Genomic DNA, 144,179 nt, shown 5'->3' with positions numbered 1-144,179 from the left:
TTGCCTCTTCTGGATATTTTTATATAAATGAAATCACACAATATGTGACCTGGCTTCACGCAGTTAGCACAAATAGTTTCAAGGTTCATCCATGGTGTAGCATGTATCAGAACTTCATTCCTTTTTTTTTTTAATTAAACTTTTTATTTAAAATAATTGTAGATTTGTATGTAGTTATAAGAAATAACACAAGGAGATTCCACATACCCTCTACACAGTTTCTCCCAATGGTAACTTCATTCTTTTTAATGGCTGAAAATACATAATATTTTATGTACCACACTGACATTATTATATACCAATAATACCACATTTTCTGTATCCATTCATCAGTTGATAGGCTTTGGGGTTGTTTCCAGCTTTTAGCTATTACAAATAATGCTACTTGACATACTTGGAATAATGAACATAGGTGTACAAGTATCTGAATCTCTATTTTCAAATTTTGGGGTATATTCCTAGGAGCGAAGTTGTTGGGTCATATAATTCCATGTTTAACTTTTTGAGGCACTGCCAGAATGTTTTCCACAGCGGCTTCACTATTTTATATCCCCACCAGCGATACACAAGTGCTTAAGTGCTATTTTCTACAGGTTGTTTGTCTGTCTGTTTGTTTATTCATTTGTTTGTTTGTTATAGCCACCCTAGAGCGTGTGAAGTGATATTTCATTGTGGCTTTCCTTTTCATTTCTCTAATGCTTAATAATGTTAAGCACTTTTTCATATGGTTATTAGCCATTTGTATATTTTCTTTGGAGAAATGTCTATTCACATTCTTTGTCCATTTCTAATTGGGTTATTTGTCTTTTCATTTTTGAGTTCCACGAAGTCTTTATATATTTTGGCTATAAGTTCCTTTTCTGATTTATAATTTGTAAGTCTTTTTCCCATACTGAAGTGTGTCTTTTCACTTTTCTTAAAGGCATCCTTTGCAGCACAATATGTTTTTAAATGTAGTTTAATTTCCAATGGTTTTTTTTGGTCACTTTTGATTTTAGTGTTATATTTAAGCAACCATTGTTTAACTCAATGTCACAAAAAACGACTTTTATGTTTTCTTCTGAGTTTGATAGTTGTAGTTCTTAGGTCGATGATCCATTTTGAATGAACTTTTATATGCATGAAGTAAGAGTCCAACTTCATTCTTTTGCATGTGGATATCCAGTTGCCCCAGCACCATTTGTTCAAAAGACTTGCCCAAGCGTCGAATTGTCTTGATCCAAGCAACAGAATATATTTTATATAATTTGCATGTGTTTGAAAGCAATATTAAGAGATATTGCTCCAGATGCTTTATTGAAACTCAAACAAACAAAGGTTATTCATTTATACATTTCAAATGAGTTTGTAATTTCAATATAGTACTATACCTAGCTTTGATAGACACTGAAAATTTTTTTGATAAATTAATGAGCAAATATGCAAACCTACTTGATTATTTTTTGTTTTCAAAAATAAGTTTATGTATCTTACCTTCATTTTCGCTTTGTGCATTTTACTTATGAATTGTAAAATTCTCAAATTTATGAGATGTGACACTGTAAAATATACTAAATTCTTATTTATAGCTATATATTTTGCCTCTTGATAAAAGTTGTTACTATAAAGAGACTCATTTAGAAGACTACCTATATAGAAACAGTATTTTAACTAAATGGTCAAGTTTGTATACATTTTTTAAAATTTTCTCATGAGTGCTGTTTCTCAAACTTGGCCCCAATCTGCTAGTAGCAACTGCAGAGGACACACGAAATGCCTACAAACTTATTTAATAAAAAGTGATGTGCAATGCAATGAGAACAACTACTACGCATTATTGAGCATAGTACCAGTCATTTCACATCCGTTAAGCCACTTGCCTAAAGTGGCAAGGTCAGTAAGCTACCAACCTTGGATTCAAACCCACAGCTGTCTGACTCCAAGAAAAATTTTGCTGGCCTCTTTATTGTGTTCTCTGGATATAGTAGTAATTTATGAAATTTTCCAATGAACACTTAAAACATGTGTCTATAGACATATCGACAAGATTTAGATTTACAGTTATTGCATTAAGGAGGTCCAGGGACAAATAAGAATTCCTATTTCAAAATGCGTGCCTCACCCAATTTTTTAATACAGATATACATATAACTGTAAGAAACATAATGAAGGTGAAACATGACAATATTCATTCATTTTTTTTCTTCTTTTTATTCATTCAGTCAGCAAATATTTAGAGAGTGATGATCATATACTAGACATTATCCTGGACACTGAAGATACATCAATAAACAATACAAAATTCTTGCACTCGTGAACATTCCTTGTGGTGAATAGACACAGATAATACAAGTACCTAAAAATAAAATAAGGGTTGTTTTTTTTTTATGGTGAAAAAAACTATGAAGAAAATTTGAAAGGATGATGAAATAAAGAGCTGTGAGGAGGAAGGGCTATTTGATACAGAACATCTGTATGTGAAGGTTACATTTGCATTTATGCCAAAAAAGATGAGAAGTGGCCAACTATGTCAAGATCTGGGAAAAGAGAGTTCCAGACAGAGGGAACAAGCAAAATAAGTAAAAACTCACATTGATGAGAATAAGATTAGCTGTTGGAAGAAAGGGTAGATGGCTACATGGGATAGAACATGGTATACAGGAATGAGAGTGGTAGGAGATAAAGTCTGGGAAATAGGCTGAGATGTGATTATGGGCTTTTGTTCACCTTGATATGGAGTTTGGGTACTACTCTAAATGTAGTGATTAGATATTAGAGGATTTTAAGCAGAGAAATAACAATGACCAGTGGATATGGTAGAAATGGTCAAATTCAGGATATATTGTAGAGGTAGAATCAGATGTTCTTGCTGAAGTATCAAATTTACAAGTAACAGAAAAGAAAAAGTTAAATTCATGAAAAAAAGTCTTAAATTATAAAATAAAATTTTCACTTGTATTTTTTGTAAAACTGAAGAGAAAATGTAAATTTCGTAACTGGATTGAAATTAAAATAGAAGGAAAATTCTGTTGTCCTCTTTCCTTCTCTGAAGAATCTTATCATTGCCATATCAAATTATGCTTTCCAATAATTGTAATCACACCACGCTTCTGCTGGTAATGATACATAATTTGTTGTGCCAGTGTGCTGTGTACAGAACATTGTTCCAAGATAAAAGAAAAGAATCGACTACTTTGGCATATTTACCAAAGGGCTTTTTGTTTAAATGCTTGTGGGTGCTCCTAGTAGCAGGTATGTCTGGAGGTACTTGCCCCATCCACAGCCTCTATCTCTGCAAACTACTTTTAACTGTTTCATACCCCAGGAACCAGTCCAGATAGCCATGATTGTACAATGTAATTTCATTCCCTACTCAAGACACACATAATTGGACCAAGATTGACCATGGCTGGCTAATTTATTGGCATATCAAAAGATTGATAGAACAAGGACAAAGCAAGCTTACTCATGTTAGGTTCCAGAACTTAAAAGTTGTGGAGAAAGAGCTTGAATCTATACCACAGCAAAACAAAGCCCAGTACATTCTATAGTTATAGGGGAGCAGCAATTGCAAGTAGTGGGCTAGGGTTGGGGGGCGGGGGGAAGGCAAAGCCAGTATAAAGGCAAGAGGAAGTAGCAGACCAAAAAGCAGCAACAAGAGAGTGTGCAGACTCAATTCAACAATCTAATGGTTCTGATGGATATCTTACAGCAAGAATTCCTGGCTGTGACACTCTATTACTCCAACTTAAATATGATGTCATGTACAAACACTGGGCCTTAACTTTTATTAGCAACAAATCTACTGCAAGGCCTACCTGTAGAATGGTGGCTGGGGGATATTGTTGACCAACTGAGCTATATTTTCCATTTCAATGAGACAATGATTCTATATGAGCATTTCAAGGTAACTTCAGACTGCCAATGTCATAAAACCTTCTGTGACTCTAGGAAAAGGAAGAAGTTTAAAAATTATAATGCCTTTTTCCAGTTATCCCTAACTGACATTCCGTGCCACTTAAAACTTCCATAATGGCCACCAGACTAAGAGTGAAAACCACAAGAAAAGGCATTTTTCTTGGCCAATTTTATTTGATCCAGCCCTGGTTTGCAAGCTGAGATTAGAATATGTTTGGTGATAAGATGTGTATATGAGCACTACAAGTGTGTTACCACATTGTGCTATATCTTGGGGCCAAAATAAAATGAAAATGTCAACGACTATCACTAGAAATGTGTGGGAACCTGATAAGGAAAAGGAAGTCTGGAATGTGACAAAGTCCACAGAGATATTTAACCAAGTGTAGCAAAACTCAAATAATAAATATTCTTGGCACCTGAAGATCTAAATTAGAAACAAAGACAATGTGATACATTTTTTAAACTGCATGTTCCCACACATACTGTACTCCTAAGTATGTATATCCTGTATATATATATATATATATATATATATATATATATATATATATATATATATGTAAATCTGTAAAGAAAGAGCAGCAAAAGACACGCCAACTGATAACAGCAGTGATTGCCTCCAGAGAAGTCATCAGGAACAGGAATGGTCACAGGGAACTTGGGCTTTAGCTATAATGTCTGAAATTCATTTTTTTACAAGAGTATATTTATGAATTCACAGTTAAACATATTTTTAATTACTTAAGAACAATATGAAGAAAGGCTCAAAAATGAAAAAAGGAAAACTACATTACAAGAAACTGTGCTAATATGAAAGCAGATTCAGAAGACAAGGGTGTAATGTTGCTCAGTTTGCTAAGCTATGAGTCTGTGGGAACCACGGCTAACGGTCTACAAATTCATGCTACCAAACTCTGACACAGAACTTTTGCAAGTCTCAACAGTTACTTGTTTCATTGAAGTGGGAAGGGATAAGATCTATCTAAATACTGCTAAATGGACAAGCTGTGTTAATTAGAGAATTCTAGATTCCATTAGAGTTTTAGTTCTCAACAAAAAATGAACTGTTCAGAGCTTTTTCTCACCCAACCTCGATAAAATCCGAGAAGAAGTCTCTATCAGAAAGTTGGAAAGAACAAACAAAGACTCATGGACATAGACTGTAGACTACTGGTTACCAGAAGACTATAGACTAGTGGTTACTAGTGGTGTGGGGGAAGAGGGGAGAGGTAGACAGGGTAAAAGATGTCAAATATAGGGTTTAGGGGGAAGGTGAAGTGGGTAAAGGGGATCAAATATATGGTAGCTGAAGGAAACTGGACTTTGGGTGGTAAACACACAATAGAATATCAAATGATAATGTACACTTGATAATGTACACTAATGTACACTTATATAATTGTATTAACCAATGTTATCCCAATAAACTTAATTAAAAATTTTAAAAAAATAAGTTAAAAAAGAAGAAAGTTGGAAAGAGATTAGCTGATGGGGTAGTACTAATAAGGTACCCTTACTTCAAACCCTGAAAGTCTGAGGTGCTTCTGTTGTAATGTTAGCAGTGGACAAGCAGGGCACAGTGATCTGTTCTAAGAATTGCTGTTAAGGGCACAACCTAAATTTCAAATATCAAATAATTATCCATTCTCTCATTTCTTAATCACCCCTTTCAAACCACCTTAAGTATTCGACACAAAAAAGAAATTTCTAACATCCAACTAAAACTTTCTCAACCATTTATCAGATTACTAGCCATAATTTGAAAACATCATTTTTAAAAAAAGAAAAGGAAAACATAATGAGAAATTTACTTATTTGTATGCCAGATATTGGAAAGCTTTCCAAAAGCATGATCTAATCTAAAAGTGTCCTGGAAGCACAAGACAAAGTCATATTTATTTCCATGTACCTTACAGACATTCTACCTACCTCAAAGGTTCAGAAGGAAAATCTGAGAAATCATGATTTTCATGCAAATATAAAAAGTCACTCTGAAAAAATACATGAAATTGTTAGAGAAATCTTCAGAATGTCTGGGAGAAGAAATATAAAAAGAAAATTTCCCTTGGAATTCTTTTCTTCTGTCTTTGAGGAGGAAAACACAAATAAACAATTGACAACAAAAAAAGCATGCTCTTTTTTCAAAGTGCTTTCGTGTACACTACCGAACCACTATTAATGGGGGTGGGTGACAGACTTCCAACTGACTTTTCATTAACAACTACAGCTTTGCACACATCAATCCACTCTTTTGGACAGTGCCCTGTGGGTCCCCAAACATGCATTTGCACAATGGCTAGAGATGGCCTAGGAGTGGTGCCACAGACCCCAAAGCAATTGAGGCTATTAAACTATGTGAAAATTGAATTCATGACCCTGGCATCTGGAAGGCTATAATCAAGAGTTAATAATCAACCAGTAACTGCTCTGGTAAAAGCATTTTTAAGAATAATGATGAGATGAACAGCAGTTCAGAAAATAAAAGTATATTATTGAGGGCTTGTATAGAAAACAGAGTATAAAATAAACTCCTACTTTCAAATCATGTCCAAAATACTTTTTTGTTATCGTTTTTAAACCTTAAATAGCTTTGATGAAATAATTTTGAATGTATTTTTTAAACCTAAAGTTTTGTTTATGTGTATTTTAAAAGTCTATCCTTTTGAAAAGTAATCCGTATTAAAATGAGTTTATAAGACTCTATGAGTTGAGAATTCATTGTTATGGGAACATAAATAACCTATTGATCAGAAAAGATTGGGTAAGCTAAGGTAGGAGCAAGTTAGTAATTAATAAAGTAGTAGACCAGTAAACTAATACATTTTCTGCTGATACAGATTAAAAAAAAGCAAGCACAAGGTTCAACATGAACTACCAGCAATATTCAGCTGCATAAACAATAGCTCTCTCCCAGTAGATTTCAGGTGAATGCAGGTGCCAGAAAAAGCAATAGCGAGCAACTGTAATGGTTAATTTTATGTGCTAACTTGGCTAGGCCATGACATCTCAGTTTTTGATCAAGTACCATATGGATACTGCTATGAAGGTATTTTTAGATGGCATTAACATTAAAATCAGTAAATTTAGAGTAAAGCAGATTATCCTCCATAATGTGAGTGGGTCTCATCTAATCAATTGAAGGCCTTAAGAGAGAACAGACTGGGGTTTCCCAGAGGAAGAGGCAATTCTGTCTATAGTCTGCCTTCGGACTCAAAATGCAAGAGCAACTCTTATCTGGGTTTCTAGCATGTTGCCCTACCCCTCAGATTTGGACTTCTCAGGCCCCCACAATCACATGTGCAAATTCCCTCATATCTCTCTCTCTCTCTCTCTCTCTCTCTTTATATTTCTATATTTGTATTCATATATATGTATATACACACATCCTATTGGTATTCATATATATGTATATACACACATCCTATTGGTTCTGTTTCTCTGGAGAACATGGACTAATACAGAAACCAAAAATAAATACTTTTTTGCTTTAGTAGGTTTTTCCTTCTAAACACACACAGAGAGAGAGAGAGAGAGAGAGAGAGAGAGAGAGAGAGAGAGAGGGAAGGAGAGAGAAGTACCTGTCTCATGATTACTTTCAAATATCTGCACCTTCATGAAAAGAATGAAAGCAAAGACTTTGGATTCACTTATTCAACAGATGCTTATGGAGCACCTACTGCATGACAGAGCCTTCACTGTCCCAGTTTTCATGGAGAATGCAGCAGAGAGCAAAACAGACAAAACCTCAGATCTTGTGGAGTTCATCATCTAGTGCCAAGATGCAGGTGATAGACAAATAAAAAAATATACAGTGGATTAATAGCATAAGTGCCATGAAGAAAATAAAGCAGGAAAAGAGTACAGAGAAGAAGTTTGCTTTTTAAATTTCGTGAGCAGGGAAGGCCAAGAGGATATCAGAGACAGGGAATACCAGGCCAAGGAAACACCGAGGGCAAAGGTCCAAGGTGCCTAGTGTGTTCATAAAACAGCAAGAAGCCAATGTGGCTGGAGCAGAGTCATCCAGGGAGAGAATAACAGAAGACAAAAACTTTTTCTGAGTGAGGGAAGCCATTGGAAAGTTTTAGCAAAGGAGTGCCATGACCTGACATGAATTTAAACAATTACAAGCATCCCTCACATTATTATACTTTGCGGATATTGCACTTTTTACATATTGAAGCTTTGTGTCAACCCTGTGTCAAGCAAGTCTATCAGTGTCATTTTTACAATAGTATTTGCTTACTTTGTGCCACATTCTCACAATATTTCAAACTTTCTCATTATTATTATGTGTTACAGTGATCTATGATCAGTACTCTTTGATGTTACTATTACTATTACATTTGTTTTTAGGTTGCCACCATGCCCGTAGAAGATGGTGACTTAATAAATGTGTGTGTTTTGACTGCTCCACTGACCTATTGTTTTCCTGTCTCTCTCACTCTCCTGGGGCCTCCCTATTCCCTAAGACACAATAATATCAAAATTTGGTCAATGAATAACTCTATAATGGCCTCTAAGTGTTCAAGTGAAATGAAGAATTGCATGTCTCTTACTTTAAATCAAAAGCTAGAAATGATTAAGCGCAGTGAGGAAGGCATGTTAAAAACTAAAACAAGCAGAAAGCTAGGCGTCTTGCACCAAACAGTTATCCAAGTTGTGAATACAAAGGAAAAGGTCTTGAAGGAAATTAAAAGTGCTACTGGGGTGAACACATGAATGATAAGAAAGTGAAACATTGTTATTGCTGATATGGAAAATGTTTTATTGTCTGGATAGAAGATCAAACCTGCCATAACATCTCCTTAAGCCTAAACCTAATCCAGAGCAAGGCCTTAATTCTCTCCAATTAAGCTGAGAAAGGTGTGGAAGCTACAGAAGCTAACAGAGGTTGGTTTATGAGGTTTAAGGAAAGAAGCCGTCTCCGTAACATAAAAGTGCAAGGTAAAGCACTAAGTCTTGATGTTGATGGAATCTACTCCTAGTGAAGCTGCTGTGAAGATGGCTGAAATGACATCAAAGGATTTAGAATACTACATAAACTTAGGTGATAAAGCATCTACAGTATTTGAAAGGATTGACTCTAATCCTGGAAGAAGTTCTACTGTAAGCAAAATGCTATCAAACAGCATTGAATGCTGTAGAGAAATTGCTCATGAAAGGAAGAATCAATTGATCCAGCAAAACTCATTGTTGTCTTAGTTTAAGAAGTTGCCACAGTCACCTCAGCCTTTAGTAATCACCACCCTGATCAGTCAGCAGCCATCATCATCAAGGCAAGACCCTCCACCAGCAAAAAGATTATGACTCACTGAGGGCTCAGATGACAGTTAGTGTTTTTTAGCAATAAAGTATTTTTTAATTACGATATGTGAATTGTTTTTAGACATAATGCTATTGTATACTTAATAGACTATAGCATAACATAATCATAACTTTTATATGCACTAGGAAACAAAAAAATTCATATGACTTGCTTTATTGCATTTTTTGCTTTATTGAAACAGTCTAGAATCAAATCTGTAATACCTCTGAGCTGCTATATGGAGAATAGATTATAGGAGGGTAAGAGTGGACTAAGGGAGACCTTTTTGATGCTATACCTCAGGCAAGAAATCTTGGTAGCTGTAGTCATTGATAGATATGCAATTTCATTGCTACATAGGCAGCAGAAAATTCTAAATTGGAGCTGCTCCTCTTTGGATATACCAATGTCTGAAGGCTACAGATGATGATATAGAGGGATGACCAAGGCTTATGCATAAACCCAAGTAAGCATTCTTAGACACTCCCAAGGTGGGGAGACAGGAGGATCTATCAGAGACTTTGCAATCACGATAACTACATTGATAGTCACAGCTTAAAAAAAAAAAAAAAAGCCTAAGATGTTCAAGTGTCATGGCTATAGAGACTATAGAGAAAGGGCGTGGGACCAAAAGGAACGGAGTGTACCCTGAAGTCTAGAAAAAGGGAGTAATGACTTTTTTAGTCTGTCTCTAGAATTACCCAAGAGAGGCAAAACATTGGTTACGTTTTCACATTCCGTCTCTCTTTTTGGCACATAAATTCTTGTAACACAGATGCATTAGGCTGTCTCAATTGGTGGCAACAGCCATTAGGATCGCCTACCTTAAGTCTTCTTGCACTGATTTCATGCTCAAGTAGCAACCTGATTACAATGTAGCTTCCCATAGAGATTTTCCTATAAGAAGTGAGTTCCCTCACTTCTTATAGTGATCTTGAATTTTTAAATTTGCTTCAGAGTTATGCTTTTCATTGTAAATTGATAAATTGGTTCAAAGTTATATTTCTGTGAGTTCTGTGAGCGTAACTGTTATGAATCAATCAACTTGAATCTGAATGCTCAGAAAATTTCAGGTTTCTGTCTTGCTCAGTTATGGAGCAGGCTCTGAATCCATGGAAATGAGAGGTCCAGCATAAGTAACAGACCAGTCTCTGAGATGAATTTGGTTGGATTTTGACAAGAGAATGAGTTTATTAGATGCAAAATTCAGGAGAAACACTGAAGAAACAATGTGAGAACCACAGAGGCAGGAAATGGAGTGTTGTATTCACGTAGTGTTTAACATAAATGAAGTAGAGACTAAGCATTTGAGCAATGTTGGGAGGTAAATTTGGAAAAGTCGTTTGCAGTCAGATCACCCCTGGAATGGCATAATGAGAAGTTTGGACTCTCTCCTAATGCCAGGAAGAATGGAAGCTATTTGTAAGCAGAAGAGGAATATAGTTGGTTTTAGAAAAGTATCTGTTGATGGTGTGATGGATGGACTAGATGGAGAGAGACTGGATGAACTAGGATGAGTTAGGAAGTATCTCAGTAGGCAACTACATGGCCCTGAACAAAGGCAGGGGCCATGGGTACAAAGAGAATGAAGAACCAACAAGATGACACAAAAGAAACCATATGTGAATATTAATGGAAAAGCATGGATAGATTTAACTTAGCCAAGTAATTAGAGAGCAAGATTGTTAACAGAGATAAGGTATGGAGACAGAGAAGCAAGTTTTGAAGGAAGTATATTGAATTCAGTTTTGAACATGTTAATTTTGAAATGTCTATGAGTTATCCATGTGGAAATATCCAGACAGCAATGGAAACACAATTATGTAGTTCAGGAGAGCCATATGGGCATAAGCTGTAACTTTGGGATTTACAATAGATGACAAGCAAAATTGTAGAAGTTGATAAGTTAGAATATAGCAGTAGTGTGGGTGGTTCAGGGAATAAGGTGATAAGAAGATTAAAAATAAAATTCTGGAGACCCACAATATATAAAGCATTGACAGAGTAATAGGAGCCCTTAAAACATTTTGAAATATAGTTGAAAGTATGCGGAGTCAAACGAATACAATATTATGAAAGCCATTGGGAAGGAGTATGTTAAAATTTAGAGACAAGTAAGCATTCCCAAATGCTCCAGAGTGGGCTAAAAGAATGAAAAATAAAAAGAGGCCACTCCATCTAGCAGTCAAGTCATTGGTGATCTTTGCCAGAACCTTTCAGTAGAGTGGTGGGGGCAGAAGTAAGATTGCAAAGACAGCATTTCAGCACAACTCTTTTAAGAAGTTTGGCAGTTAAGAAAGAAATAAAAGGGCAACTGTGAAGGAAGGCAGGATCAAAGGAAGCGTGGCAGACTGAAGACTTTGCATCTAATTCTTCTCAATCCAATAGGCAAACATGTCCTATTGATATTTCATTCGAATTCTGTTCAAGACTGACTCTTTTTTCCTTTGTCTCTGACCTGCTTCCAATCCTCCCAGCTACTCCTCCTGCTTCTGCTTACTTTTCTCTGCAAGCTATACTCCATCTTACTGCCAGATTAATCTTCTAGAATGCTTGTTACCTCATGTGAGTTTCCACTCAAAAAATTTCAGCAAGAGGAAAGATATTAAAAGTTCTCATCACAAGAAAAAAATTTTGTAATTATGTACGGTGATGAAAGTTAACTAGACTTATTGTGGTGATTCATTCTTAGTATATATAGATATTGAATCGTTATGTTGTACACCTGAAATTGATATAATGTTTTACGATAATTTTATTTCAATTTAAAAAATAAATAAATAATAAAAATTTATATTTGCACAAAAAAAAAGAAAAAAGAAAACTTCTACAGTTCTTCACTCTCCCTTATACTCTTCTGAGCATGACATTTGACATTTGACCAGGATTGGCCCTCTCTATACATCCCATAATTACCACCTAACCTGCTTCAGCCAAGATGGACTTCTCAATGTTCTTAAATTCCAAGCCTTTGAGCATGCTCTTTCTTCTCACCAATACACCGCCTGCCTTTTCTCAAGTAATCAATGCCACCTGTCATTCAAGGCCAAGCTACCTTCTAAGTCTCCTATGAAAAAGAAGGAGAAAGAGGAAGTGAAATAATTACTAAACAGTTTTATTTTGCCTTACTGATGGGTTAGAAAAAAGAGAAAGGGGGAAAGAGATAATGGTTAAGAAAATAAATAACAATGTCTATATTAATGTAGAGATCAATGACTATACGATTTTGAAAACCATACCATTCCTGACCATGCATTTATATACTTTTGATATTGAAGTTTCCTACTTACTTCTAATAATAATGTCGTGCTTTTACAGTAGCATAACAACTCCCGTGTTAAAGATGTCTAGCCTTCTACTGAGTATATGAACAATTGCTATTTGACAGGTTTTGGACCCAGCTTTGCAATTCAAGTGATAGAAAATATACCTAGGAAGCTTTTCTATGTGACTCAGACTCCTGGAGATTCTGTTATCACCTCCCTCAGGGTCTATACCCCCTGACTGAGAATCCCTGTTTTGTGAGTCTTCTCACTGATGAGTGTACCACTTGCCTCAGGTGGGTTTGAGAAATAGGTTGGGTGGAAAAAGGCAGAACTTTCGGGTTACTTATTCTTGGTGAAAAAGAAAATACAAAAAAATGAAAGCAATAAATTGGTGATCCAGTTCCTCAGAATATAAAGAATAACCTCAGGAAAGTACTAAATAATATAAGGAGATTTTTTTCCCCCTAAATAGTCACATAAAAGAATTTGAAAACTACGTTAAGGAATGCAATATCAAAGTAAAAATAAATCAGCCAACAGACTGTCTTCAATCTGTTGGGTAATATATTTAGCATATTTTACAATTAAATAAGCTGACTTTTAAAGTTGTTTTAGAGCCTAAATGACTACTTAGTTTTTCTAATAAAACTACATAGCACTCTCTCTATATATAGTTTTCATTGTCAGTCATATTGACACTGCTGTGTCCTGTAGACAGGCAATGCTGCTTTTTCCTGCTACATTGTATTAATAGTTCTTAATGATATGATACAATTCCATTGGAGCAGCCATTCTTTATTCAGTTTATGAACACCAAACAGTCCCCAGCTGTTTTGATATCTGGTACCTTAGACCCGTGTTATTGTTGTTTACTCATAGCAATGATACCCAGTATGTACTTAGCGTCTTAAATTTTAATGGCTTTGTATTTTTGTTAACAAATGCAAACAGAACTCTTTGAAATAAGTAGGCACTTAGCTCTGATGAAAAATACTAAGGTACCAAAAGTTCAAATTTTATTCCAGAATTTTAAAATCAGAGGAGACTTGGGCCATTGCTTTGCTTCACCGATTCTCATTCATGGTGAGCATCAGAATCACTCACGGAGGTTGTTAAAAATACGGATTCCACACTGGAAGGTTTTCATTGCACTGGAAGACCCAAAAACCTGCCTTTAAAACCAAAACTCAGGATGGTCCTTGAACTCTAGTTTGAAAATTACTGACCAATCCTCTCATACATGAAACTGAACCCCAAAGAGGTTAAATGAGTTACCCAAGGCCATATAGCTGGATAATGGCAATCATGTGTAGAATAGACATAGTCTCTCTGTGCTCTTCCCATCCTGATGCTCTGCCTGTTTAGAGTAGTCTGCCCTCCTCCTGGATTACTACAACAGAGGCAGTCACCTCCCTGGTACTCACAAGAAGGGAAGTTCACAGACAGTATTCTGTAGGTGCCATAGGCCAGATAAAGTTATCACTGTGTGACTAGTAGAAAAAAAGCCCTGGTACTTTAAAGTGAGTACAAACAGTGTAAGCACCAATGGAACATTAAGGCAAAACGCCAAGAGCTTGGTGAGATACACAAAGACTATTATGAAGCGGCAAGTTTGCTCCTTTACTCACTTAACATGATTAATATTGCAAATAATAATTAATAATAATAATAATAATGACAGGATTTGTGTTCCTGATAACTAAATCTCAGAAAAGCTATACCCAGAACTTACTTTGTCTTTCTGAATTTGGGTTTCTTATTTTAAAATGGTATGCTAAACCTACATACTACATAGAATTACTCTGGGTTTAGCAATATTATAGGAACAATGTTTCATGTAGTCCTGGCACATGGTAAATACTCAATAAATGTTATAATTTTTAAAAACTATTATTATATTTTGGGAGGGCCAGGGAGACCATAATTATATATACACCGAAGTAGAATTATTGGTACCTCCCATCACTAGAGTGCTATAGAAATTACAAAGCATGGCAGATATAAGAAAGATTATAAGAAAGATTAAGGAGGTTTGCAAGAACACCTAGATATAATAACATGGATAGAGCTAATGGAACATAATGCTGATCAAAAGAAGTAAGACACAATAATATAAACACTATGATTCCATTTGTAAAGATTAAAAACAGGCCCAATCAAACTATATTGTTTAGGAATACTTAGTTAGCAGGCAAAACTAAAAAGCAAAATAACAAATTAACAAAAACATCAGAGTAGTGGTTCCTATCCAGGGTACTGAGGGGTTTGCCATGAGGAAAGGCACATGGGGGGTTTCTGGGGTACCAGCCATGTTCTATTTCTTGATCTGGGTGGTGGTTACACTGGTCTTCCCTTTAAAATAATTAAGTCTATTTTTGTGTCTTACGCATTTTTTTTGTATGTATGTTATATGTCACAATCAAATTTTGAAAGAGTTTTCAAAAGATAAACACAGTAAATAAAACCCAAAGGAGGCACTAACTATTCCTATTATAAACGTTTCATTTGTCTCTGCACATGGACTACCAGGATAAAAGAGTTACTGTGCATCAGGTTTGTGTAAATATTTATCTGTGTGCTGTCCCAGAGGAATTACACCTGGAGGCGTTATGTTGCTTAATTGCAATGCATTTGATCAGAGGTTGCCAGGATCCATTTAGCACTGAATATACAGGCAATCTAATTCCATGTGACTTACTAGTTCAGCAATGATTATATTCAAAATCATCACAGTCTTAAAAATAGCCATGTTTGCTTGTTCCGACAATGTTTCATCTGTAGTTTCTATGGTTCCCAAACACATATGGAGAAATAGTATAGGTCCTAAAAGAGAAGATGAGTAATTTTCTGTTTTACAAGGGCAAAGGTTATCATGTTGCTTCTTTGAAAATATCCTTGCATTTATTTTGCTTTGCATGTGTTTAGCCAGAAACTAAACTAAAACTTTAACCAAGACATTAGAGGACAAAAATATAGTGAATGGCTCTGGTTTATCATTCCATTATTTGAATTGGTTAGCACTATTTTGACATCTAGATAAGACTGCTTTGAATAGTATGTCCATATGTATTGTATCGTTTGTTTGAAGTTACACAATAATTAGAAACTCAAAATAAAAACAATTTAGTATCAAAGTTGGTGACAACTGTGTCCACACAAATGAATTCTTAAAAGATTTCTAATTTCCTGTGATTTATTATCTGAAGCCAGAAAAAGGCCTAACTTATTAATATGCTACTTCAAAAGTAATTAATTGGATTTATTTAATAAAATATAGTGTACAAACAAGAGTGTAATTTATTGTGCAATTTAAAGAATAATTTTTAAAACACTCATATAAATAACACAATTTAAGAAGAAGAACATAACCAAAACCTTTGTTTCCTATGTCCCCGATAAGAGGAAATACTATCCTGAATTTCATGAATATCACTTCTTGCTTTTCTTTGCAGTTGTACCACATGTATGCAGTATGTATAATTATGGCCATTGTTTAGTCATATATGTTTTTAAGCATTTTATAAATGAAATCATGTAGTTGTATTCTTCAATAAATTTTCTTTATTTAGCATTACAGTTTTTAGATTTACCATGTCGATAAATGTGTCTGTACTGTATTCATTTTCGATGTTGTATATTCAATTATACGACTATATACCATAAAGTACCCATTCTTCTATTCATATGGAAGGTATTTGGGTTGTTTCCAGTTTGAGGATTTTTTAAAAATTATTATTAAGGAAAAAATGTTGCTATAAACATTCATAGACATGTCTCCTGGTGCCCTTGTGCAAAAGTTTCTTAGAGTGAATATCCAGGAGTGGAATTCTTAGATCATAGGTATGCATACCTTTCACTTTAGCAGGCAATGCTGAATTGTTTTTCTAAAGTGGTTGTAGATGTTTATGTTCTTGAATGTCTGAATTTTCTTTTCATCCACACTTATTAAGATGCAAATAAAGCAAGAATATTAACTTTCCCTTGTCAATTGTCTTGGTCACAAGTATTAGAAGCAAACTCTAAAAAGAGAAACTGATTGTCTCACATAATCAAACCGTAAAATGGGTAATGGTATAGTTGGCCTTGGATGTGATTGGAAGCAGAAACTTGAATTTCATTAGGACTTTTCCTCTAGTTTTCATTTCTGCTTCTCAATGAATGCTGATCTCATTCGTGCAGAACAGTTTCTCCATCAGGGAGAGGGCATCATTGTCTATAGTTCCAGATTCACTCTCTTTCAATTTCTTCTCAGCTCCAGATTGAAAACTGACGAGAACTCTGATTGGGCCAGTGTGGGTTACAAGACCATCCCTTAAAATAATAACCACTGTGATTAGCAGGTGAAACACTTTGATTAGATCACATGAATATATATATATATATATATATATATTCATGTGATATATATATTCATGTGATATATATATATTATATTCATATATATATATATGGCTGGGGAATTAGGGGCTTTGTTGAGAGAGAAGGGAAGAGATAATGAGCAGATAAAAATATGTATTAGTGTGTGCAAAACCAGTAAAGAATTATAACTAATTGTAGCTTGTGGGTTGTGGCTATGCGAAATATATCTCTTAGTTAAATCTTACATGGATATAAATGATAACATTCTGGGAACCAGAGGACCAAGGGGATATCACACCTCAAGACCTTGACTCCTTCACCATTGGGAGGTCAAGTAAGGCACACCTCTCTCTCTAGGTACCTAGACACGACCTATGGAGAAGTCACAGGTAAGAGATGTGGGAATGGAAGACACCTGAGAGATTGAGCATCTCCTCCATGAAACTGAACTTTATCTGAAAAAACTGTTTAGGTTATAGGGCTAGAGTAAGCTTTAAATGTCATAGGCTTGAATGTTAATTTTTTTTTTCTACTAACCAGAAGCTAGGAGCTTTGGGAAAAAAAAGATTAGTTATAGATAGAAATAAATTACATATTTTCAGCATAAATGAGCTGTGATGTAACACTATATGGCTTTTAAATTCCTGCTTTGTTCTTCTGGCTTTGGTCATGCTGACACAACCTCTTTTAAGCCCCTCCTGGCTACAGACCTCAACATCTCTGCTTGATCCTCTCTCTGCCTTTGCATTGGTGTCACAGAGCCTTACCACCAGAGAAGTTGATTGGCTCACATAACCAAAAGTCATGTGGAATCAGCCTCCTTGCCACCTGGGAACTCAAAATCCAGGTGTATCTGATACTGTCAAGGATCAGCCAATAATCCCTCACACTTACCTTTTCCATATATACCAGTCTGCAGTCTGTCTTCTCTCTGCCAATGCCTTGACTTGTTTGCCTGAAGGCTTTCTCTGGCCACCAGTGGCTACTCAGTCTGAACACACTACAGGTTGGAAATGCCAAAGACTTTAAGAGCTCCTTTTGAAGCAGCCCTCAACCAATGACTGTCTGGAACATCGTTGATAAATACTCTAGCTCCTTCACATTTGGTGTGAGATATCCTAGGGGATGTGTTCTAAATTATTCCTCAGAGCACCGCAGCAGATTAGACTGCAATTGCCCACAGCGATAACTTGTTTAATAGCACACCTGTGAGAAAATAGAAAATATGCGTATTGGTCTCTGCTCCCAGTTCCTAGCACAGAGTTCCTAAAATCCTTATAAATTTCTAAGCAATAAGGACATTAGGAACATCTTTTGTTCTAATATTTGGTCTTTGACCCCATCCCTGACACAGGGCTTCTGGAATCCTTGTAATTTCCTGAGTGATAGGAGTGTCTTATATTCTAACAAAGTGACTCTGGGTGGGTTCCTGTATGTCTCCTGGATACTGTTTCCAGGGAACATGTCCCAAATAAATCCTCCTATACCCAAATCCTTTAATGTGTGCCCCTCCAGAGGCACAATAGGGAAAGTAAACTTAAGAGCCTCTAAATTTATGATCCTGCTGTGCCTCAGTTGATGCAGCCATGCCCCAGATTTCTGCAGGGAAGTCTGAGAAGTATTCTCCTCTCAGAATCCTAAATAGGAAACAAAGACAGAGCCCTCTACCCCTTCACCCTCATTGTTATCCTAATTTAAATAATACATGCAAATCTGTGTGTGTTACATGCCATTGAGTCAACTCCAACTCCTGGCAACTCTATGAATGAGTGATGTCCACAGTGTCCTGTCCTAAACAGCCCTGCTCAGCTCCTGTAGACTCTTGCCTATGCCTTCTTTTAGGAAGTCAATCCATTTCACACTTGGTCTTCCTCTTTTCCCACTGCCTTCTGTTTTTCTCAGCATTATTGTCTTTTCCAAAGAACACCACCTTCTCATGATGTGCCTGAAATAGAACAGTCTCTATTTTCTCATTTTTGCCTCTAGTGAAGTTCCTGGCTTAATTTGCTCTAGGTCCCAGTTATTCATCTTTCTGATGGTCCCTGGTATCCATAGTGCTCTCCTTCAATACTATATTTCAAATGAATCTATTTTTTTTTCCAATTAGCCTTCTTCACTGCCCAATTTTTTGCATCTGTATATAGTAATTGAGAATATGAGGGTGAGGATGATCTTCACCTTGGTCTCTAATGACATATTTTTGCTCTTGATGATCTTTCCTAATTCAGTTGTTGCCCTTCTGAGTCTTAGCCTTCTCTTGATTTCTTGGCTGCAGGCTTCATTTAAACTGATGACTGAACCAAGATAAGCAAAATCTTTAATTTTCATGTCTTCATTGTCTATGTTAAGTTGTGTATTTCTTCTATAGTCATGATTTTTGTCTTCTTGATGTTTAAATACAGTCCTGCTGTGGCACTTCTTTCTTTCACTTTCATCAGAAATCATTTTAAATCATTGCTACTTTCTGCCAGTTAGATGATGTCATCAGCATATCTTAGGTTATTAATATTTCTTCCACTAATCTTGATGCAAAAAGATGACATGTGTTTCTCAAAACTTTTTCCTCCTTCCTCTCTCCCCTCTTTCTGAAACATCCATTTGCTGGTGGAGACGGAGATGCTGAAGAAAATTAGGGGAAAGAAATAAACAAAGTTAAATAAAGAAGAAGAATTTCAGGAACTTTCCTAGAAAAATAAGTCAATTTCAAACAAATAGTTCTCAAGATTCAAAGAAACTAAAAGCAAGTCATCTTTCCTAAAAATAATGTCTAACAAGAGATCAAAAATTAGATGAAAAGAAAACAGGAGATGAAAAGTGAGTTTATGGAGCTCAGGAATGAATAGAAGAATAAAAATTAAACTATTACAGAGGTGAACTTCTTATTAAAATCAAGAAAAGGCAAAATAGATATGGATAAAATATATAGTTAGAGAAACAAAGGATAGGCTTGAGAAAATAACAAAATAGAAAGGAACAAACATTAAATTACAAAAAGATGATAAATATGAATAACATACAATCACTGTTCTGAAAGAAAATACATGGAATGGGGGAGGGGAATCAAATATGTATTTGAATAAATCTTCCTGAAATAAAGATTAAATCTATAGATTAAAAAGACATAGATTAGCCACACCCCAGAAAATGTGATTAGGACTGATTAATCAGACATGTGTTTGAAAATGGATTTGGGGCGTGAAGTTATAAGAAATTACATAGGCAAGAAATGAGAAAGCCCATGAACCGAGTCAGCCAAAATGAGAAAGAATAGGAGGAAATGGATTCAAGGGATGTTTAGTATTCTGACATAGTGGAAGGCAGAATATCGTGGTTGTTAAAAGGCCAGCTCTGTAGTTAAACTGCCTGGGTTTAGATCCCACCTCTACCCTTTAATACCCTGTGACCTCAGAAAGTTATTTTGTCTCTCAGTGCCTACTTTTCTTATCTTTAAAATGGTGATAATAATAGCCACCTACATAATATGGTGACTGAAAATTAAATGAGATGATACATACAATCCTCTTAGAAAGATGTCTAGCCCATATTAAGCACTATTGATTATTATTAAATTCAACAGGTGGTAGAGTCAGGAATAGGGAAGAGACAAAGATGATTTCTAGGTTTCAAGATTAGACAATTGTAATGCCATTCATTAACAAGGAGAATACAGAAATAAGATTATTAAAACATTTTCCCAATTATAAAGGATTCATTTTGAACATTTTAAGATTGAGGTATCTTTGGGCAGATAGGTCAAGATGTCCTGTGGGCACCTAGCACTTAGGAGAGCAGTCAGGGCTAGAGGCAGACGTAGATGCGTTTAATGTGAGCTTGAAGCCATGGATATGGGTAAAATCTCCTTTGTGATGTACACATGAGAGAAGAAAAGGGGTGAGAAATGAACCTGTGGAATATCCTCATTTGTGGGCTGGGCAGAGGACTAAGGTCTGTGGCACAAAACAGTGGAAAATAAAGTTGAGAGAGGATAAATGATGGAGCAAAGGCAAAAGGACTTCAGAGAGTCAGGAGCACAGATGAATGAGTTAGCCCTCATCAAAAGGACATCCCTTCCACTGACAGAGAAAGAAAACTGTAAAAATGTGCATGGAAGCAGATAAATTTGTAGATGATAGTAAAACTGAAAAAAATTCTCAACTGGTGCTTTGGTTTTGTCTATGAAGTAAAAGCAAGGCCATCTGTGGCCGAGTAAGGGCAGTAGCTGGAGCAGTGAGGGTTAGGAATGGTTAATGATAAGAGGGCATCCAAAGGTGTGCCTTCTAAAAACAACACACAAAAAAACAAAAACAAAAAAATACATTAAGGACCCAGCAGACATTTAATGAAAATATGAACTATATATTACTACAAGTAAGAAATGTTTTACAGAATTTTTTTCCCCAAAAACTTTCAGTGTCCTGAATGTAAGAACAAGATGGTTTGATTGATTGAGAATTTGAGATAAGATGTGGTGTGCAAAATTTGTAATGTCTATTTTTACCATAAAACAAAGTAGAAAATAAATGTAGTCTATTTCAAGATTTACCTGGCAGTGTACTATTGGCTTATGATGCAGAATACCTGTACCCTGCCTCATTTCTCTATTGTCTACTGAAAGAATTTTAATCCAATAATAAAATATCTTATAGAGACAATGGAAGATATTTCCTGGAATTTTTTAAATATGCTGATTAACATGTAAGACAGTCATTGGAAAAGGAAAGATTATTCTTTTAATATCCTTTATTTCAGCTACTCTAAAAGATTATATAAGTGATTATATAACAAGCTATATAAATTGCAAGGCTTAGTCACAGAAATATCAGTCTCATACCTGCTTTTTCACAGTTGGCATAAAAGTCTGGAGGACTTTTTTATCCTCTACTGAATGGTTTAAAACTCTCACAGAGTACACTACAAGCATGACAGAAATTTTTAAATTAATTATTTTGAGTGATTCATATGAATCATTTTTGTTCAATTTTAGTATTCAGTAGTTTGACGTAAATTGTTTTGGGTGTAAATACCCAATATTCATTGATCACCTCAAAAATAGAATTTGTTTAATACCTCCAACATTATTCACAAAACAACATTATGTCATAGGATTAGTAGTAAAGCTCCCTGATATATAGAATCACTATTTTCCTTCTTTCCCACTCCTTTGACTAGGAGTAAGTTGTCAATATAAAAAAATATCTATTAAAGAAATAGGTCAGTGAATGAGGGACAAGTCTCTTTACTGAAGGATAATAAATCAAAGTGAGACAAACAAACAAATTGAGAATGCAGAGTAATGATAAGGAAAGAATTAATATAAGAATAGCAAGTTGCAATTTATAAACAAAATTTATAAGGCAAATTCTTCAGAATAAACAAACCCTAATCAATGAGTTTATGAATAGCTGCCACTGGACTTTAGTTTCTTATACACGTCCACTAACTCCGAAAGGGTAGTACAAATAATTAGGAGGCTTCCCACCAAAAAAACTGGAAAATAGAGAAAATTTGCTTTTGGCAGCGGCACATCTTCAAATCGTTTCTCCCCACTTTCTTCCTTCTTTGACATTCTATCTCGAAACAAAGCAGGTCAATGAAAAAAAGTTAAAGGCCACTTGAGAAAGAATTCATAATATGACAACAGAGGTGTTCTGTGTCTAAAAAAAAAGAAAAGGAAAATGCAGGTCTTGACATGAGATAGAATGTAAAGATGATAAATTAGTTAGAATTAATAGGAAAAGAACCTTGTTCCTTAACATTTTTCATCATGGTATTGTATGTGTGTATATTATTACTTTTAATATCCTTTTCCTATAACTATCTAGATGTGGGTATATATGATTTTCAGAATTGTGTTCTTAGTGATCACATCACAAAAAACCAATGGCTGTCTAATAACTAGACACACACATGGCATCTCCACTCATAATCATAAGAGAAACTTGCTCTAATTTGACTAAAGTGAAATATAAAATATGTCTTTTTAATTCTACAATAACCCATTCATCTTACTAGTTATATTTTTCTAATTACCAACACTTTTGTTTTTTTGAAAACTTTGCAATTATTATTTTGTCAGTTTTTTACTACTATTATTTGAAATTAAGAAAGTAGCAATGCAAAAAGAACTTAGGTTAAAATTATATTTGAAGAGTAGAGTATTAAAAATCTATTAATTCATTTGAAAACCTAGTGTGCGATTGACACTTAGTTGCTTTCATTACCTTATTTAATGTCTAGAAACTAAACTGGTCACATAAAACTCCCTTTCTATTTATTCTCAACTTCGATTATATATACCATTTTAATATATTATTTAGCTTCTATTGTTCTAGTTCTTAGATTTTTCCACATCACAGTTCTCCAGTTTCCAGTGTGTTATTTCCTGTTATGGGATTATTCAAAGTAGTTTGCTTTTTATTGTTGTGTTTCAAAGAGAGACTGATGAGTGGTGCTTGGGAATATGTCACAATGCTAGTTCCTTCCTGTATATGCATTCATACATGGGCACACTTGCACGCACGCGCGCGCGCACACACACACACACACACACACACACAATGACTTTAGGTAAGAAGCTGCCAAATCTTTGAAGTTTTCGAACCACCCTTTCTGGCTCTTTTCTCTTCCTTTGGGAAGCACCTCCTGCCTTTCAATTACCCTGCATCCTGTATTCTCCCTTCTTCCTTACAAAGAGCCTGTTATCAGGCACAGCTCCTCATGCTCCTGAGTTAGAATGGCCTACTTCTGCAGGAACCCAAATACTGGGTAGCAAAAGAAAGAGAAGAGGCAAATTTACCACTCAATTGGCAGCCTCAATCTTTCTGGCACACCAGTGCTTCTCCTTCTTACAAGTTACATCCTGTCTGTAAACAGACTGGTCCAACAACAAGGTTGTATCTGTTGAAGTGAAACTTGACCAAAAGGGTATGTGTTGGATCAGAGGGGCTTGGGACAGAGCACGAGTTGAAACAGGAAAGTAGATTCTCAAAAGAGTTAAAATCCAGCCTCTCAAAATTCTATGTATATTCAGTCAAGTAAATTCTCATGATTTTTTTACTGATACTTTGCTCTAGAAGATAGCAATATTAGCATATGCTAGAGAGAAAACCTTTAATAAACTATCAAGTGAGAGTTATATGGTTCAATGTTATAGATAAAAGTTATTTTGAGGTTATTTCATATACTTAAGTTAAAGTCCTAAATATATAGAATCATTACCTGTACATATTAAGGAAACATAAAATAGGTGACTGGGTGGAGTTGAAAAAGAGGCATTCAAATATTTTAGATTGTCCATTCCTTATATATATTTGGTTTTATGTACGAGAGTGTTTGTCACCCTGATGCAGAATCAGATGACTTAATGATACTTATGGAATCATTTTTTTCTAGCCCGTGGAATAATTTATTGTAAAAGAGCTGAAAAGTTTCTCTAATTTGTTAATATTTCAAAGCATCATTTATTTTCTCAGGGAAAGAACTAGAAAGATTGGCTGCAAATTAAAAATCTCAACACTAGTAGTTTAGCATTCAAAAATTAATAACTATATGGAGTTACCAGTGATATTTAAGTTTATGTTCTGGCCATGAGTACTTTTGAGGGGCAAAATCATGATAAGTATACCAAAGTGAACTAACAGTCTTCATTCTAAAATGTTCCCCCAAATAATATCTCAACCAAAAGGCAAAAATTTGATACAGATGACTAAATTTGTTGTCATATTTCATTATTATTACTTGTAAAACCAACAGAGCAGGCTAGACTTTAGACACTAATACCTTAGAAATATGAATTTGCATGAAACTATATAGAGATATCATCTTAAAGTATTCTTTCTCTTAAAAAAAAAAAAAGCAAAGATCACAAATCAAAGGAAGAAACACATATTTAGTAATACCAAATGTCAGCCAGACACTGGACTAGATGCTTTGCATACCTTAGGTCATTTAATAATGTAGTGAGATAGGAAATGTTCTAAAGTCATGGAGGTGTTTAGTTTTAATAAGTCAACATAACTCTTGACTCACATGTTCATAATGCAAAGGTTATTTGCTCTGCCCTCTGTTTTTCTTGAACAAGATTTTCTTTCTTTTATAAGTCTTATTTCCTGAATCATCTGCCTCAGGCTTGATGTTGTGCAGTCTCCGAAAGACTGGTTTCGTACTTCAACTTACCTTTCAAAATATTTTCAATGCAGGCCACTCTTTCAGCATCCCAGGTGCCTACTGAGTCATGTTTCTCTTCCCAGTCAACTTTATCTTACTGGGTGGATACAGAGTAATTAAGCTGAAATATGCCCTTTGCCAACAGACTTGAAGGTTGGGTTTAGTTATTAACTTGGTGAGCCTCCGCCCAGCTAACTATTGTAGGAAATAACTTGTTGAGTCAAGTGTTTTTATAATCATATTTCAGCAAACTACTAATCTGCCTGAAAGCTGAAATGCCCTGGAAAGTTTGCCACCACATCTCCATTACCACACTAGCATCATAGCTAACAGACAAAAAGATGCATTGTCAACAGAATCATTTTTTGTTTTCTTTTAAACTATATTGCCTCATTTGTTACAAAAAGGTCAATAAATATTTGCTCATTTCCACTTTGATGAGGCTGTGAATGAAGTATTGCCCTAAAGCACAGAGCAGCATCCTAACTTAGAGAGTGTGGTAGTGGGAAATCGGAAATGAGAGTCTATAATGATTAAATAGGACTGAAAACTCAGCAGTTCCTCTTCCACCTGAAAAAAACCAGCACCGGGAACATATGCCCTTCTTCCCACTAAGGGAAAGACTAGACTCCCTGCTACTTTTTCCATACAGTAGCCTGTAGGGTGACAATGCCAAATGATAGGATTTTATGACACCCTTCCCTCCATCCAGGCATATACTTGATTCAAAAGAGAACTTGGAGGGGAGGAGGTAGGGTGGAAGATTTAAAGAGACACAGCAAGTTGAGTACTTCCCCTTTTTTATAGGGGCAAATATAATCAGTTATCATCTACTTAGGAGCTTCGAATACTCTTAATTCATAAAACACCATGAACAGAATTTAATTTTCTAAATGTAAGGACTCGAAGGAAATTTAATCTTTAGGAAAATAATTCTCTTAAAATCAAATAAGAGTTATTTTTGAATTGACTGCTTACCATGCAATAGTAGATGCTGAGCCAAGCACCTTATACACTTTTGCTCACAACAAAGCTCACAACTGCATAAAATTGCCATTCTTTCAGCATTTTACAGGTGAAGAAACTTAGGACAGTAACTTGCCCAGAGTTCCACAGCTCAGCCAAAAATTAAACCAAAGTTTTGTTTGTTTTTAAGAGCCAGAACTCTTGGTGAGTATATTATATTGCCTCTATAGTAACTAAATAAAACTAATGTGACTAGCATGTAGCCTGCATATCTTGGCTTACAATAGTTGTGTTATATATACATATATATGTATATTACATATAATTTATTTTAATATAAAATTTTTACCTTTTAAAAAGCACAAGACAATGAAATTTTCAAAGTAAACATTCTATGACAATTAAAAGTAACTATCAAAATATGCCTAAGATTACTAAGACAGGCAAAAATCAGATTTAGTTTCAAAAGCAGTGATCTCACTGAAAGTCACAAAGAAAAAAAAACATTCAGATTTGACAAAGATGGGTTGTGAGGGCTCAGGTGTTCTTTCATTCCGTCTATATCTTTATTTGTTTGAAATATTTATATATGTTGGAAATATATTTATAAAAAGACAGAGCATTACCTATGTAGCACTTCTGGCCATTATCCCTTACCTTGATTATGCCCTAAGTAACCATATGGTCTGACTTCATGTCTGAGATCACACACATAATCAAAATTAGTAAAAAGAATATATGTGAGGTAAAGCCTATCGTGAGTTATTATTTTTTGTGGGGCGGGGGTGACTCTAAGGCCAGATGATTTCAACGATAAATTATTTTATAATCTTATGTGATAAAACTAAGAGAAAAAAAACTTCCTGATTTATTTTACAAATTCAATACAAGCCTAAAACAATAGATGACAAATGCAAAGAAAAAGAGGGAGGGGGCATAGTGGAAGAAGGAAGACAGCAAGAAAAGAAGAAAGCAAAGGATATTAAACACCATATTATTTATAATTTTAGATGGAGAAAATGTTAAGTAAAATTCAAAAATATATCAAAAATCAACCCCACAAAGGAAATTTTACTCTCATGAAAAGGAAGGAAAGTTTAATATAAACAGCTTGACATACAACATGTGACATTTATAGGTCAAAGAGGAAAATTAAAATTGATATCAAAAGGGTACCTAATAAATTTAACACAAATTCTCGATATTTTAAACACTCACAATAAACAAAGAGTAAGTGGATATTTTTTAAACCTAATTCGAAAAATATTATCTAGTGTATTATTTAAAGGAACACTAGTTTCTGTAAGAGAGAAACCCTGAATCTCTGTAGTTTAATAAAATATTCCTGTAATGTCCAACTAGTGGCAGTGTCAAGATGGTGAGGAGAGGGTAGTTCTAGGAGGGTAATATGTGATGTACTGTCCAGTGATCATTAAGAGATTCTGGCTGATGGAGTCTCTGCCATCTTCGATTCATAACCTCCAAAGCTACCCTGAGATTGATAACTAACAAGCAAACAAAGAGCCAGAGAAGATCATACATAGAAAATTTTCCATATGGCTTAGGTCAGGAAGTGGCACCCATCACCTCCATTAATATTAATTAGAACTTAGTCACGTGGTTGTTTCTAATCTCAAAGAAGGCTGGAAATTTAATCTATCTGTGTGCCAGGAGAAGAGAGAAATGAGTTTGAACAGCTAGCCAGCCTATGCTGAGTCTATCTTTCTGGCCACCATATAACCTTTCACTCTTCTTCCTACACAGAGCTACTCACCCTCTCCCCAAGACAATTCAAAATCTCATTCAGTCACTATATCCAACTCAGAATCAAGGATCTCCAAGTGGTGTTCTTTCTCCATTGGATAAGGATGTGGCCTAATAGTCCAGCAACCTATGATAAGTTAAAATGATCAAGTATGCACTAATCTCCCTCTAAACACACACACACACACACACACACACACACACATACACACCACTACACAAAGGAGGTTCTACTTCTTCTATATAATTCCTTTTTGTCTTTTATGCTCGTTCCATTGTTCTGGTACTTTGAAAATACTCTTGTCTAAATAATCTTGATCTCTACTGAATAACAAATGGTAGTTCTTCTGTCTGCAAAAGCTGCCTCAAGCCACCTTACTTAAACACTCCTCCTGTTTCTATTTAATCTGCTCTAGGCAACTTTTTGCTCCTTCTGCCAGTATCATTCCCATTCCAGATGCAGACTCTATAGGCCTGCTAAGAAATCTCCCATTGATCCTAGATAGCCACCAAATAATCTTAATCATAAGCACGATAACATAATAAAAGTTGCATTTAAAAAATTACTCAGCAGTGTGTAGGATAGTTTGGAGGGGTATAAACTGGAAGCAGAAGACATTCAGAGCAAGCTAAAAAAGAAGGAGGAGGAGCAGAAGGAGAAGGAGGAGGATGAAGAGAAGGAGCAGGAAGAGTAGTGGGAGGGGAGGAGAGCTATTTTGGAGCCTTGTTATTATTAGTGAAATAAAATACAGTTTTAGAGAAATGATGATGTTCGAGGGGTCTTGAACATATCAGTTCAGGAATGTCAAAGCTTTTATTTATATTGTGGAGATAGAAGAGAAGATGAGCTAAGTAATAATACCTTCGTTTCAACTTAAAAATCATCTAACAGTGAATTTTATGCTCTTGTCCTCATGTAAGAAAAGCAGACTATTAATTTGTTTACAAAGGATTCATTAACTGAGTTCAAGAACTCATTATTGTTCTGTATCTAGCAAGTGTAAAAATAAAGATTAACTATTTAAGGATTAGAAAAGGTGAGTTCTATTTGAAATTTTTTCTGAGGCTTCCTAGAATTTTAAATTAAATATGATCTTAACATGCATTCTTAATGGTTGTTTTATTATGCAAAAGCATAAACATAAAGTACATTTATTGAAGTCTGCTTTGTATGAGGTACTATGCCAGACAGAGAGGAGCAAAACATGTTCTCTTCCTTAAAAAAACTTATATACTAACATATATACCAGAAATTCTCAATGTAAAATTAATATCTTCCTATTCCAGGACAGCACAGATGAAGCATTGTGATTATCCCAAAAATACAATTATTTTAGCCCCCCCAAAATTCGGATTCCAAACTGAGAGCTTGTAAATAATTAAGCAGACCAAAATAGGCCCCAAATCTATCCTACTCATTCTCCTCCTGTTTAATGAAATGTTCTGGGAAAACATCAAAGGCATGATAAGAGAAATGAAAGCAATACATTGAATAGAACTGACAAAATTATGTATACAGGAGAATCACAGACTAATGGAGCCTATGATGTTAGCATCCTGCTCACCATACAGAAGAAACCAAGGGCTAAAGTGGTTACATGCCTTGTCAGATCAACACAGTGACAGCACCAGAGTTTGAATCTAGTTTTCCAGATTATCAATGCAAGAATCGTCTTTTTGTTTATCAAATCAACAGGTAGAATAGTCTTCTCTGGAAAATGCTAAATAGTAAATATTTTCTACATTTGGATGTAGTCCAGATCAAATCTTCTCTGCTTTATGAAAGCATCTTTGAAAGGAGAGTTTCAGAAAGAATATCTTCAACTTTTAATCTCTTCTAGTTTTCTGTCTGATACTATGATAAAGACAATCTAAAGTAAAAATTCTCTAATAAACTGTGAGAACTCTTATTTTAATGCCAATAGACTAGAAAACTCAGTGGTATCTAAGTCCTTGTCTTAGTCTGTTTGGGCTGCTTTAACAAAATGCCATAAACTAGGTGGCTTATAAACAACATAAATTTATTTCTCATAGTTCTAGAGGCTAGAAGTCCAATATCAAGGTTCTGGCAGATTCAATGCCTGGTGGAGAGCCTACTTCGTGGTTCATAGATGGCATCTTTTCATTGTGTCCTCACATTGTGGAAGGGGCAAGGGAGCTTTCTTGAGCTGCTTTTATAAGAACACTAATCTTATTCAAGAGGGTAGAGCCTGCATGACCTAAGGCCCTACCTCCTAATACTATCACCTTGGGGGTTAGGTTTCAACATATGAACTAGGGAGTGGGGAGACATAAACTTTCAACCAAAGCAATTCTGAAGTATTGAATATAGAAAAGGTGGAAGAAATCTCAGGCTGGGTTAAGAAAGGGAATCAAATTGCCAAGACTAAAATACATTTAGTTTTACTAAGACAAAGGCCAAGTTGGAAAGATAGATAGGTGCCTTAAAAAAATCTAATGAACATCTGCTCAGGCTAGCACGGAGTAACAAAGATTGGATTTACTACTTCCCTGCCCACCCATGACTTCCTGTATTAAGCAACTAAATAAATATACATAAAATAATGATTTTCAAGAAAAAAGATATCAGGCAAGAAAAGGCAATAATCCCTAAGAGGCAGAAAACAAATGAGAGGAGGCCCATGACTGCTCTAATTTACTGCATGCAGAGAGTATCCAGTGAGTGGATCAGGGAGGAAACCCAGTCAAAGCCCAGTGAGCTCCTTGAGTGAAGAGATGGAACTGGGAGTCAGGGGAGACCCTGGAAGATAGAATTCACAGGGCAGAGTATGGGAGAAATGAGCGCTGCATGCAGAATTCTAAAGATCTTCAGAGAGTCCCTCACAAATCTTCAGCTGAGTACTGAACAGGGCATGTGTGTGAAAAACCTGAAGCTGGAGAAAGCAGCACTTGAAAAGTATTATAGTCAACAATCTCCAGAGCTCATATAAGGCTGAGAATGATACCTCTTCCTATCAGAGTATTAACATCACAATCCATACGATTTCAAAGAGTACTCACAAGGGTTTTGCTTCATAGTAGAGAAAGTTAATCCTAGACTAAATTCTGCTCTTATTTCACCTGTTCAAACATAAAAGCAAGACATGAAAGGATCATACTGTTTCCAAGTAATTTAGTCGCATCCCAAGGCAAGCTCAAGAATATGTACAGAAATACAAAAATAGTTAAAACTCGATAAGGTAAAATTAACATTATTGGTCATCAAATAAATAATTATCAGGCATTCAAATAAGCAAGAAAATACTACCTATCATAAAGAGAAAATTCAATCCATTGAAATTAACCCAGAAACAATACAGATGACAGGATACAGATTAGTAGATAATATATTAAAAGAGTTAACTAGAGGAAATATTGAACATGTTAAATCAAGATGTGGGCAATATAAAAAAGACCAATAACAAAATTCTAGAGCAGGGATCAGCAAACTTTTTCTATAAAGGACCAGATAGTAAATTTTTTAGGCCTTATAAGTCACTTAAAATTTCCATCATATATTCTTAAAAAATAAAATTAAATTAAAAAAAAAAACTTTAAAAATGTGAAAACTCTTCCTAGCTCATGGATTGTACAAAAAAGGTCATGGACAAAGAACAGATGGCACAAAGAGAAAATAAACATGAAGATAGCAAATTTCAACCCAACCATGTCAATAATTATACTATATGCAAATGGTGTAAATGCCTCAATAAAAGGCAGATTGTCAGTTTGGATAAAAAAGGAATACATATCTAAATGATAACTTCATATAGAAGTTATAATATGATATAAAGACATAAATAGTTTAAAAGTAAAAGGATAAAAATGACATATCATGATAACATGAATTAAAAGAAAGTTGAAATGGTTGCATTAATGAGACAAAGCAGATTTCAGAACAGAAAATACCATTAAGGTATTGTGAAGTGGAGGGCCACTTCACAATAATAAAAATAAATTCATGGAGAAGACCTAATGATCCCAAATATATACGCACTTAATAAAAGGGCTTTAAAACACATGAAGCAAAAGTTGTTAAAACTACAGGCAGAAATAACAAATCCACAATTATAATCAGAAGTTTCACACCCAATTCTCAATAATTGATAGAAAAAGTAAACAGTAAACCAATAAGAGTTTAGAATCCTTCAATACTACCAATCAACTTGACATAGTGACATTTTTAGAATACTCCACCAAATAATAGCAGAGTACACATTCTTTTCAAGTGCACACAGAATATTTATGAAAATAGCCCATATTCTGGACCATTTAAAAAGTCAATAAATTTAAAAGGATTCATGTTATATAAAGTATATTCTCTAACCATAATGGAATAAAATTATAAATCAGTAAGACAAATATCCTCATATATTTTGAAACTAAATACCACACTTTTAAGTATTCCACAAGGCAAAGATGGAATGAAACAGGAAATTAGAAGATATTTGAACAGAAAGAAAATGTAAACAAACATCAAAATTTGTGGCATGTAGCTAAGGCAGTATTTATCCAAAAGAAATAAAGGCATATGTCCACATAAATACATGTAAAATTTTTCATATTAACTTTTTTATAATAGTCCAAAACTGTAAACAATGCAAAGAATCACAGTCAGGTGAATGAATAAAGAAGTTTGGTATATCTACATAATGGATGCTATGAATTGAATCGTGTCTCCGTACCCAACTCCCAGACCAAATTTATTTGTCGAAGCCCTAACACTCAATGTGACTGTATTTAGAGACAGGTCTTTTAGAAGGCAATTAAAGTTAAATTAGATAATGAGGATGGGACTCTAATCCAATAGAATTGGTGGCCTCACAAGAAGAGAAAGAAAGAGATCTCTATTCTCTGTGTCCATCATGTGAGGACACGGAAAGAAGGTAACTGTCCACACACTAGGAACAAAACTCTCACCAGGAGCTGAATAGGCCAGCACCTTGATCTTGGACTTCCAACCTCCAGAACTGTGAAAATAAATGTCTGTTGTTTAAGCCACCAAGTCTGTGGTATTTTGTTACAGCACCCAGAGCTGACTAATACAATGGACTACTATTCAACAATAAAAAGGAGTGAACTATGGGTATGTGCAGCAACGTAGATGAGTCTTAAAATAATTATCCTAAGTGAAAGAAGTCAGACAAAAAAGTGCGTACTGTCTGATTCCATTCATATAAAATTCTAGAAAATTCAATCTAACCTATAATGAAATAAATCAGTACAGTGCTTGCCTAGAGAAGGGGGAAGGATATAGGGATTACAAAGAGGCACGAGCAAACTTTTCATGGTCATATTCATTATCTTGATTATAGTAATTATTTTATAAGCATCAATGTATAAAATTGTTCATGTTAAATAAGTGTAGTTATGCCAATTGTATCTCAAGAAACTATTCTTAAAAATCGAATGCAGTTTTTCTTAAAGCATTGTATATTTTTTAGCTACAAATTTTAGTCTTGACAGTATAGTTTTATATGATCATTTTAAACCAAGAAAAAAATTTGATTTTTTTAATGGAGTATCTTAATAAAATCCTCAACTCTAAATTCTTACATTCTCTATGGTGATGAAGCAACAAAAAAGAAAAGCAACTATCAACAGCATTTTCCCTTAACTTTTAAAAGCAAGCACATAGCTATATATTCTCTTCAAGGAGTTTCTGCAAATACCCAAAATCTATTTACTCACCACACAAATCACTTTATTTTTTTAATGTAGCGAATATCTTCATTTATTCAAGTATTCTTTGACTTATTTCATCAGTGTTTTGTAGTTTTTAAACATGCAGACCTAACACATATTTTGTAAGAGCTATACCTAATTGTTACATGGCTTGGGATGCTACTGTAAATAATACTAGTTTTAAAATATCGATTTCCAATTATTCATTGCTAGGATATAAAAATACAATTTTTTTTTATGTTAACCTTGTATCCTGCAACCTTGCTAAACACACTTACCAATTTCACTGGTGTTTTTGTAGATTCTTTGAAATTTTCTATACAATCATGTTTTGTGAATAGAGACAATTTTACTTATTCCTTTCTAATCTAGATGCCTTTTATTTCCTTTTCTTGCTTATCGTTCTGCTGAATAGAAGTGGTTAAAGTGGACATCCTTGCCGTGTTTTTTATTCAAGGGGAAAACATTTAGTCTTCCACCATTAAGCATTAGAATTTTTTTACAGATTGAGAAAATTATCAGATTGAGAAAATTCTCTTGTATTCCCAGTTTACTGAGAGTTTCATCACTAATGAACACTGAATTTTGTTGAATGCTTCTTCTAAATCTATTGAGATATTCATATGGTTTTTCTTATCTGTCTGAAGAACAATGATTTTTGAATGTAGAACCAGCCTTGCATTCTCAGGATAAATGCCACATGATCTTTTTATCATGTTGTTGGATTCAGTTTGCTAATATTTTGTTAAGGATTTCTGATTCTATGTTCATGGGTGATATTGGTATACAGTTTTCTTGTAATTTTTTTGTCTGATTTTCATATCAGAGTAATATTAGCTTCACAAAACGAGGTGGGAAGTGTTTTTTCTTTTGTTTTCTTGAAGAGTTGGTATATAGTTATATTATTTCTTCTTTATATATTTGATAGGATATGCCAATGAAGCAATATGGGCCTGGAGTTTTCTTTGTTGAAAGGTTTTGAACTATTAATTCAATTTCTTTATTTGATAAATACAGTACTATTCAGATTATTTATCTTTTCTTAAGTGAATTTTGGTAGTTCCAGTTTTTCTAGAAATTCATCTATTTCATCTAAGTTCTTGAATTTTGGGTGTATGTAATTTTGTTATTTTTATTTTTCAATTACAGTTGACATTCAATAGTATTTTATATGAGTTTCAAGTGTACAGTATACTCGTTAGACATTTATATAATTTACAAAGTGATCCCTCCATCAGTCTCGTTATTACAATATTATTGACTATATTACAATATTATTGACACTGGTTATTACAATATTATTGACTATATTCCCTGTGCTGTACTTTACATCCTCATGACTATTTTGTAACTATCAGTTTGTACTCCTTAATCCTTTCCCCTTTTTCACCCAGCCCCTCAACCCCACTCCCATCTGTCAATCATCAGTTTGTTCTCTGTATCTATGGGTCTGTTTCTGTTTTGTTTGTTTACTTTGTTCTTTAGAGTTCACATATAAGTGAAATCATTTGGTATTTGTCTTTCTCTGTCTGACTTATTTCACATAGCATAAAACCCTTAGTTCCACCCATGTTGTTGCAAATGGTCAGATTTCATTTTTTTTTGGCTGAGTAATATTCCATTGTATGTATGTACTACTGTTTTTTATCCAATCATCTATTGATGGGCACTTAAGTTGCTTCTATATCTTGGCTATTGTAAATAGTACTGCACTGAATACAAGGATGCATATATCTTTTCAAATTAGTGTTTTGGTTTTCTTCAGAAAAATGCCTAGAAGTAGAATCGATTGGTCATAAGGTAGTTCTAATTTTAATTTTTTGAGGAACTTCCAAACTGTTTTCCAGAGTGGCTGTACCAATTTGCAATCCTACCAATAGTGCTTAGAGGTTCTCTTTTCTCCACATCCTCTCCAACACTTGTTTGTTGATTTATTGATGTTAGCCATTCTGATAAGTGTGAAGTGATATCCCACTATGATTTTAATTTGCATTTCTCTGATGGTTAGTAATGTTTAGCATCTTTTCATATGTCTGTTGGCCATCTGTATGTCCTTTTTGGAGAAATGCGTATTCAAGTCCTCTGCTCATTTTTTAAATTGGATTATTTATTTTTTTAGTGTTGAGTTTTATGAGTTTTTTATAAATTTTGGATATTAACCTCTTATCAGAAGAATCATTGACAAGTATCTTCTCCCATTTAGTAGGTTGTTTATTTTGTTGATGATTTCCTTTGCTATGCAAAAAATTTTTAATTTGGTGTAGTCCCGTGGTTTATTTTTATTTTGTTTACCTTGCCTGAGAAAATATATTAGGAAAAAAGTATTACTAAGAGCAATGTCAGAGAGTTTACTGCCTATGTTTTCTTTTAGAAGTTTTGTAGTTTTAGGTCTTAACATTTAAGTGTTTAATCCATTTTGAGTTTATTCTTGTATATGGTGTAAGAAAGTAGTCCAGATTAATTTTTTTTTGCATGTAACTGTCCAGTTTTTCCAACAGCATTTATTAAATAGACTGTCTTTACTCCCATTGTATATTCTTGCCTCCTTTGCCATAGATTAAATAACCATATAGGCGTAGGTTTATTTCTGGGCTCTCTTTTCTGTTCCATGGATCTGTGTGTCTATTTTTATTCCAGTATTATGCTGTTTTGATTTCCATAATCTTATAGTATAGTTTGATATCAGGTAGGATGATACCTCCAACTTTGTTCTTCTTTCTATGAGCACAGTATGTGCTTCTATTTATTTGTATCTTCTTCAATTTCTTTCCTCAGTGTCTAATAATTTCCCAAGTATAGGTCTTTTACCTTGGTTAAATTTATTCCTAGTTTTGTTTTTTGGGGGGTGCAATTGTAAATGGGATTGTTTTCTCAATTTCCCTTTCTGATAGTTCATTATTAATGTATAAAAATGTAACTGATTCCTGAATATTAATTTTGTATCCTGATAGTTTACAGAATTCATTTATCAGTAGTAACAGTTTTGGGGCTGATTTTTAGGGTTCTCTATCTATGGTATCATATCATCTGCAAATAATGACAGTTTTACTTCTTCCTTTCCAATTCAAATGTCTTTTATTTCTTTTTCTTGTCTGATTGCCATGGCTAGAATTTACAATACCATGTTGTTGAATAAAAGTGGTGAAAGTGGACTTCCTTGTCTTATCCCTGATCTTTAAGGAAAATGCTTTGGACTTTTTCCCATTGAGTATGATGTTAGCTGTGGGTTTGTCATATATGGCCTTTATTACATTGAGATATGTTCCCTCTAGTTCCACTTTGCTGAGAGTTTTTATCTTAAATGAATGCTGGATTTGTCAAACACTTTTTCTGCATCAATTGATATGATCATATGATTTTGTTTATGTGGTATATCATTGATTTTGCATATTAAACCAAACTTGCATCCCATGAATAAATCCCACTTGATCATGGTGTATGATCTTTTTAAAGTATTGCTGAATTCAGCTTGCTTATATTTTGTTGAGGATTTTTGCATGTATGTTCATCAGGGATATCAGCCTATATATATGTTTTTATAATGTCTTTGTCTGGTTTTGGAATCACGGTAATAGCAGCCTCATAAAATGAGTTTGGGAGCCATCCCTCCTCTTATATTTTTCGGAATCATTTAATAAGAATAGATATTAATACTTTGAATGGTAAAATTCACCTGTGAAGCCATCTGGTCCAAGAATTTTGTTTATTGGGAGTTTTTTGATTACTGATTCAATTTTGTTTGTTGTAGTCATTCTGTTCAGATTTTCCATTTCTTTTTGATTCAGTACTGGAGGAGTATATGTTTCTAGGAATGTATTCATTTCTTCCAAATTGTCTAATTTGTTGGTATATAATTGTTCATAGTATTTTTTTATAATCCTTTATATTTCTGTGATGTCATTTGTTGCTTCTCTTTCATTTCTGATTTTATTTATTTGGGTCCCCTTTCTTTTTTCTTGATGAGTCTGCTGAAAGCTTTATCAATTTTGTTTCTCTTTCAAAGAACCAGTTCTTGGTTTCATTGACCTCCTGTATTTTGCCGCCCACATCATTTTAAATTGCTTTTTTGTGCTGGATAAATTGGGGAAAAAAGTAATTTAAATAGCTTTTAGAAACATAATGGAAAAAATAAATGAAATTTATATTTCCTAAAACAAAGTAGCTTTTTCCCCCCGTACCCACAATAAATTTGTCACATTTCAAATAAATCTAAGGATAAATAAATTTGATTGTTGACCATGAAACAAAGCATAATGATAACTATAATATTAAAAAGTGGCTTTATATTATAGTTTTTTCTCCCTTTCTACTGTGTTCCCATCAAGATTCCCAATGCACAAACTAAAGAAGAGTTTTTTTGCTGAGGAGATTTTAAAACATAAGGTTAATTTTTCTTTCTCTGTGGAGATCTGCAAATTGACATGAGTTTAGAGTTGTATACCTTGTTTTTTTTTTAAGAGAGACAAGTATTATTACAGATTTTTGAAATTATAAATTCAATTGATCTGTAGATCTATTATTGCTTCTCATTACTTCTGCCGGCGACAGGAATAATTAGAAATGTGTATCCTTTTTGTGTGCGTGTAAAAGATCTTTGTAATAATCAATTTTTACAACATCCTCATTAAGCAGCTTTATATTATAATACCCAAGGTCACAGATATTAAAAAGATGTTTTGAATTTTTGGTTATGTGCTTAGATCATAAAGTTACTAATATGTTTGTGTGGTTCTAGGCTTAGATAAATGGAGGTGGTAGAGAGGATAGTAGGGAGAAACTAGAAGGTTGGGAGGGAGATGGAGTTGTGTGTAACGGAGAAAGAAGAGCAGAGTGAGTCTAGTTTGGGATATGATGAGTTAGAGGAGTCAGCAGGTTATCTAACTGACAGGGTCTGATATGAAGCAGAAGCTATGTGACTGGAGCTGACTTAGATCAGAACTCAAGAATGCGTGAGCCGTTGGAAGAGTGAGATAATAGCCCTAACATGCTTGTTATCACAGATCAAATGGTAACTAGTATAAATATTATTTTTTAAAAAACAACCATGGCAAGCTTCAAGCTTATAAGGAAGAGAATAATTCAGATATCATTTCATTACTGTCAATCAATACTAGATAATTATAATTCACAGGAATGATTCAGTGGGATGGTGGTAGGAGGAATAACTTCTCTCTGACAGATTCTCTCTGAATAATACAAGCAGACACTTTGTCTTTGGGAAATCCAGAGAATCTGAGTTGCCACCAAGAAGTCACTGCTCACTGCCCCTTTCACAATGTATATAAAAAACTTGTTTGTAGTTTAATTATGTAGCTATCAGGGTTTCTTTTTTTTTCTTTTTTTTCTTTTTCCTGTAATATCATTATTAAAGACTACAGCAAAGCACTTTTAAACTGTATTGATTTTTCATAGATTCAAATATTTTTTCCTTTAATATATTCACTAGATTCACACTCAGAAAAACATACAATAAAAAAGTCTTATTTTCCTCCCCTAGCCTCTAAGTTTCCCTCTCAGAAGAAACCAACATTATCAGTTAAAAAAAAAAAAACAACTTTTTTTTGAGGGTTTGCTGTTACATTACAAGGAAGAAAAACTAGTAACTGAGTTTTATATCATAGTTCCTTAGGAAGGCATGGCTATTAAACTATAAAGTAATGTTATATCATTACGAAGTATACATTTGCTCTCTGGTTTGTAGTTGTTACTAACCCATGAAGGAAGTCTTATAATAGAACTTTGTTATATTCCATCTCATATTTGTCGTTAAGGTCATATAATTTTTAAATAACTTACCCTTAAGAACTGTGGGCACACACCCAAGTGTCTGCAAATGATTAAATCTATAATTTGCATGGAGTCAAGAGTGACTGCCCCGGAAAGGGGGTATTTTACTAATATTTTAATATTCTATTAATTAGAAAACACTCCAATTCTTACCAAAAGATTAAAAAAGAAATTCAGAATTTCCTGTATAAAATGTGAAAAGAATCACATTCCTGGAAAAAATTGTAGAACAATTTTTACTGTATCTTATTTTTAATTTAAAGTTTTAAAGTTGATAGTGACCTACTAAAGCAACAGGAATATTTTAAAAATCGTATTCTAGGAAGGAAAAAAGCAAGTTTATTTTCTTTGCAAATTCATGTCTAGCAACAGATAAATGCAGACATCTTTCCACAAGGCTATTTCCAAATTTGCAATATTCATTTCTTTTAGTATCTCAATCTTTAGCTGAGCTTCAACTGCACAACTGTAGGGGAGAGGTAACCTCATCTTCAGTTTAAGATAATACCTCAATTAAAGTGGTTTAGTAAAGATTCGAAAACATTTTATACCAAAGTTCAATAATGTAAACCAACTATACGATGGAAAAGATCCCAAACCTTGCATTCTTTGAGCCCTCATGACTTGGATAGAAAATGACATAAACAAGACTTAGCTTAATGTACATTAAATATGACACAAAAATGTTAATTAGCAGCATAAAGGCTGTCTCAAAACCCGAGGAGATAAATAGGAAGTAAATTTAGAATCATAAGATTTCTAAAGAACCTTAGTACTACTGCAGAACCTAGAACTTGAACCTAGGTAATCTGACAATTAAATCAATGCATTCTGCACTCTAATAAGTGCATGTCAGAAGATAGTTTTCTAATTTTCTTTGAGATTATTTTATATTCTTCTATTGATGAATAATTTCCAGGAAGTTTTGTCTAAATCTCTAGGTTAGTTGAGTGCTCCTCTTCTGGGTTCCCAAACACCTTGTGCCCAAGTTTAACTCTTTAGTACAACTTGTTGACTTTTGAGGTGCCTGTCTTCCCCCTACTAGACTGTTAACTGCTTCAGAGCTGAGACTGACTCTTAATCCTTGTATACTCTAGTAACTAATACAGTTCTTTGCAAGTACTGAATAGGTAATCAAAAATACTAGTTAAATTGATCTTTCTTTGAAATCCTTTAAAGATTCCCCATAATCTGACCTTCACCTACTAGATTTGCATCCCCAGATTAACACATCAAATTGCTCTTAGTTTTAGTTCTGTGCAAAAATCAGTTTCTCATTGCATGGTTTTTCAAGTAATCCCTTTCTTCTTTTATCCTACCCCCTTTACCAACACACCTACCCCACCCCACTCCACCCCCGCCTTATTTCACTTTCAACTTTCTGAAATCATTTTTCCTGGAATTCTTTCCTGACTCATGACTTTTCCCAGCCTAAATTGGATTAATGCTCCTCCTGAGTTCCAGTAGTTCCCCAAGTGCATATCTCCACACCACACCATACCATCGTGAATTATTAAAAAACTCCATCCAACTCATTTTATTCATGTTGATATCCTCCAAGATTAGTACACATAGATGATTTTAAAATGTGATTTGCATAAAAAACAACAGGTAACAGGGAAGTAATCTTGACACAGAGTGTATTTTTAGGGAAGGCATAGTTGTAGAAATGCAAATAATTGGATATTTAGTATATTTTCCTGAGACAGAACTAAAAGAATAGAAAAGACTTTCAATTTTAAGGCTACAAGTCAAATCACAAATCAAACAACAAAGGCCCTTGTGAGAGGACAGTAAAATGGTATTTGGCTAATTAAAAAAAAAAAAAAAGACAAAGAGATTAGGAACCAGGAAAGCAAGACATAGACTGATTACCATAGGACAATGGGCACTTAAAATTGTTAAAAATACATAATCAAATGAAGAAAACCCAGAGGTTATATGCAAAATCTGCTCCCCATGTTGCCTAAACTACAAGGCATCACCATTATTCTCAGATCAGTACACAAAGCTTTTTCTTTCAAATTCATTTTTATTGTTAAAATATACATAACAAAACTTACCATTTAACCATTTGTAAAAAGTACAGTTCAGTGCCATTAAGTGCACTCATATTGCCATATCCAGTCTCATATTGTACGCACAAACTATCACCACGCACACACGGCACACACACACACACACACACACACGCTGCAGCTGCGATTTCCTACTTTTCATTATCTTCGCTTTAGTAACATACTGAGCTTTATGCACCACAAAACGTTCTGCTGGAACCCATTCAGAAACTGGGATGGGTGATGTGAATCATTGAAGGATTATCCTTTACAGGCTATCCAAATCTTAAGATTTCTGTTAATGGAACTTAAGATCTAAAGACTTCCCCTCATTGCCCCTCTCTCGCCCTTTTGCGCATCAAAAAAAAAAAAAAGAAAAAAGATAGGTAACCATAGCAACACCCACATCTGTGCAAAAAAATGCAACCGAGTCCCGGAAGGCAGCTATCAAGAGCCGGCTTCGACCTCCCGCAGCTTCCTTTCTACGGCCCAAAGTGAGCAGCGCACGGACCGAGTTCTTCATCTAGGAGTGCAGGCAAGAGATGAATAAGAGTCAAGAATTAAGAATAATGTGAAAAACATAACTAAAGTCATAGTACTCCCTCTTTTTGCCTGCCACAGGCTCCCTACTCTTCGGCGTAAACCACTTGGCCTCCAGTCTCCTTCCCTTAAATCCGCACGCAGCCTGGCCCAACTGTTAGCACTCGCGCTTTTTATTGACGCAAACCTCCCATTCTCGCGGGAACTTGCGAGCGGGAGCCGCAAAGGTCGGACACATCTCTCGAAATCTTGGTTGGAGCTCGTGCTGGAGCCCCGGTTGAAGGGCTTGGAGGGAGGAGGAGGGGCGTGGCGCACGGCTTGGAAAGGGCGGGGCCTAGCCCTAGAGAGGGGCGGGAACAGGCAGGAGGGGGAGGTGAGAAGAGGCTGGGGGCGGGGCCACGCGGTCCGGGACCTGTTGATCGCAGGTATCGCCGGCTGGCTCGGACTACCGCGGGACTGGGGCGAGTGCGCATGCTCGCGGGCCGCGCTGGGCCAGTCGCGGAGCGGCGGTGACGAACCGTCTCCTCCGCTGCGGTGGTGGCGGTTGCTGCGGTGGTGGCGGTTGCTGTGATGGCGATGTGAGGGGCCCGAGGCGGGATGGTGCTGACCTGGGTAGGGCTGTCTTCTTCCAGTGGGAGAACGAGCTCCTCCGTCCGACAGGCGGTGGAGGAGGCCGAACCCGGCGAGAGGTAAGCCCCTGACAGTTTTCTCCGTCTCCCCTGGCTCCCGACACCCACGACCCCTCCCTCCGTCCCTGTTTCCCACGGGCCCGGCAGGAAGCGGCCTCCTTCTCGTCTCCCTCTCGTCCGCTCCAGCCTCTCACCCGCTGCTCCCGGTCAGAGCCCGGGCCTGGGCCCGCTGAAGGTCGGTGGGGACGGCGGTGCAGAGTGCGAGGGGCCGCAGCCGCCTCTTGCCCGGTTCTCCCTGCCGCCCCTGCCCCAGAGGCGCGTCCCTTGGCCGGCTCTTCCAGAACCTCACTTCTCTTATTTCTCAGACTTCCTTGCCTTTCGCCCGCTGCTCCATCCTCGCTTCTCTGTCGGATCGCTACTCTCTTTTCTTGGTTCTGCTCTTTCATCTCCGCCTTCCACGTGCCTTTTCGTCCCGGCGGTCCCTCGGTTTAGGGTAGTGTATCCTTTTGCTCTCCTCGATTTCTTCTCCCCTCACTGTGCATCTCTAGTCTGGCTCTTCTTACTCAATGCTCATTACCTTCACCGACCAGGTTTCTCACTCTGTTGCCTCTATAATTTCTTCCTTGGCTGTCTTTTATTCTCATATTCTTCCTTCAGATACTTCATCTTCGTTGTCTTTTGTTAGTTTCTGATTGTGCGTTTTGCTTTAGCATCGCTTTGCGCTAGAGTTTATTCTGTGCCCCACCATACCTTCGGAGGCCCTCACTTCCTTAATTCTTACCTCTCTTTTGGTACCCAATTTCATCGCTTTGCGTCTAATGCTCCTTCCACCCCCCACCCCCGTCCTTACATCTTTTTCCATCCTAATCCCATTTCTAATCTCTAGTCTTGATTTTTTTCTTTTAAAAATCTATTTTTATTTTTTTCTGTTTGCTTAGGTCGAGTCTTTTAACTTCAATCGATTTGTTTTACTTTTTGTTAAAACTCTGAAGAGTTCTAGTCTCTTCTGCTTTCTACCTAAGATAGATATCCACTGAAGATTCTTAGTTCAGCTTCCAATTTAATAAAATCTCTTCATCTTTCTTCACTGGCTGGAAGTATCAAAAGAGTGACAGTAGCAATAACTTGTTACACTTACTGATTGAAGCTTTAATTTTTAAGAATTATGTTTACCTGACATGCCAGGAGAAACAGCTTGAGTACAGACTTTAAAGCATGAAGAATTAAGGTTTGTTAAAGACTGAGCTACAAGCATAAGATTAAAATTTGGAAATTTTATTGTCCTCCAGGAAATACGGTTGTCCAAGAATTAATCTTAAATGAAATTTAATCGTTTATTTTATAAAATTATATATTAATTTTTACGCATTTGCTATTTCAGTTGTTTGTGTCATTTTCCTTATGGTCTCTGTTCTCTTTAATAAATGTGTACAATTTCTACTAACTTAAGAATAGAATGTGTGTTTATTGACAGAGAAATATGTGAGAACAAAAGTATGAATTTTTAATTAGGCAGAAGAACTTTCTAAACAGTTTTGGAGATTTTTTTTCTCCCCATCTCATCATGATCAAAATTTGGCTTACATGAAACTTGTCTCTGCATAAACAATGATATAGTATCTTATTTTGAAGTCATCTGCTGAAGTCTTCAGTTAAATTGCTTTCAGTTATTCTAGGGTTGAAGATCAGCTGGATTATGTATTTCTTTCTGGCATTTCATAGCATAGAGTAAATTCTTTGTTATGTTGTCTATGTCAGATAGGAATTAAACTTCTTTGTTTCTGTTGTTCAAAGGGAAACACCAAGGCAAAAAAGTATAGTTCCTTATTCAAAATGATAGTAGAGATAAAAGTAGAAGGAGATACAGTTTAAGATCTGATGTCATTAAGCCACACCTCTTTTGGAAGAAACAGCAGTTATTGTGTATGGTTCTAGGTGATGAGCTCCTCAGCTTTTAAGATTTTTAAAAGTTATTTTTCTAGTACAAATAGAAATAACTACTGCTTCTGAAGGTAGCTTTTCCTCCTTTCAAAGGTAAGACTTTTTATTTTTAGGTAGCTCTTCGTTTAAAAAGTAAATGCTTACAAATTCTTGTTGATATTTTTTAGTGGATTGATTCTGTGCTCTTAGGAATTAAAATAAGGATTCATGGTTGATAGCAGCTATAGGACTAGAAGTCAGAGGATCCAAACTCTTATGATGACTCATGACATGAGTTTGTAGAAGCCATTTAACCTCTGTGGTTCATTATCTTTACCTGTAATACATGGGTAAAAAAGGTGGCCACCCAGTAATCAATCTTTCAGTAGCAATGTAAGCCATAATCATTTAAACATGCTTAAGGCCACCACGGACAAAAATTGCTATATAAATACTTAATTTGTATCTCTTTTAGACTATATAGTAAGAGTATAATTGAAAGCTTAAGTCCCAAATCACTGGAATTTAGATTTTTTTTTTTTAAATTTCAGATTTCTGTGAAAAGTCAAGTAAAATGCTGTGAACTGTGGACTCGCTTAGATTAATGTTTGGATACAGTGAAAGAGATACTGCAGCATTCAGTATGTAGGATGGATGTGCCCTTTGCTAGGATTTGACACTGAAAATGTAAGAGTTATACATATATCTTTAGTTTCCTCCAAAACTTCTGTTGTCTCATATTTTAGCTTTGTTTACTGTAGATACAAACCCTTGAGAATGGGGGTGGTTTAGGACAGGGGTCCCCCAACCCTCGGGCAGCACAGACCAGTACTGGTCCATGGCCTGTTAAGAGCCAGGCAGAACAGCAGGAGGTGAGTGGCAGGCAAACCAGCAAAGCTTCATTTGTATTTGCATCTGCTCCCCAGCGCTAGCATCACCACCTCAACTCCGCCTCAGATCATCAGGCATTAGGTTTTCATTGAAGCACCTGTCTCTGGTACCAAAAACCACTGGTTTAGGGGATAGAAAAGGCGAGAATTTCCTTTACTTCGAGTCTAGATATTGAGGGAAAACTGCTTAAAAGTGAATTTTGCGATACGTACATATATTTTTAAATAAATGGATGGAGATGGAACCATATAGATCTGAAGTGAGTCGTGTTTTGTTTTTCTTGAGTTGTTTGTCAGGAAGAAGGTTTAGAAATGAATAAGAATAAGAAGCAGAAGTGATAAAGAAGAAAGTACTCTTAATGGACCCAGTGGTTTGTCAGAAAAATTATGAAGCACAAGTTGTTAGGTTTAGATTTTTCAGAAGGAAAAGTGTGAAACAACTTCACAGTGGGTTTCACCATTTTAACAGGTACATGCGTGGTTACCAGTGATGTGTTAAATTTAATAAAAATTAGCCTCTTTTTTCTTAACAGGAATATAAAGGTGTTAGACATATACTATTAAGAGATGTCTCCTACTTGAATAACCCCTTAGGTGGTTCTTATTCTGATGAAACAATTTTTATGAACTATCTTTCAACCAAGAAAGCATTCTGAGAAAATTATAGCATATTTCCTTTTATGGAATTAGGTCTCACCAACCATCTGTAATACAGAAAGTATGTCTAAATTATGTTGTTAACATAGATGTCTTTTATTGATGGTATTATGTTCTTTTAAGTTTTATGAAATGTATTTTTGCTGCAGTTCTCAATATAATACAGTTCTGAACTAGAAGTATTCTTTTATTGAAATCTCCTCGAAATTGCCTTTTAGGATGCAGCTGCTTTATTTATGATTGTTTTTAGAGTACTGGTATCTCTGATACCTGCTTGTTGATGTCTGCAGGTTGCCAATAAGTTATGGGCTTCAACTGGAAATACATAATGCTAACTGTAAATGTCTAAGCAGCAAGATCAGGGTTTATTATCACAGTTTAAGACCTTGGAAGCCTATATTCCCTTTGCCATTATTTTGTCTTTCAGAATTGAGAAACCCAGATTTTAAAACCACCCTCATTCTTACTCAGGTCTAAAGACTGAAAATTAGTTACTTTCCTCTGGCAGATAAGATTAGAATTTAGGCTGTCACCAGCCTCGTTATGTAAAATTAATAACTTATTTTATGTTGAAGTATAATGATTATATAATATAATGTTTGCCAAAGGCCCCATTTTGGTAGAAGAATTCTGAAATTGTCCTCTAGGTAGGGGTAGCCAGAGAAATGTCAATAAGGAATGAAATGAGTAGAAAAATTCTTTGAATATAGAGTTGAAATATTTACCATCGTCTTTTTTTTTCCTTCTGGTTTTCCCAGCACCTTAAGAACTTAATTGGAAGCCACCTCTTTTCTCTTTAAGAACCTATGGCCTATGAATGAAAATGTTTTCAAACCGTGCAATCGAAACTTATAATAATAACCTATTTAGTTGAGTTGCATTGTTTCGAATAGACATTTTCTTGAATGAAATAATGATTAAAAATTAAGATAAAAGAAAACATAATGTCAACAATTTATTGAGCACCAAGTGCCGTGCTAAGTGCTTTGTATAAAATTATATATAATCTTTTTAAGCCTTGCCTTTTGACTTAGCAATTATAAATATTATTTTTGTTTGAGAAAACTGAGGCTTAGAAAGTCTGAAATAGAATCCAGGCCTGTCTGATACCAAAGTTTACAATATTATAGACCAAATAAAGCAAGAATGCAAAGGCAGTTAAGGAAACATTATCTGTTTCTTAGAATACTATTCAGAGAGAGAATTTTAATTCTTGTTCTGAGCTTTTTTCTCTGTTGAGATAACTAATAAGGTGAAATATTTTAAGGAATGCTAGGCAGATCTCTGAACTAGGTAATAGATGATTAGTTTTGCTAGTAGTGGTTTTTCTGCATTTCTCTTCATGTTAAAAGGAGTAACTAGTCTTTGGTACCCTGGGTTTTTTAAGGTATATAATAACATAATATATTCAAAGGCATTTTGTATTATGTTACTGGTAGGTTTGTTTTATGTAATAATGTGTCCCTGAAAGTTTATATAAACTGCTTTTGATAAATTAAATCATTTTCCATATAATTTCAGATATAGCTTTCATTAAGTACCTATAATGAGCAATAAAAGTTCTGTTTCTGTACTTCATTCTCATGTACTAAGTCAGACATAGAAATGCTCTCAAAAGTTCCTAACATTCTTTCTACATTATCTTTAAAAATTATTTTTTCTATGGATTTTCTATCATTAACACAGTTATCCATAATTAACAGTGTTCTGTTTTAAGTGCTTCTTAATCTGTTAGTTCTAATATTATTAATAATATATTTCTCTTTTATTAGACAACAACTATTTAAACCCAGATTTCACAGAAATTAATAGAGAACAGTGCCTTTAAAACTTTAGATACTGTGTTTGTGGGTATAGGATGTCAGAAATTTAAACATTTCGTAATTAGAGAATAATATTAATTACATGGAAAATTGACTATAGTTATTTTATCAAGTGTGATTTTTTCATCATTGTTGCATTCTGTTTCAGTTTTTCTTTTAGTAGGGGCATATTTATCTCATGGCTTGATGATCATTGAATCTATTTCCTATAACAATTCAGGTGTAGACTTTAGAACTGTGCAAATTTAAATATAAATCAACAGTTTTACACAGTTGAGGCTTTTGTCCTTTTTCCATTATTTCCTAACTGTGTGACCTTAGATATTTAAACATTTTTCTCCTTAGTTTCCTCACCTGTAAAATGGAGTAATGATAGCTCTTTCAGTTTTTTATGAGAATTAAGTGAAATAACATAGTTAAAGTTACTAGTGTAAGAGTTGGTGCTCCAAAATGTTCTGAGTATCTATGTTTGCTTTCTATTTGATATTGATATTTGATCTATATTTGGTATCAAGAGGGAAACATAGCTTTTTAAAAGTTTGTCTCACAAGCTATTCTCATTATCTTTTCTTTGAAGATCTCTCTCTTCTTTACTTCCCCAAAGAGAAGAATTTAGTATTATGTTCTCTTCTTAAATTATTTCTATAATTTCTGTAGGAGTTCATTTTGATGACTAAGGAGTAGGAGCAAAAGTATCTATACCGATGATTTTTCTTTACATGTCTCCTCTACTGTAGTGATCCTGATAAACTCATCTTCACTGAATCACTTTTTTAAATGAGATATGTCACTGATGAAAGTGCGTTGTGCATATGAATAATTGAAGGCAAAAAGGTTAAACGCCATCTGAGTAATGGTGATCTTCAGAGTCAGAAAAGTGACAGGTGGCTTGGCCGCTTTAGAGCAGGATATAACCCAATGGCTTAGCATGATTAGCCCCCGCTAGAGTGAGATTACAAAACTGGGCAGGGTGTCAGGTCCTCAGTCAATCATAAAGGAAACTGAATGTAAATTGAGAAATAAGACCGTAGCTCAGATATTTAGACTGAACTAACCAACGCAAACTTAACCAACTTTAGGTGGCCAGAATTACACCAGATAGAAGGGTCAGAAACTAATCCAGATATCACTGGCTGATTGTTCTCAGTTTATAGCTGTATGGTCTGACTTGGTCAGAATTAGTTTAAGGACTGTGAGGATCTGAGCCTGTATGGATTGGAGTTCTGCTATGCCTTAGGTAAGTGAGAGTTAGGAAAGATGGCAGCTGAGCATACCTTCTCCCAACTTTCTACTCTTCTCAGTTTGCTACAGAACTTGGCTGTTACAAGAACCTTTTATTATTCACAAGGTTATGAGAACAGCATTCTGAAGGCTTCTGTGGATGCCTCTGTTTTGGGCTTCCTGCTTATTCACTGAGAGAAGCCCCAAGAAAATGGACCCAAAATTGACTAGCTACTATTAAATCGATGAGTTAACCTCCTTGTAGATCTAGAGGATTTATTTGTTCTCATCATATTCCTATTTAACATACTTGAATTTAACTGTACATATTAGATGCTTTTTCCTCCATTGGTCTCAGATCCCAAGTGTCGGTCTCAGTCCTCACATATCTGTCATAGTGTGAGCCCCTCATCTAGTTGAGCATGAATTTGATGTTCCATCATTTGATATCAGTTACTATATACCTGTCATAATGTGAGCTTCTCACTATGAGTGTGAACACTTAAAGATGTATATATTTTTTGTAAAATGTGGCCCCTAAATGCAAGTTTACTATGTTATCTAGTGTTCAGTCGAAGAAACAGTGAATTTTTTCTTAGAGCTGGAAGAAAAAGTGAATATGTTTTACTCATTGAGAAATGATATATTGATTGCCAACATGGAACCTTTCTAAGGGATTTTTAAGAGTAAATTAGTTCTATAGGTGATTTTTGCCTTATGTGGTATCTTTAGTAACTAACTTTAGTATAAGATTGGACATCATTATTTGGACTGTCAGTATTACAGGCTCTGAACCCATTTGTCTCACAGCTGCTAACCTGGGAGTATAATTCAGAAACTGAAGCTCTTGGCTCCATAATTGATAGAAATGATCGCTTTATGCCTTAGGGATTCCAGAGGGAGTGTCTGGAATCTCCAGTTGATTCAGTTCCTTTACCCTTTGCCTTAGGAGAAAGAGCAGCCTTACAGCATCTAATTTGAGTTCATAGTTCAGGAGTCAAGGCTGTTATTTTTTTTATTTCTGTGAGGGGATCTGATTGATTATCCCCTGTGGTCTCCAGTCCATCTTGAGGAATTTCTGAGCTATGTGTCATAGTTTTAGATGTTCTGCATCCTCTTTTAGATTTCTGAAATACTCATGAATTCAGATTGAGTTGAGAATGATTAGGTATTGTTTTAGGATTAGTGTGGATGGTGCAGGAGCTTCTCCCACTTTTTTCCATATATCCATGCCTGGGCTCCCCTTTGTGGGTATGGGAGGTCTCTCAGCTGATCCAATGAGAGTGAGCATCCTGTAGTTTAGATGCTGCACACATTTTTAATGCACTCAGTGCTATTTATGGGGCAGTTACTATACACTCCAGCAGTTAAAGACATGGCTTGGTATTCTTAGACTAAGATGTCCAATAGAAATATGTGAGATTTGCATAATTTAAAATTTTTCTAGTCGCTACCTTTAAATAAGAATAAACTGGTAAAATTAATTTAAATATATTTTTAATTTAACCCAACATACCAAAATATTATTTCAAGATATGATCAATATAAAAAGCACATTAATGAGATATTTGCATTCTTTTTCTGTACTGTCTTTGAAATCCAGTGTGTGCATACGTACCTAAATTAGTATATTACATTTTTAACAGTTAAAGTAAAATATAGTCCTATGAAAACAATAAAATTATGTTTAATGGAAAAGTATTTTATACTACTTCAGTGTTTGGATTTAAATTTAAGTTAATTTAAAATAAAACAGTCACACTAGTCACATTTCAGTGTTCAGTAGCCATGTGTGGTTAGTGGCCACTGTGATGGACAGAGCAGCTCTAGAAGGCCAAAAATTTCTTTTGGATTAATAGGTAACTGTTTCTTTAGGAGTATCACAAGGCAATTGTCAGATCGTTTCCCGTCAGGTTTGAATAGCAGAGAAGTCCCTTCTCAAAACTAAAAGCCTTTCAGCCTGTTTCATTTTAGTATCAGGGTCAGATCCTGTTTGAGGTTCCCCTGTGGCTTTTTTTGGGATTTGTAGTTTACTCAGCTACATTCTCTCTTAGGTACTTGAGAATGGCTCAGGAAGGAGCCAAACTTGAACAGAGCTCTCCAATTATTCTGTTTAGGCTACTTTGCTAGGGCCAGAACTGAATGAACTATTCAGTCTCAGGTAAATCAGCTGATTCCCATAGCCTCAAAGGCCTCAGATTAAAGTGACAGCTTCTGAGCCAACCGGCAGACTGTGCAGAAGGGTCATGAAATTCATGGGTTCTGGTGGGTGCAGAGAGTTCCTTGCAATGGAGATCTCTAAGGCATCACCTAGGTAAAAAAGAAAGGAGCTCTTTTCTTTCTTCAGCTTCTTTTATTTTTGAGAGAAGACAGGCCAGAATTTTTTTGTCTCATGAAATATTCTTTGTTTGATGAACTGAGTGGCATAAGAACCTGTGTAAATTCAAGATTGCAAACTCTGAATGAATTTGCCCTGTAGGTGAATTCAGTTTGAACTACACAGTTTTCGTTTGTTTTGCTTTTGTTTTTTAACTAGTTGGCAACATCTAAAATTTAGGAGATTTCACCTTTAGGAAAAAATAATTTTTTTTGAAAATTTAGAAGTCTCTGATAGAGCTGGGCCTGCAAGGATTGGCTAGAACTGAGTAGCAATTGCGCCCTATGATGAGAAAAGAGCAGCTTATGGGAAGAGGATCAGATAGGTCCTCATTGACTCTGAGAATTCTCTGAATTTTTCTTTTCTTTTCTCTTTTTGCCTGCTCTCTCCTTTTCCTTTAGTACCTTCTCCTTTTAATTTTTCTGATACCAATAATGCTTCTCTGGGGGGGAAGGGGATGAAAAACAGATTTATCAGCATCATTCTGTATGTATATGTACCTGTATATTTCTACTTAGGGAATGATGAATAAAAGGGGATGGGTTTGAGGAAAATTAGACAGCAATAGTAGAACAAAAAGCACCGCAGGATATGAGAGGAAGAGTGAAGGAAATTGCTAGCAGGCCTTGAATTTATACTGGTAAAGGAATTTTATAAAAATTTATTCATACATGCCTTTGTTTTCACTATAGCATTATAATAATTTTTCAGTTTGGTTGGATATAAATAGAAAAATAATAGTTAATATTTATGCAATATTTTATGTTAATTAGGAATTCCTTAAATATTAAACGTAAGTGTCTATCATGTGTCAGGCAATGGGGATACAGCTATGAACAAAGTAGTCAGACTTTCCTGCCTTCATGAAGCTTAAATTTTAGTAGGAAGAAATACTAAAGACTAATAAGTAAAATCTTTTGTTTGTTATATGAGGATAAGTGCTGAGAAAAAAAATAACAGAGGAAAGAGATAGGGTGTGCCAGGAGAGGAGAGTTATTATTTTAGATAGTGTCACCAGGAAAGGCCTATTTGAGAAGTTAACTTTTGAGTTCAGACTAGAGGAGGTGAAAGAATAAGTCATTTGGATAGTTAGGAGGGAAGAGTGTTCTAGGGAACAAATGCAAAGACCCCGAGGCAGGAATATATTTGGTATCTTTGAGGTATAGCAAGGAAACAGTGATTACAGTGGGAAGACTGGTAGGAGATGAGGTCAGAAAAGCTTTGGAAGATCCAGATTATGTAAGGCATTTTTACTGAATATGGTGGGAAGCCATTGAGATTTTGGAGAGAGACAATTTGAATTATTTTCAAATTCAAATTATATTCAAATATTATTAACTACACATTACATATTATATGTACTTCTTAATATATATATAATATATAATATAAGAATCATCTGACTGCTTTCTTGAAAATAGCCTGGAGGGGGGATATAGTAGTTAGTACATAGGTTAGGTGTAGTTGCTGTAACAGAGTTATAAGACTTAAAAGTCTGAGCAGTCTAGGTAGATAGGACATCTGTGCTCCATGAAACCATTCAGGAATCCATAATCTTTCCACCTTGTTGTTTTACCATTTATCAGTGTTTTGTTCTAATATGTGTGGTCAAAACTAGGTCACTATCAAGAAGGTATTCTAGCCTATAAAAAAAAGGGGGAAGCAGATAAAGTCCAGGGCAAAGAATTTCCTTTTAAACAAGTGAGGCAAACATTGCATATATCATTTCAGTTTACATTCCATGGGAAGGATCACTTAGCCACATTTGGCCTCTAGGGTGGTTGGGGAATGCAGTCTCAGACTTGGTAACTAACTGGCAAGGAAGAAGTGGAAAACAAATAACATGTAGTCTACTTTAGTCTTCCTCTTTGGCCACCTAAATATCCATGTGTATCCATCATCCTATCTCCCTTCCCTGAAGAAGATAACCCAAGGGGCCATCCACTTGTTACATTATTCCAAACTCTCTAAGAGCTGCAGTACTTTCCATCAGATCTGCAAGTCCAGTTACCTGTAAACAAAAGACAGTTATTTGCATCTCCCCTACTCTTCCCACACACACCCAACATATAGTGGTGGATCAGAAACAGGAAAAGAGTAATAAAATCTTTCATCTGGGTAAGCAAACAATGAGAAATACATAGCAGTCTCTGGTTGAGGGTAATATTGGGCAGGAATGATGAAGATTCCTTGCCTTGGCCATAGAGTAGTATCTAAATATCCTTAGTTTTGCTTTCTGCTAAGAATGTCTTTGTTCATAGCACTATGATCCCTATCTTTGCTGTAGGATGTTCCTTCCTTATATTAACTTCCATGACCATGTATGAGGTTGGTATTGAAAATTTGCCTACATTGGAGGATATATAGTTTTGATAGCCCGCTTTCTGCAACTATATATTTGCCATGCTGCAAGTTACATAGTCACAGGTGTTTGCAGGTTAGCTTATAATTTCTTTGACAAAATTCTCTCAAAAATATAATAAGATTCTTACAAGTTTGTCTTTGTTCAGTCCTATATACCAGTAACTATACCAAAGTTCTTTCCTGGTGTAGTTCTTAAGCCCGCCTTTATTGCTCTCTGTGCACCCACTACTTTGCCTCATTTAGTGTCCTCTGTCTTTAAGCCATCTTAAAGAGCGGCGCCTTTAATTTAATTTTAGCAATAGAGGTGGATCCCTTTGTTTTGTCAAGAAGTTTTAAAGAAGTCCTTGGAGAAAAATAGTCCTGATAATAGAGGTACTGAAGTAGCTGGCCACAAGACCCCACATTTCTATTCTCTGTTTTCTTCCATCTTTGCTTGCAGACTAGCCTGTTCATGCCTAAGTAAATGTAGCAAAGAACAACTGACACATATGAATGTTGTGGTTCTTTTCATCTACATTCCCTGGAGTTCTGGGCTTTTTATGAGCACCCAGTTCTGTAAGTAACTATATAGGCAACAGTTTACTGAATGTATTGTCCAACAGTAGTAACAAAGGTTGCTACTATTTTAGTAGTATCTGTTTCCCTGTTACCTGCTACCTAAATAAGCCAGTGCCACATATTTTAAGATTTTGTTATGGCAATACTCAAATTCTGGTATTGATTTCTATAATAAGGAAAAAGCTGCTATAATCCAAAAATAAAATGGCTTAAATGAGAAAAAAAGTTGTTTTTTTTCTCCATACAATGGGCCTTCTAATACAGGTGGAAACACTGCTATGTTCTATAAAGGAATTGAAGACAAGAAAGGGGTAACTACCAAAATGTTGAATCTGGACTCAAATCCTAAGCCCGCGTTTTAACCATTGTGCTGTACTTATATATTTTTCTCTTCCTGATGTATAGCGAGCTCTCTGAGGTCAGGAACTGAGCTGTACCGTGTACCTGTTGCATTTCCTAGCTTATAGTTAAATGTTCAATAAGTGTTTAAGTGAATAAATATTATTTTATATCTGAGTAAGTTAAGGTAAAGAGATTTAACCAAACTTGACCAAGAATCAGAACTGGAACATGATCTAAACCCTGTACACAAGAATATATGTACAAGAGAAGCTATCTTAGATAGTAGGTTATTTCCATGAAACAGGGAATATCTTATAAATGCAAGTAGTGTTGTTTTGATCTCAGAAATAGTTACTGTAACATCTTTTGATATGATTAAGGTTTAAAATAACAGTTACGGAAGGTGGTAAAGTCTATGTCTTTATGATAGATAGAAGGAAAAAGTCTATGAAGACAAGTGAATTGTGGTCTTTAGTCTAATATTTTTAATGCTTAAAATGGTTACACCAAGCACAAAAGATTTTTTTTTTTAATTTAAGCAATAAATATTTGGAGTGTAGAAAAACTACCCATAGCATATCCAGGCGCCGTTTTTGTCAAAATATTTTAAGTAGCTTATAGTGCGCGCACGTGTGTGTGTGTCTATCTCATTCATATATATAATTTCAGAACCCAGTTACTCTACCCAGGGAGTTATTTTAAAATGGTGAGATCAACATCTTAAAAATTAATAAATTTATAAAGTTTTAGATATTCACGAAGATTGTTTCTGAACCATTGAACTAAGAAAGTAGTGTTCCATTTATTATTGTACTTTGAAGTATGCACAAGTGAATCTTTAACAAAGACATAATAGTTAATATTGATATCAGTGAAACCGAATGAAAACAAATCTCTAAAACTTATTTCTAAACCTTATAGAGAATATAGATCTTTTAGATAAATTGAGAATATTAAGTAACTAACAAAACATAAGTTTCCTTAAAATGGACTCTTTTATGTTTACTATTTCGTTTGACATGTTATTTTTTTCTTTCTCAGGGGGAACAATATATTTTTAACAAGAATCAATAATTGGAAGTACAAGATTAGTTATTTATTGATGTTAAAATGAAATTTTGATCAGCAGAGGTAAGAATATGGCATTTCTTTTATATTTAATTCATAATAGGTGAGATTCTTTGCCAAATTTCTGTGAAGAACTATTCCAAGAACTGTGAAGAGTCTTGAGATTTTATACCACTTTCAGGCTAACAAGTTAGCCTGTCCCAAGTGCCATGGATGTGGTCAAAAGACCTGAGGCTCCCGGATCAAGGAAAAGCAAAATTTATACTCAACAGCAGTAGCAAGCAACACCCGCGTATATATAGGTTGTGTTATGGGATAGGAACCCTAAGCTAAAGGAACCTGAATCTTTTCTGTTGGACACTCGCCTGCCTCACTTATGGCTCAGGGGAAGACTTTATCTGTATTACTTGGGACAGTAAACATGTTTGCCCTTTGTTCCAGTATGAGATACTATCTCTGACTTCCTAAGATTGTTGCTAAACACACATCCTTGAAAAATGGTTTGGAACAAAGGCAGTCATTCTTTCTACTGCAAGACATATAGAAACATGAGACTCTGGAGGATTGTCTTTCAATAGTTTCTTATTCTGAATTGCTTTTTAAAGCATGTATTATTGATAAGGATGATTGTTATAGTGCTTTCTTGAAATAGCGAAAAGATGGAAACCACTGAAATACCCGATAATAGGTTGTTTAAATTTCAACATTCACAGTATAATAGTTAACAGTTGAAAATGTTATAAAACCACATATATTGACATAGATGTTACTCAAAAAATTAAATGAAATAAGTGGGTTATTAAATGTACATATGGTTTGATCTTGCTTTTATAGAAATTATATAAATGCATACACATATGAAGAATATATACCAAAATATATATTTAAATGAGTAGAATTGTGATTTTTATTTTTTTTTTATTTATTTTTTTTTTGCTTGTCAGTATTATTTTAACCCCTTTGGAAATGAATACTTTAGGCTTAATGAGGGAAAATTTTTTTGAAATTTAAGAACTTCACCTATAACAGAGAAAAACCTTCATAAATATAAATAGGATATAAAAAATGTTAATTCACTTTTTACTCTGGAGTTGCCTTTATGTACAATGTAGAACTAGAAGAGAATTATTAGGTAGCTTAATTTTTTTCTCAGAAAGTTACTATTTAATTTATGATAGACAAAGTCAATCTTTGTCATTCTTTGACAGTTCATTGTCACATACATGTCATGAAGGGAAGCAAATCTTAGGAAAAGCGGTCTAACAGGACATATCTTAAATTATGGAGTGGTGCTACTTAGTAAGTATATTATTAGTAAGTATATTTAATAAGTACAGATTCTGGTACTATCTAGTTGAGTTAGGCTAAGTTAGGTACACTGATCTAATTTGCTTCATTTTTCTTTTCTGCCTATATTTTTTTTTCTGTTATACCCAAATATGTTTAAATATTAGTTTTTTTATAAGATGACATTTTTGTTGTGCTTCTCATGATTTTTTCCCCCCTTTTTTAATCAAGGTGCTATTACCAGATTTGTCTTCTGAATATTAATTAAAAATGACTGAAGTTCAAGCAATGGTAGAATTCTCCGTGGAGCTAAACAAGTTCTACAATGTGGATTTATTTCAGAGAGGGTGTGTATTTTAATGTGAAAACTATACAGACTGTATAAGATAATATGTACAGTTTTCGTTTAACTTTAATTACATACTTTTGTTCCAGCAGATATATATAAGGAAAACAATGAGGTATATTCAAATAATTATTTTGTCAGAGGAATTTTATTTTTAAATATATATTTGAGAATTTTTCACATGGATATATTGATAATGCCAGATATATTTAACATGTATTTATAAATTTGTACTGGTCATTGAGAGGACTTTAATGAAAATGTATAAGATCTCATTTCTCCTTTTTAAAAGCTTATAGTGTATGGGGAAAATAATATATCTACACAAAACACTAATAAGAAATACAAAATAATGAATATTGAATAAGTATATATAGGAAGTGCTCTAGGAATCATAATAGGAAGACATCTTTCTGGGTTAGTATGTTAGGAAAGGAATTATGGAAGGATAGGATCAAAGTATGGATAAGACTTGGATAGGCAAAGGATAAAGCAAAGACTCTTAGGAAGAGAGAGCAGCATGAATCAAGTCTTGGAAATAGGAATGAACACGTTATTTTAAAGAATATTTAAATTGGATATTCTCTAGGAGAATTGCAGAAGAAAAAAATAGTAAAGGAGCGGTTGTGTTTGTGAAGGGCTCTTAATGTCTAGGGAAGTGTTGACATTAGGGACTTGGGTAGCCACTGATGATTTCCAAGTAAAGATGAAGTTATCACTGTTACAGTAAGCACTTATTAACTTGATGAAGATTGGGACATGTTAGATTGATGGTTGTGTATAAGAAACAGAAGCATAGGGAACAGTTTAGAGGTGCTTGCAGTAACTCAAGATATATACCTGAAGGTCTGTACTAAGAATGGTAGTACTGTATTTATGAGAAACAAGAATAGAATGAGAGAGATTTTCTATTGTCTTATTTGTTTGTTTGTTTGTTTTGACTTGGCTTTGCCATCTTGTTGAAAATATAGAAACAGCTGTGCTTTCTGCTCCACATTATCTTTCATTCTTCAGTAGGACAGCCTAGGTTTGTTCTCAGTAATGACAGGAGTCCAAGAAAGAGAGCAGAAGATGCAAGTTTCCTTGAATTGGCTCAGTTGTTACTTCCATGGCATTCTGTTGTCTAAGCAAGTTAAAAGGCCAGGCCAGGAGTCTAGGCTAGTGGCACTTTGACCAATAAAACTTAAAACTTTATGGGGTTTCTGTATGTCTGGTATGGTCCATTCCATGTTTTGAAACCTATACCCACAATTATTTTTTTTTGAGGCATGACTACTCTCTGGGTGTAATCACTACTATTTGGGGATCAGAATTATGTGGGATCATGCCCTTAAACTTTGTAAAAGCCCCTTTGTCAAACAGAATGTCTATTTAGACATTGCCTTAATTCCTTTAGAGATTATAAGAAAAGGATTTGTAACCACACCCATGAGTTGATCTTTGTTCATAGTGGCATTTTATTTTGAAAATCTTTAGGGAGAGGAGATGAAAAACAGTTTTATTTTCTAACCTAGCAAGTCCTAGTTGCTCTTTATTCATTCTAGATTCTACTTGTAAAATGACCAGTTCTTTCTTTAACTTGTCTCTTTCTTGCAAAATCTTGTTATACTTAGCTAGGAGCAACCACTTGACTGGAAATTGGCTTAATCAAGTACAAAAGTTTCTTAGTTACACCGTCTAATTTCTGCTAAATTATTACTGACAGCATATTTACCAAAAGTTTCATCACTATGTAACATGGGTTACCTTTTTGCTGACATTGTTAATAAAATCATATAGGTTTCAAGTGTACAATTGAGTAATATATCAGATGTATATTGCATTGCGTGTTCACATCCAAAGCTAAATTTCCTTCTGTCACCATGTATTTGACCCCCTTTACTCCTATCTGCCTCCCCACTTCCTTCTTCCCTCCAGTAATCACTAATCTACTGTCTGTGTTCATGAGTCTCTGTCATGTTCATTTGTTGCTTTCAGTTTTATATCCCACATATGAGTAAAATCATATGGTTCTCAACTTTTTCTGTCTGACTTATTTTGCTTAGCATGATGATCTCAAGATCCATCCATGTTGTTGCAAATGGTAATATTTCATCTTTTCTTATGGCTGAGTAATATTCCATTATATATATGGACCACATTTTCTTTATCTGATTATCTATTGAAGGACACTTCAGTTGTTTCCGTGTCTTGGCCACTGCGAATGAATAATGCTGCTATGAATGTTGGGGTGTATATATCTTTATGGATAAATGTTTTCAAGTATTTTGGGCAAATACCCAGAAAAGGGATTTCTGGGCCATATGGTAATTCTATTCTTAATTTTTTGAGGAACCTTCATGCTGTTTTCCACAGTGACTATACCAATTTACATTTTTACCAGCAGTGTCTGAGGGTTCCTTTTTTCCCATGACCTCTCCAAAACTTGTTATTACTTGTTCTGTTGAAGATAGCCATTCTAACAGGTGTGAGGTGGTATTTCATTGTGGCTTTGCTGTGCATGTCTCTAATAGCTAACGAAGTTGAGCATCTTTTCATGTGTCTTTTGGCCATTTGTATGTCTTTTTGGGAGAAGAGTTTGTTCAGGTCCTCTGCCCATTTTTTAATCTGATTGTTTAATTAGATTGAGTTGCATGAATTCTTTGTATATTTTGGATATTAGGCCCTTATCAGAGGTGTCGTTTGCAGATAATCTTCTCCCACTCAAATAGTTGCTTCTTTGCCTTGTTGATGGTTTCTTTTGCTGTGCAGCAGCTTTTTACCATGATATAGTCAAATTCTTTTTTTTTTTTCTTTTACTTTCCTTGCCTTTGAGGGCAAATTCGTAATTCTTTAAATCCAAGGTCTATGAGTTTAGTACCTATGTTTCTTTTATGCAAAAATGGGTTACTGTTGTTTAAGTCTCCTATAGTTTTCTTATTATTTTTCTTACCTCTGTAACTATAACTGTTATTTTTGTCACAAAGTCAATGCTACATATTTTAAGTTTTTGTTGTTAGGTAGCAATTTCTGTATTAGTTGTATATTGTCACAATAATAGAGATAACAAGAAACACAAAGCTTCAGTGGCATCACAACAATAAACATTTATTTTGCTCACAAGTCTATAGATCATCTAAATGGTTCGTTCTGCTGATCTGGGCTGGCTTAACAAATTTTCGCTGGGCTCACTCATGAATTTGTAGGCAATGACAGGTTGGCTGGGTGCTAGCTGATGCAGAGTGGCCTCACCTGGGTGGACACAGCTAAGTCTTATGACCTCACCTTCCAGCTTATTCTCATGGAGGAGGCAGGTTTCCAAAGAGAATAAGAAACTATATAAGAAGACCTCTAAAGACCTAGGCTTCATCTCAGCCACATTATATTGCCCAAAACAAGTCATAAAGTGGGCCCACATTTAAGGAGTGGGGAACTACAGTCCACTTTTTAATGGGAGTCACATTGCAAGAGGTGTTGATAGAGACGGGGAAAAAAATTGGAAACATTTAATAAATCAACCTACCATACACTTTAATATTTTTTTCTTATTAATTTCTATGAGGCAAATAGGATTTAGTGACTAATTCCATATGGAAGATGATGTTCAGATGGAAAAAGCATTAAAAATATGTTTGTCGAGGTGTGGATTTGCATGATTTTTTTGAAATAGCTCAGCAAAGAAAAAAATACTGATGAATCAAATATGGCAAAATCTTTTTAATAATCGAATATAGGCAATGGGAATGTCAGTTCATTGCTCTACTTTTTGCAAATTTGGAATTCATAATAATGTGAAATTTAAAAAATAATGCTGAATTTTTAAATCACATTAACTTGGAAAATATTGGTAATACTGAAATAAATAATGAAGTTGAATAGGATGACTGGTGTGGGACTCAAGATTAGTTCATTTTGATATGTTGAGTTTGAAATGAGATGTCTGTTAAAGAATAAAACTTCAAGTAAATTTAAAGACATAGTTGGTTTTATTGAGTGATTTATGAATTGGGCAGCATCCCATCTAGCAAGTAGAAAGCTGTACAATATGGAAGGTATTTTTAGGCAGAAACTGGGTGGGACAAGAAAGTTATTAGAAAAAAAAGGATTATTTTAGGCAAAGTTACCTTCCTTTAAGGGGACACAGGAGTCTTACCAGGTAGATTGCCTTAGCTTTCTTTGAAGATGGAGAGGGCCCATTTGACAGATTATCTCATTGGTACTGTCTAGAAAATTCCAGACCGACCAGTTATAACATTCCTGGAGAAGGTTGAAACTGCATTTAGGTTAGGTATTAAGTGGTTTCATGTCATGGGCTTTAATGTAAGTTATTCCATTTGGGGCCTGTGGTTTTCTCTTTAACATATCCCAGTAGAGATAGTTTATAAATAGTTGGAGGTTTGGAACTGGGTATAAGGATTAAGTTCTCTTTTATTGTCACCATCATAAATATAACATGTATAATTGCTGCTTTTATTAATCTTCTGTTGTTCTACAACCTGGTTTCTCCATCCATTGAGGACTTTTGAAGAATATTATGTTACTGATCTCTCAAAAAATCTGATTAGAGACATACTCTTTTTAGATAAAGGGCTTGACTTGTTTGTAAGAATATTTTTAAGAACATAATTTTTGTTTCTATTCTGATTTATTTTTTCTTTTAAATCTTATCTTTATGTTACTTATCGAGTCCTTACTACTTCTGCCATTTAAGCCAGTTAACCTGGAGCCTGAGTTTGGCTGTTAGGTTAAATAACTGTCAGCTTTGATAGATAAACATAGATAAAATATCTAAACTTGTATTTAAATATTAGTAAATTAAAAAATCTTTAGTGATTTATTTTCTGATATATTAAATGACTGCTTAAGATACTTGAAATTTCAAGTAATTTAGTATTTCAAATAATTTCAAGTAATTAAGTATTCCTATACAGTATCTTACATTGATATTTAAAAATAACATCAATAAATATCTTTCTGAATAACATTAGAATTATAGCCCAATAAGGATTAAATGGAAATGGAATGTGAGGAAACATTTCTTGTGCATGTTTAGTGATGGTCCTTTTCCTCTTCTTCTAAATATTTTTAGTGTTTAGTTTTGCACTGTTGTCACATGATAAAGAACTGATTAAGCAGTGCCTAAAGTTTGGGTAGGTACAGAAGAGAGAGGACATATAACATCTGAGTAGGTTTGTTTTTTTGAGTGGGTAGGTTTTCATAGTATGAAACCAATTTTTAAAAACCATTTATAATTCTCTCTTTTCTCAAAGTTATACTTACTAATAATTGCTTTATTATATTGTAAAAGGAAAAAATGCGTAAACCAAATTAAGCAGTGAAACTCTTAGATGCCTTACTGATTCCTCTGGTTGCTATGACAGTCTGTCATTTAAAGTAAGAAATACCATATATATTTCTGTTTTTCCATTCATCTTTATACATACTGGTTTCCCTTTGGGTTTTATCCCACGCCAATATTTGATTTGTGGATCTGATATGTTGTTTTCCACCAGTAGTAAATATTTGGGGAGCTGATTGAAGCAGACTAACTTTATTATTTTAATATGTATAGATCTATAGAAATTGGGGCATTGCATATTTTAAAAATATGTTTTGAAATGACTTCTTTGTCTCTTTTGCTTTAGTTTTTACCAGATTCGTGCATCTATGAAAGTTCCACCAAGAGTCCCCCATAGACTGGAAGCTAGTTTGTTACATGCAGCGGGTAAGCCAAGGAATATTTTCAACTTAAAATAAAAATCTGAAGCAACATAATAGTGTCCAATAATAACTTTTCATCATTATTTTTATTTTTTCAATTACAAATGTCAGATACCAAAGAGCATCATTATAAGTTCGTACCCTTCTAATACCTCTTATAAGACATATATTTGAGGCCTCAGTAAAACAGGCTTGCTTATAGGTTCCTTGTCTCACTTTTAGGTTTCTTATTATGAACAAATGAAAGAAAAGTATGTGAAATTTCCAGGAAAACAAAAAAAAAGTAGGGGTGGTATCAATTTTATCATGTGGGATATAATTTAAAAAAATATACAGTGAACGTGGATGCATAATTTGACAAGATTACAAAGGTGTTTTATGATAAAGTTTTATAGTCTGCCTTTTGAGTTTTTTGACCACATTTTTTTCTGATTAACTACTCCAATTAGAAAACAAAGAGCCAGAAGGCAATGTAAGAAGATATAAAATAGATATGTTTTAGCAACTCTGTTATTCACTTGTATTCTAAGTAAAGACACCAGCATTAAAGTGTTTGAGCCAAAACTGATGGCCCTAACATAATCAGTGGGCAGTTTTTCAGCTTCCCTGATATGGTATACACTTTTATTCTATGCAGTTAGAAAATGAAATAGTTAATGTAACATTCTGGAGAGTTATCATATGTGTCTAATGTGATTACCAATTTCCAAAGCATCATAAAATAATAAAATATACCTAACACTAAAGCTACGCTGAGCATAATTCAATCCTTTTTTAAAATTTAAAAACATCGTAGGAATTTCAAGTGTTTACCATTATCTTTTTGGCACACTATGGTTACTGAAATGCTGGGTTATTGTTAAATTTTAATGAATTGTGTATAATGGAGAGTTTACTCTATCTTCTTGAAGATTATCAAAATGCTCAGGGAAGCCTGTTTATTGCTATGACCAAAAATACTACATTCTTTCTTTCAAATTTGAAATTTATTCTTGGCCTGGCATACATGTTAAAACATACATTTATTGTCAATAGGTTTTTTTGTAAGTCTATTTTGTAGGAAACACAGAGGTTAAAAAAACTAACGTGACAAGACAGATCTGGTATTCCATTTTTGAACTTCTTTAATCTAGCAAACTAAATGTCTTGCTTTATTGTATCTCCTAAAATTGCCAGTTGAAAAAACCAGAAAGACTTTTTTCTATACTCCCTTTTTATTTATTTTTTCAGCTTTATTGAGGAATAATTGACAAATATATAGTTGTATATATTTAAAGTGTACCATGTGATTTGATATATATATATACACATTGTAAAATAATCACCATGAAGATAATTAGCACATCCATCATCTCTCATAATTAACTCTTTTGTACATGTGTAGTGAGAACACTTAAGATTTACTCTTAACTGTAGTACCATACTGTGCATTAGATCCTCAGAACTTATTTATCTTGTAACTGAAAGTTTGTACCCTTTGATCTACATCTCCCTTTATCTTCCACCCTGCCTCCCAGTCCCTGGCAACCACCATTCTACTGCCTGTTTCAATGAAATTGACTTTTTTGTTTTGTTTCCACATTGATACCATACATTATTTATCTTTTGCTGTCTGACTTATTTCACTTAGCAGAATACCCTCCAGGTTCATCCATAATGTTGGAAATGGCAGGATGTCCATCTTTTTATGGCTGAATAATATTCCATTGTATTTATATACCATATTTTCTTTATCCATTCATCCACTGACAGATACTTCGGTCATTTTCATGTATTGGCTATTGTAAATAATGCTGCAATGAACATGGGAGTGCAGATTTCTCTTTGAGAAACTGATTTTATGTCTTTCAAGTATATACCCAGGGAAGCGATTGCTGGCTCATATGGTAGTTCTATTTTTAATTTTTTGAGGAACCTCCATATTGTTTCCATTGTGGCTACACCAATTTACGTTCCCACCCAGAATGCACAAGAGTCCTCTTTCTCCACATCGTCATCAACACTTGCTATCTCTTAACTTTTGATAATAGCCATTCTTACAGATGTAAGATGATATCTCTTTGTAGTTTTGATTTACATTTTCCTTGATGAATAGAGATGTTGAACATCTTTTTTATATACCTTTTGGATATTTGTATGTCTTCTTTGTAAAATGTCTACTTAGTTTCTCTTCTCATTTTTTAAACAGATTGTTTGGGGTTTTTTGTTATTGAATTGTGTTCTTTATATAATTCTTTATATATTTTGGATATTAACCCCATATCAGATACGTGATTCACAAATATTTTCTCCATTAGGTAGGTTGCCTTTTCATTTTGTTGATTGTTATTCTTTGCAGAGCAAAGCTTTTTAATTTAGGTAGTCCTACTTATTTAGTAGAAAGCTTTTTAGGAGAAAGCTTTTTAATTTAGGTTGTCCTACTTATTTAGTTTTGCCTTTACTTTTGTTGTCCAATCCAAATAATTATTGCCAAGATTAATATCAAGGAAATTTCCCCTATGTTTTCTTCTTAAAGTTTTATGATTTCAGGTCTTAAATTTTAGTCTTTAATACATTTTTAGTTAATTTTCATCAGTGGCAGAAGATAAGGGTCCAGTTTCATTCTTTTGCATAAAGATATTCAGTTTTCCCAGCACCATTTATTGAAGAGACTGTCCCTTCCCCATTATGTGTTGGTGCCTTGTCAAAGCTTGGTTGACCATAAGCGTGCGGGTTTATTTCTGGGCTTTCTTATTTTGTTTCATTGGTCTATATGCCTGTTTTTATGCCAGTACTATGTTTTGATTACTGTAGTATTGTAATAAAGTTTGAAATCAAGTACTGTGATGCCTCCACCTTTGTTCTTTAGTCTTAAGGTTGCTCTGGCTATTCAGGGTCATTTGTGGTGGTCTTGTGAATTTCAGGATTGTTTTTTCCATTTCTTTGAAAAATGCCAGTGAGATTTTGATAGAGAGTATATTGAATTCATAGATCACTTGGAGTAATATGGACATTTTAACAGTATTAATTCTTCCAATCCAAAAATATAGGATATCTTTCATTTATTAATGTCTTCTTCAGTTTCTTTCATCAGTGTCTTATAGTTTTCAGTGTACAGGTCTTTTATTTTCCTGGTTAAATTTATTTCTGATATTATTTTTAAATCTATTGATTGCTTTCTTGATTTCTTTTTCAAGTAGCTTGTATATAGAAATGCAACTGATTTTTGTATGTTGATTTAGTTTCCTGCAACTTTACTGAATTTGTTAATTAGGTCTAACAGATTTTTGGTGTAGTCTTTAGGGTTTTCAATATATAGGATCATATCTGCAAATAGTGACAGTTTACTTCTTCTTTTCCTATTAGAGGCTTTTAATTTCTTTTTATGCCAATTTTCTGTGGCCAAGACTTCCAAGTACTATGTTGCATAGAAGTGGTGAGAGCAAGCATCCTTGTCTTATTCCTGAGTTTAGAGGAACACTTTTAACTTTTTACTGTTGAGTATGTTAGCTTTGGGCCTGTCATATATGGCCTTTATTATGTTGAAGTATATTTTTTCTACAATTAATTTATTGATAGTTTTTATCATGAAAGTATGTTGAATTTTGTCAGATGCTTATTTTGCATCTATTGAGATGATCATATGACTATTACCCTTCATTTTGTTTATGTGGTATGTCATGTTTATTGATTTGCACATGTCAGACCATCCATGCTTGCATCTCAGGGATAAATTCCACTTGATCATAGTATATGATCCTTTTAATGTGCTCTCATATTTGGTTTGCTAGTATTTCGTTGAGGATTTTTGCATCTGTGTTCATCAGGGATATTGGCCTATAATTTTCTTTTCTTGTGGTGTCTTTGTCTGGCTTCCATATGAGGGTAATGCTGGCCCTGTAAAATGTGTTTGGAACTATTTCTTTTAATCAGTTTTTAGGAAGAGTTTGAGAAGGGTTGGTATTAGTTCTTTAAATATTTGGTATTAGTTCTTTAAATGTTTGGTAGCATTCACCAGTGAAGCCATCTGCCCCTGGACTTCTGTTTGTTGGAAGAGTTTTGATTACTGATTTAATCTCCTAACTCATTGATCTGTTCAGATTTTCTGTTTCTTCATGATTCAGTCACATGTAAGGTTGGGTTGTTTGAGATCTTTCGAGGTCATTTGTATGGCAGAAATATTTCACATAATATCATTTACAAAGCAATGTTATTTTGACATTATGACAAATAGTGCTTCAGAAATACCCAAATAGAGTACCTTCTTAAAAAGAAGGTACTCTATTTGGGCACCGTGATTTTGGTTTTTATTAGTTGTAGGTCCAGATAGAGTGTTGCTACCAGTCAGTTTCTAGTTCTGGTATTATCAACCGTGTGTTATTGATTGTGAAATAGCAATGATCTGATAGTTTCCTAGTGTGTAAATGGAAGTATCTTTTAAAAATAAATTGCTTATGACAGACATCAATCTTTAAAAAAAACACCTAGGTTTGAAAGACAGTAGACTTCCATAATATATAATTTTTACTTCTGTTGAAAACATTATTTATACCATCATTCCAGAAAAAATTTAAGAAGTTGCATACTTTTTAATTAAGTTATAGCAGCTTGGATTTTCTCTATACTTTTAATTATATACCTTTTTTCTTTCTTTTTTTTTTTTTGAAGTATAATTGACATACAATATTATATTAGTTTCAGATAGATAACATATTGATTCAATGTTTATATACATTATGAAGTGATCACCAACGTAGGTCTAGTTACCATCTGTCACCATACAAAATTATAATTGACTATATTCTATATACAGTACATTACATCCACATGGCGTATTTATTTTATAACTGCAAGTTTGTACCTCTTAATCTCCTTCACCTCTTTTGCCCATTTTCCACTGCCCTCCCCACTAGCAACCACCAGTTTGTTCTGTGTATCTCTGAATCTGTTCCTGTTTTGTTTCGTGTTTTAGATTCCACAGATAAGCATACTCTGTTTCTTCTTTGACTTGTACTTTTATCATAAGACCTTTTCTTTCCAGTGATATATTTTACCATAATTCTTATATCTTGTGTATATTTATGCAAAACTTTTAAGAAGAATAGAAAAAAAATAATGATTTTTGTCTTTGAGTCACAGTAGGGCAGATTAAATGGGGTAGGAATTAGATAGTATTATACAGCTTATCTCTACACATTTAAATTATTTCCAACATGAGATTGTGCTGACAGTGAGAGATTTGAGGCAGGAAATAGCTGTCATCTGCAATGACATTTGTCACAAAAAACAATGAGTATGTATAAGCTGTTGAAAATTGATTAATAAAAATGCATTCAGAGACTTCTACAGGAGAAAAATTATTGCTGGTTCTAGGCCCCATTTCGAAATGTTAGAGGACTATCTACAATTTCAACCAAAAGTTCAAGTAACAACTCTCCATTTCTAATAGTGATAGTATTTTTTAAAAAGAAATATTCTTTTATTTGTTTTTTTAAATATCTATCTATCCCTTGTCTCTGAAAATAATTTTATGTAATAATGAAGGCAAATAGTTAAAAGATCTATTAATCCCAAAGGATTTGTAGTGAAAACCATAGCTCATTTTCTATTTTTTAATATTTCTTTTTTCCTAATGGTTTTCTCTATATATAGACATTTTTACTTCCTGTTATAATAAATGACATTTTATCTTACTTACACTAATTCCTCCCTCTCTCTCCCCTCCTTTTAAAAAGAGATTTCATTATTCCTATATCTTTCTTTGACCATTATTGTAGCTTCAAATAACATATTTAAAGCTTCGTACTCTACCTATTTCAGCAAATATGACAGACTCCTAATTTTGTAAAGTAAGGATATATACAATCTTGCCTCTTTATTCAAGTTTTCTCCTTCCCTGTATCTCCCAACCTGTTAAGTATATCCTTTGTTTTATATTATCAAAGTTGCTAATATTCATATTCTGTTTTGCAGCTGTATTTAAGTCATATGTGCTTTGTCTATGGTTAGGTTCCTAATGTTGAAAACAAGTAAACTACCTTTGCATTTTTATGGTAACACAGTGGGAAAGGGTTTATAAAATTGAAATGACTATCCAACATAAAGAAAGAGGATCTTAAGTGTCTGGCAAGTCAAGGCAAATCTAGTTACCATTTTGGTATTGAGCTGGGTCACCTGTGATATAGAAATATAGAAATAGATATATCTGAGGTGTTTTAGAAGTTGTAAATTCAAAGATGTGCCCCAGTTGTAGTTAATAAAGTAGTGACTTAGAATTTGGCTACCAGCTTTCTCTTATGTAACCTTGGAGAACTCACTTAACCTTTGTGAGCTTCATTTTCTCATCTGTGAAATGTGTTACCTGCTTTACAAGGTTAAGTAAGTGAAAGTTCTTAGCAAACTCTAAAGGGCTGTATACAAGTAAAGTTTTGTTATTTCACTTCTAGTGATAAAAGAAAAATGGAAAGCAGTCAGGTTTTGACTCATGTTATGATTTGTGAACCATCTAATGTAAAGAGCTGAAAATTATAATAAAGTTAATTTCGTGTTTTCCTATGATTTATATAATTTCTATTATGTAGCATAGTAATTAAGTACGTAAGATAATAGCTCATGTTAGTAAGTAAATTAAGAAAAAAATTTTAAATCAAAAAGATCATTTCTGGGATAAGTGTGAACTGGGATGACCAAGGGCAAGAAGGGGAAAACTGAAAGGAGGAAGAGACCTCAAAAGACTCCTGAATTTATAACTTATCAAGGAAACCTAGGTTCCTGGGCTTGCATTTCTATGCATATAAAACTAGCTTAATCTATAGAAAGTGTTTGAATTTGGACATAACTAGTTTCAAATCTTGTTCTTCCACTCACTAGCTATATGGTCTTAAGCAAATTATTCAGTTTTTTGAGCCTTTTGTAATCAGTGAAATAGAAATAATCCTTGTGTTGCAGTGTGTTTATGAAAATTGGATAAAGAGACCTCGTATAGTGCTCAGTAAATATTGCTTTCCTTTGTCTTACCCTCTGTTTCTATCCTAAATTGCCCCAAATGTTAAAAAGCTGAAATAAGATGGACTCTAGGATTTGAGAACCCACTTGATTTAAGAAAAAATAGTCCCCGAAGGAGTTTACTGACAGCTATTTATATATGCCTTTCCATTCTTAGTTTTCAAGAATTAGCCTTAACTTGTATGCATGATTGGTATGGTTTAACCTTTTTATGCCTTCCTTGGGCCTTTCCTTCCCCCGTAAGATAACTGTTCCCTGCTAGTGTAGCGGCTCTGTATATGTGTAAGAGTGAGCTGCACACATATGTTTGAACTAGATTATCAGTGTGACATAGAAGACCAAGCACAGGCTTTAGAGCAAACAGCAATGGCATTTGCTTCCTGGGAAAATTACTTAAGTTATCAGAGCCTTGGTATCTACAAAATGGATATGTTAATTCCTGCCCTATAAGAGTGCCTAAAGGATTAGTAACATGCATAAAGCACAATGCCTGACACATAGTAACTGCTCTATACATGGCAGCTGATAATAGCAATAATAAGACTGCTGTCTTTTTCTTTTTGTATTTTTTATTGAATAAATTTGACATATAACACTTTAAGGTGTGCAACATGTTATTTTGATACATTTATATATTATAATTGCCTTTGTAGCATTGTCTATATTCATTATACTATGCATTAGATCTCTATGGCTTATTTATTACTCTTTGCAAGTTTGTACCCTTAAACAACATTAATCTTCCTACCTCCATCCTCTGGTAACTCCCATTTTACTCTGTTTTTTGAGTTTGACTTCTTTACATCCTACATATAGGTGATATCATATAGTACTTGTCTTTCTCTGACTTATCTCGTTTAGCATAATGTGTTTGGGGTCCATCTATGTTGTTGCAAATGGCAAGATAGCCTCCTTTCTCATAACTGAGTAATATTTCATTGTATATATACCACATCTTTTTTTACCCATTAGGCTATTGCAAATAATACTGAAATAAACATGAGAGTACATATATCTCTTCAAAATCCTGTTTTCATTTCATTTGGATATATATCCAGAAGTAGAACTGCTGGATTATATGATAGGTCTATTTTTAATTTTTTGAGGAACTTCCATATTGTTTTCCATAGTGGCTGGACCAATTTACATTTCCACCAACAATATATAAGGGTTCCCTTTTCACCACATTCTCATTAGCACTGTTTGTCTATTGTCTTCTTGATCATAGCCATTCTAACAGGTGTGAGGTGGTATCTCACTGTGGTTTGGATTTGCATTTCCCAGATGATAAGTAATATTGGGCATCTATTCATGCCTGCTGGCCATTTTGATGTCCTCTTTGGAAAAAAATGTTTATTTAGTTCCTATGTAAAACTGCTTCATGAGGAGAAAGGGAAATTTCACAAAAATAAACAATGTGTGGGGAAGTTCTTATTACTAAAAAATATTATCCACTTTGGTAGAAGCTTCACAATTAGGTAAGCATTTGGAGTAATAAGAAATCAACTCATGTTGAACAAAAAAGAAATTTCCGGTTATTTGTATTCAATCAGGGTTTTTCTAAGGTCATCTATTCTGGATAAAATTACTTGTCCATATGTGTATTTCATTTTTCTTCCTATTTACCACCATCTAGTATTTTCATGCAGGTGATAGCAGTTAAAAAAATTAATATCAAGAAAAAAGTAAGGCTAGAAATAAGGTCTAATTAACAAAGAAAGGGTTGGCCCAGTTACTTCGCCTTGGCAGTGGTTAATTGGCCACTTGTGATAAAGCTTTAAATATTTTGAAGTGCTACTAAAAGAACCATCCTTTTCTCCCTTATTAATTGTCTTCTTATATTTTGCCCAGCCACTGACTTTTCAAGGCCTTCCTTTGACATCCACTGAAATGTCATAGTTTTGCTGACTTGTTAAGATTTTTCATGTTTTGACCCTATACTACATGTCTAACTTTATTTCCCACTGTCCTCCCTGTGGATTCTGTGGAACCACTTTCAGTTTCTCCAATTCGATGGGTTCTAATTTACCTCATTGCTTATGCAGGTACTCTCTTCCTCATTATCTCCTTTGTTAAGCCATAGATAACTCTGATAGGTAGTTAGAAGTTTCCTCTGCCATGTTGTCATAGCACTTTCTATATACTTTTTTCAGCTCTTATCATATAATTTTTTTCTTCAGAAATGGAATTCTAACACAATCAAAGAAAGAATAGTTAAAGAAGAATGTTTTTTTTCAAATGAGGAAAATTTAAAGTGTATAGATGGAGACAATTCTTATTATATCACTAATTCATTACTGTTATCAGTAACTGAATAATCTCAACAACTATGAATGGAAAACTCACCATAAAGTTAGATCTTTCAATAAACTTTGCGTAGATAATGAAACTAGAGTCTACTTGGTATTACAAGCCTCTATTTTGTTTTCCCTATATTCCACAGCTTCCTTCTGTCACTGCCTTTAATTCCCTGTTTACTTGGCTTAAGAGATAATGATAATTACATTGCCATTTGCTTTGGCCTCCTTAAATAGAGAATTAAGAGATTATCACACTGTACTGCGATTATTTGTTTGTATGTTTCTATTCAAACTAGATTGGAACTCTGAAAAGAAGGGCAGTGTTATTTGTTTGTACTCGTAGTTCCTGGTATTTTAGAGGCTTAATAAATTGTGATTCAATGAATGCTAACTTGTTCACAAAATAAATAAAAAGAGATACGAATGTTAGCTGTTTAACCAAACGAAATGCAGAAAGATAGTGTTGAAATAAATTATAAATTATCTTGACTTAATGTAAGTATTTGAAGGCCTGTATCACAAGTCACTAAAAGTATATATCTGATGTTTGGGTTAGCAGATTACTGAGAAGCAAAGTGAAAATAATCATTTCATCAAGGAAATAGGGCACTAAATTAAGAAGTTAGGTGAAAGTTTATTTATTCAGTAAATACTTGCTGAGTGCCTATTATGTGTAAAACATAGTGCTCACTCCTAAATTAAAGCAATGAAGAAGATATATTTGGCTCCTAACCTCATGGAAAGAGATTATCTAGTAAATATTAAAAAGCAGAGAAGGTTTCAGATTCTAGACAATAAACTGAGTATACACGTATGTGTTTGGGTCTTCTTGTTTCCTGTACTCTTTGGTAATAGTGATACAGAACAAAAAGAAATAACAGAAAAATATTTAAGTTTTGAAGGACAGAAAACAGAGTGGGAGCTGAACTACCTTTTGGAGCACCTCCTAGGAATTGCAAACAGGTACAGCACATGAAGGGAAGTGAGAAGTGGGCCAGAAAACAGATTAATTAAAGGTCCGTAATTGGGTCAACTGTGAACCAACATTTGTGAAGAAAATGGCCCAAGTGTAGAATGTCAGAAAGATTAGTATTTACCTTAGGACAAAACCTCAGAGCTTTTCTCTAAATAAATTGCCATGGGATAATAACACTCCAGAGTAAAGCACTCATTCCTTTTGTGTGTGTGTGTGGTAAAAAATATATAACATAGAATCTACCCTTTCAACAAATTTTTAAGTGTACAGTGTTGTTAACTATATGCATGTTGTTATACAGCAGGTCACTAGAACTTTTTTCACCTTTTATGACTGAAATCATTGAATAGCAACTCATTCCCCTGTCCTGACCCCTAGCAACTACCATTCTACCTTCTGCTTCCATGAGTTTGACTACTTTGGGTAAACCTCATATAAATAGAATCATGCAGTATTTGTCTGGCCTATTTCACTTAGCATAAGTCCTCATGGTTCATTCATATTGTAGTACAAGACAGGCTTTCCTTCTTTTTTAAAACTGAAAATATTTCATCATACACCTCATTTTCTTTATACATTCATCCATCAGTGGACATTTAAGTTGTTTCTACCTCTTGGCTACTATGAATAATGCTGAAATGAAGATGGGCGTATACATATGTCTTTGAGATCCTGTGTTCAATTGTTTTGGATAAATACCCAGAAATGAGATTTCTGGATCATATGGTAGTTCTATTTTTAGTTTTTTAAGGAACCTCCAAACTGTTTTTCATAACAGCTATACCATTTTACATTCCCATCAACAGTGTACACAAGTTCCATTTTCTCCACAAGTGTTGACCATGTACATAATATTATATGAAATAAAAATATACGAAACACGGACCTTGCCTTCAAAAAGTTCCAGTTCCTTCCACATGAAATGATCTTCCTTTTCATCTTTATTTGACTTTTTTTTTTATGGTATTTCAACTCAGTGCTTTATTCTCAACAAAGCCTTTCCCGACTCCACAGACTAGGTTCACCCTCCTATTAAAAGATGCCATTGTAATCTGTCCTTCTCTGTAACACAGTGTAGATATAATTTACAGAATTGGATGAGGACAATGAAAGTGGACTTTTTGTTTGGTTTAGTTTGGTCTGGTCTATTTAGCTTAGAACAATGCATGGCACAGAGTAACTGTACAGTAAATATTTAAAATTTTATTGTGAAATATATATTTTTGAAGATTATATAAAACATTATTTTATTAAGTAATAAATATCCAGATACCCAAACCTTCATTTAAGAACTAGAACATTACTAGTACCAAAAAAAGCCTCCTGTATACCCCTCCTGACTTTTGTGTTCACTCTTTTGCTTTCTTTATAGTTTTATCACCTGTGATTGTATCCCAAGGAAATATCTGTTTGAGTTTGGAAAAGCTGAGTAATAAGCAAAAACCTAGTTGTGTAAGAAAGCTGCGGCATCACTACTATTAAAAGACAGCTCCCAGAAGAAAAGCTGAACAGAGTTTCAGCTTGGGAGGTTTTAAGTCCCCTTTGGGGAAGTTAGTAGACAGAGTTAAGAATGAATTGTGTGAATCATAGAGCTCACCACATTCAAGGCTTCTATAAAGGTTGGAATGTGATGAAATATAGGATATCCAACATATGGAGTAGGCTGATTTGCATCTAAACTTACTATTCAACTTTTCTTCCTTCTACTCTCAGTAATAGGTCAAAGTGGAAAACATATGTAAGGTGAAAAGACTGCCCTCATATGATCTAGGTGATAGAGCAGAAAGTTCATTTTGAGTATACTTGAGAATACTCTCAAACAAGTCAAGTACTGAAAAACATTTGGTCAAGCTTTTCACCTGTCCTCAGGTTAAAAAATGTTACCCTGGCATCAAAGATCTTTCACATGGCAGACCTCAACATATCTATCTCTCAAGACACATTAAGCCAATCTTTAATAGTCACCATCTGTATATAAGGCAGAGGGTCTCTTAGGAATCTTCCTTCACCATCTTCCTAGGGCTTCGCTTTGCCTCTGTTCTGCATTGGATCTCTTGTTTTCTAACACCTTTTTTCCTTTTTCTTGATTTACTCTATCATTTTGGTGGAGCCTGTTCTCTAATATCTTGTTGAGAAAAGTAGCATAGGAAATAAGTACTTTGAAACCTCCTATGTCCAGAAATGACTTTATTCCTCTCTTACTTGTTTGAAAGTTTACCTAAGTATAGAATTCTGGGTTGAAACTCTTTTTTTCCTTCAGAATTTTTAAAACATTGCCCCATTGTCTTTTGGTTTGCAACATTGCTGTTAAGACTTCAAAAAAAAAAAAAAGACTTCCATAGCCATTCTGATTGATAATCCTTTATATATGACCTTTTATCCTTTCACAAATCTTGTAGAATCTCCTCTTTGTTCTAGTGTTCTGCTGGCAAGCAGTGATGTACTTCAGGTCTCTGAGTATTCATTGGGCCCTTTTAATCTAGAAACATATGTCCTTCAGTTTTGGGAAAATTTTTTATTTTGTTAATGATTTTGTCCCATCTGTTTTCTTTGTTCTTTCCAGAACTTCTATCATTTAGATGGTAGATCATCTCACCAGTTCTTTTAATTTTTAGTTCTTTTTTTTTTTTTTTTTTTTTTTTTTTTTTTTTTTTTTTTTTGCTTATTTACTGGGTTATTTCTTCAACTTTAACCTCTTTTTTGAACTTTTTGCTTTTCCCTATTTCTCTCCTTTATTTTCTTTCCCTCTATCTTTCTCCATTCTCTTTTTACTCCTTTCTCTTCATCCCTTTTATCTCTCTTTTTCTTATCTACAAGTTTCTTTTTTCCTCTCTTTATTTTAATCTCTAACTTAAAAGTTAGAAGCTTTCTTTAGATATCTGATTGTCCTCAATTATCTATACGTGACTGAAAAGAAGGCTGATTAGAAATTCTGAGAGCATACATGGGACTTATCTCTTTGAGCTTCACATTAGGATGATGTCGGTGAGCCCTTTGCTAAGGAATCTTTGAAGTCAGTATCTATAGAGATTATCTATTATAATAGATCTATATAATAGATCTATTATAGATTTATTGGGTTAGATTCCCCATGTCAAGAACTGTGAAGAATCTGAGATTTGGCCATATATATTGTTGAAAAAAATTCTCTGCAGTTTCTCACATTTCTATATACCTTGTAAGGAGAGACACTGAGGGACTTCTTTTCCAGGTTTGTAAAGGATATTTCTATAGCAAAGAGCTTTAGAAGATATAGATAGTGTTTCTGGAGCAGAAGGTAGATTTGTTTACTCTCTAGTTTAATAAAGATAATGTCTCCAGTTCAAAGTTTAGACAGGTTTTCTTGTAGTACCTTTTAAAGACATGGGACTTTGGGAAGTGAGGACAAGGAGAACTGATGAGAACATGAAGCTCCTGCTGCCTGCTATGCTATATGTTATAATATCCTTTGTCTTTGACCCAGGAGTCTTATGTCTTTTGTCAGCATCCATGAAACTGGTAGGCTAACTTGTTAGCTTGCAGGTAGGGTAAAATCTTAGACTCTTTACAGTTCTTGAAATGCCAGAGAAGATTCATGTCTGTTTCCTTCCTAGAGAGTAAGATCTAATTGCCCACCTTATAGGAGCCCAGTAGTGGAGAAATTATGCCAATCTCTGCATTCAGTATGCTTTTTCTCATGCTCAGTTTTGCCAGGTGACTTTCAGTTCAGAGGGCTTCTGTTTTATCCTCTCTAGGGAATAAACCTCTACTAGGATGAAGGAGGAGTAACAACCTAACAACATGTAGTAGGGAGAGTATGTAGGAATCTGTTTTGATCTTTGTTGATAGGTTACCTTATCAGTTAAACATTGTGTGACTTTTCTGTTTAAAGTTGCTACCTTTCTTACCCTCTATTCTCTCTCTCTCTTTTTTTTTACCATAGCACTTATTACCTTCAAACATACTGTATCATTTACTTATTTACTATTTTTATTCTCTGTCACCCCTCCCATTAGGGTATAAGCTCCGTGAGTTAAGAGATTTTTATTTCCTTTATTTTACTGTATATCTCTAACACCTAGAAAGTACTTAGCATATAATAGGTATTCAGTAAATATTTGTTGACTGGATGAGTGAATGAATGACTAAGAAGAACTTGCACATCTTTGCCCATTGTTCCTCGTTCAAGAATAAAATTAAAGAGAAGTATTTTATTTTCTTTGGTACATCTTTGTACCATGTCATTGGTACATCTTTTTTAAAGCTTTAAATATTGATATTAATTGAGAATACAGGTAACTTTCACAGGTGGTTAATTATGGTCATTCCAAAGCAATTTAGAATGATTTATTTTGTTAGGTTTTTTTTTTTTTTTTTTTTGTCCCATGCTAGAATCCCTTTTAGGGCATTCCTAAAGGCAGTGTTTGGGTTTTTTTGTTTGGTTTGGTTTTTTTGTTTTTATGTGTGAGCATTTCTAGTGCTTTCACTCAATAAATATTGGATACATTTTGTTGGTAGAGCCAGTGGGGTTTAATGAAGAATTGCATGTGGGTCATGGAAGATAGAAAAATTAATAAAGGTCACAGAGTGAGTAAGTGGCAGAATTTAAACCCAGCAAGTCTGGCGCTAGAACCTATTAACTACTATGCTATGCTTCTTCTTGGATGAGAGAAAAACCAGAAAAATGACTAAGAAGTGGTTGCCTGTGAGGTAGGACTAAAACCAGAAAAATGTGATGCCCAGGAAGCCAAATTAAAGAAGTAGTGAAGAATAAGAGAATGTGTAACTGTCAGATGCTTATTATAAGTCGAGTAAGATGAGGTCTGAGAATTCACCATTGCATTTATCAAAGCATAAGGTAGGGGTCTCGATAAGAGCAGTTACATGCACTGAAGTCCAGATAAAGTGTGAATTATTATTGTATAAGAATTTACTCACAAACTTAATTTAAAACAACAAACATTATCTCCCTGTTTCTTTGTGTCTGGAATCCAGAAGGTGTCTAGCTGCTGCCTCTAGCTTAAGGTCTCTTAAGTCTTCATCTGTTCCTCCTACTGTATTCACATAAATCATACAGTTACTTCTGCTGTATTTACACAGATAAACCCTGGGACTTTGTGGGAAGTATTTTACAAGGAGTTGAATACCAAGAGGTGAGAATCGTTGGGGACCACTGAAGAGACTGGTTATCACAAAACAGGCCAAAGAGAGAGTGGAAGGAGATGAATTAGACATTAAATACCAGATAATCTTTTGAGGAGTTTGCCAGAAAGGCAGGGCAGAGAAATAGGGAATTTGTCCAGGTGTACCTGCGAATAGATAAGCATCAGTATGGAACAAAGAAGCTCCAGGTCCAGTAGTACTAGGAATGAAGAAGAGGCTACAGCCCTGACTTGAGAGAGCTGCATTAGAGCAGCATCCTCAGGGAAGAGCAACAGGGGAACATTCCCTTTCTGAAGCAGTAGATTCAAGTTTCTCATTATCTGAGTGCATTAAAAAATCTACTTTCCATTGAGGAAAGTTTCTTCCCTTTCTCATCTGTTCTCTGAAATATACAATTAAGTTTCTGATCTACTTCGTTTCTTTCCACATGTCAAATTTTCAGAAAAGCTGTAAGTACAGGACAAAGAACTTTTTTTCCTGAGCCATTTAAGATTAACCACTTAAGGATAGTTTGCTACCATGATGCTCCATCAGTCCCAAATACTTCAGAATGTATTTCCTCCAAACAAGAATATTCTCCTACATAATCCCAATAACATCTTCGAAATTAACTGATATATTACCACCATCCTATTATCAGACCCATTCAAGTTTTGCTAGTTGTCCCAATAAAGTCTTTCATAGCAAAATGATCCAGTATGGAATTCTACATTGTAATTAGTTATGTCTCTTTAGTTTCCTTCATTCTGGAACAGTTCTTCCATCTTTCTTGATTTTCATGACCCTGACACTTTTGAAATTAAAATTTTGTTAATTTGTAGAATGTCCCTCAATTTGCATTGGTCTGAGATTTCATCATGATTAGATTCAGGATATGCACCTTTGACAGGAATATCTCAGAAGTGATGCTGTATTCTTATTTTATTTTATTTATTTTTTTATGTTGACATTGGTTAATGAAATCTGGTAAGTTTCAGCTGTACATTTTAACAGTAAGGCATATATATAGTTACATTGTGTGTTCACCTCCCATAGTTAGATTTCTTTCTTTCACAACATATGTGACCTCTTATACCCCATCTATCTCCCCTTTCCTCCCTCCCCACTACCCTCTGGTAACTACTGGTCTATTGTCCATGTCCATGAGTCTCTGTTTGTTTGTCCTGTTCATTTGTTGCTTTTAGGTTGTGTTCCTATTTTATTAGGTGGCATTTCTATAATTAGGTGATTTCTATATTTATGATGATGTTAATTTGGATCATTTGATTAAGTCAGACTTCACTCTAAAGTTACTTTTTCCCTTTCAATTAATAAGTATCCTTTTCTTTGTCAAACTTCAGATTTGTTTATTCATTTCTATATATCATTATAGACTTATGGATTTTCATATTATTTAATGATGTTAATCCATTACTGTCATAATTTATTTTGGTGCTGAGTTCATCCCAGATATGGCCACGGTAGCCTCTTCAAGCTAGCTTTTATGTCCTTTTGATGTGTCCCTCATTCTTTTAGCACTTCCTTACTTTCTGATATGAAAGGTGGCCTAGACTTTTCTTGTCCTATCTCTGCCCCAGCTCTGGCATCAGCCATTTCTCCAAAAGCCTTGGTTCCTTTTAGTGGAGAATATTTTAAAAAACAATATTTGGGACTGTGCCGTTCTTAGGCCTTTTGAGTGGACAGAGCTAGTGAATACATGTATGTATACATGAATATATTTACATATGCATATACAAATTTAACATGTCTTTCTTTATCTAAATATATAGTGAAAACCATGAGTTCACATCAGTATTTCTAATTTCAATCCAGTACCACAGAATTCATTCTATATTTGTATCTTCTTTCTATATGTGTACATTCTTTTTCAGTCAATAAGAAACCTGACTCTCCTTATCTTAATATATTTTCTTTTTTGATTAGTCCCTTATATGTGCCAGCCTGTTGTCACTGTTTCCTCTCTCTTGTGGGCTACTTGGGCTTCAGCACCTCATGTCAGTTCACTACCTTATGTAGACATCCTCCTCACCCAACTTGGACTTGCTAAATCCTTGTGCCAAGAGTTATCTGAATGGATATTCTCTTCACCTTGGGCTCCATTAGAGTGTGTCAGGGTGCCACTGCCTACACTCACCCTCTCCCCTATATGGAAGTTTTTCGCATCTCTTTTGGACTGCTACACCGTGTACCAGGCTCTCCACTGCAAGGACACCCTCCTCACCTAATTTGTGTTCCAGCCCCCCAGCATAGGTGCCCTGTCATGCAGTTGTCTTCCTAACCTTGCTTGGGCTCCCAATGCCTCCCTCTAAGTCAACCCTCCAGCTAGATTGCCCTCCTCTCCCTGCGCTGATTCCGATACTTCACTCCAAGCTTCCCTCATCACCATGTGCAGGCTCAGACATCAGACCACCGCTCCATGTGGACAAACCACCCTCCTATTCCAGGTGGATTCTGGACTTTCTGCCCTGAGGAGATGCCTACCTTGCTTTGTCTCTGGCTTAAACATTTTCAGTTTTTTGACTGTTTCTCACATCATGTTATTTCTGGATGATAGAGTAACATGACACCTAACTTCAACAACCCAGAGGTAGACCAGACGTTACAGGTTAAGGATGTGGTCTTCCAAGAGACTACTCTCACTTCAGATACCAACTGCAAGTTCAAGGGTCCACAAACTACTCTTCCTTCTGGCCAGCTGGCTATAAATTTGGGGCTCCTTTTATCTCCTCAGGTTTGATAATTTACTAGAACAACTCACAGAACTCAGGAAAGCATTCTGCATGTTTTACAGTTTTATTATAGCAAAAGGATAAAATCAGAGCCAGTCTAAAAAGAAGAAATGCATAGGACAAGATCTGGAAGGGTCATGGATTTGTGAAGCTTTTGTTCTCTCCTCATGGATGCATTACTTTCCCAGAAAATTGATACATGACAACATATATAGAGTATTGCAAATCAGGGTAGCTCAAGCTTCAGTGTCCAGAATTTTTACTGGCATTTTATTACACAAGCATGATTGGATCATTACCCACATGGCTCAGTCTCCAGGAAGTAGGGCTTACATCTGTGGTTCAAAGCTTCAGCTCTCTAATCGCGTGGTTGGTCTTCTGGTGTGGCCAACTCCGTTCTGGTTCTGAGTAATCATCTCCTATGCAGAAGCTATCTAGGGGCCCATCTTGAGTTACCTCATTAACATAAACTGTCAGGGCCCACCATGAATATCAGAGACATTCCTGTCATTGGGAAATTCTAAGAATTTAGAGGCTACCTCTCAGGAATCAGAGATAAAAACTAGCCAGATTCTTTATTCCAAGGATTTAGAGGTTACTTCTCAGCAACCAGGACAAAGACAAACCAAATTCTTTACTCTGCAAGCTATAGAAAACTAAATTGCTTTCTTCTGTAGCATATATGTCAATTTTTTACTCTTAAAATAGTTACCTCAAGATTACCTTATTTATCTTCTCAGATGAAGATAAGTTGTACAACTTAATAATTATTACAATGTACTTGTCCATTCATTTTTTACCATAGAAATTAATAAACTTTCAGAAATGTTATAATACTGCTATATAAAATGATAATGGCATTGGAGTAATATAATCAAACTTACAGTGTTTTAAAGTAAAAATCTTAATTTACTTGTATTTTATTTTGCTCTTTTATCTGTCAATTGTATATCTTATTTGTTTTAGGTATGACTTTAGCCTTTCCAGCTTCAGTTCATGATTCTCTGATTTGCAGTAAAACATTTCAAATTCTATATAAAAATGAGGAGGTTGTTTTAAATGATGTTATGATCTTCAAAGTTAAAATGTTGTTGGATGAAAAAAAGGTAAAAATTTCTTCCTATATATTTAAATATTGTTTGTAAAATATCAAGGCATATTTTTAACTTTCTATTAATATTTGAAAAGAATTTTTTATTGTAATTTCTCTTCAGATTGAAGAAACCCTTGAAGAAATGAGTTTTCTGTTATCCCTGGATCTACACTTCACTGATGGAGATTATTCGTAAGTAGGCTAATCAAACAGTTAAAAATCCTTAGTTTCTCATGACTGTTATCTGTTAATATTAGAGTCCTCATTTTCTTCTTAGAATCCAGCCTATCCCCTTCATACTTATTTATAAGCTACTTCTATCTTCTGAGGGAGTGTCATGAGAATAGTTAAGCCTGCTCTTTTGTGCCCATGCTGATTCCATGAGCTCCAGGTAGCAAAATTAGACAAGTTAAAGAAATATGAAATGATTTCCTGAACTCTAGAAATTGCACTGTCGATATAATACCATTGCCATGAGGCATTTAAATATGATTGAGCTCTCTTCCACGTTATTACTGGCTAATATTTTAATGGCATGAGTGACGCCTTCTTTAGGTGGGATTTTTTTTGATAGACTTGTCAAAACCGATGACTCTTACACCTAGCAGTTGTTTCTAGTTCATTAATTTCTAGAGCCCTTGAGGAGCTTTTAGGATTGGCTACCCTGAACTTGCCCACATATCTGAACATACATTTTAGGGACAAATTGTGCTTGTATTCATTTAAGACAGGAATCACAGATCCATTTAACAATTTTATTTTTGAAGGGTTTTTTTTCTTAATTTCAGTTGTAGAAACACTTCTTGAAAATTGTATATAAATTAAGACTGCTCATAGGATAAATAACTAAGCAGTCCCATTACTGAAAGTTCTACTTGAGGTGTCCTCTTTACTATCATAGCGGAATAAGAATTTTTTTTACATGGTAGCTACTGCTCCTCTGTAATACCTGTTTATTAAAAAGACTTCTTTAAGGGATTCTCTTTGAAACCAAGTCAGAATTCTACAAGTGGAGTAAGCTGAAATGAGTAAGTAATTTATTAGTTATAGATAGTTAAAATGTGTGTATGTATGGGTTAAAATATATGTGTGTGTATGTGTATATACACACATACATATGTATATGTATATATATTCGGATATAATTCTTATGGAATTGTTTCATGTATTTTGTTTGTGTAAATCTAATGACAGGCTAAATATCTATAATGAAATATTTACCAGTGGTTTGCTATTTCTAAGAAGCATTTAATGACAAGATTTCGTACTGTACTGTAAAAATAATTTTAAATATTGTTTAAGATTTATTTTAATTGGATTTGACCTACGTTATACTGCAATCTTATAATAAACAGTATCTCTATGGAAGAAATACTTAGTGTAAAATGAGATTAGTTCCTGAAGTATCAAAAAGGACTCATTTTATAAGGACATTAGTGAAAAAACAATCCATGTCATGGGCTGATAGAAATCTATAGGTAGGCTCTTATTGTTAAATTTCCTATTGTTTCTAATACAAATGTTATGTTTTAAAATTATTCTCATTATCAATTTTTAAAAAATAATTAAGTAACTAAATGTTTAAATAGTTTAAACTACTCTACAAAATATTCTGTACTTAGGTGCAAATATGTTGTTTTTTATAGGGCAGATGATCTGAATGCCTTGCAACTAATAAGTAGCCGAACACTGAAGCTGCACTTTAGCCTCCATAGAGGTCTTCATCATCACGTTAATGTTATGTTTGATTATTTCCACCTTTCCGTTGTGTCTGTTACAGTCCATGCATCTTTGGTTGCATTACACCAGCCACTAATAAGGTAAATTTAACCAGTACACCCTGGTCCTGATTAATGTAGTGTCTTTTATTTTTACAGTGAAAACACATACTTTGATAAAGATAACTGAAACAGAAAGAAATTTCTCAATTCATAATTATTTAATAAATACTTTCATTTTATACTAAAATATTTAAAGTTAAGAGCATGGGAACATTAGATTAATAACTTTTTTATTACAGAAATATGAAGCAATCTTTCTCAAATAAATTGACCAAGAAAAATAATGCAATTCAGAAATAACCATACAGCATTGTTTAGTCTATACCTGTGTTTTTATGCAGTGTTATACTAAAATTATTCATTCTCTACAGAAGCATATTCATTTTTTTCTTAGGTTTTTTGCTTGTCTCTTCTCTGAATAGACTAATTTTATATTTTTAAAATCTATATTATACAGTAATTCTTATTTACTAAGTCACTAACCAATTTTATGGATCTTTACTAAAAGTGTTCCTATGTGTCATGATATAATTTTAAAAGAACATAAAATTCTGGATCATAATAAATGCATTGGGATAATTATTTTTTTCTGCCTACTTCCATGTGGAGACAATTGTCTTTCATTGATGTAAGAATACAATTCAGGCTCTTTAATTTTCACAGTAAAACATCATCCTTGTGGTATGGGCCACACGTGGACACTTTTATAATCAGTAACTTATATGAAAAGACTTCAAATTAATTTGATTTGTGAACTTTCTGCAATTTCTGACACAAATCTGATTCTAACAACTAATACTAGGGATGTTGCTTAAGGGTTATGATGTTAAATTAATTTATCAGAAAACGAAGTGTAGGTAATTTTGTAGAATTATCTTCAGAAGTTATAAAAGACCAACACAATTTAACAAGTAAGAGCTTCCTGTGGCATATCTATACATTGTTTTGAAAACTGTTAAGAACCTCTTCCATTGTGTTATCCCATGACTTCTTTTAGAGCACAGGGCCAGGAAGAAATCTATTTGATGACTTGCTTTGCTCTCCTTATTCTAGTTCTAGTTCTAGTTCTCTAGTAAGTAACTATAGTTGTTTTGCCAACTATAGATCTAGTTCTCTAGTAAGTAACTATAGTTGTTTTGCCAACTTTGTCTTACATCTTAGGCCTTTGAGAGATTGTTCTCAGTTGCTATAACTTCTGTAAATAGAAAAGTGTTCCTATTATATGTAATTTTATCATAAACTTCAAAAAATTTTTGGGTGTTGATTGAATAAATTAAAATGTAATAACATGATAACTGAATGAAACTTCTCAGAAAAGAAAGTGGTTTTTTGAAATATAACTTTCAAATAAGTAGTATGTATTACTTTTATGTGAATTACGTGTTAGGTTTTAATGCTAAAAGTTTGTTTATAAAATATATTCCTGTAGTTTTCTGAATCTCCAATTTTTAATTTTCAGTAAGAATCCCTAACTAAACTATTTCAACCATTTCTTTTTCTTTATAACACTGGCTTAGTATTTCTTCTGAAAAATATACAATTCACCGAGGTTAGCGTGGGTTATTAATGTTGCTTTTCAAAGCCGTGAATAGAGCAGGTATATTCATATCACTAATCCTATTGAGTTAAATGTGTGCTTCCTCTTGCAACGCAGCAGTTTTTGCCACAGACTATTAGGAGAAAGGGAGAGCTCATCTCCTAGAGACTATTTGCTGGAAGGAGAAGACATTTTTGACTCAGAATCAGAAGCCAAGAGGATTAACTGTTGGCTCTGGTTAGTGACTAAAAAAGAAAATGAGGTGCCTGCAACAGCTGAGGTTCTGTTCTTTACCTAGCTACCATGAACCCTGATATCCCCTCTCTTGCTGCTAGAACTTTGCCCTGAAAAAAGCAACATCTTTCCCTGCCTTTCTTTGCCCGTAAATGAGAGGTTGGAAAAAGGAAGCAAGGAAAGGATAAAGGAAAGCTGTTTGGTGGTGGCGTGCTGGTAGAGGGGTCATGTTAAGGGTAACATTCCTCACTATTTATGCTTTGACAAGTTTTTCCTGAAGTTTTATTATAGGTGGATTTTTTATCCTTTAAACAAAATGGGAAAAAAAGTTAATTTACAGTATTATCTTTTTAAATGTTATTTTTATTTAAAACAATGTCTATGATCAACCCAACTATAGACATTAAATCAATTTTGTAAAGTAAGTGGGGTTAGGATTTCTTTCTTTCTTTGTTTTTTACATAACCTGTTTCTTATATTTGAATTCTTTTAAGTACAACTTTTGTGACTCAATTCTGAAAAGCATATCGTAGCAAGCGGAATTTACCATTGACTTGCAACTCCCTTCCTTGCTGGGGTATAGGTATTTTATTTTCGCAAAGCAAATTGATTTTGCAAATGAAAGCTGCTCTCTGCTTATGGAAAAATTGATTTACTTTTCTGTCTTTTTCCTTTTGCCAAACTGCCAAACAGTCCAAATGCTTTGGCCTACTTTTAATCAGCTAGTACTTTCTTGCAAATAAAATTATGTATGATTTTTAAACTTTCAAACAGAGTAGGCTTCTTATTCTATAGCATTTATGGTATATTAAATGTAAAGTTAATATTAACAGTTGTTCATATAATATGTGATTGAGATGGTGCCTTGAAGCACTTAAAAAGATCATCTTTAGAGTTCATATCCTTTTAATGAAGAGAAAGGAAATATCTTGTTTTTGAGAAATAGAAGCAACAAGTAGATTTAGTAATTTTTCTTTTTCTACATTTATATGAGAGCTCTTTACTTTTGTAAGTAGCACCTGTATTTGATTAAGTGTTAACTTTATAACGTTGGTAACCGGTTCTGACAGACCAGTATTTCCAAATGAAAACTTAACCTCATCTGTCTTTTAGCTAGTCTGGATCCCACTCTGTTTTATCTTTAGGATCCTTTTAGAATCCATGAAGCCCAATCAGAGAAGTAACCTCAAGCATCTAGTTTTTTTAATATCCATTGTGTCTTTTCATAATAATTCACATTATTAAAGGAATAATTACTTTAAGACTACTTTAGAAATCATAATCTTGCAAAACTTTTTGCTCTTTATTCTATTCTTGTGAGATTTTTTTTGGTAAACATTTAACAGTCAAATAGACTGTCGTGACAATAATAATGTAATATTTATTCCTCCAGCTTTCCTCGCCCCGTGAAGACTACTTGGTTAAATAGAAATGCACCAGCACAAAACAGAGATTCTGTGATTCCTACTCTTGAAAGTGTGGTCTTTGGTATTAACTACACAAAACAGTTATCACCAGATGTAAGAACTGATGTTTATAAACTGTTTCTTCTTCTCCTCCTATTTTGAATGAAATGGGTTTTTTTTATTTTTTACTGTTTTATCTGTGAATGCGATATTTCCGATCTTAAGAAATTGTTTGGTTCCAGTGGTCTATTGTGAAAACTTAACCTGCTTCTTTAAGATTTTATCAAATTTAACAAATAGAGATCTTTGACAGCTAGTGCCTTTTAACTTGCTATTGGTACCACTTGTTCCCTTAACAGAACTGGTAGAATCATGCCAAAGGAGCTTGCCTGCAAAGAACGATTACCAGAATTGAGACCCAACTTGCAGTAGTACAAGTGTAGCCATTATACCCCTAAAAGGAGAGGAGACTTATATTATAAAAGCAGAGTGTCTGTCCCTCAGTCCAAATGTAATTTGAATCTTAAATTTTCTAAAATCAAAATTTAATCTGCTCGTTTTAAAAGTCCACTGTAACTGAAATTTCTAGAGTTGATTTCATGTGTTTAAATTACTTGTATCAACAAGAGCAACTCCTTAAAATATTGCTGAATTTATTTGTTTTAGGATAATTGTAAATTGTAAATGCTTAGGAATTTTTTCCTGAATTTCTCTAAGTTTCAAATGTAATATTTTTAGAGTTTTGGTTACTAACAGTCTAAATCCCAAATCTATTCTTTATTTAGGGTTGCAGCTTCATTATTGCAGACTCCTTCCTACATCATGCCTATCATTTTCATTATACACTTTGTGCCACTTTGCTGCTAGCCTTCAAGGGATTGCACAGCTACTTCATTACGGTAACAGAAGAGATTCCCTCTTGTCAGAAACTAGAACTGGGTATGTTAAAAGTAGCCAGACCTTTCCTATAGTTCAAGTCATTCTCTTCATTCTCACATTGCTAGTTATGAGCTTTGCTATAGTTTTTATGTACTAAACCCATAATGTGCCTCACTTTTATTTCTCTCTCAATTCCATTTTTTCTGTCTAATTACTCTCTGCAATTAAAAATTTTTCTATGATATTGAGAAATATTGAGAAATAACTTCTTGGTGCCAAGTTTGAAATGAGTCTTGATAGGTTTTTTTTTTTTTAAAGCATATGTTCATATACACTTATTTAAAATTCCACTGTAACTGAAATTACTAGAGTTGATTTCATGTGTTTAAATTATGTGTATGAACAAGTAATTTAAACACACTCCTCATCAAATATAACCAGAAAGCATACTAGAAAGCAAATGTAGTTATCTACAGAATCATGGGAAGATAAATTAATCTAGATAAATTAATCTTCCAAATATTTAACAATCTTCACAGAGTATAGATACTTGGGACATTTTTATATACATTTGGTTTTAAGCTATCTCAGATCTTATTTCTTTTATCGCATGTCAGAATAACAACATTACTCAGTCCTAACATTTTGAAAATTATTTAAATCATTAAAAAATTATTTAGTTTTAGTCTAATAGTGTTTTCTGCATATACTTTGTAGTAGGTAATAAAAAATCATATTGCTTTGATTTTATATATCATTTGTAGTTTGCAGAATGCTTTTACATATATATTTTCACAGAAGATAAATTACTGGGATTAGCAAAAATAAGTTTTTATTTAGATTTTTAATGATAGCTTTTATAAGCTTTTATTTATAAATACCAGCTAATAGCTCATCATAAAAAAATTTTTAATTATCATTTTAGAATAAGTTATTTTTATCATTATATACGTGAATAAATCAGGAATCACTTTCCAAATTTTACTTAAATTAATTGGTGTTCTCGATTTATTTCTTTGTTCCTCAGAGATCTCAGTCTTTTAACAATATCGATAAACTCAAAAACTCACTTACTGAAAGTAATTCTTAGGTTTGAGACTAATTACCCTATTTTTATAATTGCCTATTTTGGGATACAAAAGAATTGTAAGAAAGTGTAATGATTTGTACCTCACTTAAATTCAGCTGTGAGAATGCTGAATATTGTGCCACTGCCTATCAGCAACTAGTCCAGTGGATTTGATTAATTCCATTATTCACTCTAGTCAGTTCACACATCGTTGACTTGAATAGAAACAAGATATCAATTGACTGTTTAGATGCTTGATGCAAAAATCTCATTGTGTACACAGATAGGAAAATGTGTTCTTTTTTGCTCGTGTATTCTTCCTCAAGACAAAATGCTAGTGTGAAAATCTTTTGATTACTATTCTCTGAAATATTTTTTTTCCTTGCTATTTCATATACTTAGAATCCTTCTATTTCCTTTAGGAAAAAAATCCTTTCAGAGACTACTGCCTCAAATTTAAACTGTTCTGATTTGAAAGTGAATTTTTTTTTGTAGAATAGAACTAATTTAGGCTTTCACTTATCCTCAATTAATGGAAAAATTTTGCTCTGTATATTTTTTTATTTGAGTCTTTGGAACACAAACATATTTTCTTAGAAGAATTATCTCATAAATGTTTGGTTAGCTTAGGTTTAAGGACCAGACCACAAAACTTAAACTACGATATTAATAAAGGACAATATCATGTGACTGAAAAGTAGTGTTATAAAAAATAGCAGTGTTAAACTTAGAACCCATGTGTACTGGCATTTCTATAAGAAAATTTGTCAATAGTTTCAATGTCGAATGCTGTAGAATTCATGGAGGCATTATCTTGTAGTGCTTAAAAGTGCATGTTTAGAGCTATTTTTGTCACTTACTAGCTTTGAGGCTGTATATACAAAGCAGATTCCATTCAAAAGATGAGGAAATTGAAGGGAACCAGATGTCCAAAGGCAGAAGGTGTAAAGGAGCTCTAGGAGTAAGACTTCTTTTTCTTCAATTACAGTTGACATTAACTATTATTTTATATTACTTTCAGGTGTACAGCATAGTGGTTAGACATTTAAATAACTTATGAAGTGATTCACCCACCCCTTGATTAGTCTAGTCTGGCTCTATACGTAGTTATTACAATATTATTGACTATATTCCCTATGCTATACTTTATATCCCTGTGACTTTTTGTACCTAACAATTTGTACGTCTTAATCCCTTTACCTTTTCACCCAGTCCCCCAACCTCCCTCTCATCTGTATCCAGCAGTAAGACTTCTTAATGATATAATTTTCTTGGGCTTTTTATGAGCACCCCATTTGTCAGGTACTGAGCTAGGTGCTGAAAAAAGAATAGGATCTCTGTCTTTAAAGATTTTTGACTTTTCCCTTTCTCTTAATAAATAATCTGTTCAGCAAGATGACCAAAAGAAACTCATCCAGCAAGACAGGGCTTCTATGAATTTAATGTACAGAGTCATATATGAGATGGGCCCATAAATGCCTGAATAAGGAAGATGTCTATCATTATGTAATTTACAAATAGGTTTATATTTGCAAATGAAAAAAAAAACCAACCACATTTTAACCTAAAAAAAAATTTTTCTAAAAGGAAGTAATGTTGAAAGAAAACAAGCATCTCTATTCAAAGGCAAAGATTTCACATAGCTTAGACAATATTAGCACTTTGTTACTAATTAACTTCAGTCTGTTGATTCATTTATTTATAAGCTTTTTAATTTTCTCAGGTAGGGATTCCTTTTATTCATATATATTACTTTGGCTTATGGATTTAATGTAGAAAGTATAATCGAAAGAGCCCTTATATGTAATTTTAGGTGTCAGTTACTAAATGAATGTCAGCTTTATTCCAAGTTATTTGCTTAATATATGTTTTCAGAAAATAAAATTCAAAAGCAAACCTAGACTTTGATAAGTAAATAATAGCAATAGAATAAAGTTATTAGTACCTAATACATAATATTTACTCAAAACATATTTGTTGAATGAGTGAACGAATGAATAGAACAGCACAATACAGTTTTTGTTGTTACTTGAAAAATATATAAGTATCAATATATATCTTATAGCAGTTTCCTAGGGATTTTTAAAATCAAGACTGATCTTCAGTAAATATTTATTGGTAATATTTTGTGTTTCCTTAAATTTTTCATTACTATTTATATTTTGTTTTTATTATGAATTTTAGTTTATTCTTGACTGCATCTTCTAGGAGAACCTTTAAAAATACTATTAACTATTCCAAATAAAACTACTGAATATTTTGAACCATTAACATTGTTTATTTTTATCGTAGAAAAATTAAATTGCAGGCACTAGATAATATTTCCTTAAAACTCTGTTGACTAAACATCATTATAGTCACCAGTTTTAATAAGTGGACTTAAAGTAGTTCTTTATTATAGGATGTATTGTATTTTCTTTTACTATTTAACATTTTTCTTGAGTTTTCAAGTAAGTATATATTTAAAAGTTTTAAACTTCACTATGCTTTGAAAAATATACCTAAACTCTAGTCTCTTTTTAAAAATAATGCCTCAGATTCCTTTCTGCTTTTGCCTTTTACTTTTCTCCTAGATGAATGATGTACATTTTTTTGATGACATATAGTTCAGTATTGGTTTGGTGCAAGCAGCTCTTACTGAAAATGGGAGTCACAAGTTCTGAAATCTGGGATTTGGCAAGTGTTGCAACCTCTCTGGGCCACGGTATCTACACTTGCAAAAACAGGGGTTTCATTTAGCTGATCTCTGATATCCCTGCCAACCCTAAAATTAAGAGTCTAAGAAATTAAAACATAAAAATACAGATTATGAAGAGTTGAGTGGTACATATAAATAGAATCAAGAACAAAGTAATATAAACTTGAATGTACATCATTTGTAATTCTAATAAGCTAATTAACTAAACAATTCTGCTTTAGTCTCCTAATCTAACTGCACTATCAGATCAATGCTAGTCTATTAATAACAACTTGGAAAATTCTAGTAAATTTTGTTTTAAAAGGAGTATAGTAACTAGTGCTGTGTGCAATCCTTATAACTAGCCAAGGCCAACATGCAGGTCCTTTATGAACGCCTTCTCAGAAGAAAACAGCCAGGAACCCAGAAAGACACCTGTCTAGGTATGTTTACAAATAGGTTAAGTAAATAATCCCTTTTAATTAGTATGAAATTTTGTTTTAAATTAGTGTCAAATTTTATAAATATGTATTTATTAATATAATATGTTTCTACCACCTTTATTTAAGAAACTTTTAGAATCAATTTGGTTCATAGATAAGCTTCGGTTAATTTCTTAATTAATTTGTAATATTGAAGTTTTTTTAAAAAACTGGAAATGATAAATGTAAAGATTTCTTTGACTTTTTCCATATTCTTTTTAGAGTTCCTACAAAGAACGCTTTTTTGAAACCATATTTATTGCCAGAATTTGTTGGTTTAATGATACTGCCCTAAATTTGTCCAAAGTCAGTTTACCTTTGGGTACAGCTAATAGTAATGAAATGTGTTTTAAAAACTGAAGCTGATTTCATCCATTACAGAAATAAAGAGAAACATTTTCAAGCATCTGGTTTTTTGTATCGATTTGCATTTTTTTTATTGATTTAAATTTTAAAAGCAAAGTAATATCAAATCACCACTATTCAGATTCGTTAGATATTTTAAAAGAAATATTTTAATCTCATTTTATTGATATATTTCCCTGTATATTTTAATCTTTTATTCTTGAATAGCAATAGGACAATTTACTATCTTTCCACAAATATACTGAAAGTTTTTACTTTGTGTTGACTAGACCATCATAATTACATTTTTTTAAAGTTATGAAAAGCTATAGAAATAAAAAATAAAATTCCAATGTTTCTTAGTTTTTAGGAGTATGAAAAAAGGAAATCGAGGAGCCAAAATCTTTCTCAACATTTCTCAGGTTAAAACGAGCTCAGAAATATTTAAGTTGGATCAGTTTTCACTAAAACGTAAGAGAGAAACTGATTTTCTAATCAGAAGAAAAAAGAACGATTGACAATGTATTGTGATCATTATTTTAGAATATAATTTTATATTCTCATATAAAGTAACTAAAATTAAAGAATACATAATATGATATTGTGGTCATTTGTGACGTGTGTTAGTGTTCTTTTTAGCAATAAACATATACTCACTTAAACTATTGTATTGTCAGCCTATCAGTTTACATGTGAGCATTCTAAATAATTTTATAGAATACTGCTTATATAATAAGGCTTATATAAAGAAAGGCCCAGCTTGGGATTGGGTGGAAAAAGACTTGATTCAAAACTAAAGTATACTGAAGTTAATTAAATAATACTTTTATTGAGATATCTTTTATTCTTACCAGCTACTATCGTACTGGCATTTTCTGAGCTATGTTGTCAATATCTGTTGAATGAACAGATGAATGGAGGAATGGATTTTGAAAATAAATTTAAGATACATTTACACTTTGACCTAGCAACCCCACTTTTGTTAACTTATATCATAGAAATAAGAGTACTAGCATAAAAAGATGCATGTACAAACATGTTTATTGCAATATTGTTAGTGGCAAAACATTAAAAACAAAGATAAATGTCCATCATTCGACAAAGAGTGGACTAGGGAAGAAATTATAAGGATCTTACACCAAGGAAGATTATGCAGCTATTTAAAAAAAAAATGCTTTAAGACCATATACCAAATTTTCAAGGAGTACTACTGAAACCAAAAAAAAAAAAATTGCAGAGTGTGTAAAACAATCCTCTTTTTGTAAAACAGTGACTCCAAAACTCATACATGCTTATGTATGTATAGTTGAAAAATATGGAAGGATATATTTTAGACTGTAACCTTGAATTAAGCAAGAGGAACTAAAAAATGAATTTACATAAGATCACATTTATACATCTCTTTAATATGTCATTTTAAAAAGAAAAATTAGTTAAAATAGAATTTTAAACTCAGGTGAAACTCCTAAATGATTGTGAAATCATTTCAGTGCAAAGATTTTGAAGTTTTGCTTTTAAACATTCTTTAAGATGTTATTTACATTGAAGAAGCTCTCATTAGCCATAATGAAATGTACCAGTTTATCCATTTAGGATCTTGTATATAAAAATCAAAAAAATGTATCAAAACTCAAAACTTTTTTTATTTTTCAAAGTAGGTAGGATATGTAACTATTAACTTCACTGATTTTCTTCTATTACAGAAAAAGATCATTAGTAATGTGAAAACTAAGATACTAGCATATGAAAGTTATTATTTTAATACAGGGTTTAGTGCAATTTTTTTTAATTTTGGAAAACAGTATTAGAAACCACTGATTAATCGAACAATAGAATAATTTGTAAAGTCTTAGCAGATTTCTTTAGTTATCAATAGATTGAATAAATTTGTGATCTTTTTCTAATATCATACTAATATCTGAATATAGTTTTATTTGTATATTTTGTGAATTACAAAATATATGTGTATCCTACTGGTTTTAGTTACCAATTGAATATCTGTTATTCACATATTTGGTTGTTATTTACCACGTAATTGTAACTGCTTATTTTTATCAAATGTAAATATTTATCATTCTCTATATCAAGTATTTAACGTTCAGTCTACCTAATGAGATAATGAGCTGATGAGTGAATTCAGGGATGTCATAGAAAGTATTCTTGCCCTTTGTGTAAGAGTGATAAATTAAGCTCTATTTCAGCAACAAGATTATGGAATTATGTGTGATCACAGCTATGCTGTTTTTTTAGGAGAACTCATTTTGGTTTGATTCTGAATAAAAGTTAAGTATATTTCAGACCTTAGGGAAATTCCTTTCCTAAAAACAAAAACAAATAACTCAATTCTGTTGGTTTCTATATTCCTTTGTAATTATTACCACTTTAGTTGTAAATTAACCTGTACATCCCTTTAAATATGGTTGTAGCATACATTAAATAAATCAGATCATATGGAAAATTTTAGCCTCATTTTTAGATTATGTTATAGAAATCTAAATAGTAAACTAAATTAGAAACTTACTTTTTATTGAAAAGGATTTCGTCAGTTATTTTCATTAAATAGTTTATACCCCAAGTATGTTTTAAATATATTTTGGTTATAAAATTTATTTGACTTGAATTTTTTAGGAATAGCTTTTGTAAAAAGCAAGTCGTATAGCCATGTAACCCAAAATACTAAGCTTTATTGGAATTTAAAATATATGAAATGCAATAAAACCTAATTATATGTTTTGTTTTTTCTGTGATGAAGTCATGCAAGTTACTTTAGGTATATAGTTATTATTTCCCAGACTATTTAGCCTCTTATGAGAACTGAAACACTATTTAATAATCAGAAGATAGAATTTAATAATTATCATATAACCTACATGATTAATGTTTTTATGAAAATATGTTGAAATTTAATTCATTGAATATAGTCAATATTTCTCAAACCTCTGGTTTTTAAAATTAATTTCATTTATATAATTTCAAAATTAGTTTTCAGATCTAACATTGAAATACTTCTTCTAATTACTTTTTAATCCTTTCAGAGGACATGGATGTAGAAGCTCGGCTTACTGAATTATGTGAAGAAGTTAAGGTACTTGGATTTTTAAGATTCACATTATCACATTATTTAAATGGATTCTGTTTCCTATTCTAAAAATTTTGTCTAAGAAAACTTAATTGATTATCCTTCCTAAAATGCAAAGATGAAATTATTGATCATGGTAGAACCATAGCTTAGTTGATCAAAAGACATTTGACTTGAGCATGAAGTTAAATTATCTTTATAATACATATTATTCTGCATATAAGTGAAATAGCAAAGACAATTAACTGATCAAAAGTGTGCTTTTTCTTCTGTTAGTTTACTCAAAGAATTTCTGGGCAAATTTTTAAAGCATCATTTAAACTTAACCTATTTTTGTAAAAAGATATTGTTTAGAAATGAAAAATTTGTTTTATTTCAACAGATCAAATTGTTGTACAACCTTTAAAATGATGCTTTTCAACAAATGTTTGATAATGTAGGAAAATGCTTATATTGTGATTTCAGTGAAAATAGTATAAAACTATATATGAGTAGCTTTTTCTATGTATAACTGAAAAAAGTTGAAGACTATACACTAAAATGAGCTTTATTTCTTCTTTTTTTCCCCCCTTTTTCCAAGTCTATTAAAGTAAGCACTATTTCGTAATCAAACAAGATCAGTGAATGAATGCTATGAAAAAAAGTATATTCTGTGAAAGACAATGAATGGTATTTGAAAAAACAAGATACGAATGTTAAGATCTTACTATTCCTATATCTAAACATATAAAAGATCTCAAATTTAATTCTAATTTCCTTTTTAACATAAAAAGCATTTTCATTATATTTTAAGACTTATTGTAAAGATTTATGTAAACCAGAGGAGTAATCTATTTATACTTGAAGGGATGCTTTCCCAATAATGAAAATACTAAAGTCCCCTCTCAGAACTGTGGTACCATGATCCCTAAGAAATAAAATTAGTAATTGCAAGGTATCTAGATAGCCTTGCTCTCAGGACAAGAAAAAAAAAAAAAATAGAGTTGTATACTTTATTCAGCTTAAGGTCAGGCCAAGAGAATTATTTCTGTTCGTATGTAGATTGTACTAGATACAGTGTTGCTTGCCTTATGCAATGCTATCTAATCACTCTCAAGTGCTTATCTAAGTCCTCTTTTTCTAAACTTTGTTTAAACCATTCTTGGAACAATACTTCAGGTTTCAGCTTATTTTATAGTACATTTTAATCTTCTTTGTGTTCTTAAGAGAGACATGAAAATCTTGTTAGCTTCATTTCTAATACAGTTGTAAACCCTTCTTTGGGGCAAAACACATCTGTAGATCATTTATGAATCAGTATTTAGCATATATTTATTAGCTTCCATTCCAGAATTCTGATATTTGTCAACATTTTCTGAGTTTGTCCATGAGTTCTGAGAGCTTTTTCCTTATCTGAAGCCTATAATTCTTTATTTATTCCTTCATTTATTCATACAGTAAATAATTATTGAGTGACAAGTACGTATCAATAACTGGAGTCACAAAAAGTGTATAAAACACTATCCCTTCTCTTATTTCTAATTCTGCTGAATTTTTGGTTAATGTGTTCTTTGAGTTAGGGTAGATAAATGGCAACTTGGTTTGGCTGGGTGAAGAAAAGCAACGTTTTGGGGATTGGGGGCTTTTTCTTTCTTTTTTTTTTTTTTTTTTAGAAAGATAGAGTGGAGATATAATTAGTACAATTTCTGACATGTTGAACTTGAACAACTTTCTTTTCATTTCCAAGTATAGTAGGTAATGGGTCTAGATGTCAGGAGGCATAGGATCCAGAAATATAAATAGCCATCCTTGGTATATAGATGATAATTGAAACTATGGGAGTGATTTTCAACTTCAACCTGAATAGACTACGTCTACCTTCTTTAGGGTAGAGAAATAAAATCAGCATCTATCTATATATTTAAAGTAGATTTCCTAGTTACTAGTAATTGAATTATCTTCAGTTGTCTTCAGTTTTTACAGCAAGATATTATCTTTCTGAAAACTGACTTGCTGCTTCAGTGAATTAAATAATAAAAATGCTTATCCAAAAGAGAAACAGTCATTCTGATTTATAGTCTTTTATTATTCTTTGTTTAGAAATCCTTATTTTATCATTCAAGGAAACCAAATTCCTTTTAAAAGATTGTGTTTCATAGTACAATCTGGCACTTTTATCATCAGTTTAGGTGAATATTTAAATAAATGGGATAATTTAATACCATTGTTAGAACATTCATAATAATATAATTATTTACCCACTTTTCTTTCCTTACTAGTGAGCTACAAATTAATCTTAGTAGCTATAGAATGTAGGCCCTAGCATTGAAACTATGCTCAATAAATAGTAGATGGATGAATTGTTAGAAAAGAGAAAGAAAGAAGTATTTGACAACTCTGTAAAAGAATTACCACAAGCACTCTTGGAGGCAGGGGTACTTGGGCCTGCTGAAAAATGGTCTTCTAGTCTTGAGTGAGAAGCTTATTGTGGGCATGGCTTGGTATGCCTACAGAGTGAAGGCAAAGCATGGGGCAAACTTTGAGGCTCAGAACCACCTGGGGGGCTTGTTAATTCCCAGGTCTGATACAGAAGGTCTGGGAAGAGGCCTGGGAATTTGCATTTATTACAAATTCCCAGGTGATGCCATTGCTGCTGGGGGCAGAAAGGGGGACACACTCTCTGTCAACCACTGCATAGACCAGTCCCACAAATTAGTAAATGAAGTTTGGTTGAATGATAATCCTCTATACAGTCTTTCTCCCATTTAACAAATGAGCACTGCTACTTATTTTAAATTAAGCAGGAAAAGCATAAATTGTTGTCATATATACATTTTTAAGTGATATATTGTGTTTGGTTTAGGGATTGACTTGACTAATATAGAGAGGGAAATTTATGTATTAATTACTAGAAATTAAATTACTGCTTTCGTGGGGGAAAAAAATTGCCACAAGCAAAATAGAGCCTAGGAACATGGGCATGAGAGGAAAGAAGTACTTTAGAAATTATGCAGTCCTTTCTGAGGAGTTACATATCTTTTAAGTACTTTACTTGGCTGATTGGAGAAAAAAGTCCTATTTTAAGATTTCATTATCTTTCAAAAATGTTATAACTTTCATCATGATTTGTTTATTGTGTTTAAAATTCCCAGTATTTTAGTGTTTGAGGTTGATCATGCTCTATAAAACCCTGATTTATAATTTTAGACTATATTTGACATTATTACAGTTACAAGGTATCTCAGATATTGAGATATTGGGTTAAGTTGTTGAAAATTGCTAGAGTATCTATGGAATAGAAAAAAGCCATTGATCAGTTGGTCTCTCTTTCCATACAGACACATTTCCTTTTAAAACTAATAATTTGCGTCTATTAATATTCTGAATAATATATTAGATATGTTATGGTAAATCTCAGAACAGTGAAGGGTTTTTTTCTTGTCATTTCAGAAAATAGAAAACCCTGACGAACTGGCAGAACTTATAAATATGAATCTTGCACAACTTTGCTCACTTCTAATGGCTTTATGGGGACAGTTTCTGGAAGTTATAACACTACATGAAGAACTGAGACTATTATTAGCACAACAGCACCATACTCTGAGGGTAAGTTAAAGAAAAGTGATGTTACAGCATCTTAATGAGTATTATATTTAGAAATTTCTTATGAATAAAAAGCATGATTTTTACCTAATACAGTGGTAAATCAGAAAAGAGACTTATTTTATTGTTTTAGTCCTAAAATTCATAATAGAATAATACAGTTGAGCACATGACCTTTCTTAGTTAACAACCCCTGCTAGTAAGAAAAAATTACTCAGATATATATAACATAGGAAAATATATGATACAGGATAGCCTCTGGAGCCCAAGAACAGGAATTATAGACAGGTCTCATTGGATACAGAAATCAAAAACTAGAAATCCATCTCAAACTAAAATAGAATATCTCTCTCCATCTTTTTCTCCTTTCTCCACCCCTCTTTTTCCCTCACCTCTTATAGGGACATGTATTATGAACTAGGCAGGGTCAGGGGACTGTCTAGACATACATGTTTGCTATAAGCCTAGTATGCACGTTATGCAGAAATTTTTGTATAGTTTTATTGTCTAGCAGGTCAAGAGGCTTTGGGATATTAAACCTTTGACTGCCTTTCCAGTCTTATAGCTTCATACACTCCGTGCACACTAATTTTCCTAAACTACTAGTAGTTCCTTAAAATTATCATGTCTATTTTCTTTTTTCCATTTTTTGTTTTCTTAATTATAAAATATAATCAAAATCAGAAATGTGCGTAAAACATGCACATTTTGGCAAATAATTAAAAAAACGTATCGTTTTCACTATCTCCCAGATCAAAAAATAGAAAATCATCAATACCACGGAAGTCCTCTATGTGTTTTCTCCAATTTCTATTCCTTCTCTGATGTTTAGAAGCAATCATTGTCTAGTCTTTTGTCATGAAGAGTTCTTTACTTCTCTTTAAGTTTTACCACCTTTGTATGTACACTAAATAATAGTTGTTTCAACCTGTTATGTTATTCAGCCTACATTATTGAATTCTATATAAATGAAATCATACAGTATTGTATTCTTTTGTATCTTGCTTTTTTCACTCAAGATTCTGTTTGTGATATTAATTTATGTTTTTGTCAGTAGTTGTAAATTGTTCATTTCATTGCTGTGTTGTATTCTATTCGAATATATCCAGAATTTGTTTATCCATTCTACTGTTGATGGACATTTGGATTACTTCTAACTTGTAGTTACTTATGAACCAAGCTGCTATGAACATTCTTGTACATATTTCCTGGCATACCAGTTTCTCTGAAGTATTCACCTGCAAGGAAATTTCTGTGTCCTAGAATATACATAACTTCAATTTTAGTAACTAATGCCACACTGTTTTCCAGAGTGGTATTTTCACTCCCACCAGTACTCTGTGAGAGCTCTTATTACTCTACATACTCTCCCACTCTTGGTATTGGCAGATGTTTTAAATTTTGCCAGTCTGGTGGATGTAAAATGGTATATCGTTATGCTTTTGATTTGCATTTCTCTGATGACTTTATGCAGTTGAGTACTGCTTGGTAAGATTATCAGCTCTGTAGATTTCTTCTTTATGATGTGCCTGTTCAAATTGTTTGCCCACTTTGCTATAGGGTTACCTTTCTTTTTCTTCTTGATTCATAATAGTTTTCTATGTATTCTAAGTATTGGTCCTGTTATGTTTTATAAATAAATCCTCTTTCATTTCATGGTTTGTTTTTTTTGTTTTTCATTCTCTTTATGATGTCTTTTGATGAACTGGCGGTCTTAATTTTAATATAGATGGAACAGAAGAGAAAGGCCAGATATAGACATATCCATATTTGGACTTAATATATGTAGATCAGCAAGGAAAACGTGAGGTTTTCAATAAATGATGCTGGGACTATTGGGTATCCATGTGGAAAAAATATATAAAATTTAATTTCAGGTGGATTAAAGACAAATGTGAAAGGCAAAATCATATAACTTCTAAAATAGAGAATTTACAGAAGAGTCACAAAAAGAGTACACAAAACTCCCATATACTTTTCATCAGAATCACAAGTATCATTTTGGCACATTTGCTTTATTATTTCTTCTTTTTGTAGATAGTTATGATTTTTATTTTCCTAGACCATTTGATGGTTATAGACATCATGCTCTTTTATTCCTGAATACTTAAGGGTATATATCCCCAATATACTTAAGGGTATATTGACTAAGAACAGAGATAGTCTCTTACTTAACCACAATATGATGATCAACTTTCGGAAATTTAATATTGATATAGTACTACTATCTCATGTATAATCTATTTCTCAGTTTTATCAGTTGTCTTAATAATGTCTTGTGTGAAACCTTTCCCAGAGTCAAATTTAGGATCACACATTGCATTCAGTTATTATATTCCTTTAAAGTCTTTTTAGACTCATTTAATCTGGAGCAGTATCCTATATTTTCTTTGTCTTCCATGACTTTGAGTATTAACCAGAAGTTATGTAGACCATTCTTCAGCTTAGGTTTGTATTATGTTTCCTGGTGATTAGATTCAGATGATATAATATTAATGAGAAATCTATATTTTATTTCTTTTTCAATCAATTTTGGTAAGTTATATTTTTCTAGAAGTTTTCTATTCTGTCTAAATTTATTAATTTAGTGGCATCAAATAATTCATTGTATCCTTCAGTTATCTTTTTAACAGATGTAGTATCAGTAGTATTTTTCTCTTATTTCATTCCTGATATTAGATATTGTGACTTCACTTTTTTCCCTTGGTCAATCCCACCAGAATTTTGTCATTTTATTAGTTCTTTTTCAAAGAACCAACTTTTGATGTTGTTAATTCTCTCTTACATGCTTTTGTGTGTTTTGTTTTCTATTATATTAGTTTTGTTTTTGACATTAGTATTTCCTCTTACTTTCTATAGTTTATTTTGCTGTCTTTATAAACTTCTATAAGTAGATGCTTAGCTTATTATTTGTAGCATTTCTTTTCTCACACATATTTAAGTTTACAAGTACTGCTTTAACTGCATTCCACAAGTTTTGAGATATTGTATTTTTTTATCCCTCAGTTCTCAATATTTTCTAATTTTTTGAGTAACTTATTCTTTGATTCAAGGTTATTTAGAAAAGTTTCTTTTTTCCCATTAGTATATATAATGGTTTATTAAACTAAAAAATATATCTATCTGTTCCTTCATTTTCTGTATATAAACAGAAACACTGTACTATTCGATAACAGGATACTACTTTATACATAGGTGACTGCTGAATGGGGAAAATTGCAACCTACTATAACTATTTGTTAGGGAACCTAACATCTATTGCACAAAAATCTTTGACTTAATGTAACACATATAAACAAAACTATTATTAAGTCAACATTGGATATGTTGTTTCAGATTTAACTGTTGTTACTTTCTCCTCACTCCAAAGTGCAAAAAAATGAGTAACCTACCCATAGTCAGTCCTCTGAAATAAAGGATCAGAGACAGTTCTTGTCCACAAGTTGCCATATTTTGTATCATATGACCATGCAGTCCTGAATTAGAGATTGGCACTTAGCCAAAAGCCAGGTATTCTACAGTGTGGACATGAGGAAGACTAATAATTTTTTGAGGTGGCCTACTGCCTAAACTACTGATTTGGCGCATTTTGTTTTGGAAGAATGACAGACTCATAGGTTCAGATCATTTCTCTTGAGTAATTTAAACACAGAACACACAAGAAGAGACACAGTTAGGTAAGCAATGGCAGAAACCAAGAGAGAGAATGTCATAGGCAAAAGCCATGAGACAGTAGAAGCCATGAGTAAACCAATTGTCATAAGGTAGGGATTAAAGTTAGGGTTAAAAGCAAAGCAGAGTCAGAGCTAAAGAGAAACATGAGAATGGAAGAATGACCAGAAAATGGAAGAACATATGCTTATTTCTGAAACAATACCTACTAGAGTGATATTAGGATATTAGTCTATTCGTTATTTCTTTGGCAATAACAGAAACACAATTTCACAAGAACTGGCTATTTGGCTGTAGAGTCAGTTCTCCAGATGTCCTTACTTTGCTTTTTATCATATAAATCCTACACAGCCTGAAGTAACCTGAGCATACCTCTATCTCTTGTTAACTAAAAATCTTTCATATCCAGAAATATGTTTCTTTATTTCCATATATATGAATGTTTTGGTTGTCTTTTTGGTATTGATATCTAGCTTATCTTCATTGTGATTAGGACACATACTATGTGATTTCAGTACTTTAATATTGAGACTCACTTTACTTACAGCAGAAATATATATTCTTCAGGTTGTTGGGTTAAGTGTTCTGAATATGTCTGCTAGGTTTTATAAATCATTTTGTTCAAACTTTTTATATTTTTAATGAGTTTATAGCTGCTAGTTCTATCACCTATCAAGAAAAATGTGTTAATATCTTCTCATATGATTATGAATTTGTTCTTATTTGCTGTTACCACTAGTGAGTGACGGAGACAGGGTTCAAACCCTGGCCGAATGGCTCAGTCGTTGGTGTTCTTCACCACTTGCTTTTTACTCTCAAAATAGAAGAGGATGATGCAAAGATCAGAGGCAGCTTTGTAGCATAATATTTTATGGGACTGGTATTGTCCTGGGTAGAATAGAACAAGACGGTAAATTTCGATAATCAGAGAGTAGCTGGTGAACACAATTTTGAAAAATAAAATAAAATAAAATAAAGGAGCAAAGGAGAGAGGCCAAGACAAAAATTAGGTTTATGGAAAACTAAAATGCCAAAGTTAAACTGAGAAATCTTACCTAGAGCTTGCCTTTTCTCACCCCATTCTAAATACTAAGATTGGGCCTATTTAACTCCTGAAGGAATCAAAGAGGGATAATTAAGATGCAATGAAAAGTTCTCTAATGTTATTTAACTAGAGATAATAAGTCTTGCCTTGCCCTGCCCTTCTCTGCTACGTATCACAAAAACTATAGAAATGGTGGCATACTATATCCATTGGTTCCCATTTATGTAATTCAATAGGAACTTTGCTCATAAAATATATCAGTACACTCAGAATACATTGCTAAACCTACGATAACCAAAGAAATCTAAGTATCATTCATTGTACAGAGACAGACTTGGCTATAATAAAGTCTATAGGCTGTCTGGTAATGCATTTAGAAACAACAAAATTGAACTGTCATAGAAGCGAACCTATGATATGGAATCTCTCCTTGTTGAGGTAAAAACAAATAGTGAAGCAAACAGTTGGACTGAAAAGAAGAAATATAAATCTATACTTGAACAATTTAATGAATCAGTTCAATGTTGGTTCAACCATATTATTTGATATCAAGATTCAGAAAGGGCAGATTTTCAAATTCTTGGAAAATTAAGTCATCCAAAATTATTGAATTCTATAGTCACGTGCCATGCACAATCACATTAGAGCACAGAGACTATTGTATGTGAGTGGTTCCCAGTGACCCATACTAATTAAAAAGATAAAAGAGAGTAATGTCAGCATCATGGCAAACAAAAGACATTCATCATTTTGTCCCACCCATAACAACAAAAATTTGGCGTGCATCCACAAACAAAAGTGACTTTGTAGGAGCTGTGGAATCTAGCACCATGTACCATGGAACCTGAGAGGAATCTCACCACTTGTGCTTCAAGTAATAGGCGGACAGACCTCAGTTCTAGCTATGGACCCTGCAGTGGCCTATTAACCACCTCCAGCTCCTCTTGGCGACCATGTAGGAGCTTTGGAGAACACTGACTTAGACAATTATCCATGGTCAAGAGAGCCTTTGTGGAAGTTCAAGTTTCCAGAGGAGAAATTCCAGCATTCAGTTGAAGCAAAGTAAATACAAATTTGGACATGCTGAAGTTCTAGCGAGAGGAACAGCTTGCCTTTACTCACATTGCCCCTTCCCCAAGGTGACACAGCTTAGGTCTGAGAGAGCCCTTGGTGTTTTTCACAGAACCAGAAAAAAGAATACTAAAATTTATATAGAACTACAAAATACCCTAAATAGCCAAAGCAATCCTGAGAAACAAGAGCAAAACTGAAAATATCACATTTCTTGATTTCAAACTATACTACAAAGCTATAGTAATCAAAACAGTATGGTACTGGCATAAAATAGACAACTAGACTAATGGAATCAAATTGAGAGCCCAGAAATAAACCCTTGCATATATAGTCAACTAATATTTGACAAGAGTGCCAAAAATACTCAATAGGGAAAGGATAGTCTCTTCAATGAATGGTGTTGGGAAAACTGGATAATCACATGTAGAAGAATGAATGAAATTGTCCCCCATCTTACAGTGCTCACAAAAACTAACTTAAAATGAATGAAAGCCTTAAACATAAGACCTGTAACTATAAAACTAATAGAGGCAAACATAGAGAAAAAGCTCCTTGATATTGATCTTGGCAGTGATATATTTTATTTGACACCAAAAGCAAAGGCGAACTAAAGAAGTGGACTACATCAAACTATAAAATTTCCTCTGCAAAACAAAGGAAACCATCAACAAAATGAAAGGGAATCTACCAAACAGGAGAAGATATTTTCAAATCATATATCTAATAAGGCATTAATATTCAAAATATGTTTAAAAACTCATACAACTTAATAGTAAAAAAATCCATTTAAAAAATTAGCAGAGGAATTGAATAGACATTTAAGCAAAGACACAAATGACCAACAGGTACATGAAAAGATGCGCAACATCACTAATCACCAGGGAAATGCAAATCAAAACCACAATGAGTTATCACCTCACACCTGTTAAAGTAGCTCTCATCAAAAAGTCAAGAGATAACAAGTATTGGCAAGGATCTGGAGAAAAAAGAACCCTTGTGAAGGATTCCTTAAGAGGTTCCTTAAAAAATTAAAAATAGAACTACTATATGATCTAGCAATCTCACTTCTGGGTATATATCCAAAGGAAATGAAAACAGGATCTCAAAAAGATATCTGTACTCCCAAGTTCATTGCAGCATTATTCACAATAGCCATAACATGGAAATAACCTAAGTGTCCACTGATGGATAAATAAGATGTGAGACACAGACACATACATACATACACACTGGAAAATTACTCAACAATTAGACATCGTGCCATATTTGCAACAATATGGATAGACCTTGAGGGCATTATGCTAAAGGAAATAAGTCAGAAAAAGACAAATACTGCATGATCTCACTTATATGTGGATCTAAAAAAGCCAAACTCAGAAACAAAGTACAGTGGCGATTACCAGAGCCTGGAAGGTGGGTGAAACGGGAGAATGTCGATTAAAGGATACAAACTTTCAGATATAACATAAATAATCTCTGGGGATCTAATGTACATCATGGTATTTGTAGTTATAGTACAGTATTATATATTTGAAAGTTACTAAGATAGTACATCTTAAATGTTCTCAGCACAAAGAAGAAATGGTAATTATATGATATGATGGACATGTTAACTAATGCTAAGATGGTAATCATTTTGCAATGTGTTAAGTGTATCAAATCAACACCTTAAATTTATACAATGTTATATGTCAGTTATCTGTTAATATGCTGGGGAAAAGATAAAAGATATTTAATATCAAGTGAAAGATGCTTTAGTCATTTCAAACTGAGAAATGGAATTATCAAGTAAGATAACTTATGAAAAGCAAAAATGTATTGAAATTATAATGAATTTTGTATGTATCAAGAAGTAAAAAATCTGAGATTTTACTCACAAGCTAATAAGTTAACCTTCCATAGATTTATTCATAGATGCTGGCAGAAGATATGCGATCAGAGACGAAGAACTCTGATTCTGGGTCCGAGACAAAGGACTTTATTATTCACAGCAATAGTAGTAACCAGAGTGTCATCATTTGCACTGGATTCTTTGAACCCCAATTTCCAGAGTCAACATTGAGAAGGCCAGGTTCACACCAGTGAATTGCATTACAGGAGAAAAACTCTGTGCTTATGATCCCAAATATTCTATAATGGAAAGTTAGCATGTCTGCCATTGATTCCAAAGGGAATCTTTATCTACCATGGTTGTAAGCAAACCTGTGCTTTGTTCCAAAGGGAGACATATCTCCATCTTCCCAGGCCATTCTCAATAAAAGCATCCTTGAAAAGATAGTCTGGAACAAGGACAGTGCTTCTGCTCACAGGAGTTGCAGAAATGTAAAAGACCCATGGAGAATTGTCTTTTAACAGTATCTTATGGAAAACTCATTTTCATTGCAGTTTATTCCCTCAACAGTTTTATGTTGCTAGTGCTTCCAAAGGTGCCTCTTGGGTTACAATGCTTCCCATTGTGACATCAGAAATGCCATATTTAATGTTTGTTTTAGCTTGTGCCTAGAGTTATAAGTCTAGTGTTAAGAAGGTCCATATATTTAGTTTACAGATCCAAAGAGCTATACTTTGTGCTTTGTACTAGCATTGCATACTCGTATTCTGCCCTGAACAAGCTCTTTTTAGGGCTGGTGGAATCAGCAGAATAACAGTTGGTATGACATTCTTTCAGAGACAACTTGAATAAATCTTTAGTTTTGTCATAGCAAGTACAAGTTGCCAGATAAAATACAGAATGGCCAGTTAAATTTGAATTTCAGGTAAACAACAAATAATTTGTAGTATAAGTATATGCAATGCAATGTTTGGGAAATACTTATACTAAAAAATATATATATTTCAATGTCCAGTTTGATAGATGCCTAGTTCAATTTGAATTTTAATTAAACAGCAAATAGATTTTCAATCTATGTATGTCTGGTGCAACCCTGTTAAATAGGATACCGAAGCATCAAAGAAGGATTTAACTGTTTATATATTTTTGAGTGAATGAAGTGTGCCTTATCTCTACAGAAAACAAAATCCCCTTGGTCAAGAAAAAAACTAATCGTGAGCTCATTAATCTTGTGTGGAAACAGAGCGTGTGGTAAACATATGGCTTTACTCAGTATTCACTTATCTGTGGTTCTAATCTAGAACAAAGAAATCCAAGTGGATATGATGTTTCTGATATTCAGTTAATATTCTATGGTATTACTCATTTAAACTTTATATTAGTGAGTCTTTTCTTAAACTGTAAAATGAAAGCCTTTTTCTTTATAAAGGTTTTGTAAAATAATATTTTGAACTATATAGTCATCAGAAATAGAGAAATTAAAATTTTTTTCATTGATCTCTACCTTCTTTATAGTTTTCATGTGAACCTAAGAACTGCTTTTAAAAAGTAGTCTTTAAAAATTTGTTTTAAAAATCTCTATTCAACATCCTCATTATATGCATATTTTTGTGCCCTGTTTTGACATCTCTCTGTTTTATTCAGAGTGGTGCCCACCTTTGGTCTTATAAGCCTATCCTCTTTTTCTTTGACTAACTTCTTTTTTCACCTGTAATTTGAGTTAATAGCAACTCAAATTGAAATATAGTGATTCTAGAACCACCGACCACAAGCCAAAGGATTCATCTAAAAATTTGGAGGAGGGAGAGTTGTTTGCTCTTCATGGTTGGATAGACTCCATTATTGTGCTCTTGGAGAAGTAAAATTTTGGGTTTTTTTCCCCATAGAATGTTCATGGAAGAGCCATGATCATTTCTTTATATATTTTTACTTGACATATATATATAGCAATTATTATCTGCAAGGCATTGTCTAATTGCTTTACGAATGTTGACTAATTTAATCATCAAAACAATCTCATGAAATATTTTATTATTCTCATTTTAGAAAAGAAATATTGAAGTTAGGTGAAATAACTTGGCCAAAGTCACACAGCTTGTATGTGATAGAAAGGAAATACAAACCCATGCAGGAGATGCAGATCTGATATTTTCATGTTTCATCTGTTTCTCAGGCATTTGCAAAATATAAAAAGTGAAGTAAATTAAATCTTCAAACAAAACAATAGTCCAAACTTGTAACATTGGATTACCATTCACTAAGTTGCTGGTTTGCTATGCTATTCATATTTTACAAATAACAAAATATAATCTCAAACATAAGTTTCAGCTATGACCTTATGATGCAAAATATGGTTTTGTATTTTTTTCCCAATTGTATTAAAGAGAAAGTGCATTCGCCTTTATTCCCTGTAATTAATTATAAAAAGATACTGTAGAACACTAAACACATCACAGATGATCTAATAGCTAGAAAATCAAAACATCATTTATTGACAGCACCACCAAAAGCGTAGGTAATATGTAATATAATGTCTGTAGGTAATTGTTTCCTAAGATTGAATTTTTGAACAGATGGGTTTCTTTTTATTACATAAAATTTACATAACATAAATTAACCATTAATCATTTTAACTTGTGCACTTCAGTAGCATTAGTACATTCACAGCGTTGGTCAATTACCACCTCTATCTAGTTCCAAGGTATTTTCATCACGCCAAAAGGAAATCCCATATCCAACAAACAGTCACTCCCCATTTCCTCCTCCTCTCCCCACCACAACCCCTTGGCAAACACCAGTCTGATTTACCTGGATGTTTCATATAAATGTAATCAAATACATGGGACCCTTTGTGTCTGGTTTCTTTCATTTGGTTCATCCATGTTGTAACATGTATCAGTCCTGCATTCCTTTTTAGGGCTGAATTCTGTCATATGGATATAGTACATTCTTTTATGTTCATCTGGTTATTTCTACCTTTTGACTACTGTGAACAGTGCTTCTGTGAACACTTGTGTATTTTTTTTTATTTGTTTTATATTTGTTTTAATATCTGTTTTCAGTTCATTTGGGTATATACTTAGGAGTGGAATTTTTGAGTTGTATAGTAATTCTATGTTTAACTTTTTAAGGAAACTACACTGTTTTCCTTAGCAGTTGCACCATTTTATGTTCCTACTATACGTAGTATACAAGGGTTCCAATTTCTCTACAGCCTCACAAACACTTGTTATTTTATGTTTTTTTATTTTTATTACTGTCACCTAGTGGGTTGCAAAGTGATGTTTCATTGAGGTTTTGATTTGCATTTCACTAATGACATTGAACATCTTTTTGTATGCTTGTTAGCCATTTGTATGTCTGTTTGAGAAATGCATATTCGAACAAAAGTATATTCCAAGTCCTTTGCCCATTTTTTAATTGGATTGTTTGTCATTTTGTTGTTGAGTTACAGGAATTCTTTATATAGTCTGGAAACTACACTCTTATCAGATATATGATTTTTCAAATATTTTCTTCTATTTTATGGGTTGCCTTTTACTCTCTTGATATAGTGTCCTTGAGGCACAGGACATGCAGACAGGAAGAAAAGTCTTAAATTTATTAAATTCATTTTTTTCCTCCAATAAAATGGTCTTGTAAATTAAGACAAATATATTCAGTTATATTTATGGTAAAATTTTGAAATGATATAACAACCCCCCTTTTTTTTAATTACGAGAAAGTATTGTGTTTATGCTGCTATTAGTATAGTTTTCTTGGAATCATTAATTTATTACATATAGTGGGAAAAATCCACATGGCAAGGGAAAAGAAAGATTTTTTTAATCTAAATTTACTTAATATGTATATCTACTCTATGTTATAGTAGACTCTCATGTCTAATATTGTATATATTTGATTTTTAAAAAGTTCATAATCCTCAGCAGTTTAGCACAGAAACTTTGCATTCAAGAGATCTAAATTTCGTAAACTGTAATATAATCTTCTTGAATTATCATAGGTAACATTTTGAAAATTATGCATAAAATCTAATATCTACCTCTTCTGTTTAACAACTCATAAAAAAAGGAAAAGAAATAAATTTTAGTGTCTTTAATTAATATTGTCATATATACTTATGTAAAGTGAGGTTTTTTTGCCCCCTTAAAAAATTATCCTGCAAAAAAGAGAAAACTACTTCATAGTTAAGTTCTCACAACATTTTCATGTTATTGAGTGCTCTCAACTTTATTTTGAACACAAAATAAGGCAAAATATATTTCTTCAAGGTAATAGAAAATAAAATCAAAGATTAGAGTAATGTGAAACATGGTGACAAATGAAAGAAATATTCTTCTTAAGTGACTTTAAAGTGCATGCCAAAACAAAATGCTCAGGGGATGGAATCACTAAAGCTTTTATCACTGTTGGAAAAATACTTAGAGAAGGCATATTAGCTTGAAATACCTCAGTCAGTGGTAGTGTTTTAGATGCTTTTAGAGGTTACCTTACAAAATCAGTGGAAACAAGAGTCAAAGATATGTACACACATTTAGTCATTATCCCTGGGAATGGGACATTACACTGGCAAGTGAATATCAATGTAAACAAACTTTGTAAAGATGCTCTAAAAACCAAAACAATAAGTTGTTATGGTGATCACAAATAAACCCTTACCAAACCAATGAACAAAAGCTGAGTGTTACACAAACTACTTGGGATAAAACCTCCTGTGAAAGCTTTATGTATGGATTAAAAAATGGCTGTCTCTCAAAACATAAGTGAGGGTGATGTTCATAGTTGAATTCAATCTTCTTGAGAAATAAGATCCTGCAGAGTTAGGGTTATATGATCTAGGAAACCTAGCAATTTATTTTTGTCCTTGATCAAAGTGAGATAGGCAAGTAGACCACCTCTCAGTGTCAGTGAAACACAACAAATCTTGTAAACTACATAGCCAGGAAATGAGAAGAACGTGAAAGGAGTAGAACATGGATGTTATTGTGCCAGCCTATTAGGTGTTAGAATATGTGCATTTATCATCAAGTAATGACAGTTTATTTTTATTTTATTGAGGTAAAGTTTAAATCCAATGAAATGCACAAATTTTAAGTGTACAATCAAATGAGTTTTAACAAATCTGTTCATCCAGGTCACTAACACCCCAGTCAATATATAGGACATTCATTACTTCAGAAAGTTACCTTTTGCTGCTTTTCAGTCAGTTCCCAATCCCCATAAGCAACCCCTGTTCTGATTTCTTTCATCATAATTTAATTTTATCTGTGTTTAAAAGTCTATATAAATAGACTCAGCAATACAATATGTACTCTTTCTGTGTCTGACTTGTTTCACAGAACGTAATTGTTTTTTAGATTCTCCCTTGTTTCATGTATTAGTAATTCTTTTTTGTTGTCAAGTAGTATTCCAGTATATAGTATACCAAAGTTCATTTATCTTTTCTCCTGCTGATGATTTGGCTTGTTTTTATTTTTTTGGCTATTATGAATAAAGATAGTATAAACATTCTACTTTTTTTTTTTTTTGCAAACATGTTTTTATTTCTTTTCCGTTTCATTGATCTATTGTATATCTTTATGTTAATACCACAATAATTTATCAGAATATATATTACTTATATTCTGAGTTTGAATTTGTAAATTTAACATTTTTCTATGTATGTCTTTTGCCCCAAATTAAGCTGTGCTGCCATCAAGAGGCAGTCATACTTTAGTTATGGACACAGAATACAGTTAACAGGCATATTTATTACATAATGCTACAGCATGAAAATTATGGCAGGAGAAAATTTAGAAAGAGAACTTTGTATGGGTGCATAGAGGAAAGAAAAGGCTTTCTGGTAACAGGGACTCTTTATACAGATGGGAAGAGATAAGTGGTTTGGAACACAAGATTTGGAATTCCTCAAATTTTTATTTTAATCTCATTTTAATTGCTTACTAGTTATGTTATCTTGGCCAGGTTATTAATCTCTTTGTGTCCATTTCCTCACTTATTAAATGAAGATATATCCACTTCATATGTTTTTATATGGTATAAGTCAAAGAATGTAAATGAAGTGCTTAACATATAGCCCGGTAGCTAGGATGCTGTCAAGAAATTATTGCTATTGTAGGAATTAGAGAAGATAGGGAGAGAAGGAAAAGGAACCAGCCAGTTTTGCAGGCTCAGTTGCAGCTTCAGGAATCCAGATGATTTAGGGCAGCATTTCTCTATACTTTATAGCCCCCATGGAAAACATCTCTAACGGATAAACAGACAGGCAGGTATTTTTCCTCAGTGTTAAAGAGAAAGAAGAGGCAATTGGACAACATCTGAAAGTAAAGAACAAGTTGCATCCTTCTCAGAGATGCTCATACCTCCCTTTTCCCACCTCCCTTATTGACTTATTCCTCTGAAGACCCAGTCTCATCCGCTTAGGGAAACAGGTTTAGTAAGTCAGAAATTCAACTGGCCAGATCTTGATAATGAGTATTATATTGCCAATTCATTTTATGTTTAAAACCAAAGAACCTTAAATCATATTTCCCTTTAGTAAAGAATCTTAAGCGTAATATAATTTCAAAATGTAAAATAATTTTTCTCTCCTCCCTGTACCTTTGAAACAAAACACCTTTTTCATCTCCTTACTGTCGCTTCATATTGCTCCAATAGCTGACAAAGCCTTTCCTTGCATATTTAGAAATGAAAGGGTCAAAATACAAATATGATGGAAGAAACATTTAGATTTGACCAGTATTCACCAAGTACATAGCAAGATACAAGTTTTGGGGATAACAAAAATCATCAAAATATAGTTCCTACTCTAAAGAACATTACACATTCAGAGGGGAGACAATTCTCATATACAGTTATTTTAAGGAAAAATGTAGTGAATGCTGTAATGGCAATTATAATAGCTTATATTTATATATACTTCCCAGATTAAAAAATGCTTTCCAATAGTTTGTTTTTACCTTGTTTGTTCTTCATAACAACCTCATATATAGAATAGATATTAAGTAGAATTTTAAAATTAGTCATCCAAAGCTCAAAGGTAAAATGCCCAAAGTTGCAATGCCAGAAAGTCAGTCAATTCAGTTAGCACATACTTGGATGCCTGGCACATAGCATGGTGGAAGTGCTAGCTGATTCTACCATTTTTCCATGTGCTGGGCACTATTTGCGGGACTAGGAATGTGACAGTGAATAAGACAAACAGATCCTTGTCTTCAAGGAAGATAAACAGTGGATCTGTGACATAAACCCAAATTTCTCACTCTACATTCTGTGAGTACCAAAATATAGTGCTTTGGCAACACTGAGGAGGGAGATTAATTATCACAGGGGTGGTTATGGAAGGCCTAATGGAGGAGGTTTCTTTCCCACCTGATTCCATGCCTGATTGATTTGTTAAATGTGTCATGTTATTCATACTCCCTTTGGACTTTTTCAGGTACGCAGATTTTCTGAGGCATTCTTTTGTTTTGAACACCCAAGAGATGCTGTCATTGCATACCAGGAACTTCAGTGAGTAGCATAAATCCAAAATTAAAATGATTTTATTTCCTTTTACATAAGATAACCTATCTCAGAATTTATCAGTGATACAATATATAATTTTTAAAATGATGAAAGTAGAATTTGACATTCAGAAATCTCATTTAATCACATTGGGTTTAATCTTATTAATTCATTTAAGATCATACATTACATAAAGAAGCATGTTGCACTATTATCTTCTCCTTCCATATCATATCTATAACCTTGGTAGTCCCATACAGGCCATTTTGTTGTATCTTTATTTTCACAAGTCAAAATCTCTTACATTCATTTTTTTGTATTATAGATTTTCATATGTGTTCTGACTGGCACTGATTTCTGTTATGTAAATGATTTACAATTAAAATATCCAGAATAGATGCCTTCTATTTTTCATACTGAATATATTTAGATCAGTTTTCTTTGGGCTTTAAAGAATAATTTGAGAGCATTGTACTGAGCGAAAGAAGTCAGACATAAAAGAGTAAATGCTATATGATTCTATTTATATGAAGTTATGGAATAGGCAAAACTAAGATGAACAAAGTCAGAATAGTGGTTGTCTTGTTGACTTGGGCTGGGGGTTTGGGAAGACCTGAGTGTACTTTCTGAGCAGATGGAAATATTTTGATTATGTATCTATTTGTCAAAATTGTACAGCTAAGATTTGTATATTTTAATACATGTGAATTTACCTAAAAAATAAATGATAAATAATAACAGAGTGTAGGAATAGGTAGTGAGTGGGGGAATAGATAACACAAGAAGGGCAAAATGTTAATTGTTGAAGCTGAATGGAGGGTTTTTTTAATATTCTGTTTACTTTGATTTGTTTGAAATTTTCCATGAGAAATGTTTTTTAAAAAGCTCTTTTATATTAGAAAGTTATGTACCTTGTTTAAATAGCTGTTAATTGTATTCATCAAAAATGTATTAAGTGTAGCAATAGCCATGGAACACATTGTTTTTTTTTTCAACACTATCAAGTCATTAGTAGACATTTGAGCTTCTGGTATTTCTCTTATATGCTATTCTCAGCAATTAGGAAGTTCAGATATTAAGCATAGATGACTCACTTTGAAATAACATTAAAAAGTATAGACTATAATAGAAATAAAATAATTTATCAACAAACCATAATTTTATAAGCCAATAATATATTGTCAACAATCATAATTTTCATTTTACCAGTTTTTATCTCCAACCAAAGAGCTCTTTCATAAAGAGGTTACATCTTCAGGAAGGGGCATAGGAATGGTGAGGGGAATGGGAATGGGTAGAGTCTATAAAGTGAAATTAGGTGTAATTTTTTAAAATTACAGTCTGACTTAAGAAATATTTTTCAGTGCTCAGAGTCATCTACAGATGTGCACCGCTATCAAAAATACTTCCTTCTGCAGTTCTCTTCCACCCCTACCTATTGAATGTAGTGAATTAGATGGAGATCTCAATTCATTACCTATAATCTTTGAAGATAGGTATTTAGATTCAGTTATTGAAGGTAAGTATAATCTAAAATATGTAAGCTGTGTGTGTCATTTTCAGTATATTCTTCCTAACATACATAAAACCATTCCCTAATGTGGGGCTGTTTTTTCCCCCTCTAGTTTTATTTATTTTTGAGGATATTAGAAAGTTATAGTCAGAAAAAGTAGTCTTAATCATATGAGTGCACACAACTTGTTTTAAACCTGAATCTTTTTTTTTTTTTTTTTTTTTTTTTTTGGATAAAAGACTTAGATACACCCTGGATGGGAATTCAGAATCTTCAGAGATCAGAGTCCAATAGAATGGATAAATATGAGACTGAAGAAAGCTCTGTAGTTGGACTTTCTAGCCCAGAGGTGAAAGTCAGACTTGCTGGTGCCTCCAGTTTTTGGTATACAGAAGGTGAAAAGCAGCTAACAAAATCTCTAAAAGGAAAGAATGAAGAATCAAATAAATCCAAGGTTAAGGTCACTAAGCTCATGAAAACTGTGAAATCTGAAAATACAAAAAAAATAATAAAACAGAACTCTAAGGATTCTGTGGTTTTGGTAGGCTACAGATGTTTGAAAAGTACAGCATCAAATGATCTCTTTAAAAGCTTTGAAGGCAATTCTTCACATAGTCAGAAAGAAGGTCTGGATCCCACAATATGTGGATATAATTTTGACCCAAAGACCTACGTCAGACAGACAAGTCAAAAGGAAGCTAGCTATTTGCCAACTAATACAGAGAGAACTGAACAAAAGTCTCCAGATATTGAAAATATACAACCAGACCTGTTTGATCCTTTGAACTCTGGCAGCCTAAATCTTTGTGCAAATTTGTCCATTTCAGGTAAACTTGATATCTCCCAGGACGATAGTGAAATTACACAAGTGGAACAAAGTGTGGCAACCAGAAGTTCATCAGACAATTGCCATGATCATCAAACAGTCCCATCTGCAGGAGTTAGAACAATTGAACTAAAGCCCTGTAATAAAGATCCTTTCAGTGGAGAGAAAATAACTGTTAAAATAGGACCTTGGACAGAGCTTCGACAAGATGAAATATTTGTGGATAGTTTACAACTACCCAACTTTGAGTCCTTAGAATCTAATGGTAAATCTAAATCTATAGAAATAACACTTGAAAAGGAAGCTTTGCAGGAAGCTAAGTATCGTTCTATTGGAGAGTCATTAGCTAAGTTAAGAAGTAATCAGTCTGCTTCTTCTACAAAAGAATATCATGTTGTAGTAAGTGGAGATACAATTAAGTTACCAGATATTAATGCCACATATGCCTCATCTAGGTTTTCAGATTCAGGTGTTGAAAGTGAACCAAGTTCTTTTGCAACACATCCAAACCCCGATGTAGTATATGAAACTGTGCAAGGGCAAGGTCCTTACAATAATGAAAGATTATTTCCTCAGCTTTTGATGAAACCTGATTATAATGTAAAATTTTCATTAGGAAGTCATTGTACTGAGAGTACAAGTGCTTTAAGTGAAATACAATCATCTTTGACATCTATAAACTCTCTCCCTTCTGATGATGAACTGTCACCTGACGAAAACTCTAAGAAAACTGTTGTACCTGAATGTCACCTAAGCAATAGCAAAACTGTATTAACAACTCTAGGAACAATTGATTTGCCAAAATGTGATGATAGTAAAAATTCAAGTATTGTTTTGCAGCAGCAGAGTGTCATATTTTCAGGGCATTTGGACAATGAATCTATAGCAATACATTCCTTAAATTCAAGCACTAAAGACCCTTTACAATTTGTTTTTTCAGATGAAGATACTTCCAGTGATGTGAAAAGTAGGTGCAGCTCCAAATCTAACTTGGACACTATGTGTAAAGACTCCCAGAGTCCTGATAAATCTAATAACTCTGCAGGAACAGCAATTACATTAAATTCAAAACTGGTTTGTTTAGGCACCCCTTGTGTTGTTTCAGGTTCCATTTCTACTAGTACAGAAGTTAGTGAAGATAGAACTGTGAAAAGAAAAAGTAGTGATCTCAAACAAATAAATTCAGAAGCCCCTACAATTAAAACTGAGACTTCTTTGGGTACAAGTGACCCTTTTTCAGCCAGTCCAGATATGGTAAAACAAGGGCTGGTGGAAAATTATTTTGGCTCTCAAAACAGTACAGATATTTCTTACATGTATGCTATTAGCTACAGCAATTCAGTTAGCCCTCAGAAGGAAACTTTTGAAAAAGGAATTAGTAGTCTTCAGCATGAGCAGGGTAAAGAGGATGAGGAGGAAGAACAGGATCATCAAATGGTTCAAAATGGGTATTATGAAGAAACAGAGTATTCAGCTCTGGATGGAACAGTAAATGCTCACTATACCAACAGCGAGACAGTAGAAGAAGAAAGACTTATAAAATCTGAAAAAATAAACAGTGAATTTCTGAGGGATGGTATAAATATGCCTACCGTCTGTACTTCTGGTTGTTTGTCCTTCCCATCTGCACTGCGAGAGTCTCCTTGTAGTGTTAAGTATTCTTCTAAAAGTAAATTTGTTGCCATTACAAAGCAGCCAAGCAGCACTTCGTACAACTTCACTTCATCAGTTTCCTGGTATGAAAATTCACCAAAACCTCAAATACAAGCGTAAGTAACGGAGCACAATAGTATGTGCTAAATGCATATAAAGAACTATACATATATATACACATTTATTTATTTATTTCTCTGGTAACATATATTTTATGTTCTCTGGTTTGTATAATATAAAATGTGCTTCTTTGATTAGCTATCTAAAATGAAGAAATGGACTCATTATACAGTTTGACAGACCTGTAGTTTCCTGTATGACTGTCCTGTTCTATAGGCTAGACATTCCTAATATAAATTTTCCATTGGTAGTTTATGTTAGAAGTATGGAATAGTTGAGATTAAAACCCTTTTTTCCATCAGTACCTTATTTCTTCCCCATTAACTGCCAGACAAAAGTTCTTTTATAAGTACATCTAGCAAAAAGGATAATATTAGGTAATGAATAAGAAGTTAGTAGAAACTTGCTAAGCCTACTGGACCCAGATTGTCTCAGTTAAGTCACTGGTTTCCAGAATTTAGATTTCATGGACTAGTAAAAAATCCAGAAGAATTTGAGGACAATATAGGTTTACTAGCCTGGTACTGGTTCTCAAAATATTCTTGTACCTAACTCCAGATGGAGTTATAATCCCTAGAGTGAAAGGTCTGGCCATGTCTACAGTAGATTTTTAAAGTTCCCAAATTATTCTGATTTATACACATAATTAAGGTCCATATTGCTGAAGGCTAGTGAAACCAGTGAGGTGATAACAGCCTATTAAAGACTTATAGTATGCTGGAAGGGTAAAGGTTTTACCACTTTCTGGGTACTTCGACTGTTCTGAAGTCATTAATGAAAAACATTTTCTATATGGTCTTCACCCAGTGTATCCTACCCAGTTTAGTGTTCATCAGCTTCTTTGTTTTACTTTTATCCATCCAAATGTTATAATCTTAAAATAGTTAATGATTTTTTTAAATTTTTAGTTAATAATTTTTGATGTTTGCAGTCCCCAAGTTGGTTAGTCACTCATTCCAAATGAGTGTATGCCATCAATTATCTTTAGTCACATCCCCCTCTTGGTTCTGCTGCTTCTTGTTGGCATTTTTAGAGAAAAACACAAATATCTAATCTACTAAATACTATACCATTCTCACTGTTTTTACACGTTGTGGAACAGCTCCTTCCCTTCCGTTTATGTAAAATTAAAAAGGAGCAGGGAGGACAAGATTTGATTACAGGATAAGCATCAGATTATCATCTTTCCAGTACTTCTCCCAGCTTTTCCATGAATACAATATAAAATTTTGTAGAAAGCATAACTCCACTCCTAATATTTTCTTAGTTGATTTCAAGTAAAAGAATATTTTAAGTGATTTCAGGTTTAAAATATTCATTGTCTTTTTAAAGTTCCCAATGTATTTGATCAGAAAATGTACTAAAAATAGTAAAGAAAATTGCTCTCTGATTTCTGAATCATTTGGGTGATCCCACGTATTTTGATTATTTTAAAATCGAATATTGCTGGTTTTCCTCTTCTCTGTAATTCCATAAATTCAGCAGATTGTCTTTTTGGTTCTAAAAACTTAATATAATAGTAAAAAGTATCTTTTATAATATTTTGCTTCAGCTTCCTTCAGGCAAAAGAAGAATTGAAGCAACTTAATCTCCCTGGCTTCATGTACAGTGATGTTCCTCTGCTGGCCTCCTCAGTTCCCTATTTTAGCATGGAAGAAGAGGACGGTTCTGAAGATGGAGTACATCTCATTGTCTGTGTGCATGGTTTAGATGGTATGAAACATCCACTCATGTAACCCACAGCAACTCAATTGTTTTCTTTTCCTAATAGATCCTTTTAGTTTTATATAATCTTTAAACTGAAAACAAGATTTTTTAATTGCTTAAATTAATTAAATCTTAAATCTATTCTAAAACAGGACTATGCTTAGTTTTGCTAAGTATAATGTCAGATTTCCTTTTAAGTAGATTTTCCATGGAGCTGATATCCATGTGCCAGCATTTTTGTTTATTTTAATTTTGGATTTTTCTGCCTTCTCTTTCAATTGTGTTGTGTTTTTTTTTTTTTTTTTTCAGCTATCACCTCATGGCAATCATTTTGTCTTTCTTTCATAGTCTTCCTACTTCCCTTTTAGCTTAAACCTTATGGACTAGAAAAATCAATACCTAAAAATTAAAGATTCACTAATTAAATAGGGTTTAATTTAAATTCTGAATACCTGGCTTTAGTGCTGTGGTTTTATGATCGCTATTTTGGTTACTCAACGGACTTTTTTTCTTGATTGGGAATTGTATTAGAAGATACCAAATATGTCTAGACTAGCAGAGTATTACTATATTATAATGTTATTCTATAAGAACAAATTGACAAAAGATTTTGTGTATTATAAAAATACTAAACACAGGTCTAAGCTAGTAAATTCTCATGAAATGGGAGATTTTTCTTTAAAAAAACTGACTCTCAAGAAATAAAATACCTCCAATACTAACCTCTTTCTCCCCAATAATGAAATTTTAAAAGAATTATGCCCAAAGCAGGACTTTTTGGTTCAATAGAATCTCTGGCAAATTCATCTTTGAAATTTCAAGAAGCACGATATCACATTATCCCTATGTTATATGAATAATAGAAAGAAAAACAAAAGACAGAATATAACCCATTTTGTTCCTTGAAGTTAACCATGCTACTAAATAATGTACAAGATATCACACCATACTCCAAAAACAGTAGATCTATCTGACAGAAATATACTTAATACTGTAGCAATATTGCAGAAAATTCATTAATATTTAAAATCTCCAAAGAACCCTCTAGCAAATATGATTTAATTCTCGAAATGCAAACAAATAAATATAAAGAAATTTGTTAATAAAATATACTACATCAGCAAATCAAGTAAGAAACTATTGATAAAACTCAGTATTTCCCAATATGACAACTAAGCACCAAAGTTTAAGCCTTAAATAGCACTAGTTCTAGTTCATTAGTATGATTAAATATATATATTCCCAGCCAGCATAAGCCTAGTAGTGAAACACTATAGGCATTCTTTTTAAAACCAAGAATAAAAGTTATCTCTGTCAGTGCATGAAATATCTAAGATATAAATATTGGAAGGTTAAAGGAAAAATTCAACAATTAATAATGACATGTTTATATTTCTGAGTAAACCAAAAGAATTAGCTAAAAGGCCACAAAACTAATTTTTAAAGATAATTATTTTTATATTTATGTATTATGTCTATATATAAATATTTTATATTTCTGTATATCTTTTAAATTAGTAATTAAAATAAACTATCCTAATTTATTTAAATGGATTTTTATTTCCATTACTACCAAAGGAAAATCAACAGATTAAATCTAAAATACATTCAAGGTTTGTTAAGTGATCATCTAGAGGAATAATGGTAAGGAGAATACTTCAGTCAGTCATTCACAGCTATTATAGCAAGCACTCACCCAAGTGAGGGTCAACAGTTAATACGCTGTTAGGTGGGAAAGTGAAAGCGTCAATGAGCTCTTCACTTGTGCAAAACCTCCTAAAGACATTGTCTAATGGAAATCAGCTTTGTAATAAAATTTGAGGACTCTGTTTCAGAGTACGTTGTCTATTCAAAACTTGCATAAGGTCATATACTTGTCTTTAAGTACTGTAAAAATATATGATGATGCACTTCGTATCTTTTACTTTATCTTATCCTTCAGGCATAATTTTTCATTTTGTCCATTTTCTAGGTAACAGCGCAGATCTGCGATTAGTAAAAACTTATATTGAACTTGGACTGCCTGGAGGAAGAATTGATTTTCTTATGTCTGAGAGAAATCAGGTATAATATCACAGTGTTTTCAGTGGAAGCAAAAATTTTATACTAGTTGCTACCTAAATATTTGCTTACTACAAAATGCCTGTAGTGGTAGAAATAATTTTTCTGATTTCTATAAAATTTAACATTAATACATATTCCAAGGAAGTAGAAAAGATTTACAGTTCAATTTAAGAGCAATTCACATGTGCAGAATTTGTAGAATTTCACATTTTTATAAAAATATTTTATTAAACCATTCTAAATAACCTTATGTTAAATGTTGCTTGCGGGCTAAACAATTAACAGCTAAATGAATTAAGCGTTATTAAAACCATTGAACTTTTTTCCTTAGAAATTCACTCTTTGTTCATTTTAATACAGTGACTATTACTTCTCTAATTTCTCTAAAAAACACTAGCCTTAACCATATTTTCAATACTTAAATTAAAAATAATGTTTCTTTTCAGTTTTTTTGCATAATTATACATATTTAGTACATGAAGTGTCTGTTTTGCTTTTGTTTAGAATGATACTTTTGCTGATTTTGATAGCATGACTGATCGCCTTCTGGATGAGATAATACAATATATTCAGATATATAGTCTAACAGTCTCAAAAATAAGGTAAATTCTATAATGTTACACAACTATTTTATATCTACAAATTATAGAATAACTAAACAGAATTTATAATAGTTTTGTTATCCTATTCTGAAATTTAGGAGACTACAACTCAAATTAATTTAAAGAGGAAAAAGAAATTTAAAGGTTTTAGGGAAAGGCCATAAATTATATGATTCTGTTTATATGAATTGTACAGAATTAGCAAATCAATAGCTAGAAGTAGATTAGTGATTGCTTAGAGCTGGAGGGTGATAGCTGAAAGGTACAAGGTTTCTTTTTGAGGTGGTGAAAATGTATAAGATTTCTAGCAGTAGTGGTTGCACAACTCCGAATACACTAAAAACCACTGAATTGTACACTTTAAATGGATGAATTGTATTGTGTATGAATTATATCTCAAAAAAGTTGTTACCAAAAAAAAGGTTATAGAGAAATGGGTATATCTAAACAAATGAAACAATAAAAATATTCAAGCTCTCTTCTTTCACTGTTAATTGTCTCCAGAGATTCATATACCATCCGTTGTAAAATAATGCTAAGCAAAAGGACTCTTTTGATTTAAACTATTCCTTAATAAAGGTGAAGAACTTTATAAATATTAGTTATTCTTTTGGTATAATCTTAGACTTGTAATAAGAAAATGCAAATGTTTTACCTGTGCCTTGAAAGTACTTAGTCAAAGAACTCTCCCACTTTTGAGTGTGGACCAGAGAATAAGAGAAACAAGTGTATAATTTCTTGTATGTCATCCTTTAGAGGTACACTATCATTATTTTGTTTTAAATCATGACTTAAATAATTGTATGCCTCAGGAAGCAAATTTATCATCTAGTCAACATATTACTTTTAAAATGTATTTCTAAGCACTTATAAACTATGAATAATGTTTTTATTGAGTAAACACTTGTTATATAATAGGAATTTTCTCCAATATCAAACCGTTATTTTAAGACATATTAGATATTTAAAAATTTTAGACATTTCACATCTCTGTAAAATAATAACAGTATCTTTGGTATTTGTTTTAAAAACTAATACTAAGGGAGAAATGTCATTCTTTTTCTCTTAAAGCTTTATTGGACATTCGTTGGGCAATTTAATTATTCGTTCAGTGCTTACAAGGCCAAGGTTTAAATATTACCTCAACAAACTTCATACCTTTCTATCTCTTTCTGGACCTCACCTTGGTACACTCTACAATAGCAGTGCTCTTGTTAATACAGGTAAAAGGTTTTTCATTCCGTATAAAAAATATGGCATAAGGAGAAAATTTAAGTACAAATTTAATATTTTTTGCTGTTGTAGAACCAACTTGTCACATACTTGGAATTTCATGAAACAAAAGATGTAGCCATTTTTTCTATTTTGTCATGCACATAAAAAAAGCTCATAAGTCATTTCCAAAAATGAATATTTTCATATTGAGATGATATTTCCAAAAGGCACAAGAACTTTTTTCTTTTTTTTATTAAACTGTCTAAATATTTTCAGTAAATGCTTATCTTATAAATAGGCTATTCTGTTCTATTAGTTGAGCAGATAAATGTCTATATTTAATATATTATAAAGTTATAAAATATTTTAGAATGTTAACTAGGATGTTGGTTTGATAACAATAAAGGGATGTTATGAAAAAATAAATTCTAAAATTTTTAAAGAATTCAAATTAAAGTTAAGAGCCCAATTTTGATTAGATTAAATATTCCAGCTAAGAAAGCTCTTGATTCTTGATTTGCCTCTTATTTGGCTTGGTTTATCCCATAGACCTTTTTTTAACAGTTTTTATAGTTTAGTCAATTGATTCTCATTGAGAGAATAAATTAGATTTCATTGTTGTTGTTTTTTTTTCATTGAGCTTTGAAACTCTTATTTCCATTTCTCTTTCACTTCTTTAATTGACAAAGAAATCAAACCATTTTCCTTAGTATCCCATTTCAAATGGTAGTGTTCAAAATATATCCGGTTCTAGGTTTTTACAGTTTCAAAAAGAGGAACTGAGAAAAATAAAATCCATAAATAATAGATAGAACTCAATATGAATAAGATGCAATACTTTGAATTGCATCTTTCCCCAGATAGGCTTACAATAATCAGATTTAATCAATTAAAGATTTTTTTTTCCTATTTTCTTTCCTATTCCCCTCTGTAATATTAGAGGCACCAAAAATGAAAATGAATATTCCACAAGCTTGAAAACCAGTTCCAGAGTGATTAGGGTTTCATATAAGAGGAAGATAAATTTAAATATGGGTAACTGATAATATAATGAAATACAATAAAATATGAAAGTTAAATTATATTCAGCTATTACTAGAAAACATTAACTAATTGTACATTCTAAGAGTTGGTTTTTATACAATAAGTCTACCATAACCTGAATGTAATTATCTACAGTCTGAAGACTCAGTGCTTAGGCATTTGAATATACTATGTTTAAAGTTTTATCCTCCTCTACTTCTTTATAATTTGAACAAATTAAAGGTAAAATTTCTTCAGATTTGTTCTTCATAGACCATTATCTTATTACTGATTGAGAAAGAAATAGTAAGCCCTCCATTAACCCATAGTTCACCTATATATGTATTTATATGTTTATATTTGTTATCAGAAAATAGAAATATTTTACAAATATATTTGTTAGCCAACAAGTGCTAATTTGGGAGATATCATTTTTGAAATGAAATATATATTAAAATTAATAACCTTGGCATATGTTACCATATATTTCGTTATACTCACATATTATTTATAACTCTATAGGTCTATGGTTTATGCAGAAATGGAAAAAATCAGGTTCTCTTTTGCAATTGACATGTAGAGATCATTCAGACCCTCGCCAAACTTTCTTATACAAGCTTAGTAATAAAGCAGGTAAGTATATATTAACAATTTTGAAAACATTCACTTGAAAACCTTTTTTAAAATAAACCTTTAAAAAAAAATAAAATAAACCTTAAATAAATAATCAACATGTCTTTCTGGTGATTCAAAAACTATTAGTCATTGTAATTTCTTAGTAATGAAATAGCAGACTCAATTAAAACTAAGCAATCAATAGCATGGTTTAATTTTTTCACATGATTGTATTTATCATTTATGAGCTGTGTAGCTACTTTGAAATTATCCTAAAATTTTTAGCATTTATAATTCATACCAGTTACCCTAGCCAGTTTTTGAGCTATGTCTCTACACGTCTAACCCTTCTAGCTGCTCCTACCCCAATCTTCAATCCTTGTTATAAACTGACACATATTGTTCTACTTCCCTATTCTAAGGCCATCAAGCATTTCAAGAAAATATCAGAAACTAATCTATTAATAGTTATTCCTTCTACAGATTCTCCTCATGGATGAGTCTTGTTACTCATCTCTTATTAGCTGATTATGAAATATATTCCCCATCTTGTATATATTTTCTAAGCTTTTATAGCCTGAAGTCCCCAACCGCTTCTTTCCCATTTTCACTCTAAATGACCTTACCATATCTCCCTGAGTCATCCTCACACTGATGTCTTCTCAGCACATTTTTTCCACTGCATCCTTTGAAATCTCCATTTGAGAGGAATAGACTGCCTTCATTTTTATTTTCTTCAAAGAGTGTTATCTCCGCTTCCTTTTGAAAATGGAGACATATCTGAAACCTGGATATTACCCCATCCCACCCACATCTCCTCACTCCTCTCTGTACAGCAGACATTGGCAAACCTTTTCTCTAAAGGTTCAGATAGTAAATATTTTATTTTTGTGGGCCATATGATCTCTGTTGCAACAACTTAACACTACCATGATAACACAAAAATAGCCATAGACGATACATAAATTAATGAAAACCCCCTTCTTTTTGAAATACTTTTCCTCTCTCCAGTTCTGTAACATCAGCCTCTCCTGGTTTTCTTTCATCTTGGCTCTCTATGGTCTTCTGTTCTTTCCTTCCTGCTTAAATATGTTGTTCTCCTTGGTCTCCACCCTCTGTCACCCGCTCGTTTCACTCCATACATTCAGTCCTCTGTGCTGTGCTCTAGACCTACATGTCTAGCTGCCTACAACATATATTCACTTAGATGTCCACTCAGATTACATCTCTGGACTCCACAACTACAGGAATGACACCATCTCCTAGCCAGAAACTTAGAAACTATTTTAGACTCCTCTTCTCACTCTCCCCCATATCTCCTGAGTATCAAGCTCTGAAACATTCATTTTTCTTGGCAGCTAACAGAGGCTTTTCTTTTCTTTGCCAATGTCCTAGTTCAACCTTCATCACTTTTACTTAAAGTATTTCTATGGTCTCTCAACTGGTTACCCTGCCTCCTGTGTATGCCTCCTTCTACAATCTCACTTCCTCATTAGATTAAATGATCTTCTAAAAATTAAATCAGACCATATTGCTCCTGTTTGAAAATCTTTCATGGTACCTTGTAGCTCTTAGGATGAAGTTTAGATTCCATGGTTTAGGGCATGAAATCTGTTATAATCTGGTTCCTGATTCTTTTACTTGCTTCATATCCTAGACTTCCCACTTACACATGTTTTGCTTCAGTCATGCCACATATTGTTTTACGCTTCCTTGCATTCATCTATGCTTTTTCTACCACCATTTTTCTCGATGTGTTTACCCATCTTTTTAGAACTAATTCTCTTCATCTTCTAAAGTTAAACTCAAGCACCACCTACTATCAAAAGCTTTTCTTGATACTCTATCTGATTTAATGTTCTCTGCTCTCAGAGTACCAAGTATATGCCTTTATATCCCAAATCTTATATCTCCAGGACTGACTTCATTAATGAACTTCAGTCCTCATTTGCCTGCTAGACATCACTACTTACATATCAAACTACTTGTGTTCAATACTGAACATAGTGTCTTCTTTTACTACCTCTTTTTTCATCCTTATAAAAATGGTACTCTATACTCTAAATTTCTCGATTTGAAACACCTCAGTGTCATCTTCGACCCCACTTCTTTGTGTCCCACATCCCAAGATTAATATTATTTCTGAATTCATATTAGTATTATGTCTGAATCTCTTTTATCATACTCATTACAGTTTATCTCGTGTGAGTCATTTTTATATATTTTATAAGTAAAATGTTATGACAACTCTTCCCCCTCCCCCCACATCCATACTCAGTATTTACTATAGTTCTTCCGAATAGGCGTTCAGTGTAAATCCTTTGAATCAATACATGATCTTTTAAATAATATTTTTAGTATCCAAAAGCAGGTCAAATATTGTATAGGTAAGCTGAAAATCAAACTCATATTTTCGGTGACCGATAGTTCCACATCTGAGGTAACTTGAACTTAACTTAAGCCCTGGCCTTTTAAATCTATTTTTTATCTTCATTCCCATCTTTCATCCTGCTCTTAAAACATTAATAATTGAATATAGCCAAATTCATTGGAGTCCTGTTTAAACTTTTTCAGGATTCTTAAATGTTGTTATTAATATGATAAAGAGATTTGGTAAAGGTTATTTCATGTATTGTCTATTATTAGAAGCAGTGAAAAAAAGCTCATAGGTTCAGTTATTTTGTTTCTGAGGTTACAAAGAAACAAGTTACCTATAGTGTACAGAAATATATACTTGATTAATAAAACTACAAGATATTCCTACAAAATCAAATATAGCATATAGTACTCATGTGAGAAAAACTTAATGACACTAACTGGTGTGTAGCTATGAAGTTTTTGCCACTGCTCCTCATGGCTTAGGAAATATAGGAAAGGCAAAACTGAATATAAACGTTCCTGGTGTCTGTGTATTTATACTGCATTTTAAAAAGTAAAATTTAATCAGTAATAATAATTAGCAACATAAGAAAATAAAAACATGAAAGAAAACATAACTGTAAAGTTTTACTGTAAAAATTCTATAATCCATGGCATTCCCCATCTGAACAGATTTCGTATTAAATTTATAATTATTAATAGATCTGAGTAGATCTTTTGCACCTGAATTATTTCTTAAGGAACAGCTAAAACTTTTGTTTACAAATTGTGAATTTATTATTAGCCTTACAGTGTAGGCAAGACCCTTCCCCCTGCCCCACCTCCCCTGCTGTGCTGGCCTGACACTGCTATTTAAGAGTCAGGCCTCAAAAGAGTGTGTAGCTGTCAGTTCTTGCTGAAGCGCTGAATAGGTTACTAAAGCTAAACAAGCCTCAGCTTCCTCATTGGTAAAATGGGGATAATAGTATCTTCCTTAAAAGGCTATTTAAAATTAATTGAGATAATACATATAAACAACTACCATTCTAAATAGCATGAAACTCAAATGTTACATGGTAAAAATAGCTCTAAATGAAGTGCCTAAACTAAAATATTAGTATTTTAGCTTATAGAAATTCGCTTTCACATTACCATCATGAGTCTATTTTAGGAGATATTTTAACAGAACTGTTTGAAAATAAGCTTATCTAAATGTCAGTATCACTAGCTACAAAAATTAATCAAATGACTTACTAAAATTGTTTTCATGTTTTAAGATTTCTGCTTGTACCCAGATATAAGTTTATTAGTATACACCAGAATTGAATTAATTTTTTGGAAAATAACATGAAAGAATACTATTTTCTAATAATTATGACTAATGCATTAAATAATACTAAAATATAGGAATTAGTATATATGGCACTTACTAAATCATAGGTACCACCTAAGCAAATTATTATACATATTATAGGACTATTATGGCCCCTGTTTTGCAAATGAGGACACTGAAGCATAGAGAGGTTGAGTGACTTGCCACAGGTCATAAAGCTAATAAGCAGTTGTGCATGGTTCGGGCCATGTTATGTTAAACTATTAATGTGTATTTTCAAGAACTTTAGAAGCTATTTCTAATAGTTTTAAATATCAACAAATATTCATTAATTGATTTTAAAATTATAATATTGTCACAAGGCTTGGACCAAGTCTCAGACTATATTTCCCACACCCCCCCCATTTTTATTTGTCATCTAGAGAATTATGAGTCAATTGCTAGGAAATTATTACACTTATATGTATACATATGATTACTTTATTCACAATGTGTAAATACGTGGGTTCACATCAGAAGCATAAGTAAAACAGGACAACATAAAGCAATGTTTACTTAACCATTTTACTTAACCAATATGCTATTCTTAGGTGTTTTTAAACAACCAAAAGCCCTAGTGATAATTTCTCTTTTATGGTTTCATTCTTTTAAAGGTACAAAGTCTTGAATGCCCTAGTCTAATTATTGCTTCTGTTCTTCTGAATAGCTAGTATTTTGTTCTTTTAAGAAAACCTAAAATAACCATCTAAACCAAAATCCAACCTTCTACCTTCTTCCCTCTTTTTATTTAAGCAAAGCCTCTCCTGTGGGTCCTCCTTTTGAAACAGTCTTTTTTCTGCAACATATCATTAGTTAGTAACTTTCCTTAATGCAACCTATTCATTATTTTAAAATTAAGGAAACATTGAAAAGCCTAAAACAAATGAGAAATGTTATATTTTTTATAAAAATCATAGATTTGTCAAGTATGAATTGCCTTTTTTATTTTGTGAACACAATCGATCTTAAAGAGCTAAAGAAATATTTTTAAGAGAAAATTATCTTTTTTGATAAAGGCATTACAATTACAAACATTCATTAAATTTTTATAGCAACTTTTGACCAAAAACTACGGCATTCTACAAACTGCTGATAGAATATAAAAATAGTTTGCATAGTATAGTTAGAGCATACTAGTATCTCAGCACTGATATCAAGGCAAAGATGAAGGAACTAGAGCAATGCGGAAGGCAAAATGTATTACATATAGATTGGGTGACACCATTGGTGAACTAACAAAGATTACATGAAGAGAAAGCACTCTTCATTTCTTAATGAGGGCTTATATATATAGCGACATAAGAATCTATTCATTGTTGGAACTGCCAAAATATAATGCCATATTTTAAGATCTTCCAGAAAACATCTGCTTAGAATCTCTTTACCAGGTGTTAAATTCTGACAAATAAAATATAACAGTTAAAGAAGTCTCCCGCTGTGCTCCTATGGCACAAGATAATCTTTTCTTCCAGCAGATTACAGAGGTGTTTAATAATAGGTAATTACTTGATTTGTAAATAACATTCGTATTTTGTTTCTGAAAGTGTAGGAAAGAATCAGTATCGGCTAATGTTATTTAAGGAAGCAAATTCTTTCAAATATAGTATTTAAAGTAAATGAGTAAAAAGAATAGTTTAATGTGTCAGTTTAAAAAGCACAGATTTTCTCAGCCTCAGCATTATTGACACATTTAGCAGCATCCCTGGCCACTACCCACAAAATGCCAGTAGCACACACACTTCTCCACACCCTCACATCCCCCAGCCCTCAGTTGTAACAACAAAAATGTCTCCAGACACTGCTAAATGTTCCTCAGGATGCAAAACCACTAGTTTAGAACCACTGCTTTAGCCAATTCCAGAGAGGAAACAAAATGAGTCAATGTGAATTGCTTTAAAACATTGAAATTTCAGAAAAAATGAGTCACCAAAAGTATCAGGAAGACTAAGATTATAAAGATGAAAGTTACCATTTATAATGTCCATACATAAATCATGTTATTACACAGTTGAGAAATATGAAGATTTCATCTTTTTCTTGGTAATCGTGAAAAGTAAATAAAATATTTAGAAACTTTTCTAGATCAACTGTCTCATCCTACAGATGGGGAAATCTTGTTACTTTCCCAAATTAGAGGTAACTTTTCAACCAAGAATAAGCCACTTCAGGGGCTGAGTGAAGAACTAACCCTAAGGCCAGTTAACTAGGTCATGTTAATCAGGTAAAGTCAGTGTAGGTGCAGAGATGAACATAGACTATAAGGTTCCTAAAATAAAGACTTTAGACATTTTTATAAGATGGACTTCAACTCAGATGAAGTACTTCCAGAGTACTGTGACTCTGGGCCTAACATGTCTCACTTTGAGTTTCTGTCCTCTCCAGCCAACACTGTAGAGAAAGAATTGAAGCAAAAAGATTCAAAAAGAGTTATAGTCTATTTAACTAACTTGGTTCTTGGCTAACACAAAAAGCAACTCTTCTATGCAAAAGTACAATATTAGTATTTATTGTTGTTGAAAAACTATTAAAATAGAGTACTAAATTTAAAATGAATTTTTGAAGTGCAATACTGTCTTAGGAATCCCATTTAGAAGTACAAAAATATATTTATATCAATACCAGGATCTTTGATTTATTTCATCATCATGGAATCAGAAAAATTGATGTTGCAGGAGAGAAACAGGGCAACGACTAGAGCCAGGTCCTTAAATAGCAGGAGGTATTAGGACCTAGCATACAAGTATAAAGGCTGGCCTGAGGTAGGAGCATGAACGGTTCATCAGAAGGAACAACAGTGATGGCAGAAAATGAAAGTATAGGTGTGGTGGTAGCTTCATTTAAGGTGGGAGTATGTGGAAGTTCTCTTCTAATTCTTCTGTATTCTCAGTGAAATGGAAAGCAAGAAGAGGGGCTAGAAGATGCTGGCAATTTGAAGAATAATACCCATTTAGGAAAAATACAAAAATAACTGTTGAGCAAGGTTGCCACAGGCTGTGCAATGTACAACTCCAAGAAGTGTCATTCATGCAAACTGTGATACAAATGCCATTGCTGGAGCTGTGCAACATGGTAGCCCTTTATGGAGAGCATAAATATAGATCTTTTAGATAAATGAAAAAGCTAATTGTGCTGTTTTATGACTAGTTTCATGCAGTTTGGTATAAAATTTCAATAATTTAGATTCAGAAAGTACAGCACCTGAAGCAACTTGGAAGTGAAGATGATGTACAGTAGGGCAGTTTTCATATTATTGGCTTGCTTACTCTTTAAGAGAATTTTGGAAAAGTATGTACCCCCTTGTATAATTTTAGAGTTGCACCTAAAAATACTTTCTGTAATTTTAAATGGTTGCAAAGGATATGTTTTCTGGCATATCAGGTAGTATATATTTACTGTAATTATATTTTCATAAAAATATAAAGACTCATTCAATTAGAGTTATAGATTTAGCTCATTCAATTCAATTTCTGGAAAGTGTGTGCCATAAAATCTAATTGGCAAAGCCATTTCTTATTGTCAAACAATCAGTCAAATCAAACCTACTTTTTATCAGAAAAAGTTAGATTTCACTTATATTTTGCTCGGTTCCCCAGAGACTGTTATACTCCATGGCTGTGCACCATAATAAGATCTGAAATAGATTCGAAAAATATCTTTCTCTTGTAAAGTGGAAGAAGGACAAGTTGTTTTTAGAAAAGTGCTCTTACAGAAGTTGAAATCAATTTTCTTAAAGCTATACATATCCATCTACACCATGGAGAGTCTTAAATTACCCCGGGGTAAATGTATATATATCAGTTTGAAGACCTCTCTGCTCTAGGTACATAGATAATTCCCAAAGTAGTGCTAATGTTGATGAAGATATTGCTGTCAATTGAAACCAAAAGTAGAATGAATTTGTCTCATGAAATGTGAGAGTGAAAGGGAAAAATCTAAGTTTTCTTAATGAATATGATTTTAAATATGTTTGTATAAACATTTTCCCTTTCACTCTCACATTTCATGAGACAAATTCATTCTACTTTTGGTTTCAATTGACAGCAATATCTTCATGTTTGTATAATTGAATTAATTCCTATTATAGACATTGGATTATTTCACTTATGTCCCTAGAATTTTATATATTCAAATTGCCTCAAAGTGGTATCTTCTCTTTGGGAAAAAAGAAAGATGGCCTTATATTTGGCATGGATAGTATATACAACCTCGCCTGGTTCTGTGTGGGTCTACACTTTCTCATTATTAGGATCCTTAAATTCCAAGGGAGGAAGGGAGATTCTACAAAGGCTTCCTATATTCTGGATTTGCAGTAATCTCCACAATTGGCCTATCTCTAAGAATCTGAATTTTAGTAGGTGGAAAGTATCAGAATTTTACTCTGATACTTTACAGTCCAGAAACGAAATATGCACTACATACCTCAATTATAATGTATTGTCTTTATTGATTTGTATCTTATTTAATAATCGCAAAATTTTTATTTTTTTATTAGTCTGAGCTAAATAGTAAAATTAGAATATTTTTGGTACTGAAGTGGTCAAGAACATGGGTTTAGTACTTAACCTGAGTTAATTAACAAAGTATCCCAAAGTCAGAAGCCCTAAATTCACCTAGTTTAACAAAAAATAAAAATAAAGGGGCCCGACAAAAGTCTGTGGGTGGATCATGAAACCCATTATTATTACTAAAAAGAATGAAGTATGTATCCTCTTGACATCATACTTAAATAAGGAGAAAATATGGTTAGGCAAGAGTCAAATGAAAACTTAAAGTAAAAAGTCAGCTTTAAATGAGTTCATATAGGGTGTTTTGTTTGTTTTTGTAGAAGAGTAATTTCTTTTCTTTGGGAAATATTTCTAAATATTGAGGAATAGCCTTTGAAAAGTAAAAATGTAAAGTATTTGGTATGAAATTTTAGTCCACCGTAACCAATTTCTCCTCCATTCCCACAGTACCAAACCACAATCCTTGCTCTCACTCATTGCAAACACACATTTCTCATATCTGACATAAACTACATACAATGAAGCTGGGTGTTTTGGGGTCTTGGGGGCGGGGGGTGATTTTTTGGTAGATAATACGTAGAAATTTGGAGAAAGAATTCATCAGGTATTTAAAAGTTATAAACAGTGCTACTGAGGAAATAAAATTTTTTTGTCACTTAATCTAGTACTAATAAGTTGTTCTAAATCTGGTTAATAATTGCATTATAATTTATTATTTTCTCTTCACAGGGCTTCATTATTTCAAAAATGTTGTGCTAGTGGGATCTCTACAGGATCGCTATGTTCCTTATCATTCTGCCCGCATTGAAATGTGTAAAACAGCTTTAAAGGACAAACAGTCAGGTAACAAAGTAAATTAGAAGTATTTTAAAGAGTTATATCCACACATAAACTTTTCCCCAAATTTTTCTTGGAGTCACTTTCTCTCTTCTGTCATCCTTCTCCTCCCTTTTACTTCTTTTTCCACCCACTAATATTAACAACTATCCTTCCTCCATTTTCTTCCTTTCTTTACTCCTGCCACATCAGCTGTTTTTGCCAATAAAACCGTGGTGGTTCTTATGAAATAGTTCTTTCATCTAATTACAAATGCTTCTACATTTTGCTGCCTCAAAAGTAATTTGTACTTTGATTTCCTCCAAATTATTGGCATTCGTGATTGTGGTAATGGTTATGTTACATGTTTAGCTATTTCTCCCTTTTAGTCAAAGATGGCAGCAAGGACTTGCTCCACTTTACTGATAATGAGTTATAAAGATTTTTTTATTTATCCTTTTGCTATTTTTTAATAACAAACGAAATCTAAATCATAGCTATTTGGAGCCAGGAGGAGACTTGGGTCCTGTTTGCTCTTTTTATTACTGAGGCAAAGATACAAAAGGACTTATCCAAAGTCACTGGTGGTTAATTTCAGGATTAGGGTAAGAATCTGGGTGTCCTACTTCCCAATATCACCTCAGTTCCTTTTTTGGAATAAGGCTGATTTTAAACAAATTCTTAACCCTTTGCTTTTCTCATATTGTAACAGTGAATAGATTCTTTAGGCAAGGACTCTCAGACATATTTTTATTGGCAGTGCCTAGCATGGCACATAGTAGGTATTCTATTCATTTAACAATTTTTTTTTGAGCATTTCATGAAGTCAGAATAACCTTTTTAAAAACTTCTGTTCTAGAACAGTCCACTTAAGGGAAAAGGCTAGAGTCCTCTTAGAGAAAAATTTAGAAGAAGTTTAACCTTCAGATGAGTCACTGAAAGTAGACAAATGTCCTTTGTCTTAACTGAGATTCTGTGCCACTTGGGGACAGGGGAAATCTAATAAAGAGAGGTTTGGATTTCTTCCTATGGAAGAATATTTTTTAAGTAGCATGGAACCAGAAATTTGATTTGACTCAGAATGAAAACTAAGAGGAGAGAGAGGAATAAAAAGTTTTCTATTAATCTTTCTCTTAAACACCTCTCTTCTTTCTATAATTGTACCTCTATGTACTCTTCCCTTCTCGTCATTCCTCAGGGGGCTACATCTGCCTCACCTCCAAAATTTAAGATTTTACTATATTACTAATAGATGGAACATGTCAATCTTAGGGAGTTTGATCTTTGGCTCAAACTCATATTGTTCTTCTGACGATAGGAAGTTGCTGCTGTCCTCAAAATAATGTAGAACTATGTTGAAAAATGTTGACTGCCACGGAAACATTATTAAAGTACTTGCTGTAGACTAAAATTTTAAATTTTGCCTTATCAAAATGTCTTAGCATGGCTACCTTTTCATAATGGTTCAGCGAGTCATAAGTCATTTAATGTTGAAGCATGCTGTTTGTTCTCTCATATTCATTGTATTGAATTAAAAATATCAAATTGACAGTAATGTATAATAAATTTGTTATTTTTACTTGGCTAGATAAATAATATAATTATATTTCCTCTAAACAGTCTCAAAAATGATAGTAAAAGAAAAAGAAAATCTTTTAAAAGAACTTTTCAGCTTTAAGTGGAAATAATATAACCAAATTTTATAAATTATATAAAAGTTGACATGGAATTTTTTTCCGTTACTTATATGAACTAATTTTCCTTTATTCTATTTTTTCCATAGGACAGATCTATTCAGAAATGATCCACAACTTGCTTCGTCCAGTCTTGCAAAGCAAAGACTGTAATTTGGTTCGATATAATGTCATCAATGCATTGCCCAATACAGCTGACTCACTCATTGGGAGAGCTGCACATATAGCTGTTCTTGATTCAGAAATATTTTTAGAGAAATTTTTTCTGGTTGCTGCCCTCAAATATTTCCAATAAGATAAAAACATTGTTAGAGACTTGACAATTACCTCATTCAGCAATGATTCAACTAATGTATTATATTAAACTATAGATGCTGGTAAGTTCTAAGAAATATTTATATCTTTTTATATGGAAGATAATTTATATCATCCATGTGTAGAGCTTTTTGAACATCAACTTTACTTTCTAGGTAATGTGGCTGTGCAATATTTTTTTAATTTTATCTTTTTACTTTTCTATTTTTCATATATTTTGCTACATAAGTATTTCAGTGAAATTTAAGCCCATATGTATGTCTGATTATTTATTATTGGCTTTCAACAATTCTTACATCAGATTCATATTAGAGGCCATTATTGCTAGAACAGCATGAAATTTTAAATTTTATAGTACCGGGGTATATTCAGTTAATTATAAATTTTACTTTTAATATTTTACTCTGTTTTAACTGGAAAGAAAATTATAGCTGCTAAAATATATTTTTTGAAATCAACTCTTTAGCCCTGCCAAACCAGGTAGTTCATATATGACAATGTTATAAAAGTTTTCTATAAAAAGTCATTGTTATTGTTGCTATTAAACATATGTCATGCCTATTAAAATATATTTTCTACTGGTGATTTCAACATTCTTTTTCACATTGCCTTTTATTACTGGAACTTTTCATGTTCATGTTAGCAGCATCTAGAAATTTTTGAATGTTTGAATGCCCTCTGCCTTGATTTAGTTGGAATTTTGCTAAATTTGGTAATGTTGCTTGAACTTTCTGACTACATTTCTTTAACTTTTTTCATGGACTTCCTTATATGTACATAATAATTAAATGTTGAAATTTGTGAAATACTTTTATGAATTTAGATAATTTTTAAATTGTTAAAATTCGTTGAACTAAAAATAATTCATGCTAAAAATGGAACAAAATAATTAACTTTACGTGTTTGGTGATACAGATGCAAATGTTTTTGATATATGGAGATGTTAAGTCTTTTGACTTTACTAAAGGTGCTGAATAGCATTAAATTCACTATTTTCTTTCCTGTTTTACTTGTGAAAATAATAATACACTAAGGGCGAATAGAAGGCCTGTTTGGATTCACCAGTTGTGATTGGACAGAAGGTTTTTGTAAATATGTATTGTATAATTGATGCATGTTTATTTTTAGCATTGTGTTATTGCCCCTTGTTAATAAATGAACAAATGACTATCTAGAGGAATAGCTAAAACACTTGCTTGTTTTCAGAGTACTAGAAGTATATTTTTATTTATAATCAAATAGACTATATTAATTAACTCTATAGACCAGCCTGATTGTGTAACTTATAGTCTTTGTAAAGTATTTTTATAATTCATATCTTTTACATATATATTAAGTAGTTAAAATTATTATTTCATTGATTGCTCTCCATAAATCTTTATTTTTAAAAAAGTACTTGAAAATTCAGTGAAATAACTAAACAATAATTTGCCAAGTTCATTTTAACTGGAAAATGTAAATATATGCATTATCCACCATGTATTTTTTGCCACACACAGTTTTTATATTCACATAGGTTGGCTCTGAGTTTTAAATATCATGCTTATCTAAGTTTGAATAACCTTCCAGGTTAATCAAGGGATTCATTCTTACTCATAATCATATACTTGTATTTAAGGGTAAATTGCTCTTATGATCATATTTAGTTAATTGGTGTTGGTTGTTTTAATAGTTTTAAAAGCACATCAATGATCATGGTTTAAAATCTAACAGACTTCACTTCTGGTTTATCAGAGAAACTATGATATGCTATTCATGTCCTAATTCAGATTGCAAGGGTGGAGTAGAGAAACAATTATCTGAAACAGTATAATTGACTCTTAGAGATGTAGCTCATAAAAGTACATAACCAATAAGGATTCTTGATTGCAAACAGCAAAAAAACAATTGTGAATAACTTAAGCAGAAAAAAAATAATTCATTGGAAGAATATAAGGCAGCGCACAGAATTGATGAAAAGGCTGGAGAGCCAGCTTTGGAAAACAGAAACCAAAGGAAGCTAGATAACCAAAATTATAGCCAAGTTCCAACCTCGAGAAGATCTGGAAGTTTGTGTATACTTTAGGCAGTGATGCCTCTGAAAACCGGATTCCAAACACTCTGCTTATTTGCATCACTCATTGCAGATTCAGCATCTAGTGGGAATGTCCAGTTGACCAAGCTTATTTGTCTTGTGCCAGCACTCAGTCTGTCAGACATCAAAGACAGCAAGTATATCTGACCTTCTCAGCTTCCACAGTAGAAGATGGGATTATTTCTTCTACTAAGATTCACTAAACATGTTATATTATCTATGGGTTTGATGACTCAGCACCAAATATAAAAACATATCAGAGCTCTATCTATCATACTCCATTTCTTTGTCTTTACAGCATCTACATATACCACTTCTCATATATACACCTTTAAAATGCTTCCTCTTCTGGTTTTTATCTTAATAGTTTGGAACCCAAAGATAATATAATATTGTAACTGCACCACCACCATCACCACCCCTATATGCAATAATTGTATTAAGTAGGAAAGAAAAGATAAATTGTTAAATATATAAGTATATGCATGACCCAATGAGAAAGAAAATACAGCTGCAGCCATGTTTTGCAAGCTTCCTTGGTGAGGATTAACTGGGTTATTCATTGAAAAATTAAAACTCCAGGGTACCATTACAGACCAACTGAATCTCCAGGATAGGATACAGGTGGTAGCATGTTTTACATCCCAAAGTTCTCTGATTTAAAAAAAAAAGAAAGAAAAAACTATGGTAAATACAGTCCAGTTCTACCGCTGGTCATAAAGCTAGATGATTATGACTTAATCACCACAGCCACTCATTTCCTGTTTCCCTTGTGTTCAACCTGCACCTCAGCTGATAAGATTTCTTTACCTAGTGGGTGACTTGAGGACCGGAGGTTTGGGCGGTTTTGCCTATATATGGTTGCAACTGTCTTTGCTTAATTTTTACAATTTAACATGGTATTGGTAGAATTTCCAAGAGATGAGATTCCCCCGAGTTCTCGTCAGACTCCTCTCCTTACTCCCTTTCCCCCCATGGTCATTAGAGCCAATCAACTCCAGCTAGCACCATAACCACTTTTTCTAGCTCCTTACCTAGAGTAATGAGCTCAAAATGACCAGGTGGCAAACCCAACTTCCAATTCAAAGAAAACATTGTATCCCCTTATACCCCACTCAGGGTGCAAAAATTGCTATACCAACAGAACCTGGAATCATGGAAATGGGTGCCAAGATCAGTGAAGGAGCTGAGATTTTATCCTACTTGCTAGTTTGCTTGCCACTGTTTCATGGATGCTGACAGGAGACTCCTGAGTAAGAGGCAAAAGACTATTACAACAAAATAGTAGCCAAAGTGCCATCATATTTGTACCAATTCCTGGAGCACCAATACCCACAGTGATGCAGAGGGCCATTTGACACCTGTTCACATGGTGGGTTACATTACAGAAGAATGGGCTCAGGGCTCAGAGCCAAGCAATTTTTGAGCAAGCGGCAAAGAAGCCAGTATCTCTCCCCGGGGAGTGGCAGTTAAATGGTAGTAATGCTGTGGTTACCTTGACCTATTTAGATGCCTATATGACTAGCTACAGAAACTTTGGTAACAGGAGAAGGATAAGCCTTGCAGTTGGCATACTCAGCAATAATATTCAGGGACACTCAGGACCCACGGCAGATTCTCCCCACAATAGAAAGCAAAATATATGAGCAGGATGTCAGATATAATAAGGTGTCAATCCGTCTGCTACTCTGGACCCTGTTATTCTGTCAACAGAAGAGATATCACTGAATTCTGTTAACTCATTTGGAGCATATGCCAAATCCTTTAGGATAGCATCCCAAAGTGTATTTTCTCACCTGGTTCCAAAAGTAAACCTTCAGTAGGGCTGTCTATTATCCATACCCTGCTTTACTTCTTTCGCAGGAAATTGAGTTCTTGGTAAGAAGCAATGCTGTATAGGATGCTATATAAGATGTATGGTGTATAACGTGTTCAATAAGCCTACAGATGGAGTGTATAAAAGAAGCATAAGTCAGAGAAAGCAATCCAAACCCAGAATAATTCTCTCTTCCTATAGAAGAAGTTACGACCTCCTTCATTATAATAAGATTCCATTGTAATTAAACCTGCCACCCAGATTATATAGTGCTATATCGGGATCAGGTTGGTCACTGCAAGAATTGCTAACCAATCAGTCTTGGCAGAGGTATACACTATGTTAAAAAAAAAAAAGTATATATGCAAGTCTCCATGCCACCGTGTCTACCTTATTAGTGAACAACTAAGCAAAACACAGCTGTGGTGGGGGAAGGAGACTGATGTCTACAGAATGGGTCACTGTGGTAAGCAGCCTCTAAGGGCCTTCAATGATCTCCACCTGCTGTATTTGTCCCTGTGTAAACCTCTCCCTTTGAGAGTGGGCTGGACCTGCTTCACTTCTAATTATAGAATACAGCGAAAGTGATGGATGCTACTTACGAGATGAGATTACAAAAAGACTGGCTTTCATCTTGAACAGTCTCTCCTGTTCTCTCGTTCATACTGTGGAAAAACCAGCTGCTATACTGTGAGATGACCTTTGAAGAAGTTCATGTAGCACAAAACTGAGGGAGGCCTCAAGTCCAAAGCTAACAGCTTGACTGCAATCTCATTTAAGACATAGAGCCAAAGGCACTCTGGCTGCTGAATTCCTGCTCCACAAAAACTGAGAGAATAACTGTAGTTTTAAGCCACAAAGTTTTGGTATATGTTAGGCAGCAATAGAGGAATCTTGATCTAAGAGTCCTTTTGCTATGGGAGCCTTTTTTGAGCACTCAGTGGGCCCCGTATGTTCTTATGCTTTGGGACCATTTTGAGAGGTCCTATTCCAAAGCCTTTATATTCCCAGCCCCTGACAACTTGACTAAACCAGTGCCCATGAAATGATGTAGATCTTTATCTCAAGTCATATCTCCTTCCGGCCTAAGTATATAAGATAAAGTTCTGCCCTGTGGAAAATTGTTTTTCTCTCTCTGCCGTTCTTTGAGGGCCTCTGTTCAGTAGGGCTCTAAACGCCAAAACCTTTTGCCAACTGGGTCAGTATATTGAGTAAAGCCACCTGTAATCCATCTTTGAATTTTTTCTTCAGTCAACTGCTGACAAGGAATTAATCATTAAGCTGTAGATATGAGCTAAGGGTTAAATGTATGTGTGTGGGAGCTAATGGCCCTGCTCTGTATATACCACTTTTTAGTGAAAGAACTCCTTATCCAGGAGAACCAGATAACTCCCAGTTCATAATGAGAAACTCAGATTGCATAGCCACCTGACGTCACATGGTCAAACATTACCAGGGCCCCAATCGCTAGCCAAGACGTTTAAAAAAAAGAAAATTCTAGAGATCTCCACTGTGATTCTGTAGACTTCCACAGGCTACACAAAGCCTCCTAATATGCCACATATACTCCCAAAATATTGGAGCTATTGGAATTCAACTGGCAGAGCTCCTTGTACTGCAGCCTGGGCCAGGTGGAAAGCTTGCTCTTGCTCTGCACTTCACTCAAAACTGTCATCCTTCAGGTCATCTGGTCAATGAGTCAGAACTGAGGAATTAGTTCACTAAGTAGAGATTTAAAAAATAAGAGCGAGAATTGAGGGAAAAGAAGACTATTACACGGGCAAAAGAGTAAAAGATGCTCAATCTTTGTATACTATTAAGAAGATCCTCCAGGAGAGGAATAAACGAAATTATTCCTTCATCCAATTTCAGCCATGATTTGGGTTTTAGTTAACACGGGCGTCACGGTAATTTTGGTCGTTATTCATGGCAAGGGAGGGCCGCTCTCGGCTCCTCTTTGCCTTACAGACTGCCTGGACTAGGACCTCCGACGCCCAATGCCGGCTGCGGAGGCCCCGCCCCGTCCCCCGCAGGCCACACCTCCCGAGCGCCCCGCCCCGCCTGTGGGGCGGGCACCCGGCACCCGACAACGCCGCTGGCTCCATCAGGCTGGGCGGGTGCGGACGCTGCAGGAGCTGGCGCCATGACCTTAACACGGCTTGCCGGGTTTCTTGGTTACGTTCCGACTAGAGCGTGGAGGGCAGCAAGTAAGGCGCCCGGTGCTGGGGCCAAGGTCGCGTGGGCGGGTTCGCGAAGGCCCCGGCGCCTCGAGAAAGGCCTCCCGCAGAGGAAGCCGCGTGTGTCCCAGGCGTTTGATGGTGCAAGGGGTCGCCCAATTTCTTTCTTCTTCAGCTCGGCCACCCCGTGTCTTGGCCCTGGGGAGGTCCGGTCACCGCCCGGGATCCGAAGGGTGAGACTAAAGCTAGAAAGCTAGAAAATCTCCCAACGCCCTTCCAGCCGGGAGACCTGCTTCCTTCTGGCCATCGTTCTGACCTGGAAGGGCAGCAGATGTTCCGGGTTGTGTATTTGAAAGTTCACAGGGCGCACTACACTTTGATGCTCTTAGAAAAATGGAAGAGAGAGCTCTTTGGGATTGGGAAGTCATGTCCTTATTTGCATCAGAAAGGATTTGTGGCAGTTTACAATATGAAGAAAAAATTGGAAAAGTGCAGAAGTAGGCCACAGGCAAATAAGTATAATAAAAATTAGATGAAGCCAGGAATTGTTAATATAGAAGTATCATGCTTTCAGTAAAAATCAACATTTTTAAACCCGTTTTTGTTGGAAATTTTTCTCAATATGTTACAGACTTAGCCCATAGAGTATGTTAAACATAGTTTTAATTTGGGACGTCTTGGAGAAATTGTGTTCTATAAGTTGAAAACAGGATCAGCATCACTAACCCCTCATAGTAATGGGCCCCGGATTTCTATGCAGTTTGTTTTCCTTTCTGTAATCATTTCTCCCCAAACATATTACTTTTTAATTGTAAAACTTTTAAATGGTCCAGAAATGAATTATATAGAAAGTGAAAGCCCCACATTATCCAGACCCCAAGGTAATAACTTTAAATTATGTTCATTCAACAACCCTTTTTCACTTGTTAAAAATTTATAAAGTATTTGCTATCAAAAATTTGTATAACATGTATAAGTTATGAAGCAAAGCCAAAATTTATGAACCCATTCTCCAATTTAAGAAATAGAATATTTCCATTGACAGGCAGCTCCCTGTTTGCTGCTTTGTGATGCAGTTGTATAACTTTGCATGTTTTTGATCTTTATATAAATGGTTTCAGACCATTTATATTTATTTTACTTGCTTTTTTCAACTAATGGTGTATTATTTTGGAATTCATCTATATTGAATTCCAACTAATGGTGTATTTTTCAACTAATGGCGTATTATTTTGGAATTATTTTTCAACTAATGATGTATTATTTTGGAATTCATCTATATTGAATTCCAACTAATGGTGTATTTTTCAACTA

General features: G+C 33.6%; 2 protein-coding genes across 12 annotated transcripts in view; both read left to right on the top strand.

Moving 5' to 3' along the window:
• The first annotated feature begins 42,272 nt into the window (after nucleotides 1-42,272).
• Nucleotides 42,273-137,975, top strand: FAM135A (family with sequence similarity 135 member A). 11 transcript variants are annotated; one of them, XM_039853220.1, is made up of 24 exons: nucleotides 42,334-42,484; nucleotides 55,618-55,707; nucleotides 57,163-57,278; nucleotides 62,902-62,981; nucleotides 82,075-82,214; nucleotides 82,323-82,393; nucleotides 83,848-84,021; nucleotides 87,147-87,273; nucleotides 87,945-88,098; nucleotides 92,150-92,227; nucleotides 92,975-93,082; nucleotides 95,647-95,696; nucleotides 99,120-99,275; nucleotides 114,333-114,406; nucleotides 115,765-115,919; nucleotides 116,741-117,004; nucleotides 117,680-118,508; nucleotides 120,065-120,225; nucleotides 122,192-122,283; nucleotides 122,788-122,885; nucleotides 123,957-124,108; nucleotides 125,646-125,756; nucleotides 134,703-134,816; nucleotides 136,573-137,975. In XM_039853220.1, the coding sequence occupies exons 3-24, from the start codon at nucleotides 57,202-57,204 to the stop codon at nucleotides 136,776-136,778; spliced, it is 3,471 nt and encodes a 1,156-aa protein (XP_039709154.1). In that variant the 5' UTR covers nucleotides 42,334-42,484; nucleotides 55,618-55,707; nucleotides 57,163-57,201; the 3' UTR covers nucleotides 136,779-137,975. The 11 variants fall into 11 exon arrangements, with proteins under 11 accessions (XP_039709150.1, XP_039709154.1, XP_039709152.1 ...); XM_039853218.1 differs by having other exon boundaries at nucleotides 116,153-117,004; XM_039853213.1 differs by adding an exon at nucleotides 44,896-45,031 and having other exon boundaries at nucleotides 42,348-42,484; nucleotides 116,153-118,508; nucleotides 136,573-136,778.
• A 4,763-nt stretch (nucleotides 137,976-142,738) lies between these two features.
• Nucleotides 142,739-144,179, top strand: part of SDHAF4 (succinate dehydrogenase complex assembly factor 4) — a 22,136-nt gene continuing 20,695 nt past the window's right edge. The window contains exon 1 of the mRNA XM_039853224.1: nucleotides 142,739-142,895. Within this exon, the coding sequence (XP_039709158.1) occupies nucleotides 142,832-142,895 (64 nt within the window). The 5' untranslated portion in view covers nucleotides 142,739-142,831. The remainder of the gene's footprint in view (nucleotides 142,896-144,179) is intronic.

The sequence above is a fragment of the Pteropus medius genome, unplaced genomic scaffold (assembly GCF_902729225.1).
Source record: "Pteropus medius unplaced genomic scaffold, Ma_sr-lr_union100, whole genome shotgun sequence".
Classification (NCBI taxonomy): Eukaryota; Metazoa; Chordata; class Mammalia; order Chiroptera; family Pteropodidae; genus Pteropus; species Pteropus medius.
Note: the sequence above shows the minus strand (reverse complement) of the source record. Positions and strands in the feature narration are given on the sequence as shown.

Bases quoted from the DNA above. Each gene is read 5' to 3' on its own strand.
- FAM135A (XM_039853223.1), top strand. From the start codon at position 57,202: ATGACTGAAGTTCAAGCAATGGTAGAATTCTCCGTGGAGCTAAACAAG. The intron at 82,215-82,322 runs GTAAAAATTTCT...ATTTCTCTTCAG, and splicing joins TGTTGTTGGATGAAAAAAAG to ATTGAAGAAACCCTTGAAGA. The intron at 85,757-87,146 runs GTTAGTGACTAA...TTATTCCTCCAG, and splicing joins AGGATTAACTGTTGGCTCTG to CTTTCCTCGCCCCGTGAAGA.